Source organism: Uloborus diversus, chromosome 1, assembly GCF_026930045.1.
Source record: "Uloborus diversus isolate 005 chromosome 1, Udiv.v.3.1, whole genome shotgun sequence".
Taxonomy (NCBI): Eukaryota; Metazoa; Arthropoda; class Arachnida; order Araneae; family Uloboridae; genus Uloborus; species Uloborus diversus.
Window position 1 is genome coordinate 170295489 of NC_072731.1, and position 116077 is coordinate 170411565.

At 32.7% G+C, this 116077-nt stretch overlaps 3 protein-coding genes across 4 annotated transcripts; 2 read left to right on the plus strand and 1 right to left on the minus strand.

Moving 5' to 3' along the window:
- Positions 1 to 28967: 28967 nt before the first annotated feature.
- Positions 28968 to 39172, plus strand: LOC129222927 (uncharacterized). Its single transcript, XM_054857491.1, has 3 exons — positions 28968 to 29077; positions 36102 to 36204; positions 38685 to 39172. Exons 1-3 carry the CDS (start codon positions 28987 to 28989, stop codon positions 38932 to 38934), a joined length of 444 nt encoding a protein of 147 aa, XP_054713466.1. The 5' UTR covers positions 28968 to 28986; the 3' UTR covers positions 38935 to 39172.
- A 17268-nt stretch (positions 39173 to 56440) lies between these two features.
- LOC129217027 (alpha-N-acetylgalactosaminide alpha-2,6-sialyltransferase 6-like) lies at positions 56441 to 73950 on the minus strand. The gene is made up of 5 exons (XM_054851264.1): positions 73843 to 73950; positions 71420 to 71525; positions 67147 to 67236; positions 62654 to 62792; positions 56441 to 56663 (listed from the first exon to the last, which is right to left on the minus strand). The coding sequence occupies exons 1-5, from the start codon at positions 73852 to 73854 to the stop codon at positions 56441 to 56443; spliced, it is 570 nt and encodes a 189-aa protein (XP_054707239.1). The 5' UTR covers positions 73855 to 73950.
- A 2587-nt stretch (positions 73951 to 76537) lies between these two features.
- LOC129222937 (beta-1,3-galactosyltransferase 5-like) lies at positions 76538 to 107942 on the plus strand. Of its 2 annotated transcripts, none has more exons than XM_054857501.1 (9): positions 76538 to 76663; positions 91452 to 91675; positions 92321 to 92365; positions 94873 to 94917; positions 96283 to 96327; positions 99109 to 99299; positions 101596 to 101932; positions 106350 to 106600; positions 107554 to 107942. In XM_054857501.1, exons 1-9 carry the CDS (start codon positions 76588 to 76590, stop codon positions 107687 to 107689), a joined length of 1350 nt encoding a protein of 449 aa, XP_054713476.1. In that variant the 5' UTR covers positions 76538 to 76587; the 3' UTR covers positions 107690 to 107942. The 2 variants fall into 2 exon arrangements, with proteins under 2 accessions (XP_054713476.1, XP_054713483.1); XM_054857508.1 differs by having other exon boundaries at positions 101596 to 101905.
- The last annotated feature ends 8135 nt before the right edge of the window (positions 107943 to 116077 follow it).

Sequence of the window (116077 nt, forward strand, 5' to 3'; positions counted from 1 at the left end):
TCGACTAACTTACGAAAGTATGAAGAAGTAGTGTATGTGTAGAATAAGATTGTCGACTAATTTACGAAAGTATGAAGAAGTAGTGTATGTTTAGCATAAGATTGTCGACTAATTTACGAAAGTATGAAGAAGTAGTGTATGTTTAGCATAAGATATTGTCGACTAATTTACGAAAGTATGAAGAAGTAGTGTATGTTTAGCATAAACAACGTAAAAATTAAAAAGCAAGATATATTTTTCCTTAAAAATTTACTAGTTGAATAATTACTAAAACTAAGGTTACTAAGTTGAAAACTGCAAGAACGTTTCATACACGGGTTTCGGGGTTGCTGGGAAATCTCTTTTTCAACTCAGGAAAGGTTTTGAAGCTAAGCAGCGGTCTTTCTTTTCGGTTATGGAGGTATTTCTTGTTAAATCTGCTGCAGTGTTACATTAGTTAAACATATTTAGTTTTAAATTTACATCTTCTTTTTTCAAAAATCTAAAACGGACCAGCTTTACAACGTTTCATTATTACAATTAAGTTACAAAAATTAGTTTGCAGTATTAACTATATATCTTTCGAAACAGGTGCAATTTCAATGTTCATGCAGGGTTTATTGTGATTCTTCACCATACATAAATAAACGTTTCCCCAAACAAGTCATAACATATTAGTATTACGTTTTTAAGTAAATCTCCGTCACTTATTTTCCCTCATATCATTCGCCATAAATGTAAACACAAGGAAGCATTCATTCTATTCAACGATTTGTTTCCGTGCGAAAATAAAACCATTTTGCTAAAGCTGCAGCACACAGATCCGATAATGGATATTGACTTTTTATTACCTAAGCTTATGTTTCGTCCGTAAAAGGAAAAAAAAATAATAAAGGTAGCACAATAAAAAAAACATAAGAAAAGGATTGAATTTACAATTCACGAGGCAAAATATGGAACACTTCTTATTTGAGTTCTATTTACAACAAATACAAATGAAATGAATCGATTTATCTAGATGTGAATAAAGTTTTGTTAAGGATTCGTCTTTGTTTTAAAATAAATACACTTTAAAAGTACTAAACAATATTTAGCTACTTCTATTTTAATTTGGCAACTGGTGTCAAAATTTTTTCTTTTTCTCTGATTTTCGTGCAATCTGGTTCAGTCATTACTTCACACCTGGAGAAAAAGGGCGCAAGAGCAAAAATTTAAAACTTCGAGGCAACTAGTAGGGGAATGTGGAGCAAAGTGAAATAGTTTAGATAACTGAACAGTTTTTTCAAAATGAACAAATTAGAAATGTTTTCTGAAAATTATGGTACATAAAGAACGAACAATATCTTTTACAATAAATCTTTCCCTAGAACTTTTTTTTTTCAATTTTCGACAATTAATTTGTACAACCAAAAAAAAAGAGTGGAAATTTTTCACTTTTTTTTTTCATGGGGCAAAGTAAAAAATAAAATATTTCTGCAAATGAAATCTTATCTATTCTATTATTAAATATATCTTTGATTAAATAAATTACTAATAAAAGAATGTATCTATGAATGGAAAGGATATGAAACAATAAACAAATAAATGAATTAATTAATTAACATGAGAAAAATAAATGAATGAAACAAGTAGTGTATGAATAAGAAAATAAATGAATAAATTAATGAATAAGGTAATTATTAATTGATGGATAGTAAATAAAATTTATATACATAAATGGCTATTTCTGTATGTATGTCAGGATGTCCGGGGTAATCTTCATAACTACTAGACCGATTTTAACCATTTTTTCACCATAGATAGATACATTATCGGGAAGCAACAAAGACTATAATTTATTCCTAAAAACTTAATTAAAAAAAGTTATAGTGGAAAACAGTAAATTTCATATATTTTTCCCATTAAATAATTAAATATAAAACCCATTGTTGGAAAAATTTGTTGCTTTACAACAGCAATATTAATAGTAATCATAATGAAAATTTTGAATCAAGGTTTCTCTGGAGCAAGCATGAAATTTATTGCTTTCTTAGGATTTTTATTCTCATCTATGCCAATTATCTATACAGGGACTCAGTAAAAAGACAATTGATTTTGGCAACAGTTAGAAAATAGAAAGTGTTTAATGTTTAAAATTACACAGGTCTGCAAAACTCGGGTCATGAAAAAATGATTGTACGATAATGAGTGACTTTTATTCTATGAGTTGTGCTGATTTCAACCTCCATTTTTCTCAATCACATAAGAGATGTTCACTAATTGAACTTTAATATGTGGGCAGAAAACCCACTTTTCCCCCTCTTCTGGGAAAAAGTGTTTTTACAAAATTTCTGTAAGTTTATTACTTAAAAACGAGTCTATGCATCAAACATACAATTGGAAATCAGTTACTAAACATATATATTAATTTCATAAAAATAAGAACATAGTAATAATTAATTTTAACGATTCAATTATAAAGTAAGGCATTTTTTTCAACTGGCACTGTTTTTTGCAGCCAAAGACTATGTGATGATGTTTCTCGGCTTTCACCATGTAACCAAAATATCGCCATTAAAAGAATCTTTAAAACTTTTGTTAAAATGTAAAATAATTCGCTAACTAAATTGGGCAAATCGAGGATATTTCGATAATTGGGAATCTGGCGATCTTTCTTCATTGGCTTTAATTTTTGGCCCCAGCGCCTGCGCGAGAGGTTTATTTATTTATTAATTTTTTTGCAAATCAAAACAAAGAGATCGGAAACATCTATTCACATAGTGTTACTATAAACCAGCAGGGTTACCAAAATAAAATTATTAACACCAAAAAGGAGACGACCGCGCCAGATTCCCAATTATTGAAATATCCCCGCAAATCTATTAACAGCTCAAAAACTTCCATTAATTTGACTTTGTGCACAATTTCAAACACTCGCCAAGTTTTACTACTTATTTCGGAAACATTTCGGATGAAAATGTTTATCATCATTTTATGGTCAGCGAAAATATCTCAGTATTTGACGACAATATCTCATTGACGAAAATTAGCAAAAGACAGTTTTACAAAGGAGGGAGGGGGAGCATTATCCAAGGTATCTTAAACCTATTACCACGAATTTGATAACATTTTTTATTCGCACCAAGAACCCACAATAATTGAAATTTCTCAAAATAACTAAGGCATGTACAGGTGGAATACGGGTCGCTACATTTTTTTAAACCGTTTGTTGTTGGTTGGTTTGATTGAGTTTTTTGGTACAAGAGCCATAGTAGAGAGGCTATACTACGCCAAATGACTGTTGAGAAGTGGAAAAAAGAGTCAAAAAAGCAACTTTTATTATAAAGCAAAGACCTAAAACTTCAAGAATTTTGAAAAATTAGTTAAAATAAACACATAAACGAAGTTTTAAATTTTGAGTGACGAGCCGAAAGGAATAACTGCGAAATACTTTACAGTAAGATAAAAAAAACGTCAACAAAACAAAAACAAGACTTAAACAAGGACATAAGAAAGAACACTAAATTAAAGACAAAAAGCAAAAAGCCAATCTCCTGAAGGAAGGGGAACAATTTGGGATGGAGGATGTCCCCTAGGAAATCCTTCAAAGATGGATGAAGCTGATTGAAAAATTTTAAACGAATATGATTGAAAATTGGACAAACGGAGAGGATATTCAACACTGTTTAATTGATTTTGCATGTGTTGCATATTGTAGTAGATTCGTGGTAAAAGAGATGTTTGTGGGTAAATCTCCTGTGACCAATACGAAGACGGGCTATTACAACTTGTGCTCTTCTGGTGATCCTTACTGACTTGAAACCTTTCGTCGAGGGCTGGATGGAGTGCAATTAAAACCGTCTGTATTTCAAAAGCCATATAGAAAAAGTTTTATGCTATGTTCAAAAAAAAAGGTGATAAATCTTTTCAAACAAGTGATATTTTGGAAATTCTTCAAATTTTTATATGGTTAAATGTCGCGCTTTCATTTCTAACGAATACTATTTCGTATTTTATACTCATTGCTGTTTTTCTTTTATGAGTAAGGAAGAAGCTCAAATTTGAATCACATTAAAGCTGGGTGTTTTGAATTTTCTAAGTTAAAACAGAAAACGAATGAAAGTAGCGATTGTTTCTCACAATTATTACTATGACCCAGGCAACGCCGGGTATTTTTACTAGTTATTAATAAAGGAATACTTAAGTGGTTTGATAAAAAGGATTGAATAAGTAAATGAAATGAGCTATTTCACGTTGCCCTGCATGCCCTTGACTTACTGTACACAACATTTAAAATACAAATTAACCTAATATTAAACAAATAAATGCAACATTGAGAATTAGTACACCTCAACTGTTTTTTTTTCTTTTGAACGTTGATAATAATAACTTTATCATTTAATAACAACAAAAATATTTTTTTAAATATTACAATATGAGTATACTTAAATAATATTTTTTGGCTTAATCTCGAACTCATTTCACGAGATACTTTTTTTTTTTTAATTTAAAGTATCAAAAATCTAAAGAAATACATTATCAGACGTTTCTTCATTTAAATCTCACTCTGCATTATAACATAATCTCTGATTAAAATTTCCGACAATTTCCAATCTCTCCTATTTTTTTTCCTTTTTTTTTCCAGTTTTTTCTTCTCATTTAATATGCATGAAAGCGGAATTGTTTATTCTCCGCTGAATGACGTCAAAGAACTCTCATGTCTAGTTTCTTTCTGCCCCAAAGGAATCATGAACTCCTTCTTTTTTGCACTCCAGAATGAGGAACGAGCTTTTTGTAGAACTATTTCAGCAGTTTTTACGGTAATAAAAACGGAAAAACGACTTCCGTAAATTTCTCACAAACGAAATAAAAGTGTTATTTCTTTTTCTTTTTTTTTTTTCGTTTGAAGTTGACAGAAGTTGAAGCTACTAAAAATCTTGGAATTTCTTTCTACTTGTCATTTTCTGCCCTTTAAGTTAAGGAATAAAATGGCAATAAATGTTGCTTTGAAGAATTGCATCGAAAAATTATTTGATACTTAGTTTTCTGGTACAGAACTGAAATATAGCAACATTGTGTAGTTTAAAAATTAATAAAAGTTTAAAAGAAGCACGTTTCAAGATCAAATTTGCATTGCAGAAATAAAATTTTACTAAACACTAATACAACAGTTTAAAAGGCTTTCAGAAAAATAAAGATGTGTTGCAATCAATTTCGAACGTAATTTTACTTTTTCCCCCCATGTTTTTAAAAATATGTTTTGATACGTTTCATTAATTTTTGCTATCATTCGTTGCTAACAAATTTCGCAAAAAAAAAAAAAAAAGACTAAATTATGTTTGTGGGCAACGATTTTGCAATTTTTCTCTGATGATCCCTTATCTTTGCTCTGATGTTTTTACTGCGAAACACATGCATGCAATACATTCAATTTTCATTGCAAATTTGTGTAACTACAATAAATATTTGGTTAAAAGTTTTTCTTTTTTGTTTCAATTCACGAAAAAGTCAACAACAAAAATCAACCAGTGTATAAAATAAGGAGGAGTAAATACAATGATTGATTTCAAAACTAAATCCACAAAAATAAAAATAAAAAGTTTGATAGGATTTTTATTTATTTATTAATTAATTAATTTATTTTTTGTTCTGTTTGTCACTTGAAGGAAAACGAAAGAAATTCCAAGGAAAAAATAAATGAAATTATAATGTCAAGATTTTACGATAGAGCATGTCGGAAAAGATACTGAATTGAACAGTGTATTTCAACCATAAAAAAGAAAAAGAAAATCAGTTTAAATCTTTAAACAGACAATAAAGTTTTTTATCGGAAACAATTTAATAATAAAATTAGTTTTCAAATACCATAAAAATTATAACTGTGTTGAAACTGAAATCATTATGTAAAACTATTTAGTATCTCAACGCATTAATGAATTTTCAAGACGATAAAAAAAATAATAATAATAATGAACCGAAATTCAATTATGAGTTAAACGGATTTGATTGGAATTTATTAACTGTTAAATCTGTCTTTCTGTTTCATTTTTATGTTTCATTATTCATGACGAATTTGCTAACATTCGGTTATAATTGGCTTGTGCCATTACGTCTTTTAATTTTCAAATGTAAACCCAGAATATCAGTTTTTCTTTTAAGAATATAAAAGTTATTCGGATATCTTTTTAGCGAAATAGTTTTCAAAATAAAATATTGGAGTTGGAAAGTACTATTCGGGGAGACGGAGTGCATAGACACGGTTAGTCGAACAAGTGTTGCAATAAATGCTACAGCGATAATTTATAATTACTCCTTGGTCTCAGTTGAATGTTTTAAAATTTATTTATTCTATTTATTTTATTTATTTATATTTCATTTGTTATATTTTTTAACTGAATTATTTATTTATTAATAGATAGATATATTTGTTTCGAATGCAATTATTTTTTAATTGCGTCGAAAGTAGTAAACAGGAAAAGTAGTAAAAACGAAAGTAGTTCCACATTTTTAAAATGCGCAACTATTGCCGCCGATGAACGATATGCTCAAAAAAAAAAAAAAATAGCCTGTTTAAAATCAATTGTTGTAAAACTGAAGAAAAATGTATGAAATTGAGAAAATATTGTTTCATAAACTTCCGGAAACAAAGGCAAATCTTTAATTTTCATACTTTCAAAAATTGAAGTTCTTCAAATGGAAAACAACCACTAAACAAATGACATTTAAACCCAATTAGTGTTGAAATTAAATGAAACACAAAGCAAAGATATGATGAATAAACTAAACGTTTTTTGTTTTAATGAAATGAAGCAAGCTTCTAATACGCATCATCAATTTCAAAGTGTTTAAGATACGTGCACAGGAAAAATACTGTAAGTTACAGCAGTGTCATAACTAACATAGGTGACACCCGAGGCGGTAACTTGTGGTGTCCCCCCCCCCTTCCAAATGCAAAATTTAAAAAAAATGAAAACATGAAATTTATACAATTATTAGAAACAACTACATTTGTGTCATGACGAAATTTTAATGTACAAAAGACAAATGAAAACAATTACATAACTTTCCCTGTACGCAATGTGCAGGCCGTCGAGAGGTCAAAAAAGTGTGTGGGGGGCGGGAGGAATTTGATGGCCCCATAATTATTTTAAACACAGGGAAAGATAATGAGGCTCAGTTTTTTGGTTTAAGAGGAAGTCAGTATTAGGTCTAAGTGTTGACCTAATCCTGAGTATAGTATTCACTCCATGATGTAGGAAGGGGACAGGGGGGGGCGGGGGGGTTTCTCCCGGAAAATTTTCAGATTTGCAGTCTTAAAAATGCATTTCAGCATCAGATTTTTCAAAAACTTGCAGTTCCACTTTGGTGTCACCCCTCAGACGGGTGACACCCGTGGCAGATCGCCCGCCCCCGAAGTAACGCCACTGGTTACAGTTACATGTACTAATAAACTCTATATGCTACAGATACATGTTTTTTGAAAATAATGCTTGAATTAATCTATTAATTGAAATACAATTTTCACTACTGTAGATGTTGAAACAGCAAAACACATTCTCATAATTTTAGACTACCACAAACCAAAACAGGTGTTGTAGCACATTTACGCAATGTTTTAAAAGAACATAACTCGAAACAAACTAAAACAGCTAGAAAAAAAGAACACCGTAACTGATTGTGGACCTACTTCGAGCAGGCGCTGGTTTTATTTTAACTAATTTCACATCTCCGTTGCACTTAATTCTCAGTTCAGAGAATTAAAATCTTCCTAGCGGTGAGAAGCAAAGCCGCATCTGCCGCCTTTCAGCATTTAATTAAACAACATAATACTCCTTTTAATATGACTCGTGGAGTTTTAAAGGAACTGGAATTTCGCTTAGAAGATTTCGAATGAGAGAAATAAAATGCAACAGAAAGGCTCTGTTTATTCAAAGCGTGGACATAAATTGCCCGTAATTTTGTATAGAACTAGGCATTAAAAAACCATTTGATTAGTATGAATATAATTTTACCTTTCTTAAAGAAAACAAAACAATTCAATAGAGCCTCTTCGTGTTTGAAAATTTCCCTAAGAACCCTCGATGTTAAGCCATATTTGTCAATCCTTGTCAAAAAGGTAACAAAACTTAATTCAATAAGTATTTAAAAAATAAGCATTCAAAATCAGGTTTATGAGATGGAGAAAACAGAAATACACATTAATAAATCACACATAAAAAACCACAGCGAAGAGCATATTTTAAAAGCTGAAATGTTCCTATATATGCGGACCAATAACACTCAAAAAACATCCAAGCGTGCATAAATGGCTATAAGAATTACAAGCATGTGTCTACAAGGAATAAAATTTTGAATGAAACAAAAAGAAGTGTTACTTAAACCAATGGATTATCAAATAACCATATTTATATTTTTTTTTTTTTTGCACCGTTTTTATTTGATTACAAAATTGCTTTAATTTACAAGCATGTGATTTTAACTAGCATATCTACAGAAGAAATTGGCAAGCTTAGATACATGAAAATTCTACTTGCATGGGAACACCGAAATACAGAAGCAGTGTCCTGAAACGCCTTCAAACGTCCCCCCTGTATTATGTCTCCCCAAGAAGTGAAATTTTTTTCTACATTCCCACCCAGAAAAACTACCAGAAAACGACGGAAAACATAAAAATCTTTATTGATGTCTTAGTCAAAATTGAATTAAAGAAGAAATATTAGATACTTAACAATGTACAACGCTTATAAAATGAACAAAATGCCTCCAAAGCGAGTAAAAGGTAGCTTATGGACTATCCGTAAATGATGTCAACCATTTTCTCTTTTTTTTTTTTTTTGTCATATTTAAACCGTTCTCCCTTTGTCACTAAGTAGTACAGTTCATCTTACCCCCTCTCCTACCCTTGTTTCATGTCACAAGCATATTGTCATAAAAAATACGCGATGCCTGACTTCTTGTTGCAACTTCATTCCTCTTTGTGACAAACTCACAGTTAGTCGACCCCCCCCCCTTTCCTCCGTCGAAGCAGATAAAGATAGATCCTTCAGGAAATTATTAGTACAGCGAAACCTGTGTAAGTTGACCACTTGCGATGCCGTACTCAACTTAAGTGCTCAATTCATCGTGGTTCATATAGTATAAGACTAATTCTAAACCTGACAAAAGTGGTCAATTTAGACAGGTGGTCAATTTATCAAGGTTATTATCTATGTGACACCACAAGGCTAATTTTATATCTGACAAAAGTGGTCAACTTAGACAGGTGATCAACTTACGAGGGTGGTCAATTTTACAGGTTTTACTGTTCCTTTTTCATAAAAATATTCTTTTGTTGCATCATTTATATATTCACTAATCGACTAATCTAACTTTTACTTATCCTAAAGGAATTGATTCGCCACGGATAAAAAAATACAAGCATTTAACTTTTACAAATTAAAAATTTGAATCATTAAACATCAAGCCAAGATCATCAATCATGCAAATATGATATTAGTGCATAAAAAAGCTAACTTATCATAACTTTAAAATCTTACCTTATACTCAGCGTAAGTCGTAAGAGGAATATCATGCTTGCAAACACATTCTCGTTGTTTTATGCCATTTATCCTTAACGAAAAGAGAAAACTGTTAGGTAATTGAAGTTAAAAGACGACACAAGCGTTAAAAACAAACACTTATAAAATTTGTCTGAAATTTTAGAAGATGAAATTTTAGAAGAAAAAGGCACGAAAACTAGAAAAATGAAGAAAAAAATGGTAAAAATATAGAGAAATGTAGACATATTTGATACAACTGATGAGGTGGAAAAAATTAAATGGGAGATATGATATTTTATCAGACTATGTTGACATGTGCGAAAATCTACCTTCGGGGTTTGAAAAATTGGGTCATGAGACACTTGAAGAATGCTTTGTTCCGATAGAATTTGCCATCAACCAGAAATACTTTTTTGTAATGTTTTAATAGTAACTGAAAACGATGTAGACTTGTGCATTAGTTTTTTTTTTTTTTTTTTTTGCAAAAGTAGAACCATTTGGAAGAAGTTGATTTTTATTTGACCATCTGTACCAGATAATTGCATCCGTTCCGAATAAAAATACTAAATTGTTTATAACAGCTCCTACGAAAAGAAATGATATAAAGCAAAATCAATCTTTCTTGCAATTTTAAAATTAAATGTTTCTTTAGATGTTATGATGAAATTTGAACATTTTTTTCATTTAAATTTAATTTTGATTTCAAATGTTGAACATATTATATTTTACTCAACCCTATCTACTGTCACTCTGCGCCATGTATGCTGTTTCACTGTACCTCATGTGTGGGGTACAGTGAGAAAATATTTTATGTTTCCTTTTTTTTATATTATCTCAAAATATTTAAATAGCAATGAAGTCTTTTGTGTTTGTACAGTTAAGTTGCATTACAAATCCACCTGCGAAATTTTCTTTTAGAATCAAAGTTTACAAATTTCTTGATTTTTATATTTTTTGTCTCGCTGTGCCCCACACTCCCCTATTTATTTCTATTGTGGCTATTGGAAGCATCATTTTTTTTTTGACAAAATAATACATCATCATCCTTCAAATTTTAAATACCCCTACCAAACATACCAAAATTCCTTAAACTTGAAAGTGCTAAACTCTATAGTTTACACATTTTACAAGGATCATAAAACATGCATTTAAGAGGCATTACTTTGAAAGCCCGTACATGAGTTCACGCATCTATTCTTTTGTAGGTGGACACCGAACATTTAACAGGGGCAAAGTTGGGTAGTGTACACATCAGATTTTCCCCTTCATGTTACAGGTGCATCCCTTTTTGCATTAGCTCATGTTAATGAATGTAACGTAGCACCCCTTTATTTAAATAACCTAGTGTAACAAAAAGTAAAAGAACATATAAATTAAAATAAATTTTACTGATCACATAGATCTCACTAGACATGTGTTTGATAAAACCCTCCTCGAAAAAAAAGTCTCGTTAGACCCTGTTTTATTGAGCAATCACGAGCTGCTCCTATAGAGAAAGCCGTCTCCAGGTTGCGTTCATATCCTACACACACGCGCATACATACACACACACACACAAACACATACACGCCTACACACACACACAACTCATGTCTGCACACAGACACAAACACACGCATGCATACACACACACACACGTACACACACTCATGCCTGCATACATACACAAACACACACGCATACATACAAATTCCTATACACACACATACCCACACACTCATGCCTGAGCACAAACACACACCACACACACACTCGTGATTGCGAAAAACATAATTTGAATTCAAGAGGCCAAAATTAAAATTAATTTATCTCTTTTTTTTTCAATTGTTTTTACTTTCTTTCTTTCTTTCTTTTCTTTTTCTTTTTCTTTTTTTTTTATGATATTGAAAGTATTTTTTTGTTCGCAGCAGCAATAGCAAAATGTGGCTTGAATACACAACGGTTGGGTTAAAAATTTAAAAGCTAAAGATTTATCCCCTTCTCGTACTTCCGTTTCGGACGTGTTCACACAGGGACATAATTACTTTATGTATCTGACAGCAGATGGCAGCACGAAATCATTAAGTCCTCTCAAAATGGGAATTCAAATTGAAATTTCATAAGTTGTTTTCCTTTGAAATACATCTCATAAAAGTCAGGATTTGAAGCTGGTAACTCCAAAGTAGTGCCCTTTATCACTTTGGTCAGTGGTCACCGAGGCCCCTATCCCCATAAAACTTATGAAACGAAAACTGTTCCGATTCCCAATACCCGGGCCCCTTATTTCCAACAAGGTTGACATATAGTCTCTCGTAGGTCTTGTTCCAAAGCAACGGAGCAGCCATTCAAGGGGGGCAGGGCTAGATTTACCAAAAGCTAAACAAGCTATAGCTTAAAGCCCGCATTTTATTGGGCACCCCCAACACAAGAAAGATTGCATGATTCGTTCCTAAAAAAATAAAAGTACTTGAAAAAGTAAATTTCATTTTCCAAAGCTTGAAAACCTTAAAAATTTTGAAAAATGAAGTTGCAAAACAGGACTACAAATTTTCTAATAAATGCGAGAAGGAGGGAGGAAGGCCAAATTCAGCTCCTTGCTTCTTCCTGCGTCAAAAACGTAAAAATCATGGTTCTCACGTTTCTGTAACATATTGCTTGAGATAAATTTTTGTGACTTGTTAATAATGCTTTTACACATCTTGTTAATCGTCTTATTCAAAATTCAGTACTTTGGAAGGTTTTTCGTTATTACTTAGTCTGATCTTACTTCTACTGCATACTGTTAATCTGTTTAGCACTAGAAAAAAATATTACGCTCTCTACCTTTATCCCTTATACATTTTCTGCACTACTTGTAACGGAAAATAATTGTAGTAATAAGAAATCTATAGCTTTTTTTTTAAAGCTTAAACTTAAATAACAAAAGTTTCTTTAAAATTTAAAGTGATTTGGTAATATCATACAACCAAGTATTAAAATAACGAATAAATACCTTTGTGCTTAAAAATTAAATGAATAAATTACTACACAATTTGACGAACAAAAATTGCAACTACCTCAGACACCGCAGTATCACCAAAAGACGTGTCTGCAATAATTTGCCATTTTCGGGCATCAAAACGTTGGTAAATCATTCATTTAAGTATCAAAATGTTAGAGACTGGTAAGTGCTTTAAATAATCTGTTTAATCACGGGACGCGGAAGCGTACCGCCCCGCCAAGGAAACCAAACGTCAGCAGCCAACAGAAGCAAATCCACCGCCAAAGACGAAAGAAAATAAAGCGACCAAGAACAAGATTACGCGACAGGACGAATTGGGGTTTTTTGGGTTTTTCACCCCTCTGTATCTCAGCCCCATGAAGACCCCCGGAGTTGATTTTTGGTACACTCAATTTCTAGTGACCCCTGACGCCGTAAACCAAAATACAATCCCCTAGACCATCAGGGGGAGGAGGTATTAAAGTTATAAAATCGCTGTTCAAAAAAGTTTTCGCTTTCTTTGACAGGGCTACAGCCCAGACGAAAAAAGGAATCAAGCTGAAATTTCGCACGCACATTCCTTGTGCCTTACTGATGTGCCTTTTGTGCCATTTGACCCCCCTCCCCTTCCCCCCCTCGTTTTTACCCCCAAATTGTACCTTCCCGGGGTTCTATCACATCCTCCCGGGGGGCTACGGTAATGATTTTTTGTATACATTTTTCTTGGGCGGCCATTGTGAGTACATATACAAAAATTCAACCCCCAGGGACATCATGGGCCGGAGTAATTAAAGTTTGAAAATCACTAATTTTCCCTAAATTCTTATGTACTTACTCTCAGCTCATAGGGTTTGTTTATCTCGGACTGCAATTTGCAAGGTTAGAACAGATCTAACAGTTATTCCAAAGTTGTCTTAGGAAATGAAATTCAATCAAGACTAAAACATATCCAACAGTTGCAACTAGACGTTGAATCGCGGATATCACAAATTTGCCACAGCGACTGCGCATGCACGCCAGACTTATCTATTTGGGCTTTCTGTTTTCAGATTCTATGTTGTTTGTTTATACTTAAGCAGAGAAACAAATTAATGAATGAGATTAGAATACTGTCTCCCCCCCCCCCCCCCCCCCCCAAAGTTTTGCCGATACGAAATTTCCTTCTCCCTGTTTTTCAGTTTTGATATATTTATGGAGGGAAGAAATTTTAAATGTCGGCGCGAAACTGGGGTTAAACCATTACAATATTTTACGTGACAAATTATATGAAACTGTACGCATATGAATACGGCACATATAACTTTTTATTTGAAAGCTAAAAATAGCACTTTTTTTATTGGTTTGCTTATTTTCTAAATTAATGGATTTTTCACAAACAACACATAATGAATTGAAAATATATGAAATACGTGTGTGGATATCCGTGCTTGGCAGTAATTTGTTAGCTGAAAAATTTTTTGCTATTAATTTAAGCAAGACTTTTAATGAGCTTAGTCCGCGCGCAACATGCGCATTCGCAACGGCAAATTTGGGATATCCGCGAATTGAACATCGAGTAAAGTTGTATAGATCTTCTGACACATTCAAATTTAAAATATTTAATGGCTTAGTTTTTTTTTTTTTTTTTTTTTTTTTTTTTTTTCTTGGTGATAACATGCGTTATTTCGTTTTTTAAATGAACTTTTAAACAAAACTAGGTATTAAACAAGACAAAGACTTCTATCAAGAAAAGGATAAATCACCAAACAATTAAAATTATCCCATAAAACGCAAAATAATCCACGATTTAAGAAAAAATGTAAATAAACAAAAAGTGAAAAAGCTAGATTAAAATAGCCCTCAAGCTGTAAAACATTTAAAGAAACCTTCATGAAAATGTTGAATAATCTGCCAAATAAAGAAACTGTAATAGAATTTATTGCAAAGTTGTAAAATACTCGAAAACAGTATAATTTAAAATATAGTATTTTATTATCCAAGAAGTTTTCTTTGCAACAGAGAGGATACAAGAATTGCAATAAAATTTAAAACGCCAAATTCTCGCAAAATGAACATGGAATCTTAATAGTCAGAAAATAACTTGACGTAAAATTAGGCTAGCCATTATTGTTCCTTAAAAACACAAAACAGCGTTGTTTCAATTGAAAATTTTCTGACTTGAAGTTCTCAATTCTAAAAATACAGACAAAGTAATAATATCAATGCAAAAAGATGTGATATCTCATCAAAAACAACCCTGTTGTAAAAATTTCCCCCGCCAAGAAAACCTTTAACTTTTCCGCACAAAAAAGAAAACCTGCATCCTAAACCCAAAAACCCTCAGCCATAAAAAGTTATGATATCTAGTTTGCCCGCCAAGTATCTGCCAAACTATCATCCTCCCTCTTCTCCTTTTTCATCACAGCTACTTCCATTAGAACCTCCTCCCACCTTCAACTCCTCAGAAATATGGATAGATCTTTTAAATTGTTTATCTTGTTTGGCGTGAAGCTTTTTGCTCACCAAGCAACCACTCCACTTTGAAAAGCTTCCCGCCAAACAAGATAAACAATTTAAAAGATCTATCCATATTTCTGAGGAGTTGAAGGTGGGAGGAGGTTCTAATGGAAGTAACTGTGATGAAAAAGGAGAAGAGGGAGGATGATAGTTTGGCAGATACTTGGCGGGCAAACTAGATATCATAACTTTTTATGGCTGAGGGTTTTTGGGTTTAGGATGCAGGTTTTCTTTTTTGTGCGGAAAAGTTAAAGGTTTTCTTGGCGGGGAAATTTTTACAACAGGGTTGTTTTTGATGAGATAAACTGTTTTACAGTTCTTAAAACAATTAAATAAGTCTTTGAGACTTCTTGAAAAGTGCTTCAATTTTATTTCTTATTAAGTGTATAAATTATAAACTGTTTGAATAACTAGGATGTTACTCTCTCGTTACCTATTTTCTGAATCACTGCACCATTATTTTCGAAGAACTCAATGTACATTACTACTGATTATTTTGAATATATTTCAGTGTTGTGTTTGTTGGTGGGTTGGGGAGATGCTCAAAAAACAGTTATACTGAAAGCCGATGCGAACAAGTGAGAATGCGTCACTTTTCCCTCTCCCTCAATCAACTAATGTCAACGATTTGTCGGATTAAAAACAATTTTTATTTTGAATTATCTTAATTTGCAAACGAGTAACTTTTAAAAAAATACTTTATTTGCCTACTTTTTTCCTATTATTATTTCTGCAGTTCGAAGTATCCTATATAAGGTTTCAAAATGCTGAATTTCATATCTATTTTCCAAAAAAACTCCCCCAGAGAAAGCCCCGAGCCCCTAAAACTGAGGATCTTGATGCCACAAACACTCTCCTGATCCCCTCTCCTTTCAAGATCAATTGTGCTCGAAGTTTGTGCTCGTGTTTAAGAACGCCATGTGTCCTCCATATTGCTCCAAATGTTCATGCTTTCGAATTTCGCACCTTTATATCTCCTCAGAAGAATGTTAATGGCTAATATAATGTTAACTTTCCCTTAGACAAAAATAATAACTATGAAACTGTCGAAAAGTGAAAAAAAATAAAAAAAAATAAATGATAACTATTTGAAAATTTGGAAGTGGGGGGGGGGGGGGGCGGCCTCCATTTCCAAAAAGTGGGACAGGATGGAGGAAAACGATGGTCAGCGTGTAGAGGTGTTAGAAAATTTTGCCTAAGCAAATTATTTTGACAACTTAAACAAAAAAGCAAGGTGGATATGACGCCTAACTTTTATATCCCAATTTTGAAACCTGGGTGTGAGCAGGCTACTTCTGCTGGATGGACAATTAGGATCAGTAATGCAATTACGCAGATCCAGACGTTAGAACCAAATTTTCTAGATAAAGAAAATTATGAAAACAAAAACAAAAAAAAACGCTTTGAAAAGGAAAAATACACAAAATATAATAAAAAACTGCAGGAATTTTATTTTATGACGAAAATTTAACTATTCAATTCAACTGCAGTCTACCGCTTCAAGACTTTTGCGATTAAGAGTGAGATAGAGTGGGAAAATGCTAAAAATTAGAATAATTTACTTACTTGCGTCTTGGCCATGTTTTCCACAATAAACTCTTCTGGTGGCTTTCGAACGATTGTGTTACAGAAGAATTGTTTCTTTCTGTAGTGTCGTTTTCCATCGTGGTTTTGTTGTTTGTATTTCCTTTTTTATGCACGAAAATTCCTTGTTTTTTACTCTTCCAAGATGCTTTTTGCTCAAATAAACAAACAGCACGTGAACTTTTTCGTTAAATATAAACCAATAACGCTAATAAGAAAAGGCTTATTCCACACATGCGTTTGAAAGTATGTAGATTTAATTTTTGAACCACTTTTTACACTTTTTAAATTCAAGTAATCTGCATACTGCCTAAATTGTCTGAGACATTTGTTATTATTTTTAAATGTATCTTACGCATTTACGCTCCTGAATCTTCTTCTTTGGTTTTGCTAGCACAAATACTAAAACAGCGATTTAGTTAACATGCATGTCATAAGTAGGACGGTAATAAGATCATCCATGATGTGAATATAAAGGTAACTCATTTTTCATCCATAATCCGGCATTTAAACTACATTGTGAGCAAAAGGAAAAAAAAAAAGGAAACTTTAATTTTTTCAATTTCATTCATTGCAATAGTACTCTTTGCACTCGAAAGAACCAAAACATTTGACACATTTGCTCAATATTGGCAGAAAAACCATTAACACTAAATGCTATAAATTCGATAAATGTTCTGCAAACAGGGAGGGATCTACTTGAAGTCTATTACTAGATTTATACCCAAAGGTAATGCTCTAAACCTGTATGTTCATACACCTGTATGTTTATAACGCATATATTAAACCAACTCGATTCGATAATTTGTTAGAACTAGAAACAGTCACTCGAGGTTCATTTGCATTTCATTTGCTTATTTCCGTACTAACCATAATTTACTTGAATAAAAATAGGTTACTGTCATTTTCTAATGAATCATCCAAAACTATGTGAGGACCATTTTCATTGGACGTGTACCACATCATAATCAATAACTTCCACATTTCTATTATGTCACTAGGTACAAACCAATTACTAGTGAGAGGAGCAAAATGCATAAACAAACGAGATTTGTTCAGGCTTCCATAAGTACGAAAAAAGCATTCGTTTCACTTTAATTCTTGACACAAAAGCAATCTATTTCATTTGTCACTTATGTCGTTTGAAAACTTTCATTGAATCCATTTTTCGGCGATGAATTTTGCTAACAATCATTCCGATCTAGTTGCGTCAAACGAGCAGAAAATATTCAGTCAAGATTTAAGAATTTTGAACAGCCACTCAATGAGGTTTCAAATCTATTATTTCATTTCTTCAATCTGTCATTGCAGAGGCAATCTGCTTTATATTACCAGAGCATCGCAGTAAAATACACTTTATTATACGTGTCATGGGAAAGTTGCTAACAAGTCGAAGATGAAAGATGCATCTATATACAAGCAAAATATATACAGTTGACGAAACACAAACTGGCTGACTAGACCACTGTTGCATATAATTTAAAAATTCAAAACACAAGTCCTAAATTAAGACCGTAAAATATATAAATTCAGTCTTGTAAAACTCATTATTTTCATTATTTATGTCTCAGAAATGTGTTTTTGTAACAGACAACTCGTCACACTGCTTCTGAAAGAGTGACTTCTTCCAATAACTGAAGCTGATACTATTTACCGAAAACTAATTCGACATCCAATTTGAAACTGTCACGGACTTTAGGTCACACGCAAGGATTTGGTGTTGTGATTGGTTTGCAGATCTGTTACCTGGGAGACACCTGTGTCAAGTGGGGAGGAATCGTCGAGCAGAAGATTGGAGGTGAATAGTCATTTCCATATGTTTTGCTTGTTTCCTTGGCTTTCAATTTCAATCGATTCGCTCATTTTACGGTCACATGTGAATTACATTGACGACCTGCTGCGCAAGTCAACAAGTGATTGCTTGAAAGCAGCCAAAAATAGATTGCAGTGATGAAGTAATATTGTGTTTCTCTATTGTTTCTTCTTTAAGCATTTTTCCAATTGCAAAAGCAACTATTTTGTGAAACTTACAGCTAATGAAAAAAAAATACTAATACTCTCTGAGTATACATATATAAATAATACTTCTAGAACATTTTTTAAAAAAAGGAGAGGTGCAGTCAACAGTAGGATGCAATGAAAACAGCTGAAAAAGTTTTGTTCTGAGCAATCATGATAGCTTATTGCTTCCACTTGACCGAAATTGATGTCCTATCCTTTTTGAGGTCCACAGACCTCCGCGCGGGTACTACTCCTGGGCGTTGGCAGGTCCGGCGACGGTGACTTCTCCGGCTCCTCGCCCTCGTTCATATCCTCTAGAATCGACTTTATTTATGCCTGACCCTCTCGAATTTACACAATTTTCTTTAGACAGAAATAGCATTCAGAGCACAACATCTAACATCCAGACCCTGGCATTAATTTAAATTTGACATCTTGAAATGGAATTATGTGTTTCGCTATTGTGATTGCAATAGAAGCTATTTGTAGAAACAAGAAACTCAACGAGTAGTGTCCAATTGCAATTCGTGATTTTGAAAAACATGATTTAGATTCCAGATACTAATTCAATGATAATATTAATTCAATATCACTACAAGCGCACCGCTCTATCTTCATTGACGCGACGACAACAAAACCAACAATCAAAATTCAAATTATTGCCAGGGGCTGGATGCTAGATGTTGTCTTCTTCCTTTTTTTAAATCTACCGTAGTAGTATAGAAAAGCTGCGTAAGGATCCACATAATACTACTAAATGAATATCTTTCATAATATGTGGACCGAATATTACATTCTCTTAAGGATCGTTATGAACAGCTTATGAACAGTTAGATTTTTCACATGGTCATTGTCAAAATAAATCTGTTTCTGTATCAGAATATCCCAGAACTATACTCGTGCTCCTAAAATGGTAGATGAATATGATCTTTCAAAACAAGACTTTCCTGTATTTGCAACCATTCCTGCTGCCAGCTTAAAGCCACTACTTTTACGGCCGTACATATAAATGTGTACAATTTGTGTATCGTAATCCGGGAACAAAAACAAAGCATCATTTCATTCACTACGAGTAGTATATTTTATCAGTTTTCAGAAAAATGCCACCGTTATCACTTTCAATTGCATGGCTTATCTGTTATGCTTTAACCTGACGATAAGACCGTCTGTAAATCGGTCAGCAATTCTTTTTTTTTATATTGAATAAAAATGAATCCTCTACATTAAATTTTTTGAAACTTCCAGAAAGCATATGAAGAATGTTTCATACACAAGTGTTCAAATTTCCAGAAATTTCATATTTGTGTCATGCAGGAATTGTACTGAAATTTCGAAAAACGATGAGAAATCTAGAAAAGCATCGAGAAGTAACACGCAAATAGATTCCTAACCATTGTTTACAAATTTTAGTAAACAACTAACTGGAACTCGGGGAAGAATATTCTTGTCATTTTTTGATAGCAAACAAGAGAAAATGCAACGGTTTGTAAGCAAATTCTTTGAGAACAGTGCCTGATATACGATTTTTCCCCGCGGGAAATGGGCTTTTATTTAGACTGCATTGAGTTTGAGCTTACAGTATGAATCCGGCAGTAAAAGCCACCATGTTGGTACTTTGGGTTGTTCCTAATATCGCCCACCAAAATGTTTCAATTATCGCCCAGTTGGCGGTACACTGGAAGAAGAAACTAGGCAAAACATCCATTGTAGACTCCTCAGAAACATCCCCCAGGTCTGATCACAGTAATATCAACCAATATAAACCCTTTCATTACCCCCTATTTCAAAATCCAGGGCGCCAGTGGATATCAGTAACTGTTGTCAGCAATTCTATAAAAAATTCTATTAAGATTGGAAAAAAAAAGAATTAAAAAAAATAAGTGATAGCCACCTTACGCAGGAGAGGATGAAAGCGACAGTAGCAATGACGATGGTAACGCGCTATGTATCATTAGTGAAAGGTTTTAGTCACGTGACAAATATATTGAAACCTGGTATGTAAGAAATATTTTCATCGGTTTCAGGAAAAATTAAAAAAAGAAAAAATAAAATATTTGTATTTTCTAAAAATTCAATCTTGTTAGACCAGAACATTTTTACTAAATTTATGGAAATGCACGTAAAAATAAAATAATATTTGTTTTGAAAATACTTTTTTGATTTTCCAACATTTTCTTTGAAGACGATATTAGGAACATATTTTTAGAAACTGAAAAATATTATTCTTCGGCTGTTTTATGTTAACAGATTCAACATTCTGATGATATTAAAAATTTTATTGCGTGAATATCTAGCCACATAACATCACAACAACTTTAGAACAATTTCATACTTTTTTGCGAATATGTATGCCTTTGGGGAAGCACATTAAGTGTGCGACATTTGGGCCCCTTACTTTATAACAGTCACGAACTCTGGTGTTGACATTTACTTTATTTATTTATTTTTTTAATTTACTTATTTTATTTATTTATTTTACGGTCATTTACGAATATTATAGATCTCTGTTATAAAGTGTGTTGTAAAGATAATGAGCATAAAATGATTTCAAACGTTTTTGACGTACCTAGTAATAATTGCGCCATATATTTACTCCACTTCTCCTCCAAATTTCATTTCTCATTTCGAATATTTGTGCTGAACAATGATAGGAAAAAAAAAAACTTATCATAAGAGCAAAAGAAAAAAAACTTTCAGAAATGTTTACAAATCGTTTCAAAAAACAAACAGAAAACGTGGCAACAGAAAAACGAAAACACGTTTTGCACGCTACAGAGTTTTATTTTTTGTTCAGCAGTAGTAGACGATAACGAAAAGGAAACATGTGTTATAAAACAGACGATGCTTATCATGAGCATAAGTATACAATTCCAAGCATATTTTAAATTTTCAAAAAGAAAAATCAACTCTTAAAAGCTACTTTTAAATGTCATCGATTTGATTTTGTTTTATTCAACCTCAACTCTAGGAATTCTTAACCTCTAGTCTGGTGAACTGGCATCTTCCCGCGTAAAGATTCCAGTGGTCCTTAGAGATTTTACCTGCCTGCGCGCGATTAAAAGATTCTCCTTAACAATAATAACAATAACAATAAAAACAACAACAAAAATGATTAAATGATAAGTAATAGTTAGATAAGAAATATTGAAATAGAACATGTTATGTGACATTTTTTCATTAACTTTGTGATTATTTTAAATAGTGTCTGTGATTTCTGTCCAACGATAATTTACTTATGTAAAATACTGACAATAATCACTTATCTGGGATGTCAAATTTCCTTGTAATAAAATCTCTTTCAGTTATTCAAAGTATAATTTTATAACTAACACATGTTGAAGTTTATAAATATTATTTATTTACGAATATAATTTTCATTGATGGTGCGCAAAGTTCTGGTGCAAAATTTTACCGGTTGGTCACAAAAAAAAAAAAAAAAAAAAGAGTCACTTTGTTACGAATAGAGGCAAATTATTTTTTCAAAAAGTACTTGTAACCTTCGTTTGAATTAGGTTTTTCTCATTCGTTCTTTCCGACTTTTGCAACAAGATCACGCCAGCAGAATATGCAAATTGCCAGTAGCATTTAAGCTCCCAGCACTTAGCCACGCTCTTTTCCTTTTCAATTTCAACCGAAGTCAAACTTGGGGTTATTTTTCGGCGGTTCAGTTGAATCTGTCCGTTTCTGCCGATAGCTTCGGTTTTTTTTCTCTTCACATGAATATCATAGCTCCATATGTTTAAAATAACGTTTCATACTTTGACTTAGAATGTTGGCTTCAGAATTCATTTAAAGTATAACGAGCTACTTAATATTGTAAAGAGCGTATTCTCAATATTTCGTTTAACATGTCATTGTATATATCATAGCCATAATAAACAAGTTGCATTTAACTTTGGCTCTTCCTGATATTTCACAAGATAAATATGTTTTTTCAAGAACTATCACACGTCCTGGTTGAGCGTCCACTAAAAGGTCAATAAGCTGAGCACTTATAAAAGCTCACATCTTAACAGCTCTTTACACCATTCAAAAATCAGAAAAAAAAACTCTGAATATAAAGTGTTTATTCAGTGAATCGGGACTTTTGAATAGATTATTATTTTTGAAATTCCTAGGTACTAAATCCAAAAACCTCGAATACTACTTAAAAATTATAGTCTAGTCAGTGAAGGGTTTGAAAAAACAAAAAAACATGTAGTTTTGCAAATTGGCACACACGTACAGGAAGGACTCCTGATGAACATACTAAAAGTCCCAGGTGGTAGGGGGAGCTCGCGGCGCCACCAAGGATTTTAGGTGTTTTTTTTTTTTTTTTTCATTTTTCGTCTTATATCTCAAAAACTATTTACTTGCGAACAAATTGTTATTTGATGAATTAAAGAACGTAAAATTGCCTTATAAAAGCTTTGTTTATTTTTTATTGTAGCTATAGTTTCCGAGACATTAAATTTCAAAATTTGTGAATTTTTGAAAAACTGACCATTTTTTCGCTCTTTTCTATGTCTGGAGCCTCCTCAGTGATTGATTTGGAGTTATTCTTTCCTCTTTTCGGTCTGAAGTAGTGCAGGTTATTAGGAGGATTTGATTTCTTGAAACTGGAAAGCAGATGAGGGTACTTTAAGTCCCCGGTGGTAGGGAAGGAGCTCGCACGATCATTTGAAAATAAAGTGCGTGTTTTCCGTTTTTGTCTTATATCTCAAAAACTATTCACTTGCAAACAAAATTGTTAAATAATGAATTAAAGAACGTAAAAATATCTTTAAAAAAATTTTTTTATATTACTCTATCTGTAATAATTGACAAGAACTTAAATTTCAAAGTTAGTGAATTTTCGGAAAACTGACCATATTTTCGCTCTTTCATATTTTCGGAGCCTCTCGAGGCTCCAAAATTTGCTGTGATTCTTTCCTCTTTTTGGTCTGAAGTAATGCAGGTTATTAGGAGGATTTTATTTCTTGAAATTAGAAGGCAGGTGGGGGAGAAAGGAGGCGAGTAATACAGAAAGACAAAAATATGTAAAAGTCTTCTTTTCATTCTTTATTTCCTTCCACCATTGTTCAGCAAACGAAGACACAAAATGAGGGTGAAAAATAGACGTTTAAATATATAAACTGGTAGACATGTACAAAAAGGTCTCCTAACGAACATACTAAAAGTCCCCGGTGGTAGAGGGGTTTTGAGGGAAGCTTTTGCCACTATATTGGAATTCCGTTTTTTCGGTTTATCTTGGATTCCGTTTTTTCAGCTTTCGTCTTATATCTCGCAATCTTTTTTTCTTGAGACCAAACTCATCAATTGTTAAATTAAAGAGCACAAAATTACCTGTAAAAATTTACTTTTGTTTTTGTTATAACTGTAATAAGTGCAGAGACAATGTGCTTCCAAAGTCGTGAGATTTTGAAAACTGTCTGCTTTTTTCCCTTTTTTCATTTTCAGGACTCTTCGAAAGACATATTTATCATTTGCTTTTTAAATAAATGAATTCTGTTATTTCCTTTACGTCAACTAAGACTCAATAAGACCTTAACGCATTTAAATAAGCGTGTAACCTTGTGCGGTAAGGATAAATAAAATTAATGATAAAAAATTCAAACATGCAAACTTTACGAGTGTGTTATGGTTCTCCATTTTGATTTTTCAATCCAGAAAATAATGTTTGGCTATTATTTTCTTCGCGGTTACTATTGTGCCACAATTTCTTTCGGTTTTTAGAAAGTTTTCCTCAGGAGAGGAAGAAGGGTTGGAGCAACAGCCTTAATAGCATCCAATTAAAGAACAAACCGAAAGACGTAGAGTTTTAGAAATGTAGTAAGTTGACCAAAAAATAAAATACGTGCGCTCTATCATGGAGTCAAACGATTTCATTCTTAAAACTAAAACCTTTTTCACGCTCGTTAATAGGAGTCCTTATCTAAAGCATCATTTTCCAAGAAATGGAAAGATTCCGTTTCAAAGCGCATAATTTCTACTTTTCTGTTGCAGAAACGATTCTCAGTATTATTACCACTTAGTTCGTTAATTGCGTTCGTGCAATCCTATACGTAAGTTTTTGTCAGTAGTTCTTCGGAGTCTTCTCTCTCAATAAACGTTTTATTGTGCGACTGATGAGGTATAGGAATGAAGATGTCGTCATCAAACATACGTTACTAGGGTAGGGCTTCAGCAGGTGTGCCCTCCTTAGTTTCTGCGATGAGAAAAAAGTAATAAAAGAAAAAAAAATAATTTGAATTTTGACATCTTGAATTCAACTTATGTTTTTCGCAATCACAAGTGTGTGTATGTAGGCGTGTGTGTTTGTGTGTGGGGGTATGTGTGTTTGTGTGTAGGGGTATGTGTATGTGTGTGTAGGCATGTGTGCTTGTCTGTGTACTGGCATAAGTGTGTGGGTAGTTGTGTATATGAATGTGTGTATGTGTGTGTGGGGGGGCATGTGTATGTGTGTGTATGTGTGTGTGCGTGCGTGTGTGTGTATGTGTGTGTGTGTGTGCGTGTGTGTAGCTGCGTATGTATGCGCGTGTGTGTAGGACATGGATGCAACCTGGAGACGGCTTTCGCTATAGGAGCAGCATCGTAAGGAGCCGGTCGACGGTGACAGGGTGCGGAGGGTGGCGGTGGGAAAATAAAAAGATAGGACATCAAAACAGTCAAATGAGAACAATAAGCAATCGTGATTGCTCAAAAACAGCACATAAAAAGCTTTGAAACTGTTTTTGACAGAATGAAAATTTTCTATCAAGGATTATTTGCTAGTGAGAAAAATTACTTCATTAGCAATTTTAGCACATGAAAAACGGTTTCATGCTTGTAGAATGGAAACTTTCCAGTTCTCCATCAAAAAAAAAAATTATACGTGCAAAGAAATTTCATGATTGCAAAATTTTTAACTGGCGACATTACCCTGTTTTACATTAACGAATATAAAATGGTTTCATATCTGGAGAATTGAAATTCTCTGAGGTTGTTTAGTTGTCCATCAACAATACTAACAAAGCGAAAAAATGTCATTAATGGAAAATCTAAGTTTGGCAAAAATGTTGAACTATATTTCGTTGCCCATAAGAGAAATACTTATGTTCCAAGAACAAACCGAAAGAAGACATTTTTTGTTCTTTAAATCTATTTATGGTCTTTGCAAAAGCTAAACGAATCAAAAATTGAAGCCTTTCAAATGTGTTTGAAAATTATGACGCTAATAATGGATTACGTGGCAACACAAACATTTCTCCTTTAAACTTTTCCGACAAATATTGTTGACTTTATGTACAAACGTGTACCGTTGCGTAATTTAGGTGGGTTTAAATCGCGAAAAAGAATAAATTGCTGAGCCAATTTTCAACCGGAAATCGTGTAGACGCATTCCTGGTGTATCCAGGGAATTTAAAAATTCATTTGGAGTGTTTACTGCTTTGTTTTCATCGACAACTTGTTCAGCATCAATGGAGAGCTTTTTTTTAAAGTCGTCAGTAATGGCTCATTATTCGCAATAATTGTAGCTAAGACAGAGTCATTGCTCTGTTGTTATACGTTGCAAATCAGTGTTAACTAAGTCGGTGGCCCAACTATCAAGTGATGGCATATCATAATAACTAAGTGGCAAATTTGAAATTGAAACGCAAAAACCTTCAGTTAAAACTAAAGCTTCATATTCATCTCTGGTGTAAAATCTGGATTTGGACATTTGTGTGTTTGTTAAACTTTATGAAATACGTCTTCAAACGTGAAAGTAATATAGTTTCTCCTTAAAAAATAATGATTGTGTTGGATAGTATGTCGTCAAAATTGTTTTAAGCAGTTGACGAATACTGTTTCTCCTTATGTCAAACCTGCATTAGAAAGTGTCAACTTCCAATGACTTTGTGCTACCAATAAATACAACTTGCGACATGCATCAGGATATGTATTTAACAGTCGACAATTGACGATCCACAAATATTCCTGTCTGTTCGGGAATGTTTACCGAAAACAAAACTGCTACAAAACCAGCGCGATTACAGAGGCAATAATGATTTTTAAAAAATTAAATTTATCTGGAAATAGACTCTCAATTAGTTCACTTTTCGTCTCAACGGCAGTGCAGAAATTGTCTGGCTATTTGCTGTACTGTATATTTTGATACAGTTCAATTTCACCGTTTCCAATACTCAGCAATTGCTTAGAAAATACTTATGCGATTAGATTATTTTGCGTTTATACTCGCATGTTCATGGCCAATCGCATTATCTCGTCATTACGCTATAAAAAACGTTTTTTTTAAACATGCGTTGATTTCATCGGAATAACTGGTAATGTCTGCCGAAAGTCCCCAGACAGTATTCAGACAATTTCGCCTAAAAGTTTATCGTTGCCATTCAAATCTTGCATAATCCTGTGATGTGCTTCGAATGAATGCTTTTACTCATGAGACATAGTACACTCATCCCAAATTATAATTTCACTCTCTTGCAACACTACAGCCATACCACGTCTTTTTTTTTCTTTATTGTACACATTGTGTTTTGTTTGTTATGAATATCTAATAGGCAACTTTAAAGCTGAATGTGCTGTTCGTGTACCATCTAAAAAAAGTAGCAGCAATGCCTGACGATGCAATTGTCACTGCAATTTTCTGTTGCGAATGTATCTTTGCAAGAATTAATGATATTAAAAATTTCCTGGGGAACAAAATAAAGAAAATAATTGTTTTCCGCTTAAATTCATTAACTTTCCTGAAATAAACCTGGAATATTTTTGAAGAATTCAGTAGTCTTCTTGGTTAAAAAGGCAGTTATGATTCTGGCACCTGCAGAGAAGCCTAACGCAGGATTAATATAATAGCCTGGAACCTTCCTGCTTTTCTAAGAAAGCTCTCAAAGCATTAATACACGCATTGCCAACGCGAAGACAGACTCTCAAGCTAGTAGCTCGAATGCAGTTCCTCTGCAACTCTTGCAAAGCTTCGTGATCCAGATAACTTTTCGCACTCATTGGGTGTTGAATCAATCTGGACAAACCGCAATCACTCCGAAACCGATACACCTATTAAATACGTTTAGTTAATCTTGATACTGGTGGAGAAAAATACTTTTCACAACGGTGTGAAATCTGCAATTTGTAGCAATTCAAGGAAACGTTTTGAAAAATATAGTTGATTTTCTCAGGAAGTAAATAATAACCTGTAATGTCCCGAAACGTTATATGGAAATTCTAAGCAACATCTCTGAGCTTTTTTTATCATGGTGTTTTTAGCAGTAAGTCATACGATGTTAGAGTTATATCGATTAATTAACTTACACCGCCATCTATTAAGAATTTTAGAACTAAACAATTAATTCACACTATTATTGCATAATTAATATGAAATTTGCAGTAAAAAATTATAAAAACTATCCTATCTTTTAAGTTGGACCAAATGACACATTGATATGAAATTTGAGAAAAATCGGTTGAGTAGTTTCGGAGTTAACCCCGAACAAACATCGTGACACGAGATTTATATATATATATATATATATATATATATATATATATATATATATATATATATATATATATATATATATATATATATATATATATATATATATATATATATATATATATATATATATATATATATGTATGTATATATATATATATATATATATATATATATATATATATATATATATATATATATATATATATATAAAATTTTTTGGGGCTCATGGGGGTGGGGGGTTCTAACCCCTATCCCCCCCATGGCTACGCCACTGCGTGCATAAAGTTCTCTGCAAATTTGTGCAATTTAATGTTGTGATATTTTCATTTGCATATCTTTGGGTTTACACGCTAAAAAAATAAAAAGGGAAAATTAGTCGAACGAGGTTTAATTGCTCTGTAATTCTGCATTTACTTTGACGTAACCTGCTGAAAAGCAGATATCCTGGTATGTCATTTTAGAGACGGGTTCAAGAAAACAAGGAAATATTAAAATGAATCGGAAAAACAACTATAGCCTAAAACCTTTTAAAATCCTTCTGGAATTCCAAATCGATATCTTAGGGTCAAGATAAAATAACGAACATAACAACATTCATGCGTCTTCACCCCCCCCCCCTCCTCTTGAGATCGTAAACATGAGCATCATATAGAAAATTCTTTTTTATTTTGACATTTTTAGTCGAAAGACCACCTTGCGTGGTAAGCGGCGCGCCAGGCTTGTTTGTTTACCCTTGTATCTCTCCCACGATTTTTTTTCCTCGGAAAACTTAGATCCAAGCAACGAAAAAAAGAAAAGAAAAAAAAAAAAACAGGAGCATTCTGAAAGAAGGTAGGGGAAAAAAATGAATTTTCAGCGCATGCGCTGATGGTTTCATTTTAATGATTGGCGAATGAGTTCAGGAGAGTTAAGCTTTTAAAAGTTAGCATCTGGAAGAAGATTTTGGACTCTCGAAGGGGGATTCCACAGATCCGGATCACTGGTCAAGGATGCATCAGAAATTACTTTCTCTCGGACTTCTTGTGCTGTTTCTTCTGATTTCAGTAACCTCCCACCTCGTCAGGTTCAAATACTTTGACGGTTAGTTTCTTTATTTTCCTTAACTATCATAATGAAACCAATTGCTGTTATTTTGTGCATCATTTACATTTACGTACTGAAATGTTTTTAGCATTTATTCATTTTTAAAATTTACAATGAAAAATTGATTTTCTGATTATTATTTATTTTATTTTTTAACTAATTAATTTATTTTTGTTTTTGACAACTCCGTTGTCTGTAACATAAAATACAATACTTTTACATAGTAATGGATTTTCCATATATCAAATGTCGCACTTAAGTAGGACCCCCATGATCGTAGAGGCTCGAAAAAAGATACAAAAACGCAAGTAAGGAATGTTTTACATAGTTCTGTGATAGACAAATTGGCCCCAAAAAATACATTGCAACGGATTCCAAGCCTGTAAATTCGCTACTACTTTTACAAATATATTGTATTATGCTAGCTCAATATAGTCTAGTTTAGTGGCAAATGTACTGTTTACCATGTGCATGAAAGCCTGTGTCTAAATGTAGGCCACGTGTGGTAAACATCAAAACAAAAATTTAACGTAAAATTATAGTTTTATTCTGCTGGTAAGCTACGAGCATATGACACATCCAGATCTAAAGATATTCAATAGCTCAAATCGTTATTAATCTACTATTATAATCTTTTAACTGCTATATTCTCGTTTATTTAATTTCTTAAAATTGTTTTAGAAACCATTGTCGATAATAATATGAAGTGTAAACTTTTAACAAAAAAATTATTTTTAAGAATAGTGATTTTTAAGTGTTGTGAGTGTGGCGTTCACAACTCGCACAAATGATTATGTTTTATTTTAAATACAAGAAAAGTGTTTGTCTCTTGTATCCTTTTTTATTCCACGTGAGTTTAAGTGGAACAAAACCTTTAAGGCTTTTATAATTACTTCAATATATTCTCTAAATTTAAGAATACTGCCTTCCCATCTACTCCCGTCTTCACTGGTTTGTCCAAATATCTGCCTATTACTTAAATGATAAGCGCTCCTTTTGTACCCTGAGAAAAACATTGAAGAAGGATATGATTAAGAGCTGCACCAAAATTTCTTTTACTTTTACAGAATATTAAATAACACTTTAAAAAATAATTAATTAGTTTTTGAATTATCATTTTAGGCTGAATGAAATGCAAATATTTTTAGTTTGCAGAAAACTTTAGCAAAATTTTAACTTAAGGAACTTTAGAATTTTTTAAAATATATATTTTAAATTTATTGCTTGTGGCTATGAGAAAAGCATGCTTAAAGTAGCAATTTCAGTTTACAAAAGCAAAAAAAAAAAAGTTGAATTAATTTCTATTTCCGTGAACTAAACAAATAAATTAGGTTCAAAGAGAAGCAAAGGAAATATATCACTCTCATATTCTCCTTAGGTACATATCATAAAGCAAAACGCAACAAAATACAATTGCTTTTAAATGTACATTACATAAAAAGTGCATAAGCGAGGGAGAGAAAACTATCCTCTCTTGATCCCTAAATGACTAATCTATACGTGATATTAAAATAATCCAACAATAATAGGGGAGGGTGGTCCAAAGCGGGTAGGTTTTCGAAGAACGCTCGAAAATTGTAGTTCTGGGATTTTTATCGCAACAATTTCGGTTTTATTTCCTAGCAGGGTTCTTGAACTTCAAAGTTGAAAGTAATTTTTGTATTATTTGCAACCAAATATTTATTTTTTATCAAACTTTAAAAACATTTGAAAAACCCGCTTTGCTCTACCAGGGAACCCAAAGCGGGTAAGCTTAACTAATTGCGATTTGGTACATTTGCCAATCAAATATGAAATTATGAATATATATGAAATTGACTAGAAAAAATTGATTTATAAAAAAACATGAAAAAGTTGTACTTATCCAATTTAAAGTCAGCACATTTGTTCATTTGTTTATAAAACATAAAGAAACAACTGATTATATTAATAGAAAAATTTATTGCCCTCCTGAAAAAATAACTTTCGAAAGTTATAATTATCCTATTGAAATAGAAAATCTAAGTCAGGACACGAGTCAAGAAATTATGAATAAGTAGTATATGATTAAACATTATACCCACTTTATCCGAAAGCGCGTTTTATATTTCAATAATTATAACCTTAAATTTAAAAAAGAAACAAAAGAAATGACTATCGTAGTTTGTAGGTGGATGGTATCAGAATAACGTAATATTATTGACAATAAAAAAATAAGCTTGTCTTCGACTAACTATTAGCTACAAAACTTCGTTTTTTTTAAACAAATGTGTCGTTTTTTTAAGCCTGTTAGCGCCATGCCGCTTCACTGCTGCTTCGCTAGGACTGATTAAAACTCGGAGGTGTCCATGTACACGACACACGTATGCATCGCCGCTTACACGCCGTGCGGGAGAGGGCATGCGGAGGCCTACCCGCTTTGGGCCACCCCTCCCCTACATTTAAAGGACTATCTGCACTATTTAAAATACTTTTTATGCGAAAGAAAAATACATTGCACTACCATAACATTTCTGAGCCTTGTAACGATATATAAAATATTCATACTGCTGTCCTTTTCATTTGGCATGAAAGACGGTTTAACAATTTAAAAAAAAAAAAATTGTGACTAGCCCTTCACAAAACTATGTGATCTACTTAAGCTGTATTGCTTATAAAAAACATTACTTAGAAATATATCACATCACTTTTTCACAAAGCAATGTCAGCCGTTTTAGAAGTGCATTTATGTAGAGAACCGATACTTTGAAGAGTTCGCGCCCACTAAAGCTGGAAAGAAATTTCTTTATATAAGTATGCATGAGTGCAAAACAATTGTTTTCCTTTTAATTTAATGCACATCTGCAAACAGAAAGTTACCGGATGTCTTTCCATACAAAAACTCACTCAAAAAGAGGTTCCCTGAAACTTCGGAACACGTGTATGCAGTAATCTGCTAATTTTGTTCGTCAAAACGTTCTTGATTACCCTTTACTTCTCCACACAGAGGTATTTATTTATTTCTTAATGAAATCATGTTTTCTTTAAATCCATTGTGTTTCCCTTTACCCCTGAGACTAGGAATAAATGGAAATACCTCATTTATTTGACTTTATGAGTGTTATTTAGCAAATGAAAGCATGTTTCCTTTTACCCTTGAGAAAATGGTATAAATGGAAATAATTGGAAAATAGAAAACGGATGGAAAATGGAATAATTGGAATGAATGGAAATACCTCATTTATTTGACTTTATGAGTGTTATTTAGCAAATGAAAGCATATTTCCTTTTACCCTTGAGACCAGGGTTAAATAGATATACCCCATTTATTTGACTTTATGAGGTTTTTTTTTTCTTTTTTTTTTCTGCAATTGAAATCGTGTTTCCTTTAACCTCAGTTTGTTTAATTTTACCCAAGAAGCTAGGGATAATTGTGAACATCCCATTTATTTCCTCATGAAATTGATAAAAAATCATGTTTTTTTTTGATTAGGTCGTATTTTCCGAGAAACACGGTTAGCCTATTTGACGAACTTCGAGGATATTTCCTATTTTTTAATCTTATATAAGTTCGAAAAAGCGCCTATTCGTTGAAGTGTACGATCGAAATGATTATATAATAATACAAAAGAGAGAAATGTTCTTGAAAAAAGACATTCAACCTTTGAAGTCTTCAGAAAAGGGAAGAAACGCAGACAATAAGACCACAGGCGTTGCCTGGTTTTCTTACACATGCATCACTTATTTCGACGCACCCCTCTAAGAAGCCTCTGCAGCCATATTCTTCATAAAGGCCATTTCAGCTGTCAAAAACGCATGGCGTGATTTTGACATGACGTCACTGGGAGTGTAACACAAAACCAAGCTGACGCTTTTATTTTGTTAAGTTTTTTTTTTCACTCGGCAAATATCGGTACGAAAACAAGTCACCATCTTTGTAGGAGGCATCAGTTTTTGAAATGATAGCCGTGAAACCTGACACAAGGCTGCGGGGTGTAGTCTCGGAGAACGTCTGCTTTTATGAATAGCATTAACACGTGTGATTATAAATCATGTACAATTTTAGTACTTTTACTAGACAAGCATTCGCTTTTTTGTTATCTATAGTCATGTAATTTTTATTAGTATTTTGATTCTCGATTTATCCTTTTTACTATTTAAAAAAAATGCAAGTTACCAAAATTTTATGAAGAAATTTTAATTATAAACGACTTTTATTTTTCTGCATTTACTATCAGTGTGGCCAAAAGAAAATAAATAACTTCATCAAACATATGAGGCAGTGGGGCAGAAGCAAAGGGATGTAAGTGGACATTTTCAAATTTCGAGTAAACGACTTTAAGGATAACGTCCTAGGTAGACTTTCATTGATTTTTTTTTCCAAATCATGCTGTACAGCAGCATCTACCAGAGCTACTAGTACTATCTCGCGCCCCAATACAGAGGAGAGGTTCACCTGCAATTTGTACTGATTATCTCCATTTTTTAAATTTTGCCACTTGTATCCATTTTTTCTCGTTGCCTCATATGAGTATTAACTCCAAAATGTAGTTTAGTTCAATGAAAGAATGGTAACAGTATTTGTTTTCATTATTTGGTGCTAGGTACTTTTTACGAATGCAATCATAACAAAGCTATATAGTTTTAACAACAAACGCGTGAAGCTTCGGAAACAAAATGCATGTAGCGTTTGACTTTTTATGAAATTTGTATTTAACACTGATATAACTTTAATTATTTTACGTGGATGCACTGCAATGTTTTTACATCCTTTCCATGTGTGTACAATGCTTTCATTTTTCAAATTATTAATTTTTTTTCAAGTAACCCCAAAACTATTTTTGCCGATTGCTATTAAAAAGGGTGTAATTATTCTGTTCAACACAAGAAATATTGACTCGTTTATTTTACAGCACTTGAATTTAGAAACGATTACCTATCAAATGTTATGGTCGCTAAAATGATGTAGCTATATCATTGGATAGATATAATGGACGAATAGCCGGTCGCTAAACACTTGTCAGAATCGTCTATCTTGCTGCAGCTTAATTTCAGAAGCTTTCAGGCGATTAAACATTGTTAGCGACATAATTTCAAAAACTAAATGATAGATTGCCTAAAAAATATTGTGGTGCATAAAACTCGTAAAACATGTACACATGTGTTTTGAGGTTACAAGAAACCCCAGTGACGTATCCAGGATTTTATTTCAAAAGGGGGCCCAGGTTCTTATCTCAAAGAGACCCCATTATTTTTCTTCAACTTCTAATTGTTAATTAATGATTAGTTATTATAAAATATCAATACATTTGCATTTGATTCCGGGTATTTTTAAAAGATATAAATAACCTTAAAATTTATGCATGAGTCATATGATTAAAATATTTTTTCAATTAGGAGACGAAATACTAAAGTGTTTTTACCTACGATAGTGCTACTTATTCACTTGCATTTACACGAAAAAGGTTTTTAAACTTAAAAAATTAAAAATCTTTTATTTTTCAAAAATTGTTTAGTTATTTATTGATTAGAGACCGATTTCACCGTTTTTATTGACATCAGACAGAGTAAAACCATATAGACGTTTCTAACCAGTACTGCTTCTGAAATAGGTCTTCACTCGTTGAATGCTGAAGTTGTCCTTTCAACTAGTGCCATAGGCACTGGAGAGAGTTGATAGGATCAAGAGAAGAACGTGAATATTTGAAATTGACGTTAAAATCATAATATTAAGCAACATTTGGAAATGTTGCCGGAAAACGGGGTCCTGCCGAATGTTTTTCAAAATTGAAGTTTATTTTATACTATCTTTAGTGGCATAACATGTCCGTAGCTCCTCCCGGATTTTTTTCGAAAGTGAAATTATGGAAACGTAGTTCTTTAGATTCATTAAATGGGAGAGAGAGAGAGAGAGATGTTTTGGGATTTATCTCGAAAAAATTGAAATCTTAAAGACGCAATTTGAGGTCATCGTTGAGGGTAACGCTTGGTAAAACGTGTGGTTCGAAGGCCCTCTCCTGCATTTTTTTGCAATTTAGGTACTGAAAACGCGTTTTAGGTTAACTTCGACGATATTAGGAAGAAGAGTATGGCTTGGAGAATGTCTCCAGAAACTCTCTGAAACTGAAGTTTCAAGCACATAATTTTAGATTTAATGTAGAGACGTTAAGGGAGGGAGAAATTGTTCGAAATAGAATGTCTGAAATTGATTTTTAGGCAATGTTTCGTGATATTAGAGGAAAAGAGAGGGTTCCTTGGGTCTCCCCGGAAAATTTTTAATATTGTGGCAAAAAGTGTAATTTCAAGCGATCTTTGGTGATGCTTGGGAAAGAGAATATTCAGAAGCTCCCTCTGCTATAATCACCGTGAAGTTTTGTTTGGCTACATTAGATGAAGAAGAAGGGGAAGATTTCCCAACAAAAATTGTTTGAAATTTATGTCCCGAAAACCCCATCTTTGATGACATTAGGGAGGTGTTTGGGGATTAGATGCTCGTTCCTGGAAATTTCCCAAAATTAAAGAGTAAAAACTCAAATTTAGGCACTCTTTGAATTTACAATTGGAAGCGAGACTTGAATTGGCCGAGCATTTTGTGGGCGACTCGACCCTCCCCCTTGGCCACTCCCATAGCTACGCCACTGAAAACCCCCTTCATGAGTGCGAAAAGTGAGAGGATTTTTATCTCATTTTCGTAGGTCTCTTGCTCTGAGAGGTGTTTTGTAGTATTTGAAGGTGTACACCGTCGTCCTTCGGGAGGATAGGCATCACTGAATATAGAAGTTTCATTCGTCCTCAAAATACGCGTACGTCATTTATTTCGAGATTTTTATGTGTTACAACGTTGCTGCTCTCATGTTTAGTTACGTGTATTATGCAATTCAATGAATAGCATAATACAAGTGACTTGCAGTTCATATTTGAATATGAAATGCAAAATATGAATGTTGCGAAACCTAAATAAAGTTGCGAAACTTCCATTTTTCAAAATAAGCATGATCTCTTTTCTTTCTTTGTATAAATCCTTTGCAACTTCCAAAACTATATTTTTCCCTCTAAATTTTAGAATATCTACTGCACTTGGAAAAACGTGAGCAGACGATAATCATAGAAGAAGTAGAAATTAAAGTAGCTGGACCCCTTCTACTAAGAACCGGTAAGCTGCATCTGTATTTCAAATTTGATATAAAAATTTTGATTGTGTAAATATGAAAGCTGCTCAAAATAGCAACAGCCGGTAGTGCCTGGGGGCATCTATAAACAAGCCTATGGCTCATATGAACATAAAAAACGGAACAATAATCACATTTCAAAGATAAACATATGCGCATAACACCAGCTACATTGAAGTGTTTGTAACCTATACTGTGTCAGTTAAAATTGTACAGTTATGAATCAGTAAGAAAATATCCTTTCCCAAATACAACCCTCACTGTCAAACTGAAGTTTCGTAGCATGTTCTGATCACTCTGGATAGACAAGAAAATGTCAATTGTACAAAGAATATTTTAATACGCTAAGATTATTCTTATTATATATTGCTTTATACAGGGTGTGTAATGTATTTAAAAGTATTTTAAGCTTAACATTTTAATTAAATTTAAGTATGTTGTGACTTTTTATTTCCTGTAACTGCAATATAACACGAAATTCTTGATCAACGACTTAGTAACAAAAAATAAATAAATAAACAAGCAAAAATTTCAAAAAGCAATTCATTTACGAATTACCCATAGAAAAATTATAATTGTAAATGTTTACACATTTTTCCAAAACCAATATAAACCTTCACTAATATTCTTATTATTGAGAAGATTTTGGAACTGTTCACATGAGCCCCTGATGTTATGTGCACAAGGTTCTCATCATCTACCTAAGTACTAACTTGCCAAAATAAAAAATTTAATTCGATGAAAATTTTAAACATTGTCATAAATTTACCTAAATGTTGATAAAATATTTTGCAGCAATTTAGTTTAGCTTATTGGTGAGTGAAAAATGTGTGTTCACTTAAAGATGACAGTGATGAAATTGCATACAGCAATCACAAAAACAAAGATATTGTCACCACAAAAACCCAAAATGGCTCATTGCTTTAATAGTTTGGCTAAGAGGTAGTAGGACTGATGCTGCCATCACTGGAGATTTTTTCAAGATGTTTTGTTTCAAGTTATCATAGTAGAACATACAATGTTCATACGGGGCACCTCTTCCTTTTCCAATTGAGTAAATGTCCATTTTTATTTAATTTGAGCTCTTGTGTAAAAAATTGAACAATGGGTGATGCATAACTCATTTATATGCGTTTATTTATTACTATGCGTATTTAAAGAAATACGCAGTAGTATTTAAAGAAATACGCAGTATTCTGATTTTGAAAATAAATTTCATATACTGAAAAGTCTGTTTACGAAAAATACTTAAACTAATTACCGGGTAAATATAACCATTTTTTATGCTTTCTAGTGCATTTAATAACAAAATAAATGAGCATCTCAGAAGTCAATAAAGTATTAAAACAATATTGAGAAGATTTATGCTTTTTAACTCATTAATTTGAAAATTTTGCATTTCTTGTTAGATCAGAGAAATACGTAATTGTTATTTCACATACTATTTCCATTTATACTCAAGTTACTAAGAAGAATTATTTGTCACATTTAAACGTACAAAAATTAGAAAACATCAAAAATTGGACTTAACCGTAGGGGAAACTCTGCTGTTATCTGTAAAATACTTATCCAGTATAAATCTGCATAGACACTTTTCCTTGTCAGTAGTGCCCCTTTATTGTCCTTTCCCCTTATCGCTCGAATAAGATTTTTCGTTTGGGTAGTACAATTTTTAATTTATCCCGAAGATTTTTTGCTCAGTCATTGGACACTTTCACTTTGTTTTGTAAATCCCCCTCTTCTCAAAGTTTCGGGAATTTTCATAATTAGTTGAAATTGTTTCTTTAACGTTTAGGGGTTTGTACGTAGACATTTTCCTCGCTCATTTTTTGTCAGATGATGCTAGTACCTTTATTTCCTTAATTTCCTGCTTTTGTTATTTTTCTTTCTTAAACTGTATCACAGGTAAGTGCCCAACTACTTAACAGATTTTGCTCTTTTAGAAAATGTACGGTTAAATTTAGAAAGGTAAAAAATATTTTACTCTTTTCCCATTTCTTACAGTTCATTAGGACTGGATAAATATAACAAAACTGCGTCAAGGAAGTTTTAGGACTTTTTAAAAATGCGTCAGCAATCTCGCATACAATGCTTTCAATTTGCATTTTACAGTAAAACCTCTCTAATGCGGAAATTAACGGGACAATTCTTTTAGTCCACAGTAAAGGGGTGTCCGCAGGACAGGGGTTTCATAATGTTGTTTGCATTGGAACCGGGGAATTAAAAAATTGTCCTCATAAGAGGGTGTCCGCACTTGAGGGGTGTCCGTTAAGAGGGGTTTTACTGTATTTTGCTGCAGTTAATGCCAAGAACCATAATTTTCCTCTCTCTCTTTATTTCAACGTTAAATGATGTGGAAAAAAAGACATCTCTTCACAAGCTCTGCAACTTCTTTTTTAATATAATTAATTGTTATAATTGAAGTCGGTTGCATTATTACATCTTTTAATTCATATTTACATAGGTCTACGTAGCAGCAAAGAAGAGCAATGCTGCATGCTTGGCCAAATGGCGGGAAAGAAAGGATTCCATTGCATTTCCAAGTTCTATGCACCACGCATGATCTTCCGAAATTACAATCGAGCGCACAACAAAAAGATCGCGGCTCTGCTAAAGGGCAAGGCAGATCCCACGGCAGACAAACTAATGAGAACCTTTGGACAGTGTGTTATTAAGAGAGGTACGATTTTCGATAAGTGCTGCAGATTTGAAGCTTTGAAAGACTAATTGCGAACAGCGAGTGATGACGAGAGTTCTTTTTCAACAACACGGCAAGTGCATGACATCTCCTGATGGAAGAAATCTGATCAGATTGCCTTGGATTTGGTGGACTCATTTTTTTTTAACAAATTTATGGTTTTATAATTATTTATTTGTAAACAGTAGGTGATATCGAAGTATTTTGCAAAATATTCGTTAACGATGCTTTTTGTTCTTAAGCTATCAATCTCAACTTCACATCATCCTATCAATCTAACTCCATTCCTATGTTTTATTTATATTCAACCATTTAATTAAACATTTTTCATTCATTTTCATCATCATTTTGCCGAAGGGAATTTTAACTAAAATAATCTCTTGATTTTGAAGTTTTAATCACTAATCCTCTGAATTTTTAGTTAACGCCATTTAAATTTATGGAGTGTAATCAATGATAGGCTCTGAATACAGCTTTTTGAAAGTATTCATATCGAGTAATCAATCATACCCATTTTAATCATTAATTTACTTACTTATTTTAATAATGCAAAAGTAACATATTGAACACAAGAGCTAGAATTTAAATGTGTAGTGGAAAAAAATCTTTTTTACATGTAATAATAATGAAATTATTTTGAAATTCAGTTTTCAGGGCCTCAACAAAGGGCTAATCGAGAAAAACGTGAAAGACAGATGTAATAAAGAAAAAAAAATTTTAAACTTTTTTTGCAGCAATTCGCGAAAATTACCATTGCAGTAACGCTGTATATATAATGTTGTTTAATGTGGCTGTGAAGATAGGAAGCCCATCAATTTCCGTCATAATATTCTACTCGTTTTTAACATTCAATCATAACTATTCATTCATTCAAGATATTATTATTTTTTTCATAATTACCTTCATTTTATAGTCCCGTTTTAATAATCATTGATCGATGTTAAAAATTTTATCACCAATTAAAACTAGTATATTGTGGCCATCATGAAACTTTCTTCTATATTTTTCTTTTTTTTTTCTGATCCCTCCCCATGCTTGACGAGGAAGCAATATTCCCAACAAAAACAAAATTACACATTCAAAAACTTGACGACCATCCCAATGTCTGAATTATTGCAAAAGCAAAGCAAAGATCGGAAATTGAAAGTTATTTTAAAAGCCTTGCGTGAATTAATTACAAATATTTTATTTGTTAACAAACATAAGATGGCAACAGTTAAGAATTTTAAATCATTGAGATAATATTTCCGATCATTTCCATTCAATTAAAATCACGAGAAATACGCAGACGACAATCTATTACGATTTATCTTTCTTATTGTTGCATCAATAAAGCTATTTTTATTCAAAAAAAAAAAAAAAAAAAAATCAGCACCTCTTGGCGCGATTGGCGCCAAAATTGAACCAAAGCCTGTTTACATATGGATTCACATATTTTCCAAATTTCAACCAGAACGTAGCATTACTTTTTGAGATAGGGCACTCACAATGGAAAAAAAGAACGGGCGATTGCGCTACCCCCTTTTTAGCTGTTGACACCAAAATAATATCAGCTTTTATACCCACTAAGGGCTACTTGCCGATAAATTTTTCTTTCATTCCGTTCATTATGTCTTGAGATATAGCAGTCACAATTGACGACAAAAAACGTTCCATAGCTCAACCCCCGTTTGAGTTATTGACACCATAATTGAATCAGCACCTGTTTCTGTTACTGGCAACATATGAACCAAATTTTGTTTGATTCCGCCAGTTATTTCCTGAGGAATAGCAATCACGCGTAACTCAAAAAACGTCCCATTGCTCCACCCCCTTTGGAGGAATTCGCGCCAAAAACCAATGGGCACAAGTTCACATAGGGGCACATATGTGTACCAAGTTTCGTTCGATTTCATGCGGTAGTTTTTGCTGTAGAGCGGCCACAAAAAACTGGTCACACACAGACGTGACACACATACATACACACACATACACACACACAGACAGACATTTTCCAAAAATAGTCGAAATGGATTCAGCACACCTCAAAACGTTCGAATCCGTCAAAATTCGAAATTCGAAAATTTGCACGAATCCAATACTTTTTTCTATATATTAGATATAGAAGAAAGTAAAAACAGTAAAGTAGACGCACTCTACAACGCGATTTGACTAACATGACTTTCTCACGAGTAACCTATCTCGGAGCTAACGCGAACTCCTAGCTGGTAACTTGAGACTTTTCGGAAGCAGGGCCCAGGTCGAAAATATCGCCATCGTATTTGCCAATATTTAGGCCACTAAATATTGGATTCAAGATTGGACTTTTATCTTTTTATCATTACTGAAGGCAGAAGTTCTCGCAGCGTTGTAGTTAAACTTCGTTTTGTTCGAGTCGGAACCACATCGTATTTTCCATTCATTTTTTCCTCACTCTTAATACGTAAATTAATTAAATATTATGGCACCTAAGCACGCTGCTTCACTTAAAGCTAGTGAAGATGGGAAGAGAAACTTTTTCAAAATTGAAGAAAGATTTTGCTCATCGTAACAGTATTTATTTATTTATTTATTTATTTATTTTGAGTAACACAGCCTTTTTTTTTTTTTTTTTTTTTTTTTTTTTGTAAATTAAATTCATTATGAATTCCGTTCTTTACTTAGTAAACGGTAATACATGTAGTAAAGGACTGGTTTACGGCAGCTTTAAGTGTGTTTATAAGAACCTAAAATAATGTTGTATATTTATCATTAAATTGAACCTACTACGCGAAATTTTGACTTACGCATCACCGCGATAGTCAGATTCCACTGTACTTTTCATATTTTTGGTTGTCACACATTATTTACAGACGACAATTGTTTTTAATCTCAAAAGAAAAGTATTGGTGAAAAAATCAAAACTTTATGTAGCTTACTTTTAGCTGATTCATCCTCAAATCTACTACGCAAAAAGTCTCTGTTGTTATGTTTACTGGCTGGTTTTCATAGTTTGAATTGATAGTGTGGAATTTTCAATAAGTTTGAAAAATATTTTGAAACTACTAATTGTATTGTATATTAGCCACCTCGCACCAGTTATGTAGAGGCAAGGTTAACTTAGCAGTGTTCAATGGAGGAGTTCTCAGTTTTCTCCCAGGTTAGCTTTGCAGCAATAGATTTGTTCCATGGTTGTGGCAGAATGGCTTTTAATTCAAATTTTGAATCAATAACTATGCTTTTTTTTCTCCAAATTTTTAAGATTTCACTGTTATCGTGTTGAGTAGAGGTGCGACATCGATGGCAAAACATCGATGGCATGTTTCGAAGCATCGATGTTAGAAATTAAAACATCGATGGTATTGATACGTAAGCCAACGAAACATCGATGTTATATAACATACATTTTTGAATATACTACACTAATTTAAGAAATACAAAAGAATACGTACCCGACAAATACATTGAAAATACTGAACCTCAAATGATGAATATAATTTAATAGGAATAATTTCGCAACATCTTGGTATTATAGTAGGACAAAAAGTGATAATAAGACATGCAAAGATTAATACAAATTAGTTATAGCAATAAGGAAATATTTTCAAATTGAATAAAACAAGAAAAAATCTACACCAAAAAGGAATCTAAGAAAAAATGTATCATAGCACTCGACGTCAGTTGAATGATGAGAAAAAGTGCAAATTATATTGAAAATACAAAATTTATTCTAACAGTTATTATTAAGAGCAAGAAAGATGTGTTGTACTGTTAGCGCTACATAATTAAACACAAATTGTAAGTAATAGAGGGACGATTTGTTGGGGGAAGTCGATAAGTATTATAACCCCCATATGTTGTGTTGACAGTTCGGAGAAAAAGAAGTTTGTTTAATTTGCCCCCCAGAAGCGCATTGCTCTTTCCGCAGACTATCCGATGGGACAGACGCTGCCATCATTGTCAAATACTTTAACGCCACTATTTACCAGTTCTGAATTTTAAAGTTATAATTTTCACCGTATTAATGTACAGGGTTTTCCTTTAGTTTAAGAACTGAAGCCTTGAAGTTGATTGCAAGTTCTGGCACCAGACTACTTGTGTCAAGTTCTTCCAATAGCTTTGAGACCTCTTCTTCACACCTTAGTTAATCTTATACTATCTTGTAGTGATTTTCCCGAAAATCATCCTCTACACAGAAAAATTGATCTTAAAAAATGGGTGAAAAAAAATTCTTTTTAGCGATTCCATAAGTAAACTTAATAAGCTAGCGAGAAAATCAGAGCAAATTTTTCAAAATTTCCAATTATAATGCAAAAACAGCAACATTGAAAAAACGTCGAAATCAAAACATCGATGTTCGAAAAACATCCAAAGTAAAGCATCGATGTTTCCAAAACATCGACATCGATTTCGCACCCTATAGTGGTGAGCAATATAATGTGTGTTGAAATTCTGAAACTGTCACTTTTTCAGATAAAGAATAAAATCCTTTGTGGTAGGCGATACAGCGTGATGTTCACTGGGTCACTAAATTTCGGTAAACACCTCCAAGTGATAATTCTTCAAATATCGAAAGATTCTCATGAAACGAATTTAAAACCAGATTAAAAGTTTATCCTCGTTATACATTGCGGCGCAAAAGTTTAAGCACAGCCGAAATCTTTTGATAAAAAGAAAAGTATACACCAAATAGCTTTCAAATTTTTACTGTATTTAGACAATCAGCTTACAAATTTATGTTTCGAATTTGGCAACAATTTAGATAAATTAAAATAAAATTTCATTAAAAAAATCAAAATTTTTCTGTCGCAAAAGTTTAGGCACAAAAACGAAATATTTACATTTAAGAAAGTATAAAAGTCTTTTAATAGTCTATGATGTTACCATTGCATTTGCTGAGCTCTAATACGCTGTTTTCCATTGATAACACAAGATTATGGAAGGTTTCTGGGGTGAATCTGTACCAAGCTTCTTCAATATCTGATTGGAGCACTTGTACAGAGTATATTGCTTCCCATTCTGGTACACGTCACTTGAGAGATTTCCTCAGATGTTTTCTATTGGATTGAGATTAGGGCTGAGGGCCAGCTCATTACACTGATATTTTAAAACGCAACCCATTCTTTTGTGCTACGGGAAGTGTGTATTGGAGCGTTGTCTTTCTGGAAAGTCCAATTAGGATCACCTAGGCCTTTACCAAACGGTAACAAATGCTCGCTTAGAGTACTTTGACACACTTCTGAATTTAGTCTGCCCTTCATAAAGCTAAGAGAAGTTTGTCCGTTGAAGAGCGAGTCATCACCTTGTTACCTACTGAATATGCACTTATGATCTTTCCTTAAGTCACACCAATAGTATGAGATCATATCTAGACCGTCTAAATTCTATTTTTTCTTTCATCTGAGAATATAACACTAATCCATTCGTCACTATACCTGCATGTGGTATTTTGCCCACTATAGTTACGCTTGTTTGTGACACTTCCAGAAAAGGTTTACGAGCTAACTTTTTTTTTTTTTTTTGATAAATTCTGATTCGGTTATTCGTCTGCATATGGTGTTAAGTGATATTTTTGATTCAAGGCGAGTTTTTCGCTGATTAAGAGACAAATTTCCATTTAGAATCAAACTTTTAATTCTTCTATCCTCACGAAAGGTGTTTTATTTATTTATTTTTTTTTTTTTTATTTTTCGGCTTCCCTGAGCGATGCACAGGTTTGAATTGTTTTCCACATTTCAAAACATTATAAATACCACGTTTAGACCGATTTAAAATCACTGAAATTTCTATATCGATTTACCTTCAGCTTCCAGAGTTTCGCAACTTCTTCAGGCGAGAACTGCAGAGACTTTGGCATGTTGATAACACGTCAAGGCATTGCTACACTTTAAAATTCGTTGAAACAAACCGCACTGGTCCTTCACGCATTACGTTTCAAAAGGTATTTGCATAAAATCTTATTCGTGCATAAACTTTTGCGACAGCCAAAAAAATGTCGATTGTACTTTCTGATTTTCGTTAGTTATATTTTTCAAAAGTTCAGACTCATATTAAGGATCATACTAGCCATCTACAGTAGAAATTTGAAAGCATTCCGTTGAATAGTTTTTATTTTATTCAAAAATTTGCATTGTGACAAAACTTTTGCGCCGCAATGTAGTTTATGCATGTTATTTATTGCATGAGCTTTTTAAAAGGGTAAACAACACAATGGGACGACCACACCGTACCAACCCCAAATTAAGGTAAAACGGATTTCCTTTTACAGGGTACGTGGCAGCCCTTTAGTCCCCAATGGAACCGTTCATTGACCACTTACGACTTTAGACGCCATTGATCCTCATACGCCTCAGATTAACTTCAGTATTTTTTTTTTTTTTTTTCGATTCGGTCACGTGAAGAATTTGGTATCAGATTAGTGAATCGGACGCGATTTTTTTCACTCGACTGGTCGAAAACTACAGGAAAAGAGTTTCGGACGAAACTAGAAAAACAAATCGCCCTGAGTGTCACGTTTCCGCCATCTTTTCAACTAGAAAATAACATTACCAATAAAACCTTCATTAGCCTGAATCTCATGTTTCTTTCTCCCAGATGGCTTCCTTGTCACTCACTAACATTAATCTTGTAAGGGATAATAATATCAACCTGGAAGTCTCCATATCAGCACTTCAAAATTTGTCCTGTCATGTTAAAATGGAAAGTTAAAATTTTTGAGCGAAGTTTTCTATCAAAAGTAAAGCTCATGTTCACATCAAAATAAGTCAATAACTGTTGAAATACTGATGATCAGTAATTTTTAAACACGTGTACATTATTTTCTTACAGGTTTCTTTGTTGATATTGTTTTTTTTTATTTCACATGTGGGGAAATGTCCAGTTCGTATAAAATGAACTGTAGTATGAATTTCCTTAAAAGTATATTGAATTGGGTCATTGTGACTGCCTCAGTGCCAAGTATATTTTTAGTTTTGTATAAAATGCATGATGTAAATAAATGCTTTGCTTTTATTTTATGAAAAAAAAATGTTATTACTTCATAACATTCGTGATACTTCATACAAATATCTATTTTTTTTTCATTTAATTGATACATTAATGACGAGGCTACGAACTTGAGTGAAATAAACGAATATTAAAAACTTTTGACAGAAGACTTTTCAATATAAATATTCTGTTTAGCTTTTTTATCTAGAGGAATGTGAGGAAAAGTGGAGTAATTCAGATTACTTACATTTTTCAACGTGAACAAATTGGAAAATTTTTATGAAAATTACAATACATAACGGAAACACAATGCATTTTAAATTAAAACTTGCATGTAAACATTGTTTTATTTTTGGCAGTAAATTTGTACATTAAAAAAGTGGAAATTTTTCATTTATTTTCATGGCGCAAAGTGAAAAAAAAAAAAAAAAAACACTGTCAGATAGAGAAAAAAATTACCTTTGTTCACGTACTTAAAAAAAAACAGATAATTTGCAGCAGAAAAAAAAATGAAAACTAAAGTGGGTATCAAGTATCCCCAGTCTACTCTACTCAAAATGGCTCCCAGACAATTTGGCTTAGAATTGAAAAACAAGAGTTCTTACTTTTGATGTATACCCTCTTCTCAAAAACGATTCACTATAAGATAAATAAATACCTTTGTGCTGAATAGTAAAGTCAGACCAAACAACGTAAGTAGAAGCACAAATTTGTAAATTACAGCAGACACGTGTTTCGGCGTTACAGGGAACGCCTTTTTCAATGCAAAAATAATGAGCTTATGGATGAAAAGACATATCCATAAGCTCATTATTTTTGCATTGAAAAAGGCGTTCCCTGTAACGCCGAAACACGTGTCTGCTGTAATTTACAAATTTGTGCTTCTACTTACGTTGTTTGGTCTGACTTTACGATTCACTATGTTCACATTTTTGAAATACCGCTCTACTACCGCGGTATCATTTCTGAGAATGGAGTTGTTTCAAAAAAGGGAACATGTCAAATTGGTTTGAGAATACGAATGTCTCAAAAATAAGCACATTTTGCACCATTCGTGAGTATGGTTTTTTTGCTCGCCTATAATTCTTGCAAAGCTAAGTAGTCCATGGACTGGACTTATTTGCTCCCTTCGGGAGTTTAAGCAGTCTGGGCGGGCCGTAATCGAACTGAAGCGTATACACTTTATAAATACGCTCAGTTAATCTTTAAACTGGGAGCTAAAAATATTTTTTACAACAGTGAGAAGTCTGCAGCGAGAAACAGTGAGAAATTCAACTCCCACTTTCCTTTCTGCGCATGCGTTATTTTTTAGATGATCTGCTTACTGACTTACGATTGCTTGATAGATAAAATTATTCACAAAGAGCAAATCTTCAGTAAGTAACATTCATACAACTTGTTAACCTTTTTTTAACGATTTCTTCTGATACTTGTGAAGAATTAATTTTAAGATTTGTTGGTCTTACCTCGCATTCTCCAAATTTGTGTTAATAATTAGGTTTGATTTAATCAAATAATAATCGTTAATGACCCAACGAGGATATTTCTCATTTAAAATAATTATAACTATTTACATAAAAGGCGGAATTGAAACGAATATTTCGGTCATCCTTTAATTTACGAGCATTCAATTTTAAGTTCTTTCCTTTATTATACTGTCGTGTGTGTGAGAGAGAGAGAGAGAGAATTTGAATTTTTTTTATTTGCAGACACAAAATTTCTTACATGAAATACACCACCAGCTCCGTCAATTCCAGCCGATGACTGCAGTTTCGTGCTTATTAGCACTCATCAGCCCGGCAGGAAGTGACTGAGCTGAAGGCGAAAAACCTCTTAAGGAATACAGAATATACCAACCTTGCCTTCAATGTTCGAGTTGAACCGATCCATTGCTTCGGTCGCTCGTCTGGTCAGTGCTAATTCTGTATTAGCTACCAGTTTGTTTGGCACTCTTGTTTCCCTTAAGAGGTTTTCCGCCTAGAGCTCAGTCACTTCCTATGCCGGGCTGATGAATGCTAATAAGAACGAAACAGCAGTCATCGGCTGGAATTGACTGAGCTGGTGGTGTATTTCATGTATTTCTGCCTTAACCCTGGCTATAGGGCGGTAACTTACACAATATAAAATTTCTTGTTTGAAACATATTTCAAGTAAAAGATTTACCAGTAAAAATATACGTGAACATACTGTCCAACCACGGATTGCATGGAATTTTTAAACGTCCAGATAAGAAGAATCGATGTGAATAAGGGGGAAAAGTAAAAATTTGATGCGCGTATTCCGCTCATTTAAATAAGACTCTGCTTCTGCAAAAGCTGACATCGGTAAAAAATAATAGATTCCTCCATTTCCGGCTGTAAAATGGATATTTGTCTTTCCATACAATCCGTGGTCAGACAGTAGTTTTGCTTATTTTCCATTATTCATAAATAAAAGTTTTTCTTATTTTAATGAAATGTCTCGAATTTTCTTACTAAAATTGCCTGCTTGCCAATCAGTGTATAGGTTTACGTAAAGGAAATATCAATCATCATAGTAATAGATTATGTCCACGCTATTTCTATAGTGATAACAACTCAAGTCATCTTTTAAAATCAAGATCTTATTTTTCTGATACGTGAGATCTCCAATTAGATATTTTAAAACAGCTAATTCAAAACATTTTAGTCTCAACAGTTTAAAAAAGACTAAAAGTAAGCGTTTCATGCTTAGATATACCTTTTTTTTCTTTTTTTTCGTTTGCGATAGCTAACCACAAACATATTCCTTCATTCATAAAATGGCTATCAAGCTAATACTTCAGTTTATCAATCAGTCTCAAGCACTTATCTTTTAAAGTCATCGTAAAATACTGAACAAACAGAAAATCTTATGAATTTAGTAACTTCGCCCGATGTAGACATGACTCAGGACATTAAACTCTTGTTGCTTGGTTGTTTTCCAAAATGAAACTGGCGTTTGAGCAGAATCAGTTCTAATGGAAGGAACATTTGACTATCTGCTTCAAGCAGAAAAAATTCAAGTAGTTATGTTACAATTGCGCAATTGCAAAATTGTGCCCTAAGTGTTTTGGGGGGATTTTCTCGAACGCGCCACATAAACATAGGGGAGATACCTTACATCCTTTCGAGTACCTACACCAAATGTTGACAATTTTTGTTAGTGCATGCGTCTAGGCTGCTGTCAGATTAGTAAAAAAAAATTGGTCATCAGATTTACTGGAGCGCTTCAGAGTAAGATAAGGTGAGTTAATTACTAGTTAAAAAGTGTGCATTTAGAAAATCTGACAATTTGAGCGTGATGTAAAGATGTGGAAGGGTTACAATGTAGCAAAAAAAAGAAAAAAAGAAAACCTTGTCTTGACATTCTCGGGCGCGTTTGATTTTTTTTTTTTTTAAAGAAAAAAATACAAGAATCACGAAAAAAAAAAAGCCGAAGTAATAAAAATCGTCTATCAAACCCAGAGCGTGCACATGTGCAGCGAGCAGTTACAGCTGATTACAAAGCTACGGTCATGTTCAAGTTTGACCACGGAGAGGTGGCGGGTGATTAATCAAGGATACCTAAAAAGAAAACCAAAAAGATAAGATCCAATAAAGGATCGGCCTAAACACGACAACTCGTTTCACAAGGCTGATCCACCATTTTGGAGCCCCCTTTTTTATTGATCTTAGATCCTCAGGATTTGGGTGTCGGAAGCTGAAAATTTGTGTAGGTTAGTTTAAAAGGCATGTCTGCACCTCTACAAAATATCGTTCGAATCGGATATAGTCGGGTGGAGACTACGAGGTCACTTGACATGAAATGACTTAATAAGATGTTTAGTTTTTATCTCACCTTTTGCTAAGTAAAATTTCTAAGTAAGTAAAGTTTTCTACTAAATTATGATGATCAAAAGTAAATGAGTAATTAAAAAGAATATCAATACTTTTTATTTGTTCTTCAAATAGTAATTCGAAATATAATGAAAAAAGGTCATAATTTTTTTTATTCTCTTTTTTGTTGAATTGGTATTTTAGAAAATTAATTTGTCTCCCCCCGCAGGAAGAAAGGAAAAAGGAAATGTGTGCTAGATAGAAAATATCAATTTTCTGTTCAGTTCCTGTAGAGTCCACTAGATGGCAGCATGAAGGAAAAATTTCGAAGTTACCGTGAAACTCGAGAGCAGAAAAACGAAGATGACGTTACATTTTCTTGAGATCTAGAACTGACCCCCGTCTAAAAAGAACTAAATAAACATCGGCAGGCAATCTGCAATTTTTATGCAATCAAACATGTTACTTTTTTTTTTTTATTTTATTACCATTCTGCACCAAGATCAAGTCAACTTTATTGGTTTCCATTTTTTACTAAGGCAAGGCGATTTTTATACCTGCCAGACACGGAAACGTGGTCAACAAAAAAAAAAAAAAAAAAAAAAAAAAAACGTGCCTTATCCCAATCCTGCCGAGAAGTTCATGTGCAAATACGGCATTTTGAGTTCTGGTCACCTATGTACAGGGGCTTGCTGAGAGTTTTTGCGGCCCTGTGCGAAATTTTGTTTTAGCCGTCGATAGATAATCATTTTTGTTGTTTATTTATTCTCTCCTAAAACATAACACATTTCATTAGCAAGTTTTTATTATTATTATTATTATTATTATTATGAACAGGGGGCGGGATTAAGCCTTCCCGTGGAGCTAAAGCTATTTCAGGTTTTGGGTCTCTTTTGTTAGTCCGGGGACAACTTTTCTGTTGGTAGCAAAAAAGACCCCCCCCCCGCCCCACTATGTTGTAGTCTTTTTTTCCCGTGATACATAAGGTCATGCTTTTACTTTTTTGTGTCTTTTTTGTTAATATGTTGCTTGCTGTCCTTTAAATTAAATTAAGAGAGAAAACAGTGTTAAGGAGATTGATTTAGAGCTCCCTTTTAGATATGGTATAGAATATCTACAATTTTAGGGGGTACGGGACTTTCTCCCCCGAGAAATGTTTGTAAGATAGGTGTAAAATTCTCCATTTTGAAGCCCTACGAAGAGTAATTGGAACTACAAAATTCTCGGGAAAAAATAGGCAAACATAAACATACTCTTTTACAAATTACGATTATACACAGTAAAAGTAGTTTTCGGGTCAACAAATCAATGACAGCAGAGAGAAAAGGCGAGAGAGAAGAGAATGTTACGCATTGGTTATTTCCTTACATCGTCTGTCGGTTCAATTCAATTAGTTTTTGATCACGCCTCCCAACTCACCCACAAATACAACAATAAATTAAATTCAAAATGATCGATAGTTAAAAAAACGATTTAAAAAGAAATGGTGCACAGATTTAGAAAATAGGTAACAAGAGAGTAACATGCTGCCCATTTGGACAATTATTCATAATTTATACATTTGATAAGAAATAAAATTGAAGCACACTTTGCTTAGGAATTTCAAAGACTACTTTTCAAGGACTGTAGAACAATTAAAATTATTTAAGGCACTTCATTTGCCCTTTCCTGTCTCTGAAATTGATTACTAGATTGTACAGGTTTACAGTATTGTTCTACCTTTGTAAGAAACAACTATTTTAAGTTTAAAAGAAAAAAAACTATAGATTTCACACTAAAACAACTTTTTATAGTTACAAGTAGTGCAGGAAACGAAAAGGAATAGATGTAGTGTTAGTGGTTAGTGTAATACATTTTTTTCGGGCTAAACAGATTAACAATATGCAGTAGAAGTAAGATAAAAGCAAGCAATACAAAAGAATTTTCAGAATACTGCATTCGGGATTAAATAAACAGCAAGATATGAAACATGTGAATCACAAAAATATACCTCAGGTTACAGAAACGTGAGAACCATGGTTTTTACATTTTTAATGCAGGATGTGGTAAGGAGCTGAATTTGTCACATTTTGGCATTTCTCCCCTTACCCTCTCCCATTTTATATAAATGTTAAAATTTTTGGTTTGTATCCACACTTTTCCAAATTTTCATGGATTTCAAGCATTTTATGAAATTTATTTTTTCAAGTACTTTTCAATTTTTTAGGTACAAATCATTAAATTTTCGGGAGAAGTGGGCCTTTAACAAAGCGGGTGCCCTAAGTTATGGCTTGCTTAGTTTAAATGCAAACCAGTTTTTTTTTTAATTTAAATTTATTGTTTTAGCTTCTAATTTGTTGAAATAATCGTCGATTACTTTGAGTATTTGCAACGGAATGTATGGCTCGTTTAGCGGATATTTTCAATTATATACTTTCTTTAATACAGTTCAAAATAGTCGTTTTCAACACATTTTCAACAGTGACAGCTTTACTACTTGTAATACAGTGTGTTTTTTTTTTTTCCCCTTAGAAAAGGACATTCGCTATTCTCTTCATTTTTACTTCTGAACTATTCAAAAAAGAAAAAAAAAGTCAGGATTTTTTTTCTTTTAAGATTTTGGAAGGTGTGTTGTTAGTTGTTGCCATGTGTAAACTCCTCCAAAGCTGAAGGGGCGCTGCCCCACCTCGCCCCCACCTAAATCCACCCATGTTTCTTTTACTTCTACTACTAGCAAATGGCACGCGAAGAAAATACGTGTATACATTAAAATAAAAACAATTATATTTTGAAGTCCATAAGCTATAGTTAAAACAATGTTGTTGTTGCAAATCTCCGGTGTTTAGCAGCGCTAAACCAGGTCTATGAAATTCGTCACTCTCAAAAAATCCAACACCAACATTGGATTCGCCAAAAGATCCAACCTTGAAAGTCCCAGACAATTCAGTATATGTTCGGGGGTGGCCTGATGGTCGGCACACTTCACACAGGTTGGAAAAGTCTTGCATAGATGTCCACTAATGTCATATAGTTAAAACAATGACACTACGATGAAAAACATCAAACTTTGCAAACTGATCAACGAAGATCCATAACACTAAAGGAATTTATCTCATGATAATTTGCGATTTTTTCACTAAAAATCGAAAGTCTGAAATTTTTGTTGAAAGTAAAAATGTGAAAATAAATAAATAAATATAAAAAGACAAATTTTCTATCTCTTATCTTTTCAAAATACAATCGCGTACTCTAAGTGTGGAACTATTTCAAAAAGAAACATTTAATTCTCTTGTAATATTTTAGCGGCCCCTAAACTTCAAAATATTTTAGCGGTCCTGTGCGGTCGCACAGTTTGCCACCCTCTAAGCACGGCCCTACCTATGCGAGGTGTGGATGTGTTGGACGGATGTTCCCCGTCGGTGCACCCCGCTAATGTAACTCAGCTCCATTATCACAGTTGCAATTTTTCTCTTCGAAAGTCTTATGTTCAAAAGAATCATTTTGAAATCTTCGCTCAAGGGAATAGCACAGGCCCGTGTCTATAAATTATGGGCCTCCTGCTACAAAATTTGTAGGGGCCTCTCGACAGAGGCCAGCAGTGTGTATTTGCAACGTCACAAGTCTTAGTGCTAGTTTTTTCGATCAATTTCTTGGGCCGTTGGGCCCGTTTTCCATTTAGGATGTAGGTCCTCCACCCCCCCCCCCACCCCCCCTCAGCGCTGCGGGGTCTGTGGGTACGCAGATCTGAGCCTGGAAAGGTAACACAGGAGAGCTCTGTCCAATTTTCCATACACGCAGTACACACCAGAACCAGAAATAATTCCTGCGAAAAGTTATACTTTGTTCATTATCAGGATGACCACATCGGCGACTTGAAACGAGTCTCAGACAAGTGGCTCCGAGTCCATGCCGGGAAAGCCCGCCTTTCAGCTAATGTCGGCAACAAATACATTGGAGCCTCGCTGCTGTTCATTCTGAAGCTGGCATCCTGACCGTTAACGCAAAGGGGTGTAGAAGTTTTTTCCCAATACAAACTCGTCAATGAATGATTCAAACTACGCCTGAAAAAGGAAATACTTCACTTTATTTCAAAATGTGGAAGAACGAACTGTCAAAGCAGGTCCATTTTAAAGTAAGTTTTTCAGAGGTACCTGCATAATGCAAGGGACAAAAACATACACACATATATAAAAATACATTTTATTTCTGCACACGAACGGAGCTCCTGAATCCCGATACCCCTATATTAATGAAGTAACTGCTTTAACGTCAAAGTTAGAGTCGCTAGATAGGCCGACGCATTAGTTTAAGTTTAGCCATTTTTTATCTTATTTTTCATTGTTGCACTGCTAGGGTTATCACAGCAAAGTTCCGGATTTCCCCAACTTTGCCGAAAATAATATTTTATTTAATAAACAATTTATATGTGTGCCGCTAATAATTGCTCACAGTGAACAATCACCAAACGCGATAACTCGCCAGAAAAGACAACCACTCAAACACGCTCTCCGATCCAAAATGGCTAATCTTAAGCTGATGCGTCGGCTCGTATATATAGGGGCCTTAGTCTAAATTAAAGATAAATGGTCAATCAATATTTTTAAAAATCTTATGCTATATTTTTTTTCTGCCTGAACTGTTACATAAATCTCAACTAAAATGTTTTTCTTTGTTTTACCACCTAAAAACTGTAAAAACGCATTTTGAAGATTCTGCTCAGTGAAGAACGTTAAAAATTGAATAATTAATTTGAACAAAACTCTGTAACTGCTTGTACGTCCTCTTTAATTGTGTCAGTTGGGAAGATACAAGTATACAGATACAATAGAAGAGCAAGTACAGTGGAATCCGCTTAATTGAAGGACTGGACCACCGGTTAATCGGATCAGCCGCTTATTCGGACCAAATCTTAAAAAAACAAAACAAATCCTACGACACATGTCTAATATTATTCGCTTATGTGGACCAAAAAGCGGTTTTATCGAACCAAGGAACATGAGAACAAATTGAAAAAAAAAAAAACTAAAAATCGCCAGCTTGAAGCTTGTTTAAAGTGGGTCAACAAACGTAATAGGGCTGTAAAAGTAAACCATAATGTTTCCTTGTAACTTTCAATTAAACCCAGCAATATTTACAGTAAAAAAAAATGATTAATGATGGATAATTTGAACGGCGGCACTGTTTTAGCTGAGATCAAAATTTCAGTGAAATTTGAATTTCTTTACTTCAGTTAGCACGTTCAATAATGTAAATTGCTTCAAAAAAAAAAGTTGTATAATAAGTAATTTACATTTCATTGGAATTTGTATTGACCGATTAGTACTTTTTAGCACTTATTTTTTAACTCTCACATTTTTAGTTACTTACTGCTTATTGAATTGAATCGATCCTGACTGGAAGGAATATAACTAAAACTGTACTGGTCTGAACATGTTGTTGAGAGATGTAAAAAGATTTTTCGCTTTATTTTAATTTATTTTTTAATGGAAACGTTTCATAAGCAGTCATTTTTCTTCTTTGTATGCTCACTATATATATGGGGCTCACAATAATCATAAAGGCATTTAAATGTTTTGTGTATAGCATGTTCGGTCAGTCTACACAGGTCCTGTTCGCTTAATCGGACCAGCCGGTTGTTAGGACCAAAAGGGTCCCGTCCCAATGTGGTCCTGCTAACCGGAATCGACTGTAATTGGAAATCAGTTCGTGTAATAGTAAGTATAATTTCTTCCGTCTAATCTTTATTCTTATTTCAATGAAACTTTTCATAACATTTGATATTTCTGTGTAACACAGCATTTATGTGCCTTAGAATAAAAGTACAATAATGCAATTCTTTAGCTTTCAATTCTGTTTAGACTTCTTAAAAAACCGCATTTTATTACTTTTCAAAATAATATTACTTTTCAAAATAACATATTAGTACGTTTATATATTGGCACAAATAGAACTGAAGGGGGCTGTGACCAACATTAAGGTGATCGTGTATAAAATATTAAGAAAAAAGATGGTTAGAATAAAATGACTTTACAGGCAGAAATCGAATACTATGAAAATCACTTTTTGTTGCTAAAAGTTTCAGATATTCTATAATCTTTCTAAAATATTATTAGACAACAAAAATTTATATTTTACAAAAAATTTCTCTTTATTTTTATGTAATTTTAAAATTTGTTCTGTGGAGAAAAAGAATACTAACAGATTAGACGTGAAGAAGTTGCTTGATGTATTTATTGATCAAATAAATTGCTGGGTGGAAGATAAACGGGAAATTTTTACTTTATTAAGCATGTCTCTTTGTTCCAACAAAACTTTTCAATTTTCTATTAAAAAAAAATTCTATGTTATTTTTATTTCTGTAAATTATTAATTTATAATATTACTTAGACGTAAAATAAAAAAAAAGACATCAAAGCAACCTAATCTGAAAACGCTAAGAAGTTCTACGCTCTATCGTCAAATCTACGAAGTTCAAAACTAAACAACATATTGTAAGACAACTTACAGTGTTCTCAATAATAAAAGCTTAAGCATTTTGTAAAACTATATTTAGTTTTTTCCATAAAGAGCATAGTCTGCTTACTTGCAAATTCTAGAATCAGGGATTCCATAGACGTCAAGTTTTTCACATTTTGCATCGTTCATAATTTTTGTTGCAAACCAAAGAGCTGAAACTCCTCTTAACCTGCTCAAAATAAAATAATTTAATTTATAAGAAAGACTCATAATTTAACCTAGAATTTCCACAAAACAAGACATTTAGCTTTATAACAGTGAGTATTTTGTCAAGCAATCGTTACCCAATGTTCTGGTTTGCTTCAGATAGTGATTTCAAGACATCTCTTTCTGCCCTCCGGGCCATCCACAAAAAGCGAGAGTTCATCTTTTTAACCAGATCCCTGAGGACGGGACCGTGGAAGCGACTTATGTCACCCGTTTGTCGATCGAACACTATCCATATGTCAGACTTATATGGACCAGTCGCTAATTTCCAAGGCTGCTTCAAGAATGGATAAAACCTACGTAAATGAAAGCAAAATTAAAACTAAATGATCATAGGCGGATTTACGGGGGTGCCAGGGGGTGCGCCGCACCCCCAACATTTTTGGTCGGATTTTCAAAAAAAAAATATTGAATGAAATATATTTTATCAGGAGAAAATTTGAATTTCTCCTCAAGAATTTTGTAAAACAACTTATATTTATCTACAGCTACAATGCAAGTAAATTTACTTGAAAGCTAACCGAAAATACAATGATATGCAGTTTATTATGTGACCCGGTCACTACACACGTCGCCAGAGAAATTGTGCTACGCATTAAGAAGAATTTTTATCTATTTAAAAAGAAAGACAATGAATAATTACATGCATCAAATTAACACATTTCTTAAATGATTTATTATTCAGTGCTGTATTATAGAATTACTGTATGTATATTCTGTAATTGGGTATTTATTGGAAAATCAGTACAATTTTCTTTTATTTGAAACCATAGCTAATAAAGTCAAAAAATGTGACTATTGTAATAATACACTTTCTCATAAACGATATAAACTGTTTAAAGTCAAGTCCTTACACATCATTCCAGCAAACAGTGCTAAAAAATCGCTCTGAAATCCACTAAAAAACAGCATTTTTACTGTAAATTTTCAAAGATTTCCGAAAGAATGCCCCCCTTCCCCAGACCCCCTGTTTGTCCTGGGAATACCCCCCAAGGCTGCCACTGAGTTCCTCTACTAAAAATAGTTGCTTTAGTAGCCGATGAAAAATAGCTACCATATGCAGAAAATAGTTTCTAATAGAGACGTACCGAGTAGCACTTTGGCCGAGTACCGAGTACTCGGTAACTCGGTACTCGGCCTTTCACTACTCGGCCGAGTTACCAAGTACCAATTATGTTTTAAGAAGAACCACCGACACACATGTGGTGAATTTTGAAATTATTGGAATAGTAGTATAGACTTCCTTGTCCATATAATAGTTTTTAAAACTAAATTCCTGCTGAAATTTAATTACGCATTATATAAACAATTTTGTTTGTGTCAAAAATTTTACAAAAAAATTATTTTTAAAATTAAAAAAAAAAATAAATAAAAGATATGATTAATCAAGTTGGAATTAAAACAAATTACAGTAAAATCCCTCTAATGCAAACACTAACTGGACAATTTTTTTGTCCGCAATAGAGAGGTGTCCGCAGGACAGGGGTTTAATAATGTTATTTGCATTGGTACTGGGGAATTAAAAATTGTCCGCATAAGAGGGGTGTCTTGGGGACCTTTGAGGAGTGTCCGTTAGGAGGGGTTTCACTGTATACCAATCAATTATAGTTCTAGTCCGCCAAACATAAATAATTTTTAAAAGCAGATAAAACAAATGTGCAGGAAGACTGCAGACACGTGTTTCTGCCCCCCCCCCCCCCGTTACAAGGAACGTCTTTTTCAGTGCATAACATGTGAGCTAAAGAATGTAAAGACATTCTACAAAAAAATCCGGCTTTTGTCGGATGCCTTTAAATCCACGAGCTCCCACTTTGTGCATTGAAAAAGGTATTCCTTGTAACGCCAAAACACGTGTCTGCAGTGTTCCTGCACTGTGCTTTTAACGTTGTTTCATTTCCTTTTATTTCTTAAGCAAATTTATTTTTATATTTTTTATAACTAATTTTTGTTTGTAGCAAAAAATCATTTTTAATATAAAGGTTCTGTATTTTCTATACTTACCTTTTTGCATAATTTTTAATAAATAAGTTTTATTAACTTTGGGGACATTAGAATAAAGATTTATTCCATTGAAGCATTACAAACTTCTTTATTCTCAAAATTTAAATTTGACTTATAAATTTTAATTGTAAATGATTGCAGAATATAATGCTTGCTCTCTTTTTTTTTTTTTTTTTATATAAATTTTAGTATCTGACTTGGACAATATTCAATTTTTTGCAACTACTCGGTATTGGCCGAGTATCTGATCAGAATTTGGCCGAATACCGAGTACTCGGCAAATAGGCCGAGTAGGCCAAGTGCCGAGTAGTTACCGGGTACTCGGTACGTTTCTAGTTTCTAAAATAGTCTCCCACCTATTAAAAAATATCATTTATATCATATTAATGCAATGAAACTTCAATAAATAGACACCACTCACAGCAGTGGGATAGACCTATACGTGGAGCAAATTTTTCCTAAACAACCCTTGAAGAAGAAAACTTTAAAAAATATATTCCAAACTTTAGCCCAACTCTTTTGAATAAACACTGGAGAAATCAGTATTGACACATTCTGGTATAATTTCTCATTGTCCGACTGTTAATTAAATGCATCAGTAGAGGACTGATTGTATAAAAAGAGCTAGAAGCAAAGCAATCGTGATATTTTTGATCGAGAGAAAATTAGCCATTGTTTTCAAAAAATGAATGCATAATACGGATACAAGAAAATAAAAACCAAAAAACAGTTTTAAAAAAAGTAGTAGTAGAAACAAACTTTTTACAGCGTTTGCAAAATCTAACCCTTTACAAAAATTGCAGTTGGAAAAACGATACATTAAAAAAAAAATCGCGATCGCAAAAACGAAACTTTTTAAACAAAAATGTGAACAAGATATTTCTGGTCGTGAATGTTTATTACATTTCATTTTCCCTCATTTTAAAATGATTTTTTCAAGAATTAAACGCTGTAAAACTTTTCCTCCTCCCCCCCCCCCCCCAGACGGTAAACTTATAAGCGGCTTTTCATTTTTTTTAACATATTTTTTTCTCCTAGGAGGAAAAAGAAAGGTACATTCAGTAAAATAGTCACCGTTTTTTACAATTGATTGCAAAATAGTCGTTCATGCCCATGTTTTGACTAGAATAGTCGCCCTAATAGCCATTGGCAACACTGTTCGTACCTCCCCCACTACTTCGATATTGTTGCACCCCCAGAATTCACAGCCCAAATCCGCTTATGTAAATGATGTCCAAGCAACTACAGAGAAAGATTTAGAAAGATTGCACTATTTTATAGTTTGATGCATATTAAAACAACATTTAAGGTTCAACAGTAAAAAAAAAAAAAAAAACTAGTACGTTAAGATTGTTCCTAAAAATAATCTTCAGATATTTCGGTTACATTCTAATTTGGGAGGAAGGATATGATCGTTTATCGCAATTTCTGCAGTTTCTGTTTTTGAACGATCGAGAAAAAATATAATTCTTGTTTGTAGAAGTTTGATAACAACATGATATTTTTTAGAGGAAACAACAAAAGATAAATTTACCACACTTACGACGGATGAGTATCAAGGTCGTTAATCCAGCTTATGGTTATGGAGGGGGTTCATTATTAAAACATAAACACATATCATAAATCGGAAGGCGGATCAAAAGTATGCGTACACAAATAAGTGGTCTGGGGTTAGAGATGTAAAATTTCCGGAAATTTCGAAGTGGTGGGGAAAAAAATGTTTTTTTCCGGGTTTTCTACTGGAAAAATTGGAAAAAATGTAAAAATTGATTTTTCTATAGTTAAAAATAGGGTTTCTTATTAGTTTGTTTTTCTTGGAACTTATAAAGGGTTGAGCACTACAAACTACAAAATATATGCAATCCACACATCTTCTTTATCTGCTCGACAGAAATACGCATAAAGGTAAGTTAATTAGAAAAAAAATAGCCTTTTTGTTTTATAACAAGTTTTTTGTTGAGAGTTTTCTTGGTCAAACACCAGAAATATCTCAAATCGTCGTTGATCCAATCCAATCGGTAAGGTATGTCAAACACATATAATCATAACAACTGCATTTTCTATTTTAGATTGCCTTTGAAACTTGAAATAATTATAGCAATTATTGACTTTCAAATATGATTGATATTGTTTGAAAGAAAAATAAGTATGATTTAGCCCTTGCAATTTAACTTTACTATCTGAAAATGAAAGCTATTTATTTCTATTTTTTTCAAATCCTGTCTAAGTCCAAACACTAAACTGGTTTTTCTTTATCTTCACAAAACCGCGTAATGGTTTCTAAAGCTGAACGTTTCAGTTAACTATACAGTTGTACTAAGCGCAGTAGTAAAAGTAGTCATACCTGAACTTTTGAACAAAATTTAGTTATTGTACCCAAGTTGTTCTGTTTCGTATTTACTTAATAAATAAAATGTTTTGGGATCATTTGATCAGGAACTATTTTTTAAAAACATTCTGGGAAAAAAATGACATCTGAATCAAATATATGGATGAGCCAAACTTTAAAACACAATATCTCAGTTTGAGCTCAATTGCAGATTCCACTTTAGTACTTAGCACGGCAGTATACAGGGTGCGGCAAAAAAGCTCGGACAAAGTTTGCATTATCGAATGGAAGTAAACGAATTTCTTTTTAACGAGAGTCTTTATTTATTTTTGTCCCTCAATTTAATAGAAAATAATTTAAAATATATCTCCATGATTTACAATATAAGATATTTTAAAGTTGATTAAGCAAGTAGAACAACAGTTCGCATGCTTGTTGTGCCTCGGTAAACAGTATTTGAATCAGTATGCCGCTTTAATTGGCTTGGAAATGATAGTCGATGTCCAGGAAGTATACAAAAATGAACAGTGAACATTTCGGTTAATCGTCAGGTCATCCAAAAGTGAGTTCAATAAAATGCTTGGATTTCCACGAGAGAAGTCGTTCGTGAGACGGGGGGCATTTGTGACCGATCCGTGCGAATAAGAGTAAAAACAGAGCTCAAACATAATTTTTACAAGTTCCAAAAAGTTCACCCTCTTGCTGAAGAAAACTAATTTGTATAGCTCCAAAGATTCCAGAAACGTTTGAGACGGGCCGCAAGTCTGCGCTGTGAAAAAAAAAAAGAGATACCTATGATTTACCATTCAACCAACTCATAACCCCCAGAAAGATATAATTTGGTCTGTAAACACTCCAAGCACCTTAAAAATTGTTAAACATGCTCATGCTAACAAGTCTGAAGTTAGGCTTGGTCTCTGATGGACAAGCTACAAAAAACTCTGTTTTTTTTTTTTTTTTTTTTTTTTTTTTTTTTTTTTTTTTTTTGTGCATGAGTGCTATAAAATGAATCAAAAAGTGTACCAGAGAAAACGTAGCGTACTTGTCGTTTTTTATTGTACGCTTTTGATACTACATGAAATCACATAATAGAAGACAAGTCTGGAGAAGATATGTAACGAACCATCACTTTATCTCTTAACTTATACAGCAATGCTTGTTGTGCGACATGAAGACGCGTCTTACAAAAACGAAAGGCCATCCCTGGTAATGACCAACATCAGTATCATTCTTTAATTGATCTGTTGTAGTTCTTCTCATTCAGAATTAATTGGCAAAAACGGAGCTGTCATGAGAGATCTATCCAACCAGGGGTGCCCATCCCCCCCCCAAGTTCAATGGTGCAAATCCCCCCCCCCAAAAAAAAAAATTCTCAACCTCCTTTCCCTTTTTATTTCTTCATTTGTAGCTCTTTTTTATTTTTTATATGTTTTTTTTAATATTTTTAAAATTTATTTTTAATTATTTTTTTTTATTTTATTAGAAAATTCTGTGCTACGCCAATGACATACACACACACACACACGCGCGCGCGAACTAAATAAATAAATATAATGAAATATGAACAGAATACAATAAAATAAAATACAATTAATAATTTGATTTAAAAATAAATGAAATTTTTTTTTTAAATCCCCTCCCAAAATTTTGGTGGCGCAACTTGCACCATAAGTTTCCCCTGTGGGCACCACTGCATCCAACCGTTCATACCACATGCAGTGATAAGTATGGGAGACCCTGGAATGTAGTACAGGGTGGTGGTTATTAAGCTGTGCTTTGTTTGATCAGCAGTTATTGTTCTGATCGTTTACGATGTCATTAATGAACGATTTTTATTCGCAGGTTGCGATACAAAGCAGAAAGGGTTAATGTCCTGAATACAGAGCGATGCGCAAATCTATGTCCATTCAAACAACGTTTCATTTACACCAACTCTGAATTGTAAAGAAATCTTACCGAAAACTATCCACAATTCTCACGGTAGTTCGAGATCCAACATGAAGCTCAAATCCTTTAGTTGGTGAAAATCCCAGTCGGAAAACGCACAAGTGATCATCGTCAATTTCTTTACCAAGTGAGGAATTTAGAAGATGACCTGAAAACAAATTTCAGTCAAGTCTCAATTGTGCAGCATATAGATTATATTTATTTTTACATTCAATGTTGTACACCTTTTAGCGTATCCCTTTAGCGTTAATCTCAGATTAATAGACTGATGGACACACTTTTCTTCCTTTTTTTAAGGCGTAGTAAAAATACAATTGAACGAATTGAAAAACATTAGAACACGAGACAACAAAATTTAAATAAATAAAATTTAAGATAAGAAATAAAAGAAAGTCTCCTTTTTTGGAGCATAAAATCCACTATATTACAATGGGGTCGTTTCCAAAATTTTAAAAGTATTTTTTTTTCTGAAAGAGCATGCTTAAAAACATAGGATCTGACCATTTTTTAAATAATTTATTTAAGTTTAATATTTTTAAAAAATACTTAAATCGTTTCGCTTTCATTGTTTACACTTCTGTCGTGTGACATCACAAATGATGAAATGTCATTCAATGTTGCCATTCACAGAAGAAAATATTTAATTCGCATCTTTACTCACGTGTATTGGCAACGATATGGTTGATAGCAAGCGTAGAGCGCAATTTTAATTCGCTGCTTGATTATCATAACGTGGAAACGTAGCAGAAAGATGCGCCAAATTGCATCATTTGTGACGTTATAAAGACCACGCCTTAAATTAGTGGAGTAGAGAAGCATTTGAAAATTACGTATTTTTGTTGATACAAATGTTATCACTTCCTAGGTATACTTCCGAGAATATTGTAGTTGAAATTCAAGCCAATGCAGATGAAAAACAAATGAAACAATCCTCAACATACTCAATAGCTTTTGATGTGCAGGAAAAAGTTCATACATTTTTCGAAGCCAGGGGCGCACATGACGATGTTTCGGTTCATGAGTATTCCTCGAAAACCATAGCATATGAAACAGTCAATTAGTTAAAAGCAAATTAACTAACTTCTTTAGTACTGCATAGAAATAAAAAGAAAATAACAAAAGCATGTTGGTATGACTTTTAATGAAACCTTTCGCGAACTTGTTTTTTACGAGCAATCGGTTACAACGAGCAAATATATAATACTCGATTTAAGCGAGATCGACTGCGTAACCAAATCAATACTAAAGCGCAATCTGCAGCTTAAGTGCTGTTTAGTTTTCCTATTAACGCGAAACTATTTTTCTAACAACGTAATCATGACGAAATTCTGAACTAGGTCTGCAAAACAGTAATGTTTTTGATAACTTTAATCAAAGATCTCAATCATTGTTGAATCTTTCAGCTTCAATGAGTAGATGTTTTTCTTTTTTTTTTTTGAGAGTAAATATGTCAGTAACTCTTTAATAAATAAAATATGTCGATAGATGCAAAATATTTTCGACATCAATAATAGTAGAGCATTTAGTTTGAGAAATAACGAAGGCATAATTTAAATAGTAAAATTATGTTCAATACAAAATATTTTGATTAGGTTAGATACCATCCAAGTGTAACAATAACTTTTTTACATAAAGCCTTCGAAAGAATTATTTTACAAAATTGTTTAAAAAAACTATATTACTATTGCATTGTGAAGCATTGAAAACTGCAGTTAAATTACATTTTTTCTTTAAAATAAATTTTGAAGTAAGACGTCAAACAATTGCAGTTAGCATTTCGTTACTTTTTTAATATTATAATTGAAGACTGATTAGAGTACGATATTGCAGTAAAATAACTGATTAAAGATTTCTTTAAGTTTCAAAATAGAAATAAAAATATAATTGTTTAATATAAGCTAACTCTATCTTGAGAATGGAAATTTTTGTCTTAGGGATTGATTACAAAATAATAATAATAATAATACATACATACATACATACATACATACATACATATATACATACATACATACATACATAAATGACAATAAAAAAAGACTTAGACTCTTGCCTTCTTATTTGGGAGGTAATTTTTTTAAAAAAATGTATTGGATAGGAAAAAATTATAGAGTTGGTTGGGGGAAGTGGATCACTGGGGTAAGTGAGTCTCCCCCCCCCCCCAAAAACTGAAATATGAATAAAGTTTTCAAACTTTTTTGCACTGATCATGTTAAATTTCATCACAGTTATTGGTTTTGCACATATTTGGGATTCGTGGAATTTTTTTTTATAGGTCATAGCACTTATTCAAAAAAAAAAAAAATATTCTGAAAAATGTTTTTCTGCGATTTCAAGCAACATTTTTCAAAGAAGTGTTTCCAGATTAGTTATTATTATTTTTTTATGATAATGAATTTTTCACGTATAGTTTAACTTAAAGTTCATACAGCAACAGGAATTTTTGCATAAAATATTAATAATAAGTGTTGAAGAGGAAGGGTCCCACTTACCCCGTACATTTTTGCTATACGGGGTAAGTGGGCTCCCTCACTAAGGGGTAAGTGGGTCCCCCTACATTAATGGGGATTTCAAAATCAAAAGCAACTCTAATTAAATATTTGCATTGGTGAAATACAAGATAACTATGATGACTTAGTAGGAATTGATAGTTCAGCTACAAAAATGGCTAAAGCTGGTGATTATGTATTTGTGAAACATGCATGAAAAAAAAGTCATTAAGATTTAAGTAGGTCTGAACGTTGGAAATTGATAATACAAATCAATACATACTGTTGAATTTGAAAGAACGAATAGAAATGGGGACACTTCTTATTAGCACAGTGCAGATTAATACTAATCCTGAAATAATTACTGAGGATTAAGAGATAATGGATCTTCCTTAGCTAACTTCACATAGACGCATTCATTTCCAATTCTTTTCAATTTCCAATTTCTTTTTCCAATTTCTTTTTCAACTTATAGTTCTGGCAAAGTTATTCAAATTGATCTTAATCAACTGCATTACGTTGATTAAACGCACCATTATATGTAAAAGTAAAAATGTATACCTATACGCTTTCAATAAATTTCACAAACGAAATTGTTTTGTTTTTCGTTTTAAATATCTCACATAAATGAATGCATTTACAAAAAAATAATTCACACTAGAAATTTACATACTTTATCATGTAAGACCCCATTACTCCTTTTTTAGATATGCTTCATTTAAATGTCAATAAAAGGGGGTGACCCACTTACCCCTTCCTAAGGGGTAAGTGGGACACTAATCCGATTTTTTTTTACTAAAATGGTTAAGAATATTTAAAGCGTTATTTTAGAAAATAATGATGAACTTTTATTTGTTAATAATGTCCAAGATAAAATAAGACAATAAGTTTAAATTTTTTGTTTCAAAACTTTTGTATAAGGTTTCAAAAACGAACTATTCTCAAAAGGGGTCCCACTTACCCCAACCAACTCTAAGTTATTTTTTTCCATATCGGAAACTTATTTCTTGTTTTTTATATAATTTCAAAGGGTACTACGTAAAAAACTGATTTAGAAGGTAACGTATATTTTGGAGACTTCGAACAAAATCGGGTAGGCAGATAAAGTCGAACACCAGCAGCATGGAAAAAGTTACCTTTGCAGTCTACTGGAAAACAAATGAAACTGGTTGCAGATGCAGACAAGCTTTTAACTCTTTGGAGCTGAATGAAAAGCCCGGAAGGCTTTTATTTCATTATGAACTCACTAGAGGCGAAGTTGGATATGATGTTAAAGTCAAAAAAAAAAAAAAAAAATGAAAAAATTAATTTGAACTTTGACATCTTGAATTCAAATTATGTTTTTCGCAATCACGAGTGTGTGTGTGTATGCAGGCGTGGGTGTGGGGGAGGGGGTATGTTTGTTTGTGTGTGGGAGGGGTCTGTGTATGTGTGTGGGTAGTTGTGTGTATGTATGTTTGTGTGTGGGGGTATGTGTATGTGTGTGTTGGCATGTGTGTTTGTGTCTGTGTACAGTCATGAGTGTTTGGGTAATTGTGTGTATGTGTAGGTGTATGTATGTATGCGTGTGTGTGTTTGTGTGTGTGTGGGTGTATGTGTGTGTGTGTGTATAAATGCGTGTGTAGATGCGTGTATGTGTGCGTGTGTAGATGCGTGTATGTGTGCGTGTGTAGATGCGTGTATGTATGCGTGTAAGTGTAGGATATTGACGCAACCTGGATACGGTTTTCGCTAGAGGAGCAGTATTGTGAGGCCGGCCGACGGTGGTGCTGCAGAGGGAAGCGGGGGGAAAATAAAATCATAGGAATTCAAAATCGTCAAGTGAAAACAATAAGCAATCGTGATTTCTCAAAAAAACATATTTTTCTTGATGTCTGTTTAAATAACTTCTTTTACTATTTTCTAACATCCCACTTCAGATTTTGAAAACTCAGAACGCAGGATTCCATGTCCATTTAAATGCAAAACTTATTTTATTCCATTCATGAATTTGAAAGAAAATTCAAAACTTACCTGACATTCCAATAAGAGCACACGTAGAGCAATGAATGGGGAACGGTGTAAATTCACCGTCTATTCCAAGGTAATCGCCATCATTCCAGTCTGTTCATGCATGCGAAAAAAGGACAAGTTACAAAAAAGAAAAAAATAATAAATCCATAAAACAAAAAGTGGTATTAATAAAAATAAAATTCAAAGCGAATGCATGAACGTATGTATAGGGGCCATTTCACAGTATTTCGGACAAATCTAAAGCCCGTAACTTGACATTTTTTGCCGTAACTTTTTAATTTACTGTTTGATTTGCAAATTATTTTAATTTGAGTTTGTGTGTTGGTAGGACAAACTCAAAATATAAGAACATGCTAATCAAACAATTAAAAATTTACGGCCAAAAAAATTATGTTACCCTTACATAATTGTCCAAAATACCGTGAAATGACCCATATACGTGTATGGACTATATGAGGTCAAATTATTATTTTTGTGATATTCTCTTTTAGTGGCAACACTAATTTTTTTAGTATTGAAACTAAGGAATGTTCACTTTGATGCAGCATTTGTTTGATCATGTAATGATTTTTTTTTTCTATCAGTTTGTTGTCGATCTACGGGTAAATGCTTCAGGTCACAATCACTTACATTTTATCAACACCTTATAAATATACTAATTTCATCAATACTTAATATTAATAGACGTATGTGATCTGAAAACGAAGTTGAGGCTTCATATCCATGCTTTTACCTTCCCTTTACTATGCGGAGGCGCGCTATGATTGCGAAACATTCTCTGATGAATAAATTTAGGTATAGTGCCTAGAAAGAGTAGTGTGCCGATCGGCGGGGAAAAAGTGAGGTCAGATCTGAGGAAAATCCAGATGGCGCTGCACTCGAGTAGTACGTTATGCTCCTCAATCAGACTCGTTTTAAATCAGCGATTGCATGATGATTTCGCAGTTTAAAAACCCCGTTTTTCGGATTAAACTTATTTCTGCGCAAAAGACAAATTCTGTAATAAGTGCTAATTGTTACATGGGTGTTTGTTTATTTTTTGAAGCATATAAAATTACCTTATTACCTTATTATAAAACTACCTTACTTCAATGAAAATAGTAGACTATAAGGGCCCATTCATTAAATACGTAAGGGTCCCAAGGGGGAGGGGGTTTGGAAAAGCCTCTACGTACCTTAGGGGGGGAGGGTCAAACTCATTCTTACATAATATTTTCCAAGTCGATATTTCACATTAGACATTGCGCGGTCAAGTGATTTGGCAGAGATTATGTTCCATTTGCGTCTGGAAGGTAAGAAACGTGTTAGGATAAGATGTTTTTTCATTTGTTTTACAAAGAATTTATAGTGTAAAATATAATAAAGGAGTCGCATTGCGTACGGCATGTTTTATTTGTAATTAATATTACATCAAAAAAAAAAAAAGTCGAAAAAACATTCAGTTTAGATTCTTTTCAGTAACTATTTCTTTACGCAAAAGGTTTAATTTAATAATGTGAATTTAATAACGATTCCAGTGATGTAACGATTCAAGATTTGTTATTTTATCATTTTGAAAAACGAAATGGAATCTTACATAAGAATGGGGGGGGGGGGTGAAAATTCTTACGTACCCTTACATGGGGGAGGGAGGGTCAAAAATTGCCAAAATCATCCTTACGTAATTAATGAATGGCCCCTAAGTATTCAATAACAGCGCGTCTCTTATTTCTCTACTAATAATAAAGCCGAGTCTCTCTGTTTGGATTTCTGTCCGGAATTCTGTCTGGATCCCTGTGACGCACGCGCACAGCGCCTATACCGTTCGGCCGATTTTCATGAAATTTAGCACAAAGTTAGTTTGTAGCATGGGGGTGTGCACCTCGAAGCGAATTTTCGAAAATTCGATTTTGTTCTTTTTTTATTTTTTAATTTTAAAAACAGTTTCCGAAGCAGAATTATCATAAGATGGACGAGTAAATTACGAAATTATCCTGACGTGGAATCGTAACATGAGAAGAGCGAATGAACATAGCCAATTGGCGAGAAATTCATCATCCATTATTTGTAAATATACAGGCTAATCAAATGACCTTTTAATTTTCTCCTTCGGACAAAGTCGTGCGGGTACCGCTAGTTACAAAATAAAACTGCTTCTAAATTCTTGAAGCTAATTAAAATTATCAGGGCTTCTCAGTCTGAGTCGAAGAACAGGATAATCTACTTTTACACCTTTGACCAAAATAGTAGCATTGATTTGTAAATTTTCTTCTACTTCAATAATGATCTTTTTATCGTCAATATTATTTTCCACATAATTTTCATTATATACAAAAACTACAATATTTGGAGATTGTTTTAAATTCATAAAAACCCAATATTCGTTAGGCAAATTAATATGAACAATTTCATCTAGAATAGATTTATACGTGGTTATTTCAGTTTCATCTGCGGAAAGATCAAGTTTATTTTTTTCAAACAGGGAACATTTTTCTTAACTGCATAATTCCTGATGGACCTTTGCTTTGGTATTTTTCTAGTAAAGTATGTTGGCAGATTTGGGAAAATTGTCGTAATTGCCTCGTCTTTTAAAAAAAGTTTTCCCCGGGGAATCAAAACTTCCTCACCATTTATAATATGCTCATTATGCGTTTCAATAAAATGTTTTTCGAAATGCAGACCACAAATTGAGCAATATTTATCAAAAACTTTATCTAACCTGGGAATTAACGAGTCCCACTTCTTTAGTTTTTCTTCATCTGCTGGAGCTTTAAAAAGCGAAACTTTTTCTTTGCATGTTTTGTATCCACTTTTGCACCCTGGTACGAAACAAGATGAAGCTTTACTTCTTCTAATATTAAACTTTGATGCCTCCATTAAAAGCCTTAAACGCTGTTTCATGAAATATTCACGAAATAAAAGTAAAAAAGAGAAACGCGGAACTAAATTGTAACAAAATCCCGCGTCTACTAATGTAAACACCGCGAAATTGAACGTACACCTCGACCGCACTGCCCTCTAGCGATTTTCATACATTTTGTCTTCAAGAATCGAAGGGGAAAAAGCGCCGATCGGCACACTATTCTTTCTAGGCACTATAATTTAGGTACCTGGGTACCTGTGTATAACTTTAGCCGTGTTTTAGCTGTTTTAGACTCATGATGCCTTTTAAGTATGAAATGGTAGTTTTTGGATGCCGTAGCGAGCTGATTGTTGTTACTTGGGAGCAAAATTTTATTTCTGTGGAGTATATTTTAGAAGTCAAGAGTATTTTGCCGTGCTTTGAATTCTAAATTTTAACATTGGTCAGCATTTTTTTTCATTGGTTCCCTGTTTACTGACGAAAGCAATGTTTTCATTCACATGTGAAAAAGATTCTTCCCTTTCTTCGCTTTCTGATTAGTTTAAGAGCCAGTTTTTTTTTTTTTTTTTTTTTTTTTTTTTCAGGCAGGCTAGATAGTTGACATTTTTGATTTAGCTGAAATTTTCAGGTTGTGTCTCTTATTTAAAATAATTAAACATGTGTTTTTTTATTTTTTCAAAAAAAAAATCTTTAAGTTTTTTTGGGATTAAAGTAGGACTTCGTACGTTTTTTCAAGAAAAACATACCAATTTACATAGGCCAATACTTTAATAGTTAAATAGAGAAAGTCGTTAAATGGAGCGTCGTTAAACAGAGAGAAAACTGTGTTTACTAAACAAAAAACTACTGTGGCTCCCTGTTGGCACAAGAAGATTGCGACGGCAAAGTTGCAGAAAAAAAGACTTTTCTCCGTACAACTTTGAATGATCATTGACCTTTGCGTAAGGAGTCAACCACAACTAATTATGTTCGAACAGATATCGAGGATATAGTAGAACACAAAATAATTGCCAGTGCTACGATTCACTCTTAAAGTAAAAAGTATTAGCCTATGTAAATTGGTAAGTTTTTCTTTAAAAAACGAACAAAATCCAACTTTGACCTCCAAAAACTTAAAAAAAAAATTTCTTTTGAAAAAAAAAAAAAAAAAAAACACGTGCTTCAAGTAGTTTTAAATAAGGGACATATCCTGAAAATTTCAGCAAAATCAAAAATATCAACTATCCAGCCTGCCTGATCCTTTAAAAAACTGGCTCTTAAGGTTTGTCACTTTTCGAGCATACCTACAGCCATTTGTATATGAAAAAAGTATGGAAGTAAATAGGTGACATTAGCATGAATCTTGTGACACATTTTATTGCATTATGACTTTGCTGCCAAAATTTCAAGCCTGAGTGTATTTTTTATAAAATAATGAAGGTGTTGTCTTACCTGAAGAACGATTAGTTTCTTTTCTACCAAAATACAAGTTGACCATTACAAAATGTAGTGTCATGAGGGAAAAAATGAAGATGATTCCAAAAAAGCAGCTGCGAATCTGAAATTGATGTGAATACTATTCTTATTCGAGTTTGCTGCAACATGCAACTTTAAAACAGTAGAACTTTTACATGTTTAGTGTTTACATAATCTCAATAACGTTAATAACGGCAATTGTGATATTGAAAATCTGTCACACTGCAAAGTTGGAACGATTTGAAATCATACTAGGAATATCTATGGTAAAAGTCATAAAATGAGCAGCGTATTTGGATATGCTTGGAAATTATATTCCAACGTATACTGGGTTAGTACAAAAGATGAAAGGGATTGAAAAAAAAATACTATGTCGAAACTATAACACGTATTAAAATAATTAATATTTTAAACTGTAGATAAACATACTGCCTGACCACAGTTGACATGGAATTGGTAATCATCCAGTTAAAACTAGTTCTGACGCACGTGTTTCGTACATTTGAATGGCCACTTTACTTAATTTAGAAGCTAACACAAATCTGCAAAAGCGGGCATCCCTGAAAAGTAACAGATGCGACCACTTCCGCCTGTAAACCGGATGTAAGGCTTTCCATCTCATCGGTGGTCAGACTGTATCAAGTTTTTTTAGTTACAAGTGTTCAATATATAAGCTTTTTTTTGTACAACAAACATCTGATCTATAATGCAATTGTTCAACACATTCAGTAATTTTAGTACAGTGCAGTTGTGTAGTAACACCCTGTCATTCGTTTGGAATGCCGTAAAAAATGCTTTATTGAAATTTTTATAGTGTTTTTATAATATAGTGTTTTGATCTCAGCCTCCCTCCAAAAAAAGAAATCACTCTGCAATATATATAGCAAACTGAATCACAGATTTTTTTTATTTGTCTAGTAATAAACTGTCAGACTAAGAACACTTCTAACTGAAAAAAAGAACCTCGATAATTTTTTCTTTAATTTCATGAATTAGTTATTTTAATTGAGGTATATATATATATATATATATATATATATATATATATATTTGTGCTAACCTTGTATAATATTTTCAAGAGAAATTCGCATTAGTGCTAAATATAGTCATTTATCGCATCAAATATAAATGTAGTTAATTTTCCATCCAGCTTTCATAAATAGCTTAAAATAATATGAATTATGTTGAAATTAAAAACTGAGGTTGTTTTTTAAAAACATTGTTTAGTTTATATGACCGATGAGCATCGTTTTCCTTTGTAGTATTAAATTGGAAAGAAAAAAAAAATTCGTCAAATGCTATCGAGAAAAGAAGCCTTAAACATTTATAGGGGAGAAATTTAACATACTTACTTATTAGTCGACGAAACTTTAGTGTTTATCATATAATGTAGCTATCTCACCCGGTCTTCGGTGGACCGGCATCGGTCTGCAGAACTGTTTGACCGGTCCTCAGAGATTATTTCTAGTTCACATTAAAAAAATGTCCTTAGCCAAAAACAAAAAATAATATTCTTTAGGGACTACATCTTTTGCCCGAGCTTTATGATTCAGCTATCATATTTTTCGATGATTTTTCATCGATGTTTATTAATTCCGTAATTATTATTACAATGATTACTTACCTTATTCTTAACATTCAAATGTTTTTTTGTAACAATATTTTAACATCAAGTAAAGCTTCATATTAATGCTACATTTTGTAAAAAAAAGAAAAAAAACTCAGTCGCTCACAAAATTTCGTTTAAAAGTATATAGCAGTCTTTGAGTCCAAATTGTTTTTTCTTCTTTACAAAACTAGAAAAAGAAAAAAGTGGAAAAAGCTCACCGGCCTGTAAAGCGCATTCACATGTTTGAAACGGTGCAAAAATGTAAGTTTGTTTGTTTTTCGCAAAAATAAATAAATAAATAACTTGCAAAAAAAAAAAGAAAGAAAGAAAGAAAAAAACAACGAAAAACGCGATTTTTTTTTTTTTTTTTCAAAATCGCTTGCCGGTCCGCGTTTTAAAAATGTTGAGAAACGCTGCTCTAATGTGTTGAAGTCCCCCCCCCCCCCCGCCTCCTCTCGAAAAGGTTGAGTCTTCTTTTCTCGATAACGTTCAAAAAAGCAAATACATGATAAACACTTAAAATTTTATTTATTTTAAAGAAAGAAAAGAGAATTTTATTTATTTTAATTTTTAAAGATAATAAGATTTTTTTAAAAGAAGAATTAAGCCTTTTAGTTTTTACTGCAAAAGGCGTTCAGTAAAATATTATTTTGATGATAGACACTTAAAAATTTTCTAATTTTATTCATTTTAAAGAATTTAAATTTTCAATCTTGATTGCGAATGACATTCAGTAAAATACCCTATCCACCTTTCCCCAAAATTTGATAATATTAATCGGCTGACTTACCTTCTTCGACATTGCGATACACACTCAGCTGCGACAGTAGCACTATACTAACAGTGTTGACAAAAACGAGTTGTATTGCATCATGTACCGGCAGCGAAAATAACAAAAACAGAAGAGGGAAACGTTGGCTGCAGTTTGTAAACAAACCCGGTTTCGCTTCTAATGGCGCAAAAGCGAAAACTTCTTTACGGAAAAGAATATGCTTTCATGACTCTTAGAAGAGAACAAAAATGCAAAATATTTAGTTTCAAAAAATCTTATAAGTGTATTTTCTCTCCAAAAACTTTCATGTTTTGCGTTTTCAATTAAAAAGTAAGAAGGACAGCAAATGACAAGCACTGTAAAATACAAATTGCGGATTAAAAGTACAGATTCGGGCAGTATACACATAAATTTTGTACACAAGTGATAGAAAAAAAAACCTAGATTCAAAGTTAATTCATGGATCATTTAAAATAAAATTAAGATTTAAATCTTTTGTGGGAAATTCTTCATGGATGCAATACTTAAGGTAAATTCCTTGTAATTTTTGATAGAACGGAGTTAGAAGTGCAGTACAAGTACAAAATGAGATTTTTTAACCAGTGTATACCGTGTGTGCCACCTATTCGATCGTTACTTTTGGCTGTACAATTGTTATTTTGAGCTAAGTGCACAATTTCTCTTTTACTTTTAGGAAACTTTTAAACACCTTACTTTGAAATAGCTTTTGCGCTCTAAATATCGTAACAATGTATGAAGTCAAAGTTAAAGTTCAATGTTAGGTTTGTATAGAGTACAGTGTGTATGAATATGCCGTTTTCTTTTTGAATTTCAGGGCACTATGAGGTACTATTTTTAAACCGTACAGCTAAATTTTCATTCAAAAATTACTATGTTTCTTCTAAATTTGGACTCATTCAGTTACATGCAACCAAAAGAGAACTTACCGTAAATGTATCATCTAGATTTTAAAAGTCAAACATATAACTTGAAAATATATCGTCACTTGTAAGCAACAGTAGGATATCTTACTCTTATTATGGGATTATATGAGGCAGTGAAGGAATATAAGTGGACCTTTTGACGTTTCGAGTAAAATGTGTTAAACATTCTCGGTAGGCTTTCATTGAATTTTTCCCCAAATCATGCTGTACAGCAGCACCCACCAAAGCTCCTAGTACCATCTTTCACTCTAATACAGAGGAGAGGTTCTCCTACCAATTGTACTGATTACCTCCAAATTAAAAAATTTTACACTTACAGTGCTGGTCAAATTCTTAGACTAAGACTGTTTTAAAAGCAAATTCTTTATTGATTACATAACTATAGAGACATTATCGAACAGTGAAACAGTTATCTAATATTTAGTGTGCATTCCCTTGTTCTTGATGAGCACTTTAAGTCTTTCTGGCATACTTTTCACAAGGTTTACACCGTTTCTTAACACTTTTTAAACGAGCTGATGATGTGCATCACATGACTTCCTTTTGCTCCAATTTAACGTCATTTCCCCATTGCTGACAATTTTAATGCGATTCAATTGTTTACTCTCTAAATATCACCAACAGTGGCCAAATTGAAATCAAATTTAAAATTTAAAAAAAAATTGCCAAATTTGTCGCCAAGTTGGCGACAAAACTTGGTGACCTAAAGACTGGCGATATATCGTCAAGTGTCCGACAAATTACAACACCACTTGAGTTTACATCGAAATTAACAATAAATTCCTCTCAAACAGGGGCAAACGTCCCCCTTAGGAACACCCGAATGCAACCAAAATTGAAGGTGCACAACTAGGTCCCACTAGGAGTCTACGTACCAAATTTCAACTTTCTAGGACATACCGTTTTTGAGTTATGCGAGATACATACACACATACGCACATACATACGTACATACGGACGTCCCGGGAAAATGTAATGTAATTAACTCGGGGGGGGGGGCGTTAAAATGGATATTTCGGGTGTCTGTAGGTTCCTAGGCATATATCCACGTGTGATCGGAGCGAAAAAAGAAACTCAACATTCATTCGGGTGTGAGCAAAATGGAAATTAAGGCCGATTTTGAGCGAAATTTTTATCGCGAATACAATACTTAATTTTTTATAAAAGGAAGTAAAAAATGGTTTATACTCACTATTATATATACTCACATACACATACTCACTAATCACCTAAAGCTAAATTTAAATATAACAGAATACACTAATAAAAAGAACTAGTGAACTGTTTAAGCTGATTGAGGTTATGCTCCTGGTAGGCAGATAAACAAAGAACATAAACAAAGCAGACAGTGATGTCACCTTCAAACATTAAATTATGCTAAAATAACGTAATAATCAGTATACAATATGTACTGTACTTTAACAGTAAAATAACTAGTATTTTAGTACAAATAGTGTACAAAAACAAAAAAAAAAAAAAAAAAAAAAAAACCCTCTTTAGTCTAATAATTCGGCCAGCACTGTACATCCCTTTGCTTCCACTACCTCATATGTTTTACTTTTGCTCTGAGGCAAACATAATGGTCTTTGATAAAAGTGCCTTCAAAATTCGCAGCATTTTAAGGAAAAAACAGCTCGATTGCCATTAACTGCGAATAAAAACAGGTAAGCTTTATCTAATGCGAAGATTCCTCGGAGCAAATATTGTTGGAGCGATTATTAATCCCATAATTCTTAACGTTAGGTAGAGGCATTCGCCAGTTGTATCAATAGAAGACTGTCTCGATTTCGAAGCAGTTTGCACTCTTAGAAGTGTAAAGATGTCGTCGGAAAAGAATCCTCCGGTTTACACTGAGAAAAGCAGCATCTTTGGCGATGAATATCCCAAGAAAAAAAGTGAGTAGTGTTGTAAAACGTTTTTTTGAATGCATGCATGATTCATCTATAAAGTAAGCTGAATATTGATAATAATGTACTGTACTTTAAAATTTTTGCACAAACAGGTTCATAAACCTGCAATTCCGTTGAAAAGTGTAACTTTGCATTCCAAATTTTTCACACTGGGTTCAGTTTAGAATTTTTTAGAATGACAATATATGCATTAGTGTAAAACTGCAAATTTCATGAAATATCTTCATTTCTTTCAGAGATATTGAGGGCTAAATTTGTAAGGTTGTGAAAAAGTGTCATTATGCAATTTTTTTTCTTCATTTTCTTTTATTTAGACTCATATAAATATTGATTAATTCATTCTTGGTTAAATATAACATCTAAAATCAAAATTAAGGTACTTGAAATGCTAAAATATTGAAAAAATGTTAACATACTCATTAACTAATTTTTCTAATGCGCTTAGATTTATGGATAAAACATCCAAAGCATTTTCCGTCTATCATTGCTAAGAAGATGTTTAAAACTTTATCGCTGGATTGTAATGGCATTTTAACATAATTATCCTGATACAATCTATCTACCTTCCGTTGAAATTTTACATATTTTGAACTAAGATAATAAGCATAAAAAGAACACAGTAATTTTAGAAGAAACTTATTATGAGTAAAGATGGTAAGAGCAACTGTACATTTTTTTCTACTTACTTTGATATTAAATACACATAATCAAGAAGTATAGAAATTTCTAGACACAAAATTCTTATATTACTAACAAAGTTACTGTTGCTACTAAAACTGAAATTTATTGTTCTGCCTGTTGCACCTGGTGGTTACGAAAGTCTTTTAAACCTAAAAGGATGCTAATGATGCAAAATTTTTGGAGACAAGTTTTAACATGCAAAAAAAAAGCATTAATGTAAGCAAACCAGTCAAAAACGAAGCATGATTTCAAATCAGAATACTTGAAGCATTACAGAAATACATTTTAAAGATACACTTTTTTTCTCTCCCTCTCTCCTTTTCTTTTTTTTTTTTTTGTCCGTGACATTAAAGACAGAAATTCTGACGGGGGACGGTGAATGGGAATGACATTTTAATAATGATATTAAGTTTTCACGTAAATACGTATTAAATCTGTCGTCTTATTCTTTAGAAAGTGACAAATAAATAGTATCAATAAAGGGAATGGAAAACGTTTTTCTAAAGTTTGCTATGCGTCTGGTGATAAGAAACTGCAGTTTTCCAGAGAATTGCCCAAATAGGGAATGCCTGTTTATTGCTTTGCGTCATTTTTGAATTGATTGGCCATTGTCCACAGTGCTCTTCTCCGAGTTGACTCTTACCTGCTGAGATGGTGCATCCCACCCCAGAAAATAACCGTACCCCAGAAAAACAAAACTTTTACCCTGAAACGTGTTTTGAAAGGTTTAAACATATGAGGCAGGGAGAAGCAAACGAATGTAAGTGGAATATATTAAGTTTCAAGTAAATCGCGTTTAACGTTCAGACCCTAGGTGGGTTTTCATTAATTTTTTTCCCTAAAACATGCGGTAAATCAGCACGTACTAAGGCTACTAGTACTACTTTTTACCCCAGAGCAGAGGAGAGATTTTCCTACCATGTGTACTGGTTATCTAAAAATTTTTAATTTTGTCACTTACATCCCTTTGCGTTGAGGCATCACTGCCTCATGTATGGTTTTATATGAATTTGTAGCCGTCACTCTCGGTACTGTTTCAACAGTATTTACTTCCTTTTCTGCGAAATATAGGAAGTAATGTATTTGCAAAAACTGTTTCACCCAAATTTCGCTTAAACTTCTATTTTTTTCACCTACGAGTGAAATAACACGAGTCTTCTCGAAACGTTTGTATATTCTTACACATGTTCGTATGTATGTAAGTATTTGGCATAAATCAAAAACGGCGTACCATTGGCTGAAATCCATATGTAGAGTATAGTTGCACTCCTCCCCCTTTCAATTGCATTCCGATGTTCCAAAAAGGACCTCTACACGTTTTGGTTTTGGAAAATCAATGTTGATGAGGCATTCAGAACCAATTACGGAATTTTTTTCCCAATTAAATGGATGCGGCAACCATTGATTAATGCTGTAAACGTTTTATTTGGTATATTTATCACACATTTTTACGAAATTGTCTTGTTCAAAAGTAAAACGTCGACATAGAAAAAAACATCGAATGCAAAACATTGATGTTTAAAAAACATGAATCGTAAATTATCAATAGTAAAAACATCCATATTTTTGAAAAGATTTCGATTTTTCAAAAAGAACGTCATCGATGTCAAAACTACTAGGCTAGATCAGCGATTCTCTACTGGTGGTTCGCAGAAAAAATTGACCTCAGAGATTTTTGCTTCGCCACGATAAAAAAAAATCTAAATGCTCAAAAAAAATAATTAATTTATTAATTTAATTAATTAATAAAATAAAATAAGAAAAAAGAAATTCCTTAGTAATAATATCGCAGCCTTTACGACATTTTTACATGAATTTTGCGATCGATTTTCATGAATTTCTATGATTTTTTCAATTGATTATTTAACGATGTATAACTTTTACAATAATTGTTTATTTTTCATTTAAATATTTTTTGAGACAGTTCTTTTTTGTCAAAATTTTTTCTTTATTTTTCCTTTAAATAAAACTCACCGGTCCATAAACTTTTTTCACGGGTTTTTAATGGTCCGCGAGTAATTTTTTCCATTTTTTTATTTTGCAAAAACGAAAAAAATGAAGGGGGAGAAGGAGAGAGGGGGCCTCACTGGTCTGAAATAGAAAAAAAAAAAAGAAAGAAACATAAATGGAAAAAAAAGAAATTACGCTGGTATAGATCAGCGATTTTCAACTCGTGTTTGGCGGACTGGCACCCGTCCGCAGAAAAATTTGACCGGTCCTCAGAGATTTTTGCTCGTCCACATTAATAAAATGTCTCTGCATCAGAAAAAAATGTGAAGATTTATTTATATATATATATATATATATATATATATATATATATATATATATATATATATATATATATATATATATATATATATATATATATATTTATTTATATATATATATAAGGGTGGTCCTTATTTTTGAAGTTGTAGATATTTTACACGACGCCCCTTCAATTTGTTCCATTATACAAATAAATGATCCATGCAAAATTTTAAGTCAATCCATGAATATTAACACGTGCCCCTAGGGCCCCCTTTTTTGAGTTTCGAAGAAAAAATTGCGGATTTTCTCATTTTTATGTAAAAATAACCCTAGATTTCATATTTAAAGTCATTTTGAACCTCAATAGATGTTGCTGCTTCCAGACCAACCATTCTCTCACTTTCATTCTGTAAAATTTTACATATTACATAGGGTACATGTACACGAATGGCCTTGGGACAGGAATACCGCTATTCGCGCTCGTTTCAAACCAAGCGGAAGGAGAACATTTCTTTCCACCAAGATGGACACAAGGGATTCTAAAGGTCATTAATGAATGACCTAGACCATTAATGAATGATTTTTGACAACAACAAATTGCCTCCTCCAGGCTTTGGGGGTGTTGATTTAGAAAATTTTCTGTGTATGTAATAGGTGTGGAAAATAGGGTCACTAGGTTTCCATGCTATAAATATAAGTAATGACAATTATATTTTTTAATTCGCTGTTCTTTAGTTTTATACTTAAATGTTTATGCATTCTTATAATTTAAATTTTGAAAAATCCTCGATTACCCTACCATAAAAATAATATCTAATCCATATCTAAAATATAAATTAAAAAAAATTCGAGATCAGAATAATGTAAAAATATATACTTTAAACTGTCTACTATTTCAGTACATAGTCCTTTATTACCATCAAATTCCTTTTGCAATTCACAAGATTTAGAAACCGAAATGGTTTCTATCCTAACGTGTTGAACCTTTTTTCTATATCTGGTCTACCACAACGCAAAAAAGCTTGACAACTATTGATACTTGCTCACATTTCATCAATGTTAGACAAATGCCATGTTAGGAACAAAGATGCTGCTCATTTATTAACAACCTATGTCGATGCAGTAAATTTAAATCCAAATAACCTTATGATCAATCGTACATCCCTTAAGAGAGCAAGAGAAAATCTTCAAGAGGTAAAATCAGATTTCATGAATTTAAATTTAGATTTTTTTTGTTATTCCTTGGGATACAAAGCTACATCCAGATGTAACTAGAAAAAAACGCCGATAGGCTTACCATGATAGTTTCAGGTCCCAATGTTGAACAGCTACTCAGAATTTCTGAGATATTTCTTCAGTTGTATATGATGTCTTAGATGATTGCTCTTTATTGCTAACTGTTCAAGCTGTAGTGTTTTATACAGCGGCTTACAATACCGGCCGTATAAATTGCGCATGTAATTTTTTAGAGTAAAAGCTGAACGGTGATATACTGCATTTGTATTGCTATCATCATGCACTTGAAATCGTACTGCAGAGTGTCTTTAAAGAAGTTCTTGCCTTTCTTAGTTCTAGACTCGATATTCCGTTATTTAAGCGCTTCAAAATTCAAAAAGTACACATACCACTTAAATCCTAAAAGAAGAATGACATATTATTGTTCGTAGAAAGCGGAATTAAGAAATATTACAGAGAATTCTCATAACGTGTAATAATATTTCTTCTTGAAGTCCTCCCTCCTACAAGGATATGTTTTCGGCAACCTGGAGCTTATCTGAGAGCCAGATGGGTGGCGAAAGGAATTTATTGTTTGAATATTTATATATTTAGGAAACAATTTAAATTGACCTCACATGAAGATAATGCCCGTAAATGCTGTTTTACAGTTAAATGTTGCATGAAGATATAGTTTTTCGCAGCAGCCCATTCTAGGCCTTTTAAATTAATATAAAGTCTAGTGTCTAAAAAACCTGCAGCGTACAAAATGATGACAAACATGCAGCAGAAGCAGTGATTGAAAAATTCATAAATCACTTATGGTTCTTAGGGGATTAACTAGTAGCTTTGTCCGTATTGGATGAAGGAATTAACTTTGAAGATAGGAAAAGACTACCTAAAAAAATGCTTGCTGAATAGGAAGACGTGTCTGATGACTATAAAAAATTTCAGATAACAGTAGATGATTTGGAATACTTTCTTAGTAAAGATCTTCCTCTTTATAAAATCAATTACAAGTCAATAAAACTAACTGATAAGTTACAAACACCAAAAGAAGTTTTCTTATTTGATCCTGATTCATGGCAAAATGAAGGAAGCTATTTAAAGGGAAGAGATATCGTTAAAATGCTGAAAGTTGTGAATGATACAACTGAAAGAGGAGCACAATTAATTGAAGAATTTCACAATCAATTTACCAAATATGAGTCACAGAAGCAATTTAGTATTTTACAGACAGTCCAAGACTATCGGGGGAAAAAATGCAGACCATTGAGATACATTTAGAAAAGCTTACGATTAACGTAAAGTTTCTAAGGCACTATTTCATTCTTATTCAATGTAAAATCTTTAGACGATATGAAGTAATTAAAAAGATTAATTTTAGTGATACCACGCTGTAAAAATATTTTGCAAACATAGGAGAAACGATGTACGGGGTTTGAAGTAAAAAATCGAAGATTTGTGGAAAAATTATGAAAAGTGTTAAAGTTCAACGGCATAGGGGCACGTGTTATTATTGACCGATCGAGTTCATATTTTGCACCGAATACTTTTTATTATAGTGTCACAAAACTAGGGGGCGTCACTTGTTGAATTCCGAAAAAAAAATTTTCCCATATAAATAAGGACCACCCTAATATATATATATATATATATATATATATATATATATATATATATATATATATATGCATTAACTAATTTATCATTATTCTCATTTTGTTCAAAGGAAAAAACTCAGCCGTTCTAAAAAATTCTTTACGGGTGTTACTTACGGTCTTCGAGTAGATTTTTTTTTCTTCAAAAACAAATTCATCGGTCTGTAAAACAAATTCACATGTTTTTAACCTTTTTTTCCCCCAAAGAGGGAGAAATATAAATAAAGAAGAAAAAAAACATCACCTTTTTTTCTCCAAAGCTCTAGCCGGTACGCGGATAAAAAAGATTAAGAAACTCAGGTCTCGATAATGAATGGGAAAGTTTGAGTCGTTTCGATTGCCTTCGTACCGTAGCCTTTGTGGTGCAATTATGTCCACGCTTCAAGTTCAAGACATCAAGCCCGAACCCAAGTTAAAACCAGCATAAAAGAAGTGGAATGTTCGATAATTAAGATTTTGGCTCAGTTGGACAAATATTGAATCGCAGTCATTTCATTCCGGCAGTGTCAACAAGGCGGAAATACATTAGCGTTTAGTCTTTTCCACTAAAAATTCGATGGCAGGTGAAAATATTAATAAGAATCTCAATCATCATTGAAGGATTATTTTCGTACGGTTCTAAGAGTATTTTGAGTTTTATTTTGTTAAACTTTTCAACGTCTTTTTCATTAGATAATCTGAAAACACACAGACAAAAAAGAAAAAGAAAGAAAGAAAAGAATGGAAAAAGGAAAAAAATAAAAGAGGAAGAAGAAAGAAGAAGCAATACCGGTATACCGAATGCCGGTATTTCGAGCTATTTTGCAATTTTGTACTACTGGTACTTGAAGAGGTAAAATACCGGTATTTTCGGTATTAGTTGAATAAAAAATAAATAGTTTTAATTAAAGGGTTTTCAGTTTAATGTATTACATAGCTACTTTTATTTTTAATGTGCATTTCTTTTTTCCACTATACGGTGCCAAAATCAGTCTATTCATGCAAAAATTTGGCATTAAAAGCACTAACTAATAGAATATCATTAAATAAAAGGGACAGAACGACTGCAAAATGATATTTTCATTGCTAGATGGTGAAATAAATTGCACTTTCGTGCGCCATGTTTTTTTTTCCCCCTAAACATTTACACCTTTTGTGAAATTCAACTTCAAGTAAAATTTCGAATATATTTGTCCTGTGAATAATTTATTCCTAACATCGATTGCAGTAATACTTTCTGACATTTTTTTTTTTAATGTTTGACAGTGAAAACAATACAAAGAAGCTAACAAGATCAAAATTAGTTAAGTTCATAGTAAATTTCAAACCAAAGGGCTAGTGACTAAAAAAAGTAAACGCAAACACATCCTAATCAAGAAGAAATCGTAAAACATGATGTTACTATTGGAAGAGTATTTGCATGTGAATTTTGAACAGAAAGCGAAGAAGAATAAAATAAACTAACAAGATCAAATTCAGTTAGATAAGTACATAGTGAATTTCAAAACATAAGGCAAATAAAAAGCAAACACAAACCTATCCTGATTAGGAAGAAATCGATAAAGATGATGGTAATATTGGGAAAATGTCGTCTCTCGAAAACAAATTATGACTAGCTATAAATCCCCCCCCCCCAGTATGAAATAATAACAATAATACACACAATGCAAAAGAAACACACAAACAAAAGGATTTATCCAAAAAAAGCAACAGGACTTATAATTCTGACATAATAAGAATTATTAGTCCTCAAATAATTAAATTATTTGAAGATGAAAGAGTTCTAGGCAATTAGAGGAGATGTATCGCACATTTTTAACAGTTCCACCAACCAGCGTGAGTTCAGAAAGTGTATTTTATCAACCGTAGGAAAGTGCACTAAAATGAGTTCCAGGCTAAGACAATTTAATAGATGCATAACGTTTATTATTATTATCGATTTTGTTCTTTTATTTTATATTTGTTCGCTATACGTTGTAATAAAGAATACAACTTTCGCAAAAAATTATGATATATGACAACAAAAGAATATAATTTCGATCTTTTGTTCAAAAATTTATAATACCGGTATTTTGGTTATCACGCTTCAAAAAATACCGAATACCGGTATCGCATTTTTGGTCCGTTTACTGCAATCCCCACTCATGATCTCAACTATTGGATAATTTTATTGCCGTGGGTAGGTAAACGGCAGTATTTGCAGAAAAGAGTTTTCGAGCTATTTGAAGAAACACCTTTTGGATTAAATACTAACAATAGGGAAATGTTGGAATGGGGTCGTTTCCAGTATTTTAAAAGTATTTTTTTCTCAAAGAGCATGCTTAAAAATATAGGATCTAACCATTTTTTAAATAATTTGTTCAAGTTTAATATTTAAAAAAAATTACTTAAATCGGTGCGCTTTCATTGTTTACGTTTCTGTCGTGTGACATCACAAATGATGAAATGCTATTTAGTGTTGCCATTCACGGAGAAAAATATTTAATTCGCATCTTTACTCACGTGTATTGGCAACGATATGGTTGATAGTAAGCATAGAGCGCAATTTTAATTCGCTTCTTGATTATCATAACGTGGAAACGTGGTAGAAAGATGCGCCAAATTGCATAATTTGTGACGTCATCAAGACCACGTCTTGTTTTCAAAATCGGACATTTTAAAAAATTATTTAAAAAATAACTGTTGGGAAAAGGAAAGTATTTTCTAGGTCCATGTTATTTTCTATCAACCTATCATTCCATCAATTTAAGCAAATAAAAGTAGTACTTTTGACTGAAGGAAACAACCCCACTAGACGCTTTTTTCCGTGCTTTTTTTTTTCAGAATAAATTAAATAAGGAAGTTTGCACAACAAAGCTAACGCGTAACAGATGATAGAAATGCACAAAAGATAAGAAAAACGAGAAATGTGCAGCTACTGCTCTTTAACTGCCCACGGCAGTTTAATACTTGATGTGTTGCAAAACAAAGCAAAAACAGTGAACAACAAAAAAAAAAAATAATTTTAACAAGAAGTTCCGTCCAAAACTAATCGAGCCTATTTTTCCGTATACCAATATCGTCATAAAGTTAGCTAAAATCTCAAATTATTGCAAACATAATTTTTTAATATTTTAGGCTGAATTCTAGAAATAAAATATGCCTCGCTCATCTAAAGAATTATATGCGTAAAAAACAAATAAACGAACAAATAAAGTTGAAGCATCGTTTAAACAAAGCAGCTATTACATTTTTTTCCATAAAAAAAATCTTAAACCGCTTTCAAAGAGAAAAAAAAGAATTAAAATTAATAAGCTCATTAAAATAAATACATCATACCAAAGAAAAAAAATCGTTTGTTTTCCCCCTACTGTTACCAAAAAGTAATTTAAAAAAGGAATAAATGTACTTTCAAAAATAAATAAACAAAAAAAAAAAAAAAATTCAATTGAAAAAAATATTTTTCATTATTAAAAAAAATTGTCTGCACATATCTTTATGCAGAAGCATAAAGGACTCCGAATTTCGCTACCAAAAACTGAATGTATAAATTAAAATTTTAGAGTGAAAATAAAAACAAATCATATTAACAATAATTATTTCACAGTAAAAACCAAGGCTGTGGTGTCGGAGTCGGAGTCAGTCTCATTTCGGGTTAAAAGAATCATAGTCGGGAGTCGAAGTTTTTTATTCAAAGACTCGGAGTTGAATCGGTCATTTTCCCTTAAAGTCCGCAACTCTGCCGATGTTTGCGGAATCGGTGTCGGACTTATTTTGAGAGAAAGGAGTCGTAGTTTTTCCTTCGTGTATAAATTTTTACTTAAGCTACCAAGTTAGACACGAAATCAGGGAGTCTGAGTGCAACTAATTTTCGGGAATAAGAACCGGAGTCGGAGTCAAGTGCCCCAAATTCTCGGAATCTGAGTCGGAGTCGGGAGTTGGTTGTCAAGAGCTATTTCCAACAAAATTTGTTTGAAGTAAATCCACCTTTAAGTTCGGAATCTATATTGACTTTCAGTTTCCCCGTAGGCGCTATAAAGGATTTGAACTGTTTAAAATTGAACGGAAAATTGTTCAAACCAAAAAAATATTTTCAATACATGTTCTACATTAAAAGCTTTTTCCTATACAAAGTTTGTTTGAAACCCTCTTAGTTTAGGATTTATATTTGCCTTGAATTTCCCCGTAAGCGCTAATGTTTTCTGAACGGTTCAAAACTGCACAAAAATTTGTTCAAATCAAAAAATGAAATATGTGAATAAAGTGTCCTCGCCGAGATCTTTCGAACAAAAAAAAAGTTTGTTCGAGTAGGATTATTCACTCAAAAGTTATTAGGTGGAGGGGGGCGGACAGATAGAAAGACAGACAGAAAGTTTCCCCGATCTCAATACACTACTTTCCAATTTTTAATTTTTTGATACATATTTAATTATTTTATATATTTATTTTTATTTATTCTTTTTTTACTTTTTTTTCGCGATACTTTTTAGATACATTAAGCCATCTTTCATGCTGTTTTCCTCTTTCTCTGACTTTTTCTAGGAAAGTAGGCTAATAAAAATGTGTGCAATTTTTACTTTCGAACTTAGCAGTTGTACATTTAGATTTATCGTCGAAAAATGTACGTACAGATTTTTTAGTGTATACGAATTTTAAACGGAAGTATTTTATCTCAAATTCATCTAAAGCCACTTGAATAGGTGTGTCATTTTGCAAACGACACAGAAATAGAGAAACTTCCACCAAAAAGTGATGGTAGTTTAAAAATAAAGGCACCTGTATTTACCTTCTCTGGGCAAATTGTATGGAATTGCTTTTGTGGTAAGAAATCACTTTCAGTTTAGAAGGAAATTTTTCGTTAAATATTAATAACATTAAAGCTTTACGTTTACATATTTTGTTCTGAAATATTCGTCATAAAAACCGTCATGGGGTAAAATTTGGAAAGGACGAAATGAATGTGCTTTAACATACGAGGAAGAATTCCAGATATGGCAGAAGAAAACAAAATACAGCACTTTTACAACTAGTATTTGTTTTTGCGATTCAATTCCACAATTCTAGCAGAAGGTGAATCATTGCTTGAGAGAAAAATGAACATCTTACAAAATCCAGTAATGGCACGTTATAATTTGGAATAGAAGATATATCTTATGTTTGTTCAGCTGGATCTGCCATCTCGGGATTTTTAGTCGTGAACTCGTTTGTATTGTGTGAAACGATAAATAGCAAATCGGTGCTGGTGTATTTATCAGAGATTTTATAAGCATACATTCTTATTTGAACAACAAGATTAAGAATAATGTAGAATAAAAGTAGAACAAAGCTTTCATTTTCGCAAAAAAAAAAAAAAACTACTTTTGTAGAAATCACTGAAACTGAATTTTGAAGTTACAGGAAGCTTTCTACAAGCAAATCATCTGGTTGGAAACAGTAATGTTCATATTCTGCGAATTCTCTCGAAATAAACTTGAATCAAGCTTCCGAAAAGCCGATTGAAGCTTCTGATCGGTTAAATATGGCTTCGATGAATGGTTCGAGTCTCTGACTGAGGTTCAACTCGTGTGGTGAACATGGCCGTAAGTTATAAAATTAGCACGAAGTGTTGTAAACTGAGAGAGTGATCAATAAAACCAGAGAAACCACGAGAGAAATCCAAATGGACTTGTTTCAAAATAAGAAAGACAGAATCGTATCTCGCCCGTTGAAAGCAAACAGGTTCTTTTTCTTAAACATGATGCTATTTTAATAATAAAATTGTGCTATAAAATAGTTCAGCTGAAAGTAAAAGATTGAACTTTCCCCCCTCTTTTTTAATTTATTTTTAAGTAAAAGTCAAAAAAAGTAAAAAAAAAAAAACTACGGCAGAAGACGTAGTGTACCCAAAACTATCGCTAAAAATAAAAATAAAGTCAAAAATAAACAAAAAAAATCAACTAAATAACGAAAATACAAATTGGAAATTAAGGTTTTGTGACAAGGAAAATGTGCCTATCGGTCTGTCTTTACCCTTTCCCTAATAACAGTTAAGAAGAGCAAACTTTTTTTGTTCGAAAGATCTCGACGAAGACACCACATTCCTTTATTTTACTTTTGATTTAAATAGTCCAAAAACCTTAACAATGGAGCCTATGGGGAAACTTAAGGTCAATATAGTTCCCGTGCTTAAAAGCTGGTTTGCTTAAATAAATTTTGATTGAAAAAGCCTTGAGGAAAATCATGTATAGAAAACTTTTTTATTATTAGCTATTTTAAGGGTTAATTAACTTTTAAACAATTCAAAACATTTTGACTTAACGACAACACGAAAAACTATTTTTTGGCACCAGAAAATTGCAGATTCTAATCATGTTTGTTCTCAATTTTTGATTTCAAGAAATATGAAAAATGTTATTAATGAAAATCATAATAACATATCTCGTAGACTTAACATTGACACAAATCAGAAGATTTAATTGGAATTTTAGCTTTCAGTTTCCAATAAAACATGTCTTTAAGTTTCGAGGTACCATTTTCTATATGACTACTATAATGTGCAGACAGGTATAGGAATACAGACATGCATTAAGGTATTTGATTAGCTACAACTTTTTTACTTCCTTTTACATAGTAAAGGAATTATTGTATTCGTGAAAACAATTTCACTCAAAATCGGCCTTAATTTCCATTTTGCTGTCCCTCGAATGAATATTGAGTTTTTTTTTTTTTTTTCAACCCAAATACACCTGGTGCCTAAGAACGTATGAACACTCGAAATATCCATTTTGACGATCTCCGAGTTAACTACAACGAGTTTTCTCGTGACGTCCGTATGTACGTATCTGACTGCTTATGTGCGTATGTATCTCGCGTAACTCAAGGACAGGATGTCCTAGAAAGTTGAAATTTCGGTACGTAGACTCCTAGTGGGGTCTAGTTGTGCACCTCCCTTTTTGGCTGCAGTCGGATGTTCAAAAGAGGGTCTTTTACACCTTTTTGGGGGAAACCAATGTTAATTTAAATGCAAACTCAAGTGGTGTTATAATTTGGCAAACACTTGGCGATATATCGCCAAGATTTTGGTCGCCAGGTTTTGTCACTACTTGGTGACAAATTTAGCGGTTTTTTTTCTTTTAATCTGGTTTCAATTCGGCCACTATTGGCGATATTTAGAGAGTTAACCATTGAGTCACATTAAAATCGCCAATATTATGAAAACTAATCTGTATAAAACTTTTTTTTGCTTCGGTTCGCAACAAACTTAGGGTGAAAATATTTAAAGTGTTTTTTTTTTGCTTACTCCAATGCACTATTATCATTAAATTTGCATAAAAAGAAGTCATGTGATGCACACATCTACTCATTTTTTAAGTATCGTTGAGAATTAAAATTCCTTTTTTTGTTTGATTCTAGGTGAAAACTTATAAAACTGGCAAAAAAAGAAAAAATCTTAAATTTTTCCTTGTTGAAGAAATGAGCAATTTTGTGTTTAAATAAAGCGTTTTTTGTGCATTACGTTCTGTTTCATGGTATGAAAAAAATCATGTATCATGTTTTTCAGAAGGTTATTGTCTGTGTTTTGTTCTATTTTCTTTAAACAACTGGCATTTGTCATTGAATTACAAGGTCAAGAAATTAAAAAACGCACTTCCAAAATTTTCCCCATATTATGTGACTCAGAACAAAAAATTACAAAAAAATATATGTAAATACATTATTTTCTTAGTTCTTAGACCAAACCATCTGTATTATAACACTTACCACTCGTACTAAGTTTCAGGCAAGTATTTGAAGAATTTTTTGAGATATCAAATTATTAACATTGTGTAAGGTACGACTAAAATTGGTTGGGAGAAAATTTAAAAGCAAAGTACCTCAAAATATTTTGCCATATTTTAAAGCACACTATTAATGAACTAAACTTTAAAAATCATGAACAAGTTCTGATTAAGGCTTGTCTTAATTAATATTTTTCAGCTAAATTCATTGAAATTCCATTAAAAAAGCAAATTTCTATTGAAATATATACATTTCCGGTATCGACATCCGGTAATAATTGACGAAAAAACTGCTGTCACTTCGTAAATAATGTGAATTAAAGCTAAAGTAAGGTGTTTATAGAAATCAGATATTTTAAGCATTTAGCATTTAAAATAAAAACAAATTCACGATTTTCATCAAAATTTGCGGTTTTACACTAGTCAGATACCTGGAAAAATATTTTTTTGGAGAATTCGCACCTTCAGATAGTAGATGTGATGGCTGACGGATTTTCTTAGGCCAAAATTGGCCAGGTTAGATTACTAAGCCACCTTTAATTTATAAAGCAGATGGTATTCGATTTATATGCCTTCGTCCTAGCTACCGTACTGGATATAGGATATGAAATGTTCTTCTAATCACCTTTTAAATGTTCTTCTAGTCACCACCAGTCACTTTTTATTTTATTACATTTTGATTTTTCTTTCAGTTACTCTTATTGTAGCTTAAGATCTCAAGGTCCTAGAAAGAAAATTAGGATATTTTTTATGTTTTTAATCATTCCTAATACCTGAAACACTATCATCCATTTAAATTAGGGAATATAGGTGCTCAAGCAGGTTATCTCATCCTTCTGAGGTGAAATTATATGACATTTTAGTTATGTTTTCATAATACATATTGTTTACAATTACTTTGAGTTAAAGTTTTGCCGTCAAAGCAAAAATTAACGTTTAATCTGTAAAAATGCTTTTTTTGCATTCCTTCAATGAGAACTGCGAATAGTTTTTAGAACATTCTTATCCTGATTTTTTTTTTCTTTGTTGAAACTCCGGTTAAAAGTTACTTTAATTGTGTCGAAGAATTATCTTAATATTTTCCTTTGGATGTTGTAATTACACTCTCAACATAACTAATGAGTTTTCATTCATTGCAAATATATAGATATAAAAATTTTAACTTCTAGCACGAATACATGCACTCTTTTTTTAAAAACCCAGAGAAAGCTAAATATGTCATTTTGTAATGTTTTCTTTCGTTTGCAGTTTGTTCAAAGTCAGTTGTCAGTTGGGTGCTGGCTGCTCTTTTGGTTGCCTTAATAGTTGTGATATCCATCCAGTTTCTTTATCCAATCATGGAAGCGAGGTACCGAGTGGGTAGCGAAAACTTTAATTCGGTGGAAGACAACCCAGTTGAAGTTCGAGTCATTTCACCTGTGATGATTCCTCCTTACGTTGCATCAGAAGAAGGGAACGACAGTTCTGACAAGGTACGTTAACTCAAAAGTTATGCGACTCCAAAACTCACCATCTATCTAAACAAGATCTGACAGTAAAATGGAGAGAACTATTTATTTATCATCAATGTGAGTTCAAAACTTGTGTATATCGACACATGTATATAATTTAACCCTCACACCTGTAATTAGTTAAACCGACAGCAAAAAGCAACTATTATTTCACTTTATGTGCGAGGAGAGTCTCTCGCAACTTAAATACAAAAGTTCGTTTTACAACATTTTTCTTTGTAATTTCGTAGCAAATGGCACAAAATTCCAAATTAATCACTCTTTATACAGTTTTCAATGTGGTTAAATAATTAGATTAATACTAATACTATGATCTCAAGGGAGAAATTAGAATTTAGAGTAACACCTACATATTGGCACAACCACTTTTAAAGTTCCTAAAACTAATAAGTACTACGACAAGTAATGCATGATTTTTATAAAGAGAATGTAAGCAAGCAAGTGACGATTACAATTTATTTCAAAATAAAAGCTCGATGATTCAAAAAAAAAACAAAAATATAAATAAACCACTCAAAATTTTATAAAGAAATAAAATCTCTTGTAGTAATGCTTTCTTTGATTTACATTAATTAGCGAGATAAAATCTCTCAAATCTGTTTTTAGGCATCCGATTCTTCCAGTGCATCGAGTAAAATCTCGAAGAGCAAAGTAAGTCAGAAAATATTTATAAGTTCTTTGGGTATGTTATTATTTTAAATCTATCTCGTTAAGCATTGAGCCATATTGCTTATCAAAAAAATAATGCAAGAAAAAATCTAAACTTGTTTCATTTTCATGGAACATTTATGACTTGTTAACTTCTTTTAGGTGGAACCAGGGTTGGCAAGTTGCTGCCAAGGTGGTTAAAACCACTGGTAGAAACCGGTTAAAACCGGCATGGCAAAAACCACTTTCTGCCACATTTGTGGCAGAAACTGGCAAAAACTCACAAAATAAAAAAATAATTCTTGATATAAAACTGAAAATGTATGAAAAAAAATTACTGTAATTTTATTATAAAATTATTACAATTCAAAATAAAATGTTACATTGTTTGGATCCTGCAATTACCTCTTAGAAAAGTTTTTTCAAAAAATCTAAACAGGTTCTCAATTTACTACGCACAAATGAGAAATTTTAGAATATTCTTAAAACAGAAGAGCAAGCAATGTTCGTGAAACTTTCATCTATTGCATAACTGGTCCACCATGTAGTAACTGGGGTTGTGGTAAAAATTTGACTGGAAAAATAAGTTTTGAGAAATGGGGTCAATTTGTTTTGCAAAGCAGTGACATTAGGTACAAAATCTAGGCAAGTAAAATTCTGGCACTTTCTTCTTGAAGCACATGACATGATAATTTCAATCAAACAAATTAGAGAAAGCATAAGTGAGCAAATTGCAATCAGTAATGCCTGTTTAATTCTGTTTGTCACTCCTCTTTCCTAAGCACCCCTGTATGATTTTTTATCCTTTGTTAAATTAATCCAAATACTACGAGCCTCTGCAATAGGATAGTTCACTTTCTGAACTAAATCAAGGGCACTAGCATGGGATTTTATTTTTTTAAATGATGAAATGATGTTTAATTTTTTAGTTTACTTAAACAAATATCATTTACTAATTACTTGAGTTATTAAAGACATTTTAAAGTTTTTGCCAGTTTCTGCCGGTTTTTACCGGTTATAACCAGTTTCTGCCACTGGCACGGCAAAAACTAGTTTCTGCCGGCAGAAAGCCAACCCTGGGTGGAACAAAGTAAGTTAGAGGCTTTTATGTTTCAGTCCTAAAATTCCGATGCATATTAAGTTCTGCGTGTGATATTTCAATTAGCACTAAGTAAAATTTAAAATCATTGCTCATTCACTCACTTATTTTTGAAAAGCAAAGGAAATTTCTAAGAGCATAAAGATCTCAGAACGAAAGTAAAGAAAAGCAAAAAAAAGAAACATTGGAGAGAGTCAAGGTTTTACGCTATACTATTTTGAACTGAATTATTCTCAAATGGTACAATACAAATAAAACATTGATGATATTATTTTGGCTGGTTGCTTTTTATGGGCTTAATTGAATGTATATACTTTAAGTTCGGAAACTCTATTTCTAAAATATTAAAAATTATTTTAGGAACCGATGTGTTTAATCTAAACCCAGTTGATATTTGAATATTTTTTGGTGACAATTTTCGGTGGTTTTAACTAGGGGAATGTGGAGCATAGTGAAAAAATCAATGAATATGATAATACAACCAGTTTTCAAAATTGATATTCATATTGACATATTTGTTGCAAATCAAAAACTATTTTTGTCATTAAATGGTTAAGTTCTTGTTATTAACATTTTAAATATTAATTGAGGCTTACTAACACTCGGCGCAGTACTTATTTGCTTAATATTAAGCTTATTTCCATTTTAAATGCTTTGCATAGTTAGTCAAGTGCATGCTGGACAGAGCGAACGGGGCAAAGTGAAATAGTTCATTTCATTTACTTATTCAATTCTTTATCAAATCACTTACGTATTCATTTATTAATTATTTCATTTACATTCTTTCATTTAAAAATTCTCTTATTTATTCATTCATTCACTTATTTTCTTAATAATACATTATTTTATTCATTTATTTACTTTTTTCATATATTAACTTATTCATTTATTTCTTTATTGTTTCATTGCCTTCTCATTTATTCATTCATTCTTTTATTTACTCATTTATTTGATTAAAAATATTTAATCAAATAATCTAAATTTAAAAAATCTTAAATCAATAATCTAATTAAAGATAATCTATCGATTATCTTCAACAATCGAATTTAGAGAAAATAATTTATTTTTCACTTTGCCCCATGACAAAAAAAGTGAAAAATCTTCGCCTTTTCTTAAGGTACGAATTTGCTTCCAAATAATAATAACTATAATGTTGAAATGCAAGTTTCATAACAAACTAGATTGTTCTTTTTTTATTTAGAACAAATTTTCAATTTGTTTATTTTGGAAAAAGTATGTTATCTTATCTATTTCATTTTGCTTCACATTCCCCTACTAGTAGAGGAATCGACCATCACTTCCTTCTTGGGTTTTAAAATATTATGTTTATTATTACTATCATCACTTGTTTGTTTTGTTGCACAATTATGCAAATATATCTGATATACTTTTATATTTATTATATTTCCAGTCGTCAGTTTCTTCTCAAATGTCGAAAGAAAAGTCGAAAAGCAAGGTAAATTTGACGTTCACTGTTACGTTTATGCATTTCTGTTCCCAATATTAGTTCCTAGTTCAACGTCCAAAAGGGAAAAGAAAGGCCTTCAAAGCAGGGGGAGCTGCTAAAGCCCCCCCCCCCTTCCTCCCACAGATCTTGGTTTTCAATGAAGATTTGTAGAATTCTTGGGATTCTCTTTGAATCTTTTGGGCTTTGTCAATGAGAAAGATATATTTGTTAAATATTTTCACGATAAAGCATAAACTTTTCTCCAAACAATATCTTTTTGTTTATAAATATAGAATGGGTGTTTCTTTCGTGCACCTGAAGTGACTACACAAAAAGATTTCGATCGAAGGAAGCAAAAAGAAAAGAAAGGAAAAAAATTTTTCTTCATTTGCAACAGGCAACCATTTTTATGAAATTCTTCCCGAGAAATTATTATTTTCAGATCAATTTTAGTATTAATTATCATATTTTGAAACTTCATTCTTTTCAAAAAAATTGATAAACTACATTAGTAGAAATTATTAAAGAGAGAGAGAGAAACAACTGTAAGAATTGTTAGTTACATAATTTTCAGTTTTCTTAAATAGATCTTGGGAATATTATGCACATTTGTCTTGACTATTGCAAAAAAAAAAAATTGAATTAGGAGCCCTATTGCAAAATGCTGCTAGCACGTGACAACCATCATTTCAACCGTTGTAATAACTGTTTAGTAACATTTTAACTACTAAACTATAAATAATAATAATGAAAGAAAATAGAATCAGAAAATGACGTTACAGATGATATTAGCATTATAGAAGAAATGTATTTAAAAAATTTCTGAAAATTGAGCTATTTTATGATAAATCTTTCAGAAATAGTACAGAACAGCCCTAAAATAGCCCTGAATAAAGTTTTGCAAAAAAATATGTATTTATCTTTCCTCCTCCTCCTTTTTTTTTTTTTTTTTTTTTTTTTTTTTTTTTTTTTTTTTTTTTTTTGTTTGTACTCATGTTTGAAAAAACTAATTTGTGCATGACAATAAAAATTATGATAATTACTTAATTTGTTGTCTTTCAAACTTTGATTTCAATTGAAGTTGATTGTATTTTTAAGCACTATTTTCGCATTCTTGCATTTATTTCCATACCTTCTACAAAATTCATGCTGATTATAGGGGTTATACGTTCAGCAGTTTTAACAATTGTAAAAACTTTTTCTTTGCTATCTAGTGAAATTAAAAATATTGTTGACTAAAATAAATGTTTGTCTTGCATGTATATTATAAGACCTATTAAATTTTTCTCATGTCTTGAATTCAATTACTGTACCAAATAATAGTTTCAGACTGTTAAATGTACAATGTAGAATAAATTTTAAAAATTATTTCAGGAATCATCCTCTTCAGAATCTTTGAAGGAAAAGTCCAAAAGCAAGGTCAGTTGGTTTCCGTTTCTCAGTTTTTGAGAGTTTCGGATTGCATTTTTTATCTGATAAAAATGTCATTCATTGGTAACTGCAAAGCAATCCTTGTAATTAGTGTCCTTAAAATGGAAACGGATTTTCAAATTAGGTTATAATATATTATACGAAGTTTGACTACAGCTTACTAATTGTATTGCACTCTCCGATAAAGAGAGAATAAATGCAATCAGATGACTTCACAACACAATATTTTCTGAAATGATAACAAGAAGTTCTGTCTAGAACTAGACCAGCTTACTTTCCCGAATACCCATACTACTTTCTAGTACCTGATCAATATTCTCAAAAATATCTAAAATCGCAAATGTTTTCAAACATATTTTTAAAATACTTTAAGCTGATTTCGAGGAATAAAATATTCGTCACTCATCTAAAAAAATTAGATGCATAAAAAGAAAAAAAAAAACTGAACAAATAAAATAGCAGCAACTTTTAAACAAAGCAGCTAATACACTTTTTTCATTAAAAAAATCTTTAACAGCTTTCAAACAAAAAAATAATAATTAAAATCTATCAGCTCATTAAAATAAATGCATCATATCAAAAAAAAAAAAATCGTTTCTTTTTCCCTGTTGCTAAAAACAATTTTTTAAATGAATTAATGCACTTACCAAAATAAATAAAAACAATAAAATGTCAACTTAAAGAAATAATTTTCATTGTCAAAAAAAAAAAAAAAAAATCATCTGCGTATAACTTTATGTAGAAACATAAATGATTCGAGTTTAATCGCCGAAAACTGAATACCTAAATTAAAACTTTAGCGTAAAAATAAAAACAAGTCAAATCAACAATAATTATCCCACAGTCAAAACCATAGCTGCGGAGTCGGAGTTGGAGTCAATCTCATTTTTGGGTAAAGAAGTCGGAGTCGAATATCGAAGAATCGGAGTCAGTCATTTGTCCTTCGTGTATAAATTTTTGCCAAAACTACGAAGTCAGAGTCGAAGTCGGGGAGTCGGAGTCCGATTAATTGTCGGGCACAGGAGTCGGAGTCGGAGTCAAGTACCCCTAAATTATTCGAGTCGAAGTCTGGAGTTTGGCGTCAAGAGCTATTTCCAACAAAATTTGTTTGAAGCAAATCCGCCTTCAAGTACGGAATCTACATTGACTTTCAGTTTCCCCGTAGGCACTAATGTTAAGGGATTTGAACTGTGCAAAATTGAACGAAAAATTGTTCAAATCAAAAAGATATTTTATGTACAAGTTTTTCATCAAAAGATTTTTCCTACAAAGTTTGTTTGAAGCAAATTCGCCTCACAGTGCGGAATTGCCTTGAATTTTCCCGTAGGCGCTAATCTTAAGTTTTTTTGAACTGTTTAAAATTGAACAAAAAATAGTTCAAATCAAAAAATGAAATATGGAAATGAGGTGTCCTCGCCGAGATCTTTCGAACAAAAAAAAAGTTTGTTCGAATTGGACTATTCATTCGAAAGTTATTAGGGGGGGACAGACAGACAGACCGACAGACATTTTTCCCCATCTCAATACCCTACTTTCCAATTTTTAATTTTTCGATATTTATTTAATTATTTTATTTATTTTTGACTTTTTTTTTTTATTTTTCGCGATATTTTTAAGATGCATTAAGCCTTCTTTCATGCTTTTTTCTTCTTTTTCTGACTTTTACTGGAAAAGTAAGCTAAAAACCCGATTCGTTTCCCACCTATTAAGGAGTATGTTAAAAATTTCCCTGCATGGGGACATTTTCTAATCACAGTTCAAAAAGACCTGCACTGAACCGACTTTTGGTCAATATAAACGGTTTCACTCCTTAGCAGTTGCAAAGCGAGTTACTTCAGAAGAATTCCTGATGACCAATGGAGAGAAATGTGAACGGCTGCAATCGAAAATCTAAAATCCCTATTGCTCACAGTACACCGGGTCATAGCATTTCCTTTTTCAATGCACCGTTTGTGTAAAAAATTTGGAACCCATTTTGCATGCATCAGTTTCTTTTTAGGAGGACTTTGGGTGCGTGCAGAGTGTCAGAATTTCGTTTGATATCATGTGTTCCTGTATGAGTCTTGCTTGTTATCATGTGCTTACACTGTAAAAACGATTCAGAAACGTTCCTGAAAAATAATAGGGAGCTGATGTGCCCAGTTTCTTCCAGTAACATATCTTGGAAAAACCAGGAACGTTTTCCGCTAAAAGTCAGTAACCTTTCTGGAATTAACCTTGAAACTTTCTGAAGAAGTGCGAAATCTCCCCTGTTAAAACCATTCATTCATATCTCTAGAATCTTCTAGACAAAAATAAGGAAGTTTAGTGTTAGTGATTAGAACCTTCCTGATTTACAAAGAAGACCCCATAAAAATCAGAGCGACCACGGCCAAAACTATGCAAGATGGAACCAGGCATATCTCTTGCCTTCAATTCCTGCCTTGCAAAGCTGTAGCTGCCCATTGACTTATTTCGCTCTCATTGGGAACTTTGTCAATCTGAACAGGTCGTAAGAAACCTGGACCGATACACTTAATAAACACGTTCATTCAATCTTTAAACCGGTTGCTAAAAATATTTTCCACAACAATGAAAAGTCTGCACGCGTGCAACTTGTAACGATTCAGGAAACTTTTTTGTGAAGATACTTGTTTTTACGGGGAAATAGGTGAAAACGTGTGAAATCCCAAAACGATCCACGGAAATAACCAGTTAGGTTTCGGAATTTTTTTACAGTGTAGTACATAAATTGTTCGATGTAACGATTTCTTTCTGTTTTCTGCACAGAAGAAGGATAAGCCTTGGCATTTGGAGTTTCTCATTAATCCTTCCCATCTCTGCGCTACGAGAATGCCGGCTCATTCAGAGAAGTACCAGACTGATCCTGAGCTGAAACTCCTAATAATCGTTCCTTCATCACCAGATCACTTTGAACAAAGAAGAGCCATCAGAGCTACTTGGGGATCTATTGCGCAAAAGTAAATTTCAAGCACTTGTTTGTTGATTTTTGTGTAAAAATTTATGCTGCAAAGGAAAAAAGTTAAATTGCACTGGAATTAAGTACTAAACCGGAAATACATGTGCATTTCGAAAAGTGTGTAAATCTCAGTTTTGGAAAGCGTACATTCGCTGCATAAATGTAAGTGCAATAAATATACAGTTGACCTTCGTTTTTATTCTAAAGAACGAACACTCACAAATAACTTTCCACCTCCAAAATTATTTTTCTTTTCGAAAAAACACTGTTTAAGTTTAAGATTGCTCAAATTTAGAAGCATTTTTCGTGGTCCCAAAGATTTTGTAAAATTGAACGTGAGCTATATACACACTATAGTAGGGGCAAACTTAATCTGGTAACGTGGCAATACTTTCATCAAAATCTGCGTAACTTTCACAATGCTGCTAAGTTAGGTCTGCATTAATGCTTAAAACACTAACTCATTCTAAGTTTTTTATATTTTTGATTTCTCTTGTATGACTGTACTTTAAGCATACAAGGGGTATGATAAAGGAAATTGGTGTTTCCAGTTCCAGTGCAGACCTTTTGAAAACATTGAAATAAATACTGAAACTGGAGTTACCTCTTTTTTGCAGAAAGCCCTAAAATTATATTCTTATCAGCCGTGAAGAAGTGTTCAAATCATTTCATCCATATTCCATTAAAAATTATGTTGAAACGTTGGAAACGTTTGTTGTACTTCGATCACTTCGATATCTGACGGACTCATTTGGAAGATTTTGACCGCTAAATTTACAAGCGACAACCAATAAAAAAAATTTTTACCCTGCTATCCAGCTTTCGTCGGCAATGAGAAACAAATTCAATAATGAAGAGAGTTTTGAGCACACAAATATTAGTTTCATTAAAAGATCTAATACATGTAAAATAGTACATAGAAAATATCAAATTTATGTTCATCAAAAGTTCTAGCATAAGTTGAGCCTGAGCACAGAGATAACATATAAACTGCTTTAAAAGAAAAAAAAGTCTGCGTACTGTATGATATTAATATACAGTATTAGCATACAGGGATTATGTGTTCTTCAGTTTTGAATGGGTTATTGCCAACATCACTAAAAATAAAAGTTTTTAACTTTGCAACTGTTGTTATTGCATGGAAAAAATGTATCACATTTTTTTTTTATTTTAATTAAGGAAAAAAAACAAAATTACTAAATATTTTCAAATATCTTTACGTTTCCACTTGTATTTGAGTCAATATCAGTGCGATCATTTTAATGAATATCTTTTAAAGCATAAAACAGTCATCTCAATCTTCCAGAAGTACAGATTTGTTTCCTCCAAAGTTCTTGGTAATCTTTTAGGCAGTGAAAAGCAAAGGTATGCAAGTGGAATTTTTCAAGTTTTGTGTAAAACGTGTGCAAAATCTAGGCTAACTAGGCTTTCATTGAAAAGTTTTTCTGAATGACACTGTATACTGCCGTTGGCAAGTAAAAGACAGTATCTAGTACAAAAATGAGTTTTTGGGATAATTGAAGAAACATATTTGCGACTCAAACACTAGTAAAGTGATTGAATTTAACGCTATTTCGCGCATTATTTTCAGCAAAAACCAAAAACACAAGTCTGTATTATAATAAAGCTAACGTTAAGTAGATAAGAAAAACGAAATATTTGTAGATTTAAAGTTGCTGTTTACCTGCTCAGGGCAGTATTGCTACATCACCAGGGCTACTAGTACCTTGCCTCAAAACTGATGAGAATCTCTTCCAGCGTTTGTACTATAGTGGAGGCAAAGCTAATTTGGCAGCTTCATAATGCTGTTATTAGGATATGCGTATCCTCTACAACGCTGTCAAGTTAGCTTTGCCCCAAGCTAAGTTATTTTCATATTTTTAGTCCCGAAACTTATGCCCCTTGATTTCTAAATGCATGATTGGTTTTCAGATTTCTGTTCAGTTTCAACCTTATACCAACACCTATTTAATACTAAATGCCAATCGCATTTGCCTCAAAAAAAAAAAATAATAATAACTGCACATGTATGGTAAAAATACGGTAAGCAGTGCTACCCAGTGGCCATTCAACGATGGCGTTGCTAAGGCGATGGATCCAAAGTGATTCAAACTAAATTGCTAATAGGTTACTTTGTAAAGTCTCCACTATTAATTTCTAAGAAATTCCATAAATAGTAGTTTTCACCGTACATTTTTGAGTTCGTTTTTTCTCTATGTTAGAAACGAACAAGCGATAGGAATAGTATTACGGAGCGTTGCTTGTATTAACTCTCAATACAACGATTTATCTTTCAGGCCACGAGGACCGATGAGACTGGGCTTTATCATGGGAACAACAGATGACGAAAGTGTGTCAAACCTGTTGAGGGAAGAGAGCGAGGAATGTGGAGACATAATTCAAGCCGAATTTGAAGATGGCTACAAGCAAGCAACTGTTAAGAGCATCGCAATGCTCAAGTGGGTCGCTAAATACTGTGCACATGCCCTATACTTTCTCAAAGCCGATGATGACACATTTGTAAATGTCGGGATGATTGCTCGACTCTTAAGTCAGGAGCCTTTCTTGTCCGAAGAAAGGTTCATTGGAGGTTACATACATGAAGAGGTACAGCCCACACGAAATCCGAACGAAGTAACGTAATATTTAAACTAGAATTACTTTTGTTATACAGTTCATTTTCAGCAAATGAACCACTCTAGCTTATTTCGCAAAAAATGATAGCGGAAGTAGACAAAGCAATGGACACTTGGCGATACAGGTTGTCTGCTTGGTGCTAGGAAACCTGTAAACAGCTTTCAGTAAATGACAGCATTCACTTTTGCTGGGTCCAAAGCTTACGCAAAAAATTCCTATTATCGAGAAAAAATTAAATCTTCTGAAAGGAAGAGTGAGCTTTCTTTTTGTATAAATTTTACGTGTGTGGCAGTTTTGGTGCAAGTACTATGTGGAAAATGTCAAATGTGGAAAAACAAAACATTTGGCCAGCTTACCTTCGTTTGAAGCAAATAAAATTTCTCATTCAGCGAGGAAACCGTAAATTTTGTAAATGTGGGGAATAAAACGGCAATCCTTTTGCATTTACTTCTGCTATCACTTCTCGTGAAACAAATTTTAGCTCCTAACTCATGGCGCGGTTTAATAATAAATTGACAATTATTAGTTGACTTTATAAAATCAACTATGGGTTTCATTTGGAGAGTTTTGATTCCACTCGTACAGACCTCTTTCCATAGGCGGATTTACGGGGGTGCCAGGGGGTGCGCCGCACCCCCAAAATTTTTGGTTGAGTTTTGAAAAAAAATTAGTTTAGTATATTTCACTCAGAAACGCAGTTGGGGGGGGGGGGGAATTCATAGCTGCTATACTAGTAAATTTACGTGTATCCAATGTATTACCACTCGTCGCTAGTGCAAGAAAAACATAACTGTGCTCACATTAAGAATTTAAGTGATTTTATCCATTTGGAAAAAAAACTAATAAATAATTTCATGCAAATAAAGAAACTTCTCAAACAATTTATTGTTCAGTGCTGTGTTATTGTATAGTATAATTGCATGTTCTGTAATTGGGTATTTATTCGTATATCAATACAAATTTTTCTATTTTAAAACAACAATGGCTAATAAAGTCAAAAAAAAAAAAAAAAAAAAAAAAAAAAACACGGTTATTGCAAGAAACTTGATCAATAAAATCTACACTGAAATCAACCGAAAACCAACAATTTTAAGGTATATAATCAAAATTTTTTGAAGGAGGACTTCCGGACATTTTGCTGCAGTTGTGCATCCAGGGAGAAAGGGGCACAAGACTGGTGACCCTCCCCACAAAATGCAGAGTAGATGTTTTTTAAAAAATATTCTTTATTATTGAAGAGAAGAAAAGATCTCATTTTGGGAAAACGCAGTTATTTTACGAAAAAAAAAGAATGTTGGGAAAAAATCTTAATTTCTCTTTCAAAAAGAAATATTGACATATAAATTTTTCAATAGCTTCAGATTATTGGCGGCGAATTGTGTGCCTTCTCACACAATTCTTTCTTTCATATCCCCCCTCCCCCCCTTTTTTTATTTTTTTCTATTTCGTTTTCATTTTTTCTATTAGTCCTCAAAATGTTTCTTCTCCAAAGCCCTTTCTCCAGTTAAAGTTATTACAGAGTACCTCAAATTTCGTTTCTTATGCTTCATTTGCGCATAATTTCCAATGAAGATCTTCTAATCACCTAAATACATCGAAAATCGTTTGAAATTGTGTTTTTGGAGCTTCAGTTTTGAAAAATTGCAGTGTCCCTAACGTTACCAAATATGGTCTTACGCTCATGTGTTTAAGACTTTAATTTTGGAAAATATTCGAACAAGGACCTCTGACTCCCCTTTCTCTATTATCATCAAAGAGTGTTAATATTTTGGTTTTTAAAACTACTATTTCGAAATATTTAAGTGGGAGAATCTTTTTTTTAATACCATGGATTATTTCAAAAGAACTCATTTTTAGGACTTCAATTTCGAAAATTTTCCAGGGGAGAGCTCTAGAACACCCCGTCCGGTAACAGCATCAAAAATTTTCCTCCGTAGTATTTTTGAAACTTCAATTATGAAAAGTTAAAGAGGTAGCGTGGGGGAGGGGAGGGGGTTACATATTTCTATCTGCTTTTCAAAAAATCGATTGGAGGCAGTCTATGAGTCTCAGTCATAACCCAAACTAAATATGGACTATAATCACATTTATAAGACTAAAATTTCTAAAAATAGCCTTGAAGTCACACGTACCTTTCTTGCCTCTAAAATATCACCAAGAACTAAAACTGCGTTTTCAAAACTACTATTTCAAATTTTTTCTGGGGTGTGAATCCCATTTCAAAACAGTGGCTAGATTCACCCATTGCTTCGAATATCGACTTTCGTTTAAGACCTTTTCTGCAGTTTGAAATGTTAAGAATTGCTCATCCCCTAATCTTACTAAATATGGTTTACATTGCGTTTTTTAGACTTAAAAGTGTGTCCCACCCTAAAATTATTTTCGGATATTGCCACTGCCTTGTTATTCCGGGAATACCCCCCCCCTCCTCAGATCCCTGTTATTGTTGCACCCCCAAATATTTCGGCCTAAATCCGCCTATGCCTCTTTCTGTCTTCACTTGAAACGATGATGGAAACAAAAATGTATTCCTTGTAGGAAAAGACTTTTGAATTGCAGTATTTTCAAATTCATAGAAAATTATATTTTAGGTTTAGTTTTGTTTTATAAAAGAAATGACCACCTTTCAAACCGTATAAAAATCAGTGCAGTAGCTTTTTTAGATTATCGCAAACAGACAAACAGACACTGCGGAAACTTTTGTAGTGATAACTTTAAACCTCTTTATTACCAAAAAAAAAAAACAGTAACATACTTCCTAGTAAAACATTGTGCTTTACAACTGAAGACGCCACCGTTCGTATAACGTTTCGAAGCACTCCTGGGAAGCCATTTTTCGCAACCTCCTGCGATGCAGCATTATCTTCATCTGACGAAGGAAAGCGATTTTTTTTACTGGTGGGAATAGGTTAAAATCACACGGGGCTAAGTCCGACGAAACGTGGTTTTAGTTGTTTGACATCCTATCGAAGTGTGCATCCTCAACTTGGAAGTCTCCTTCTTCACCACAATGAAGTTAAAACTTCATCGCAGGAAGCCTTAGAGGAGGTTGCGAAACATGGCTTCCAAGAGTGCTTCCAAAAATTGCACGAACGTTGGCACTCTAGTTGGCAGAATTGCATAGTCGCTCAAGGTGACTATTTTGAACGTGGATGTGCTTCGTCAGGATAAGGTTTTATACAACTTGTTCCCGAACTTTTGGATCGTACTACGTATAGGGGAGTGTAGGGCAAAGTGAAATAGCAGGTAAAATATTTACTCCCAACTATTACGAGGTAAAATATTGCCGTGCGCATTTAACCGGTAGTGTATGCAGAAATGGATTTTCAAGATATTTGAAGAAACGCGTTTTGGATTCCATACTAAAAATAGGAAAATGTAGAAATTTACGGGTTTTTTTTTTTTTTTTTTTCGCAATTTTTGTTTTTGGCAAAAACCAAATAAGCAATCTTGTACAATAAATGACAAATATGTTAAGAAATTTAAAATGAGAAAATTGCAGTTATTTTGCCCTTTACCTGCCTGCGACAGAATATTTCCCTATTTGCGCGAAACCTGCCTGACGATATTTTAATTATGTTCTTAAAGATGTTGTGAATTCTAGTAAAAAGAAATTATTTCCGAAGTCCGAGATATGTTAAAAGAATCCATTTTGAAAATATAATGCTGTAATATTGTGTGGTACATTAAAAATAATTGTTTGCAATTCATATATTGAGAAAGTTCTTATTTTAATATTTCAAACAGTGATTGAAACTCACTGATGATCAGTGTGCAGTATTTTAATTTAATATTAAACATGTTTAGATCATTATTGTGTGGTACAATTTGCCAAATGCATATGAGGGAATGTAAATGGGACTAAGTGGAATAGTTTATTTTATTCATTCATTCATTCATTCATTTCACATATTCATTGATTTATTCATTTTTAGTGGAATAGTTTATTTTATTCATTCATTCATTCATTCATTTCACATATTCATTGACTTATTCATTTTTAGTATTAATAAACTTTTAAGTGTTCATTTATTAATTCTTCCAGTTATTTATTCATAATTCCCTAATGTACTCAAACATTAATTTAATCTTGCAGTAATTTATTTATTCTTTCCCCAATTATTTCATTTATTAGTTTTTTTTTTTTTTTTTCTTTTAGCGAATATTTTTAGGAAGCAAAAGGACATTTTTTCAATAGAAAAGTACTCCAAATTCATTTGAAGGTTCTTCAATTTTACTGCCAAAAACTAAAAATAACATGACTGCAAACTATAGTATAAAATACATTGTTATCCCTTTTACGTACAGTAATTTTAAAATTACATTTCCAGTTTGTTCTTTTCGAAAAAAAATGTAATTTATCTTAACTTTCCTTTGCCCCTCAGCGGTGCACATAACTTGCTGTTTCTTGCAGATGTATTACGTATCTGAAGAAGATTACCCGGATGAGGTTTATCCACCATTCGCTTCAGGATCTGCCTACATCACAACAGGACCCAGTGCCGTAGAATTGTTTGATGCTTCGCAAAGGGTGGAGCCTATTCTTCCCCTGGACGATGTCTTCGTCACTGGTCTTTGTGCCCAAGATGTAGAAATCACACTCATCCATGAACCTCGGTTCCGAGTTGAAGAACCTCCTAAACCACCTACTTGGAATACTTATAGGTAAAGTCGTTTTCCAAGTAACTTTTTTTTACCCCCTCCCATCCCCCTCTAAACAGAAAAATCACTCAACCTTTTCCTTTTTTTCTTACTTATGCTTGAAAAGTGATGTCAGAAAATGTTCAACCAATCAGGTGCATGCCAACAACGTGTAAAACTCCGATTGGCCGTTTCAAACTCTTCATTGTAAAAAACGTTCCTTTTGTAAAAGGGGATGAATTAATCAAAATGAAAAACAACATTTATAACTTAGAAGTAAAATAAGAAAATGCTAAGTTGTTTGTAAAAGAAAAAGTAGTTACGTAAAAATAACAATTGTTGCATTGTGTACAGAAAGACAGACATCAAGTGTTAATTAAAAAAATTAAACTTTTTTTTTTAACTTTTACCTTAAAACTTTACAAATTATCTTTGCGTCTGAAAATAAACACTAAGTTCGGAAAAAAAATACCTTTGAGTATAAAAAGTAAAATAAGAAATAACATCGTCCAACAGTACAAATTGTAGATTAATGCGGACACGCGTTTTGGCGTTACATGGAACGCATTTTTCTATGCAAAAGATATGAGCTTATGGATGAAAAGACATCTGACAAAAGGTCTTTTGTCATCAGCACTATCCATCGGAATCCGCTCCTCCTGAGCGGTTGCGTCCATTTTTTACGCACCACAAACACATGTCCACACACACACACATACACGCACACTAGTGAAGTTGAAAAGCAGAATTTGAGTTTAAGTTGTCAAAAAAGTTCAAATTTTCTTTCTCTTTCTTTCTTTCTTTTTTTTTTAATTTTCTGTAACAGCAGCGTGTTTCACGTGCAATAGTGCAATTCTTCCCTATGAAGGCGCACCTCACAGATCAGATACCACTGACTCAGTGATTATTTTGTTAATTTTGTATTAACTTATGCGTTGATTTTGATCTTATACATTTTTTTTTTACATTTTCAACAGCAACTTGGCAACCGTCAACAGTATGGTTCCAGACGACTTATTTTCACTATGGGAAGACATGTCCAGAGCTATTATTGGCCATCTAATGGAGCAGGAAGCAGCAATCAATGCTACTGTAATACTTCGAAGAAAGTGATCAAATGCTTGATGTTCAATAATGAACAATACCAATAAATAAATGAGCAGTAATGAATATAAAGAGAGAAGCGTTCCCATGCCCTAATATTTTTTATCAAGACTGATGTGAAAAAATTTGTATGCTGTTACTATTTTGTGTGTTACTTTTTTGCTAGTATTGTGTGTGATAGCATTATGAGTTTTCTAATATGCATTCATTTCGTGTTTAAAATAAAATAATCTGTTAGAATAAAAAGTTACAAAAATAATTATTCCAAGTTTTCATTTTTATTTACGTTCTTACATTCTGCTGTTGCTCAGCTTATAGCTTTTCTGATTTAATTCAAAAAAAATTTAAATGTCAATTGCTTTTTTTTTAATTTTATTTCCATTTATCAGTTTTATTTATTGTGTTTAAAAATTTTAGCTGAAGAGTACTTTAAAGGACTTTAATTTTTATTTTTGGGAATTGTATTTAAACAGCTTAAATCTAACGTATGTTTCTATCTCTCTTAAACATTGGGCTACCGTTTTGAATCGTGACAATTGAAAAATTCTTTAGTTTTTCTTTTTTTTTTCCTTTCACCGCAAAATTTTAATGATTTTGTCCTGCTCAGAAAAGAATTGCGTTTAAAATCATTCAAATAAATCACTCGTCAGCCAATAAAACAATCAGCACTCAGATCAATCAACGGGATGCGGTGAGTAATATCGTTTCTCACGGTGAGCAAGGTTCACACACGAAGGGGTAAACCTCAGAGTGAAGATGGACAGAGATAGCATTCCACTCTAAAATCAGGAGGACACTGCCGCGCGCATGGGTCACGTGATGAGCAAACTAACTTCTTGCTCCTTGACGCCTTAAATTCATTGGCGAGCGTTTGTAAACAATAGGTTGACAATTTTTATCTTTCCGCATCTTGACTGGAAGTTTCAGTGTAACTGATCCTTTGCTAAGAACATTTTATTACTTTGAAAAACAAAATAGAATCCTACGTAAGAATAGGGGGAAGGGGTTTGAAAAATCTTACGTACCCTTACAGGAGGTAGGGGGGCCCAGGGTATTAGCACAGTCTGCTACAGGCATAACCCAGGAACGGCAAATAGAAAAAAAAAATCTCTTCTTCCAAATAAGTTTCTAAAAGTTTCAAAAAAACCAAAAAAAAAAAAAATAAATAAAATAATAAAATGCAGTGATTGCATATGAATTTACCAGAAAGCATTCATAATGTCTTATGCAAATAATACAATAGAATATTGAGAGAGTATTTCATTTAAAATGAAACACTCGCACAAACATTTCATTTTAAGAGTTACAAGTATTTGTAATATTTACTATCTAAATTTATTTAGAACAAGAAACCAGAAAAAAGGACTTCCTGTTTATCAGAAATTAACTATACAAATTATTCGTTTCTAATTATTTGGGTACAAAAACCAGAGTCATAAATCCTTAAATCTTTAAGGTGCCTATCCCCCCAAAAGCAACCCCTCAAATGCCAAGTAGTCCTCCCCCCTCGAAATTAGAACCCGCCCCCCCCCCCAAAAAAAAGAAGACCCAGTTAAAATGACTTCCCGTTAAAAGTTTCTTTAGCTCAGTCGTCGCAATAATCCCCCCCCCCCCTCGTAGACACCTCAAATCGGTAAAGATAATTCATACAAAAAAAGTCACCAATGGATATAATTTTGCTTCCAGTTTTACTGACCCTTAAATTGTATTTCTTTTGTATTTTTACTTCTAATTCTCATATTCTGCAGTTTTTTCAGTTATTTGTTTCCCGTAATGGGTGTAACCTAATTTTTAAATATTCGAATAAGATAGATTTTATTAAAAATATTCGATGATTTTCTAATGGGACTTGGTTTATCGCGTGTATGAAAAGTTCAGAAACAAGGTTAGGAGGGATTTTCCGGAAATAATACGACAAAAGTAACGACATACAGGGTCTGTTCAATAAGTATCGGACGAATTCCAAAAATCAAAATTTATTGCAGGTATTATTACAATTACTTAATAATATTCAAAATGCAATCCTCCTGCATCGATACACTTACACCACTTTAGCGTCTGCCACTCGTCAAAAGCCCGCTGGAATTCGGTTTCCTGAATACTGTTGAGAACCTTTGTCGTCACCTCTTGAACCGGCTCGATGGAGTCAAACTAATGTCTTTTGAACTCCATTTTCATCCACGGAAGCTAGAAAAAGTCTGCTGGAGCCAGGTCTAGGTTGTAGGAGGCGTAAGGCTAAATTTCCACCCGCAAGAGTATTTGTTCCTCGCTCAAGATTGGCACCAGCTACGCGCACACTTTTCTCATTGCAAGATCCTTTGTTACAATAGTGTGGACGGTTCCCACTGAAACTTCGGTCTCCTCACTAATAAGGGCGATGGTTAAACGCCTGCCAGAATCCAAAGCTGTTTTCACTTTGGCCACCTGAGCATCGGTTCGAGCGGGGGCCGCGCAAGAGGTGCCGCAAAGTGAATATGGTAACAATGGTGATTGTCATTAAAGTTACGACTTCAAAATGCTCTAACTTTTAAACTAATGGTCAGGATAACTTCATATTTCAACGAATAGTCATGAAACAATGGCGTTTTCGTTGGCGATGCCAAAAGAAAAAAAGGTCCAAAATGGCTCTGTCGGAATAATGTACTTGGTAAATAAAACTGTTGCCAGTGCTTTAGTTGAAAAAAACTATTAGGTGGAACTCTCCGACTCTCTCTCTCTCTCTCTCGCACCTTGGGTTAGGGGTGACTCTCCAAAAGTAAAGGGGGTTTGAAGCCAATTTTCATTAATTTTGCAATACTAACTATGGCACTGATTGTAGCAACAGAACAACTCTTATATATATGTATATATATATATATATATATATATATATATATATATATATATATATATATATATATATATATATATATATATATATATATATATATATATATATATATATATTCACACAAACAGTCAAAATACAAATGAAAAAAGCAAATGAAAAAGCGAGAACATCAAAATGGAAAAAGAAAAAGGTGAACCCAGGACCAACACTTTATCAAGGGGGGGGATTGGTCCTAAAGTTCACAAGACCCTTTCTGTCTATAGTTCGTTTCAATTTAAGTTGGCACTGAAGAGAAAGCTAGGCGAACCGAATTGCAGCCGTTGTCAAGGTAACGAGGTTACTCTACATAGGGCGCGTGCCAGTCAGCGGCGCGAACTTGCCGAATTTGGCGAGGGGAAAAAAGTAATGTAAAAAAATATCAAGAACGAAACAACTATTCTTTAATTTTTTCAAAGAAATTAGATTTGTCTCAAACATATTTCATCATATTTTTATCACAAATGCAAGGCTGTAAATGGGTATGCATTTTGCAACGGCAGAGAGCTACCGGTCACCAAAGTAATTAACAAATAATTCTGAATGATGAAAAAATAGCTGAAAAACTAATCTACAGTAATAATTAAAAGAAGAGAACATGCTCTTACAGAGACGTATACTCTGTCTCTAGTGATTTCTTTCGCTGATAAAAAGCATGTGCCCACTTGTCAAAATACTGACCATCCAGTATATATATCATCTATTTCAAAAGAAAATATAAGACGACGGAAGTTGATAAAGGTGAGGAGAACTTAAGTACAATAGCTGCGAACATTTGCCATGGTAATAATGGGTACCAAAGACATCGAAAAAAACCGCGTTCTTTCAGAAGTATAACAAATGAAAAACTACCAAGCATGTTCTTCAAAGCGCATCTTCGTTTTTCTATTGTAGATTATTTAAGTTCATCAACAAGACTTAGCTAAAAAAGAAATGTAAATTTTCAGTCCTTTCCGGAAGTTACTTATTAGTTTGTTAAGAGGTGGATCTTTTACCTTGCCTCTGACATGGAAAGTTTACCTTTGTTACCCCCCACATCCTTTACTTCTGTTTTGAATCATTTCTCTTTAATTTTTCACATGTGCTCGACTTGCTCTCTGGAGCTGAGAAATGCATCCTAAGTTCGTTTCAATCTTTTGGAATAAAATAAGGAACTATTTTTTTTTTCTTTTGGATTATTTTTCATAATCCCGCTGATTTAAAAAACCAAATGTGTCCAGCATTTGGAAAAGTTGACATTGTGTATTTTTAGACATATATGTATGAATGAAAGAAGCACCTTTGTTCAGAGAAGTAAACGAAAATCTGACAAAGTTAAATCGCACAAATTTCGAGGACTACAGACACCTGGTTTGATGTTTCAAGGAGCCCCTTTTTCATCGCAGAAAAAAGTTTGCTTTTCTGCATTAGAAAATGGGTGTTCCTTGAAACTCCAAAACACGTGTCGGCAATTCTCGGCAAATTTGTGTGACTCAACGTTGTTCTATTATCTAAAATAATATACATCAACCCTGTATAAGGGTTTTCCTTTTATACACTCTAATAAGAACGGTAAAGAGCAAAGATGAAATCTCCAGTTTTGGAGAGGCAAAAAGATTACCTTTTTTAAAAAAATCTATCCAAATAAAAACTTAGAAATTTCACTAGAGTTAAATGGAAACAAATAGCTATGACTACATTTCAGAGGTTAGAGAAGATATTAATGTTGAATTTTATTTAACCGTTCGATTTTAAGCTCAAATTATTTATGAAAGAAATTAAAAATAATAAACGAAAATACATCGAGGTTTGTGGAAATACAAGATATAGCTCTCAATTTTGCGTGACTGTGAAAGTAAATGATTAACCCCGAAACTCAATTCATTAAAAATTATTTTACTTATCTGAGCGTAAATTATTGTAGCCTATATGTTAACTTTGGGAGTGAGTAAATTCTCTTCCTATAAAAATTTAATTTAAGGCAGGGGTTCTAAGCCTAGAGGGGGGGACGGAAGAATTTCGTATTTCGATAGAGATGTGTATTAAATGTAACATACGTGAGAGCATTATTTTTTTTTTCTCCATAAACTTTTCAAAAAAAAAAAAAAAGAACGACTTTTGCCGTAACAACGATTTGTAATGTACTCTTTCACATAACAAGTATTTGTTACATTCAAACGAAATCCGGGTTTTCTTGATTTTTTCACAATAATTTTTTTCAAGTTCGGGCTTATTATGTAAAAAACGAAAGCAATTTAAACCTACCAAGTAATAAATCTCAAATTCAAAGAAAAAAAATCCCATTATATTTATAATTGCATCAAGTAAATAATTGAAAACTAATGATTTCATTTCATTTTTTATTTCTTACTCAAGAAAACTGTTTTTAAAAATATGTTCGATTGGAAATAACGATGGAAAGCAGAAATGACAACAGACCAGACGGAAATGCTTTGACCACAATGTGGAGATGCTCATTTAAGAGTCATAATGACAGTCAGATGTTTTCCCCCGGGCGATACAAAGTGGGGAGAAGCGAGTTCTGGGGTTTGCTGGTCCACGGGGGGCACGCCAAGGTCAACCTTGAAAGTTCAAATCTTCGCCAAGGCAGAAGTCGAGTTACGGCGATTTGATTTTTCTTCGTAATCAAATACTTATAAATTAAATATATTTAACACATAACAGCTTCAATTATGTGTCTCAACCACACCCATTCTCTATTTTTTAAACATCTTTTGTCAATTTACATCCTTTTAAACCTCCAAATTTACGAGAACTACTTCTCAACGCGGAGTAGCACATCTCGTACCTTTCCCTTCAGTGCCAACTTAGATTGGAATGAACTATAGCAAGAGGGAAGGTCCCAATAGCTTGCTAACCTCCCCCGAGAGCCTTAGATGAGAAAGGAATCAGAGAACATACCTTAAGATAAAAGAGCACAAGAAAGTTCCGGAGTGCATCCAAACGGAATGAGCACATTGAAATTAAAATTGACCGGCACGTGCCAGGCAAAGATGCAGTTAGGACAAGGCAGTAGCGGGACATGGAATTGAAAACCGTGGAGTTGAAAAAACCTGGAGTAGAAATTGGATCGGAAGTTACATCAGAAATATTCAGGATAGCTCCTGGCAGACCTTCATAGCTTAGGTGGCCTTACTGCAATAATACAATTGCGCTATACTTCACTCTGCTATGCAATTCCCTACTTTTCTAATGTAGCTTAAATAAAAAGATTGAGGGACTTGATTATAGTCTAAAGTGCTTTTCATTAAATTAAGATTTTTAGAAACAAAATCATTTCTGTTGCATATAGTTTTAATTCTGTTAATTTCATTAATCAAGGTTTTACGAAAAACTTTAATAGAAATATTTGAATCCCATGAAATCAAACGATTAACATGGAATTGAAAGGACATTCGTTTATCAAAAAGATCAATATGCACAGAATTATCCGAAAGAGAAATGTTAAGATCCATGAAATCAGATTGATTGATATTATTATTGGTGTGGATAAGTTCTAATTCGGGAGGATAAATACTTTTGGAATCATTAAAAAAGTTGTGATAATTGAAAATAATGAAGTCGTCGACGTATCTGAAAGCCCTAGGAATGGAAAGGTGAAGTTTTTTTTCAAAGTGGTGTAAGTACAGGTTGGCTAATACTGAAGAGAACTTAGATCCCTGAGGAATACCGTTGACTTGCAAAAAGCAATGTTCACCATTGTAAATGTAGCTGTTAAACAAACAGTAATTAATTAAATCGGACCATCCATTTTCATTAATGTCCAGCGTGTTGCTAAAGTCATAAAAGTATGACATAAGAACATCTTTTAAACTAGAAATAGATATACTTGTAAAGAGGTCTTTGAAATCAAAAGAATAGATACATTCGATTGTATTATATTTCAGAAATTCAAGAACAGGTTTATTATTCTTAATGATCCAAGTGTGGCCGTCATCCAGAATTTTATTAAAAATTGAGTTTAACAAGTTAACAAAAATTTTTCCTGGGGAATTCATATAAGAGTTGGAACCACATGTTATATAGCGGAATTTTACAGGATTTTTATGAAATTTGGGATATATGGTGATATACGGAAAAATAATTTTAGAGTTATTAATATTAACTTTTTTGTTGAGGGCAATAACCTTTTTTGCAATGGTGTTATACGAAGCGTTAACTTTTTTGTATGTGGAGGAGTTTTTAGTTCATCATCTAATAATTGGAGATAGAATTTTTTACAAATAATTGAAAAGTTGTTGGCTGCTTTGTCAATAGGGGCGATAATAAAAGAATCTTGAAAATCTTTGATATGGGGAGAAAAATCTGTAAATTTGAAAACATTTTTGATATGATATTTATGTAGAAAAGTTTTGAAATGATTGTAAAATCTCCACTTCCATTCCGCAAACACTTCCAAAGGAATGTTGTACGTAAATGAGGTTTTTATAATGTAAGAGTCTAAATCTTCAAGAAATGAACCTAAAAGGTGTTTTTTACTGAAATAAAAAATAGGACGGAATTTAGTGCCTTTATTCATTAAATCGCGCAGGGAAATGTTATCAATAATATTCAGATCTCCTGTAATGATATGGTTATGGTCTTGATTGACAAATGGAGCAAAATCTTCTTTTTGGCAAAAACGTTGCACTTTATCCCGAATCAGATTGATATTTTTACAAAAAGTGTTATAATTAAAAATTCTGTGCCCAAGTGGGATATCATAACTAAAAGAAGGTTTAACCTGAATATCTTTAATTGGAAAATAATGCGACAAATTCAAAATAATACTGTTAAGTTTAAGGTGATCATAACAAGGATTTTTAAATTTAATCAGTAAATAAAACAACTTACATACTTTTTGTTTAGAGATTTTTAGAGATTTATAGAAAGAATAAAAACTTTTGTATTTATTCTTTCGGTTTTTTTTTTTTTTTTTAATGTCGTTGATTTTTCAATTTCTTTGAATTTCTATTTTAAATTTGTCTTAAATTGTATCTCTTGTTTTATATATGTAGCGTATATATATATATATATATATATATATATATATATATATATATATATATATATATATATATATATATATATATATATATATATATATATATATATATATATATATATATATATATATATATATATATATATATATATATATATATATATATATATATATATATATATATATTTATTTCTTTATTTAACTTTTTTTTAAATAAAATTACTGTTGAAGATCAGAAGATATCAAAGCCTTGCGAACGGTTTGTACGTTATGTCTCAGTAATAACATTACTCTAGAGCAGACAGCGTTAACAATCGAAACACTTCTGGTTTTTTTTTTCTTTCGCCTAACTCCACTAATTCACTGAAGTTGATCTTTGTGCTTGAAAATTAAAAATGAGAAATACCAATATATAATTACAAAAAGCTGAGTATTACTGTAAAAATTGCAGTTATCTGCGATTTTGTGTAATTAAACATTGTTATTTCTTATTTTTATTTGAAATTCCATTGTTTATGACTGTTATAGTTAAATATCAAGTCATGCC

Coding starts and splice junctions, on each gene's coding strand:
- LOC129217027 (XM_054851264.1), bottom strand. Junction 62,793..67,146: donor TGCTCTTATTGGAATGTCAG/GTAAGTTTTGAA, acceptor ATTTGTTTTCAG/GTCATCTTCTAAATTCCTCA. Junction 56,664..62,653: donor AGAATTGTGGATAGTTTTCG/GTAAGATTTCTT, acceptor TCATTTACGTAG/GTTTTATCCATTCTTGAAGC.
- LOC129222937 (XM_054857501.1), top strand. CDS start 76,588: ATGTCGTCGGAAAAGAATCCTCCGGTTTACACTGAGAAAAGCAGCATC. Junction 76,664..91,451: donor TGAATATCCCAAGAAAAAAA/GTGAGTAGTGTT, acceptor TTTCGTTTGCAG/TTTGTTCAAAGTCAGTTGTC. Junction 96,328..99,108: donor AGGAAAAGTCCAAAAGCAAG/GTCAGTTGGTTT, acceptor TTTTCTGCACAG/AAGAAGGATAAGCCTTGGCA.
- LOC129222927 (XM_054857491.1), top strand. CDS start 28,987: ATGCATCAGAAATTACTTTCTCTCGGACTTCTTGTGCTGTTTCTTCTG. Junction 29,078..36,101: donor CAGGTTCAAATACTTTGACG/GTTAGTTTCTTT, acceptor TCTAAATTTTAG/AATATCTACTGCACTTGGAA. Junction 36,205..38,684: donor AGAACCGGTAAGCTGCATCT/GTATTTCAAATT, acceptor TCTACGTAGCAG/CAAAGAAGAGCAATGCTGCA.